A 144179-nucleotide genomic window follows, 5' to 3' on the forward strand; every position below is an offset into this window, starting at 1 on the left:
GGCTCTCCTTATGGGTGCACTCCTTGCACATGGGGCTCCCCCACGCGGGGGACACCCCTGGGTGGCTCGGCACTCCTTGCGCACATCAGCACTGCGCATGGGCCAGCTCCACACGGGTCAAGGAGGCCCGGGGCTTGAACCGCGGACCTCCCATGTGGTAGACGGACGCCCTAACCACTGGGCCAAAGTCCATTTCCCCACAAACCAATTTTAGAGTGAGATGGATGTGGCTTCAAGCCTGGCTATAGATTCTTCCTAGCTGGGTACTACCGTTAGCGCATTGCTTCACATTCGTGATGCTTGATATCCTCGGTTATTAAACAGGATAAATGAGACTCCATTGATTTGGTATATGCTTAGTGCCTTGAATATTGCTTTTCATAGAGAAAGAGATCAAAATAAACATTTGGTGAATGAATACCCATCAAAGAAACAAAAATCGAATGAAGTAAGATGGAAGTGCCAGGTCCATAGTATGTACTCAGTAAATATTGGTTTTGTAGCTTCCTCCCTCTTTTTCCCTGTTCAGAAAACTTTATTGCCTTTGCTTTGCATAATCTAGTAATCTGGTCTTCATTTATCTTTCCAAATGCATTTCCCATTATTTTTCTATAAACAATTTATATGCCAATCAAGTATATTACCATTACCTGTACATTACCCAAATTTGTGTATTAACTAAAACTATCCCCCCTTTACATATTATTATTTATCCTCATCTCAAGTCTAAAACCTGCCCTTTCTTCAAGCCCATCTCTTACGTTAGCGTCACAAAGAATTTCCTGATCCAGAATTATTCTTTCCTTGTTCTGAAATTTCTTAGCAATGTGCATGCGTTCTTAAATTCTATTATGTTCTTAAATTCTAAATGTTCTTTGTGGCATATAGAATTCACTGTATTATATTTACTTAAACACATGTTTATCTTTTTCTTCATTACACTTTGGGATTCTTGTTGACAGGCCACATTTCATAATTGTCTTACATGTCCCATTGAGTCAAACTTAATATCCTACAGAGAATAGATCCTGAATATTATTTGAGGACAAAATTAAGTTTTGTTCTGAGCAGTTAGAAATATTTCATTTACACTTGAGATATACATTTTGGAATCTTTTTTGAATAACTCATAATGGAAAGATAAAAGAATGGATGAATTATGCAAGGAAGATTTTTTTTAAGGAAAGAACTAAAGGAAATAATATAGCCAAATTGACAATTTGGCATGGTGCAGTAATTATGTCTCCTCTCCCAAATTCCTACTGACACATCCAAACCGTATATAATTGGCCCATAAAACCTACATCAGCACCAAAAAGTAGGAATGAGTTGTGTTTGCTATAAAAATTTGAAAATGTTGATCTTATACTGGTATAAGATTTTAGCAATTAGGCCAGCTGAGCTCCTTGCTATGTGCTAGTAATAAAAATTCTTCCTCACTTTGAAATCTTTGTGTCTCAGGAATAGGTCTTTGAAGTGCATCAGTCATAAAAGAACCCCAATTTTCCTCAGCATCACAAACACATAGGGATAAATGACAAAATTACTATTTTTCCTTTAAAAAAACAATGTTATTTATTAAAACAGAAGCAATGGTATTAATAATTATAATAGAATTAACAAAGACTGGTAAAGGAAATGGAATACAACAAAATACTAAAATTTCATCTTTTTAAAAGGTATTTAAAATGGTTTATATGTTATTCACTTTGATATTTAGTTAAACACAGAAATTTTAAATGTCTTTGAAAAAAATTAAAATAGTAGAGATTGGATGCCTAATAGCACACACACACAAATTCAAATAGAAAATTACAGAAGAGAAAGAAAACATTAAAAAAGAGTGTGATACCAAATTACAGAAGCCAGAATGGATAAAAAATTTGATAATCCATATGAAAGAATCAGATTATTAAAAGTAAAAACTCTGTTGGATTGTGTTGGTAAATTAAATAGAGTGTTACGCTTGCTGCTTATGAGAGAACAAGTTAAACAAAATGAAAACTAAAGAAAAATATAAATGTTCGAGGATATGTAAAAAATAATCAGGCAATATTAGTATACTTAAAGTATTCTTAAAGTACTTTTTAATTGATAAAGGGTAAATTTCCTAATTAAGACTCAGCAATCTTGATGACAGCCATGTGAAGTCAAGGGATGTTGGGGGATTACGGATTCCTTTATGTTCTTGGCTATGTTGCATAAAAGAATTTAAGAACACGCCAGTTTAGTGGGGCCAATAGTTTATTGAGAAATGAGAGAAGAGAACAGTGTTATGCACCTGGATCAGCAGATGTGGGCCTCTCTAGGCAGAGAGAGCATTTTGGGCTGGTGGGGCTCTTATCCAAGCTATCACTTATTCCTCCCATTCCTAATGTTGGGGGAGGGGCACCAACTATTTGCTGTTCTTATTAATTACCACACCCATTAGTTCCCCAGGGGGCCAATGGTGAGGCTCCTTGAGGGTATCCCAGGCTTTCCCTTAACTCAGAATGAGATATCATTCCAATCTCATTCCAAATGGGGTTCTCACGGCCGGGTCTCACGGGGTCCTTCCCGCAGCAGCCTTCGTGGTGGTCTTTCCCTAAGGGGTTTTCCAGGCAGGGTTCCACGGCCACGTGTTTCACGGTCCTATTTTTCTGCCAGGTCTTAGACTCGTCTTCCCTTTTCCTAAACAATGTATCTCACAGGTGCCTAAAGGTAGGACCCAAATATAGACAAATCAAAAGTCACCTTAAAAAAGAGGAGAAAGTGACAGGAACTAATTCTAGTGAAGATTTTAGAACCTTTTTTTTTTTTTTTCTTTTCGGTTAATGTGTGACTCTCCTCAATCAGGATGAGTCTTTTTTTTTTCAATTGAGTTGTCTTTTTTTTTTTAAAGATACATAGATCACAAAAAGTGTTACATTAAAAAATATAAGAGGTTCCCACATACCCCACATCCCAACCAACCACTCCTCCCACATCAACCTCTTTTATCACTGTGGCACATTCATTCCATTTGGTGAATACACTTTGGAGTACTACTGCACCACCTGGATTAGTTTACATTGTAGTTTACATTCTCCCCCAGTACATTCAGTGGGTTATGGCAGGATATATAATGTCCAGCATCTGTCCCTGCAATATCATTTAGGACAACTCCAAGTCCCAAAAATGCCCCCACATCTCATCTCTTCTTCCCTCTCCCTGCTCTCAGCAACTACCATGGCCACTTTCTCCAGATGAATGCTACAGTATTTTCCATTATTAGCCACAATAGTTTTATAGTAGAATACCAGTAAGTTCACTCTAATCCATATTTTACTCCTCCGTCCTGTGGACTCTGGGTTGGGGATGACCACTCCACCTCTATATTGAAAGGGGGTTTAGATCCCACATGGTTCATGGATATGATTCTCCTGCTTGAAGTTCTAGGCACTCTTGGTTCCCTGGTATGGTGGTTGCAAATCTTTACCTCCCTGTTAGCCGACCTATGCAAGTCCAACAAATTGGAGAGTAGGAGCTGCAATTCTGCTGAGACACAGGGCCCAGCTGGCACATGGCCAGTCCAGGGATTGAAGTCTCCTGGGTATAAAACACCCCCAGCACCAACCAGAGGTTCAGTGAAAGTGACAGAAGAGGCATGTGTAGAAGGTCACATCTGAGTCCAACTCCATCACACTCAGGAACACAAATTGCAAAGTAGGGACCACTGACAAGGCACTGAACTCCAGAGACAACTGCATGACCAAAGAAGCTGTGTGTCTCCATGGTCCTCAGGAGCACCAATACCTGGATTGTACCTACTTTGGCTGTCTCTGAGATCCTGTTGAAGCATGTGTAAGTGCAACTCCTCAGATGACCTCCTTTTTGAAGATTCTTAGCCATATAAACTCATTTGCCTTTACCTTTCCCCCCTTTTATTCAAGGTCTTTTTCTAGTTACATCACCAGTTAGTGGTTGGTAGTAATCCCTCAGTGTCAAGGAGGCTCATCCCTGGGAGTCATGTCCCACAGTGGGGGGAAGGTAATATGTTTACATGCTGAATTTGGCTTAGAGAGTGGCCACATTTGAGCAACATGGAGGCTCTCAGGAGGTAACTCCTAGGCACCCTGCAGCTCTAGGCCTAGTTCAAATTTCAGGCACATAGGCTCATAAGCATAGTCATTAGTATCAAGGGCTCATCATTGGAGCAGCCTTCTTCACTGGTCTTTGCCCCCACCCTTGGGGGATTGTTGCTGTTCCATTGGGGAATGTGATAGAGCTCCCCTGGCTAGTAACTCAGCACTCCCTCAGTTGTCATTTGTAACTCTACTATGAAAACACCCAACATATATCTGAACATTTTTATGTACCCTATATACATGCCCTGGAGAACTCCCTCCAAACCATGTGTCCCCCATCAATAACTCCCCACACCAGCATTCCTCCATGCCATAGTTGAACCCCTCTGTGGTCCAAAACTTCTTCAAAAATGAAGCCTAATATATGGCCAACTTCCATTAATAGGAAAATGAAATAGTAGTTATAGGTTTAAAGATTAGAAATAGAATTCATAGAATTTTAGAAAACAAAAATAAAGTAAAAATAAATTTGGGTATTAAATATAAAAAATATCATAAAACTTTGTTTTTGGTGTTTTGCCTTTCTGCACTCTAATTGGTGTTGCCCTTTCATTTCTTCCTCAGTGTCTACAACCTTTTTTTTTCTTCTAATTTTTAATTTTGTCTTCAAAAAAGTTTTAGATCACAGTAAAGTCACATATATGATATAGAGGACTCCCATATATCCAACATTAAACCCTTTCCTCCTTTCCCCAGCAATGATCTTTTTACATGTTCACATTATATTTGCTGCAGCTGATGTACAGATATTGAAACATAGCTATCAAATATGGCTCCATTTTGGTTTACATTATGGTTTATATTTTAGACTGTACAGTTTTCTAAATTTTTAGTTATCTTTTGTTTTACCTTATAGTTTACATTTTAGCCTATAGTCTTTTATACATTTTTGGCATAATTTAACATGTTCTGTATCCATCATTGCATGATCTTTTGGAACACTTCCATTGCCCCCCAGTTACCCTGCTTCCATCTATTCTATTCCTCTCATCCCCTCTCCTCAGGGCCCAGAGTGACAATCTTCACTGTTTGAAGGACCAGATTCACAGATACTTGCAACAATGCTGAGGGCTTGACATACTAGCCTGTCCTCCTCCATTGGGAGTCACCAATTCTCTTGAGAGACACAATTCCCTCTATTTCAGAACATCAGGCTTCCTCAGTTGAAGATGTGGGTACATTTTCAACTCATTGTGTGGGCCTCCATCCTATGATATAACATACTATGACAAGATGAGCACTCACATACTCCCTAGAAACCTGCCCCTGTGACAGATGATCCCCCCCTTAAGCACCTTAAACAGGTAATGCTTCCTTATATTTTCTAAAGAGTTTTCTCAACATTATAGTTTCAACCATATAACAACTATCTCCCATGTTCATCTGTTCCCCCCAGCCCTACCCCCAATTCCTTGTACCATCTGACCCATCCTCCCTCCCAACCCTAGACCCCTTCAATCCTGCAAAGCCCCAACGAAAGGTATTCCTATGCTCCCATCTTATTCCTTCCCTGTACAAATACTTACCTTCACTTTATCATAGATTTCACCCATGTAAGCATCCTCTCACACCCTTCCTTTCACCTCCAATTTCCTGTAAGCCTATCATCCAGTCTCTAGCTCTCTGACACAGCTTGGTTTGCTTCTTTCATATCAGAGAGGTCATGTAGTATTTGTTCTTCAATGCCTGGCTTGCTCCACTAACATAATGTCCTCAAGATTCATCCATGTTTTCCCATGTGTTTGTACATTGTATGTATATACCACAGTTTGTTTATCCATTAATCTATTGATGGGCATTTGGGTTCATTCCACTTTTGGCAATAGTGAATAATGATGCTATGAACATTGGTGTGCATATATCTGTGTGTGTCCTTGTTTTCAATTAGAAAGATTGTCCCTTTCACAATATGAAATGTCCATCTTTGTCTCTCACAACTGTTTTGCATTTAAAGTCTATTTTGTCCGATATTAGTATAGCTGCTCCTGCCCTTTTTTGACTATTGTTTGCCTGTAAGATTGTTTTCCAGCCACTCACTTTCAACCTCCTTGAATCCCTGTGTCTAAGATGTGTTTCTTGTAGACAGCATATACATGGGTCATATTTCCTTATCCATTCTTCCAATATGTGTCTCTTAACAGATGAGTTTAATCCATTGACATTCAGTGTTATTACTTTCAAGGAATTATTTATATTAGCCATATTTTCTTTGGATTTGTGTTTGTCAAATGTTTTTTTTTTCTCTCTTTTTGTCTTTTTAGTTGTTCTTACACTCTCCTCAAACTCTGTCTCTCCTGTTTTTTTCTTTCCTCCTGCAGAACTTCCTTTAGTAATTTCTTGAAGGGCAGGTTTCTTGTCAGCATACTCTCTTAGTTTCTGTTTATCTGTGAATATTTTGAACTCTCCATTATTTTTGAATGCTAGCTTTGCTGGATAGAGTATTCTTGGTTGGAAAATTTTTTCTTTTTGTACCTTGACTATGTCATATCACTGCCTTCTTGCCTCCATGGTTTCAGATGAGAAATCAGCACTTGATCTTATGGAGCCTACCTGTATGTGATTGTTCTCTTTTCTCTTGCTGCTTTCAATATTTTTTCTTTGTCTTGAGCATTGGATAGTTTGACAAGTATATGTCTTGGGGTAGGCCTTTTGGGATTTATGCTGTTTTGGGTGCATTGTGCTTCCTGGACAAGTACATCCATCTCTCTCAATAGGTTTGGGAAGTTTTCAGCCATTATTTCCTTCAACACCTCTTCTGTTCCCTTTCCCTTTTCTTCTCCTTCAGGGATGCCTATATTACATATATTTGTGAATTTTAGGTTGTGATTCAGTTCCCTAAGTCCCTGCTGGATTTTTTCTATCATTTTATTGATCAATTTCTAATATCTGTTCGATTTCAGATGTACTGTCTCCCACATCACTAATTCTTTCTTTTGCCTCTTCAAATCTGCTGTTATTTGTTGAGAGTGTATTTCTTATTTCTTGGGTTGTGCTGTTCATCACCCTCATATCCATTATCTTTCTGAGTATGTTTACAATTTCTTCTGTACGCTCTCTGAGTGATTTCTTAATATCCTTAATCTCTTCCTTTCCTTCATTAAATTGGTCTATGATATATGTTTTGAGAGCTTTGATTAGTTGTTCTATGTTCTGGTCCTCTTCCTGGCTTTTAGTTTGTTCATTGGATTGGGCCATGTTTTTCTAATTATTGGTATGGTTTGTAATTTTTTGTTCCTGTGTGGTCATCATTTTATCTTGATGGGTTTATTTAGTTGATTAGCTTCTCTGTCTAGTCTCAGGGTTTATTTAGGTTTGTCTTTGTGTGCATGTTAAGTCTTCTCTTTGACACTTTGTTCTTCTGATTCTATTTCCGTGTTGTTGTCTAAGTTCCCTTGAAGGAAATTATTAGGGCCAAGGAAAGCAAAAGGGGTTAGAAAAGAAAAATATAATAGTACTGATAGTAAATGTTAGCAGAAGAACCATGTAACATCTAGGAGAATGGATATTAAACTCATGTAAGCTGTGTAGAGTTATAATAGTAAAAGAGTGGAGTATCTACAATGAGATGGTAAACTGATTATGGGGAAGAATATAGTATGAAATAAAAGGCGAGCATGGTCAGGAGAGAGGGAATGATAAAAGAAAGGACAATAACATAAAGAGTGAACAAAATATAGAAAACAGAATAGAGGTGTTCAAAATATAAAGTCAGAAAAATTGGGGGCTAAACAAAGAGAGGTGGAATGTAAGAGACACACTAGACAATGGAGGATAGAAAGATGTAAAAAAAAGGGGATAGCATTGGATTCCAAAATCAGTGCACACCAGAGAAGAGGAAATTGAGATGAGGAAGCATAGCAAATAAGAAACGCTGCCTGCAGTGCCTAATAGAAAAAAGGAAAAAAGAAGAAGAAGAAAAAAAAAGTGAGCAAGAAAAAAAAAAAGGGCTGTGGCAGTATAAAGAAGGAAAAACAAACCAACAGAAAAGACAAGACAAGGCCTCAAGCAAGGAATCTTCTTTGCAATCGAATAAACTGCTTAGGAGTCTGACCTTCCCCTTTTCTCCCTTCCTCACTGCCCTTTCTCCCTGGGTAGCAGGAAGCCTGTGGAGGGTCCCCTCAGAGATTCAAATGGGGCCCTAGTGAACAAACTCACCACAGAAAATAATGACTCTTAATTTTTTGAGAGAGAGCACCCACACCTTGCCAGAAACCCTAAATATACTATTGGAAGCCTGCAAAGCACACCTTCCTGTCCCTCTCGCTTGGGTGTGCTATGGGGGGCTAGTCAATTTTCTCACTTCATCTTTTCCCAGACCAAGTTTCCCTATCCCAGGGTGTTTAGGCAAATCGGGCTCTCTCAGCAGATTCACCTCTCCTCTCTTCCTAGCCTCTCCCCAAGCCAGCTGGTATGTTCCTCCAAGCTTGAAAAAAGGGGGGAACCAGAAATTGAACGTGCACTGCTCAGGCCCCTCTACACCCCTCATCCAAATGCTCCCACTCCCAGGTTTTGTCCAAGACTGGGGGTTGGGATGCCGGAGTTCAGGGAACACCGGGTTTGAGGAATGCGGGCTTGGGATAATGTGGGCTCGAGGTACATGGGTTTGGGGAATGTGGGTTACAGGGAATGCAGTGTTTGGGGAACGTGAGGTTCAGGGAACACAGGTTCGGGGCTCACGTGTTTGAGGAACACAGGGCTGGCGAAGGTCACCGTGCAACCGGCAGTGTTCAGGGACCACTGAGGCTCTCAGCCGTTGAGAGAAGGGTTTTGCCTTCCCACAGCTTCAGGCTTTAGCATCAGGAACCTGCGGTTTTTCCTTGAGCAAGCACCACTTTTGTCACAGTCTCTCCAGATCGACATCCAAACCTCCTGCATTGTAGGTTCCCAAAACTGCCCGCTGAGGAAGGATTCTGTCCCCACTGGGCTGGTTTTTTGCGGGAGAGATGACGAGGATGCACTCACTTGGACGCCATCTTGCCCTGTCTCCTAGAATCTATTTTTAATCAACTTTTGATCAAGAGCCCATAACAAATCCTCCTTTCAGTTGAATGATCAACAAGATCAATGATAACATAGAGACTTAGAAAAATATATTTAACATTTTTAATTAATTGATGGTGTTGGGGAAATATAATTAAAAACAGAAGCTTTTCCAGAAAACCTGTCCACAAAGGTAGAAAAGAAAGAGGAAATCTTTTGTAAAAGCATTAAACCATAATGTGGTACATCACAGGCAATCTGCAAGGCAATTGCAGACCAAGAGAGAGTAAACACTTTTCATATGACTGAGAGGATACAGCCTATTTACATACATAATCAAGTCAGCAGCCACCTGGAAGTTTTGTTAATTTCTTCCCAGGAAACTGTGAGATAGGAGTAATATCTTCCCTGATTACATACATTACATTCATCTGGTGTGATGAAAGTTACTAGAGGCTTATTTAACCTTATACATACATTTAAACTTACATACATTTTAAAAGGACAAAGAAAACAGAGAATTAACAATTAAAAGTTTTATAAGTAGATGCAAAGAGAGATAGGAAGGAGGAAGAAATCTCTTCAAGTTTCTCAGAGAATCAAGCCCATTATTATTACTATTTTTTTAAATGTATATTTGCCCTTACCATGGCTATTAAACTTTTCCCTATAAACTTGAAAATTAAAATATATATATATTCTATTATCCATGGGATGTTTACACAAATAGCTTACATACTAGGCCACAAAGAAGGATACAATAAACTACAAAAAACTAAAAGTGCAGGCCATCTTTTCTGACCACAAATTGACATAAACTAGAAAATCATAATAAATTTAAAGACATGAAATTTTACAAAATTACCCATAATTATAGGATCAAAGCCTAAATTAAAATTTAATGAGATGTTAATAACTAGGAAATGTCACATTTCAAACATATGGACTATTGGCAAATCTTCTCATAGAAAGCGAATTATAATTCTTATATCATTTTATTATTAAAATAGAAAAAGAGGAATGGGCTTTAAATTCTTTCTTATGCTTTCATGTTTTCAATTGTTTTCCCTGAGCACATATTATCATTTGTAATTTAAAAGTAAAAATTTAATGTTTGAGAAATTTAATTTTCAAATGACTAAACAAGTGAGGAAAAAAACACAAACCCAAGAAAAGGAAAAAGAAGCAAATTATAAAACCAGTTTATATAAAGAGTGCCTGCAAAAATTTATTTAAAAAAAACATTAAGACTTTAATGGGAAATGGGTAAGAATCACGAATACACAATTCACAAAAGAGAAAATGAAGAAAGCTAAAATAAGTGAGATTCTGTGTACATATTAAAGAAATTCTGGTTAGAAAAGTAATGAGACTTTTTTCCTATTGGATTGACAAACATTTAAAAAATATGTTAGTCAATGTTGGCAAGGCTCGGTGACAAGTTTTCTCATACAATGCCAATATGATTGTAGATCCGTTTAAACTATCTAGAAAGCAGTTTGGCAATATGCCTCAGCAGATTTGCACACATTTTTATCCCATAGTAGACTGAGTCCACTTCTAGGAATCCATTATAATTCTTTAATATTCTGAAATATGGATAAACAAGCTTGCCAAAGTCTTTATCAACATGTTCAACTTGAGAATTTATTAAGATATGTTATCTCCATATGATGGCATATTATAGAGCAACCTAATTAATATTTATATTTTAATGACTTGGGAAAATGATGTAATGTAGTATGAAAAAAAGTAGGACTCAAACTATATTTAGTATCCTCTCAGGGAGAGAGAGTAGTTGAAAGAAGTACATCAAAACTTTCATTATGGCACTTTTGATTGCTATGCTAATAATGTCTTTTAGTTTCCTTTTTATAATTAACTATACCTTAAAAATTATTTTCAAAATATGTGTATTTAAAAGTAAGAAAAAAAAACATGATTATTTTTAAAGCAAATACCAGAACTTTCACTTGGAAATGGTTTATTGTATAAGATCTTGCCTCCATTGCTATCCCCATAATTTGTTAAGTCTCAACTGTCCTATGAAATATGAAGAGAAAAATCACATTCCCTTGGTGATCCCAGAGTGTTACCCACATAGAAGCACCTTGGAGCAGGAATGGCGGTTGCAGTAATAAATACCAAGAGACCCGCCCATGAGAAAGATGAATTTTGAAGATGTTTGGGATCTCTGCATGGATCCTTCCTACACAGATGCTCTCTCTAGATAACCTTGAATTTGCTTTTCATAAAAGAAAGGAAAGTTTTCCTACATCATATATTGAAAATATAGAGATTTTGATACCTGAGTGAAGGGGGCTGGGCAGTTGTGACATGATGTGGTGGTGAGGGTATAGTTTCCATATTCCCCAAAGAAAAGAATCAGAGTAGTGATAAAGCATTACTTTTGTTAGGAGAAACATGGAGAATGGCAGGAATTGAAAATGTTCTTAAGGATACTTTAATTATGCCAATATCACCATTTTAGTGGAAAAAATCCATAAACCTAGGATTTATCTTTAATAACGCCCAGTCCTAAGTGCTAGAGAGGCTGCCTGGATCCACAGCCCAGCTCTGCTGGTGATTTGCAATATGTCTCTGTGTCCATACCTTTGAAATGGGACTAATAGTTCCTACCTCATAGAAATGCAATGATTACTAATTGAGTAATGGTAAAGTTTCTTTAGCAACACCTGAAATGTACTAAGTTCTATGTATGTGCTTACTAAAGAAATACAAATTTACTTCCTGGTTAACAGATGAACTATTTGTATCTTTCCCTAGTTTACCTGCTCCAATACAAAGAATAATCTGCAGCTTCCTGAAATGCAGATCAAATCATGCAAAACTCTTCAATGTATTCATAGCAGTATGATATGGTTATGAATTCCAAAAATAGATACTGGATTATATTTGTAATCTGGTCCATACCTGGGTGTGATTAAGTTATGATTAGGGCTTTGATTGGGCCATGTCATTAAGGTATGAGTCCTACCCCTTGATGGGTGGGGACTCACAGACAAAAGACATGGCAAAGGACAGAGTTGAGGGTTTCTGATGTTGGAGTTTTGATGTTAGAGTTTGATGCTGAAGCCTTAAGCTAGAGCCCCAGGAAGTCAGCATGTAGAGGCAAGATAAGCAAGCCCCAAGAAGAGAGGACCTGAGCCAGGAGAACACAGAGGAATAGAGATGGCTTCTTAGACATGGCAGAAACCCCAGGGAAGAGACAGAGCCATTCACCTGATAGTCTACAGCTGACCTTGTGGAGAGAGGCAAAGTCGAAAAAAGGCTCATAGTTTACAGCTGACCTTGTGGAGGAAAGAGAGGAGCTGAGCACAGAGGAACGCAGTGAACCCTCATAGACTTTGGCAGCCATCTTGCTCTGACACATGGAAATAGATTTTGGTGAGGGAAGTAAGTTATGCTTTATGGCCTGGTGTCTGTAAGCTCCTACTCCAAATAAATACCCTTTATAAAAATCAACAGATTTCTGGTATTTTGCATCAGCACCCCATCGGCTGACTAATACAGTATTCCTTATTGCTCTTAGACTAGAAAAAAATTAAGTGATGTATAAAATGACCATGTATCCTAATTAGCCCTATATAATCTGAAATTACATCATGGTCATGACAAAATTATCAGTCCTCCTCCACTTTACCCTCAAATGTGTCCTCTTTGGATGGCAAAATATACAAGCACTCTATTTCTATGGTCCCCAATACCTAGATGCTCTGACCTCAAAATGCCTCCTTAGCCTCAAATCTAGCTCTTCTCTCTGCTACAGACACTGTGGTTTTCCTTTAGGACCCTCTTATTTATTAGAGCCCCTCCCCATACAGAACTTGGGATTTTGGGTGGGAGAGTGGTGATAATGTGTTGTGGTGGTGGGCAACGGAGAAACTGAGCCTGAAGACATGAGCAGGAGAGAATTGTTTTTCTTCATAACCATTGATTGGCTTTGGAGACAAGATATACTGGTTGAATTAGGGCAGGAGGGGCAGGACTGCAATGGAAAGTGGAGGGTTATAAAAATGTCCTGAATACAGGTATGAAAATTGATACATTATCACTAAGGGTCTATGTGTATGGATGAGTTAACAGGAACACACAGAGATATATTACACTGAGACCTCTGCAATTCACTTAGTGCAGGAGAGTGGGAAGAAAGGAAAGAAAAAACCAGAAGAATGAGAAGTGGGAAAACTGACCTATGTGGCACAATGAGAGCAGCAAGGTGATCAATTGCTCAGAGCACACTGATATGGGATTTCAGATGTAGTTCAAGCTCCCATGAATATAGATGACCAGGTGTGGTAGGGAGAGCATAGGATTTATAAGGCACAGTCATAGAGACAACATGCTATACTCAAAGTCATAGTCTTGTGATGATGGAATGCCATCCATGCATGAGAAAAGGCCCAGGATACAGAATCCAGCCTGGTAGGGGAAGAAAGCTAATAAGGACTAGAAACAATCTGGCTCAAGAGACGTCATCAGTCCTTTAGGCAGCAGTGCAATGCAGGAGTTGTGATCTGAGTGGCAAGTGGAGTAGAGAGACATCATCTTGACACCCAGGGATAGAATGGTGACTAGAACTGGCTGTCGTGGACAACAAGATCTAATGTCAAGACCACTTCCAGGAAGATATGGAATGTGAAGCTTCTGATATACTTAGAATCCTAGTCTGGAATGGGTCCGTGCCCTAAATAGGTCCTACTGAGAAGACCTGGCTACACAAAAATTAAGGAAAAAAGGCAGGGACTGACAGTGAAGAGAAGAGGAGGGAGGAGGGACATAGTCCCAGGAAGTTCTAAGATAAGGGGAAATGTATAAAAGTGACTTCTAGCCTCAAACTTAAAGTTCTCAACTTGTAGAAACTAAGCATTTTGAACAAGAACAACTTTTGAGCCTATATTCTTTTGCTTTATTATTTAAATAAAAAGTTCCTTGCCACGAAGGCAAAACAGAAAAGTCCAGTCTTTTTCCCAGTATTGTCATAATCATTTTTAAGCACAATATTAGGAGATATGATAAAATAAACAGTGTTTTTCTTGAACAGATGTTTTTTGCTACTCTGCCTGGGAACAGCTGATATATATGAAGGTCTAGTCTAAGACTGAGTTCAAAAATAATATTTTAGTTGGACCAAATTCTCTTGTGATTTACACCTAACATTGCCCTTAACTCTGACGAAAAGCCAAATTTTAGCAACAAAAAAAACCCTAGTGTAATTTCCTGGTTCCAAGGAGCACTGAAAAGCTTACAAGGAGACTAATCTAAGATCCAAGAGAGCTTTCCCATCTTGTCATCAAATGTCTGTGGGTTGATAAACTCTAGTTCTGACTCTTAAAATCTTAAGCCAGTTTCCCATGTTTATCACTAATCCATTTAAGATAAGCAACTGGGCCAAAAGAACAAATCATGTACCTCCCCTCATAAATCCCTTGGGCATTTTCAAAAATGTTTAAGAGAAGGTGATCAAACTAGTTTCAAAAATATTAAGGCATTCATAGCTTTTCCCATGAGTCCCCTAATTTCCCATAATCCCTTGAGATTCACATGATTTTCTGAAATTCTTGACTACAGTATCCATGCTTTACTGGTTTTTGCTTTGACTGCTTTTCCTAATTCCAGGACTTGTCCTTTGAGAACCTCTTCAATCACCATTCCTTTAAATTTTCTCTGTCTAGTCAGGTACTTGAAATTACTTCCTGAATGGTTTTTTCTGCAAGAAAATCCAAATTAATTATTTGAACCAGTCCTATTCAGGAAGCAGATATTCATTTTAATTATTTGCAGAAACAAATAAGAAAAAAAAAAAAAAGAGAAGCTAAACTACACACACACACAAGCAAATAATGCCAAACTCAATGTAAATTATTTTTGTACAGGTCATTGTTTGGATCAACATAGCTCATTTCTAATATGTAAATATTTCAGAATTAAATGCATTTAATTTTATTGTGGTTTACTTTAAATCAATGAATTAGAATAACCTCTTGGAAAATGTGATAATTGTCTTAAACTCTTTGCAAGTCTCATGTATTTGAGGAAAATATTTCTCAGATGGGGAAGAATCCCTAAAATAACTTAATTGGCTTTGGAGTAGGAAGAGGTAGCACCTTCCCCACAGTAACGTTCAGAGTGCAGCATAATATCAGGAGATAATGTAAAGAAGAAATAAAGTCAATCAAAGAAAAACAACAAGACAGGAAAGCGATTTCAGGAGGGAAGGTTTGAAGAGCAAGTTACAGAAAAATTTTCAATGCCCAAATAATGCAATGAGGGTACCGTGTATTTGCCTACATTAGTAGAACATCAGTTTAAATCAAATGTGGTATCAGTCTTCTGCATTTCATTGGGGTTTCCTGAAGAACTGCATCATTTTATTCAGGTTACTCAAGTGTAAAACACATGTTCAAAAGTAAGAAAACATTTATTGGTCAACTGTTTATTATCTTAGTGCCATTTATTCCCATAGTCACCAAATTACATTTTTTAAGTCTGTTTGATTTTCTTAATTGAATCAACAGATCAACAATGAACAGTAAATCTAATCACCAGTTAATTAGTTTGTCATATCTAAACCACTGTGGTGAGCTTGATTATTTTGATATCTTATTAGTGAACTTTTAAGATAAGTTTGTTGGTCTGGTTCATTATGTTTGTTAGAAATTGATCTTACTGCTTGTATAGATTGTGTCAAATATAATGATCTTTAATCCTTTAAATCAGCTGAGGAGGAAAATCTTACGTATCATTTAAAACATACCATAAAGTTAGTTCCTTGTAAGCATAAATGTTTGCTCTTGATATTTTGTTTCTAAAACACAGAAGAACCAGTTTTCTGTAGAAATGTTAGGTCTAGGTTACTTGCAAATTTCCTGGTACTTCAGAATTTATTTATATATATATTTACACCTGGCAAAAATTATTTATCCAATGGTTGATTGTCTTTTGACCAATAATTTTGTCTTAGGGCAGATGATATATTATGACCCTGTGTCTGTGATCACAAGCAAAAACATCCATTTGGGAAATACAGCATCCATATAGCAGAGATTTAGAATTAGCAATGGATAGAGTTCAAATGGTGGTTTGGGATAAATTAGCACCCAAGCTTCTCATACTTATCTAAAATATATCAAAACAATCTCTTTTTTGGCTTAAAAAAAAGAGCTAGTCATCTACAAATTTTCCAGTAATGTTCTATCCAGCAAAATATAATCAGAAAAAGCCCTGGACCTGGAGTCAAAAGAAGTTGGTTGGAATCCCAAATTCAAATTTATTAGCTTATTTAATCTTTGACAAGTTAATTTACCTTTTGAAACCTTAGCATTCTGGAGTGTAAATTTAGAATAACAATACTTATAATAAAGGGTGACTTTCAGGATGGTCCTGGTATAGGACCAAGCACATATTAGATGCTAAATATGTGATGATTCAATCTTAGTCTAATGCTAAATTGCCACAATAGAAAAATTCAATAAAATTAGCAGTAGGTAATCTTATTTTTTGTATACTATGATTCCTAGACATCTAGAAGAGCAAATGTCATACACATAAATATACCCCTGTTATTTTGATTCTAAAATTGACAATATTATTCATGTTTTGTTTGGAGAATTAAGAATAGTGAACATTTGTTTTCTCTTTATCTAAATCCTTGAGTTTTGGATAGATGACTAATCATCACTATTGTTTTCAAACTTTCCATTTCCTTTTCCAGAATTCTAGAAGTTATTAAGTAATTTTTCTCTTACATCTATGTTGTTAACAGAAAAAATAGGCCAGTATTATTAGTAGGATAATTATATGAGATCATGAAAATCATGATTTGTCACATTACTAACACCAGATAGCATGAGAGCAATTTTATTTACTGAGACTCAAAGGAAGGAAAACCCTTTTTGAAAAAACTGTAGATCTAGATCTGTTTAATAATAAAATTAGAAATTGTTATTGCCTCAATTTCAGTCCAAATATTTTAAGTTTTCCTCTTCACACATTTTGCCCTCCTTTTCCTCCTCTCCCTCCTCCTTCTTCTCCTTTGTCTCAAAAATTTCATTATCTCTTCACTCTCCTAAAAGAAAGAAACAAATGTCAACAAGGCAATAATCTACACCCAAACATAGCTCAACTTTTTTCTTCTCTGCCCTACCCTCATGGGCTAATGTCCTATTTCTACTATTTCAAGGATAAATACTCAGAACTTTCGGTATTGCACTAATGTTTGCAGTGTCCATTTCTGTCATCTTCTCTTTATTTCCATTTGAGTACAGACTTTCTTCTGCCCCAACATTCTAGTGAACATGACTTTTGAAAAATCATCAATGACCTCTGTATTTCCTAATCAGATGCCTTACCTGAGACCTCCATCTTTTGATATCATGCCATCTGATTGACACAGTTGATCAGATAAAGCAATATATATGTATATCATTTATTCCTTTTTATTGAGTTGGTTACGAGAACTTTCTGGATTTGAATCCCAGTCTTGCCACTTACTGCTCTGTGACACAGAGCTGCTTAACCTGCTGGCTTCAGTTTTATCACCATAACATGAGAATAACAATAGTCTCTTCCCAAGAGATTATTGTGAAGATCAGATAACCTGTATAAAAAGCACACAGCACAGAGCCTCGTGCAAATTAGCAGCCCTGACCTCCCATCTTTACTCCAATCTTGTATTCCTCATATCCTATAAAACAGGAAAAAGCTAACTTCTGTACCACTATTTTATTCTTTTTTTTTCATTTTTATTGAAATTTATCATTCATACATAAAAATACATAAACAATAAGTATATAGTAAAAGTTGTGAATTAACAAAACAAACATGCATATCTTTCTACAGGCCTCCCATACATCGCCTGATTACCAACATCTTGCATTGTTATGAAACATTTGTTACAAACTATGAAAAATATGGTGATGAAAATGAGAGTATACAATTTCATGTATACTGAAAGTATTCTTTCAAATTGTATACTTTGAATGAATTGAGTATACAATTTGAATGGATTGTATAAAGCATGGGACTGTATAACATAATGAATCCTGTGGTGAAAGATGAATGGATTGTGTTTAATATAATAGAACAAATATGAGAATGTTTTCTCATGAACTATAGGTATATAATACTAAAACAGAGTGTTAATAGTTGGGTGGGTTGGGGGAAAATACACCAAATGTAATATTTTGGCTCTAGGTAGTGGTAATAGTTTATTCTTGATATTTTAAACATTTTTCCTTATCATTTTCCAATGCACCCTTTTCTTCATTCTGTTCAGGTATTTTTTTTGCGTTTCCACTTTCAGGCCTCCCATCTTAGTCCTGCATCGCATTCCCTAGGACTCACTCAACTTAGGGTCTCCATTCTTCACTCATTTTCCAAACCTGAGTTCACCATTTCCTATTAATATCTTACTGGACAGATATCTCTGTTTTCAAATAGATGGTAGTCTGAGAGGGGAAATAATGCATATTACCCAAATAACTATGATATAGGTATAGGGAGTAGAATGAATGAGGAGTATAATCCATTTATTATCTCTGGGTAAATAACGCTGAAATCAATATCAGCAGCTCTGATGTCTGGTCTTTATTCCAATCTTGTATTCCTTACTTCCTACGAAACACCTCCACGTGAATATTCTTTTTTCACTACAAACTCCTCGTTTAAAATCAAAATGAGTATGTTGATGTGGGAATTACTTTCCAATCCCTGTCAATGAATGTCTTAATGGCACTATTAATCTTTTCTTTTCCTGGCTTTACAAACTCTTCTGACATATTCACATCAACAACCCTATTATCCCAACTGCTACCAAATTTTATTAAGTTTTACTTTTAAATGTCTCTTAGATTTACTCATTTAGTCCCTCTCTCATCATACTAGGCCACATTTTGTAATTCCATGCCTAGATTGTTTCAACTGCATTCAGATTCAACTTTGTGTCTCTAGTTCCTTTTATTGCCAATCCATTCTGATTTCAGGCTAGAGTTCCTAAAACACTATTGCCCAGCATATCATGTCTAATCTCTCTGTTAATTTTTTTCCAAGTTTCTTGAAAAGTAGGACTGGGTATTATTCCATTCTTTTCTCTATCCTTCCCAATTTAACCTTTTAAAGTGGTCTTCACAACTGTTCTCTTAGCTCCTCTTTCTGCTCCCAATGTGTGAATTTTTATCTATATCATTGTTCAATACTGCCTTTTGGCCATCTTCTTCCTTTTGAATCCTCGTTCAAATTATTTTCATCTCTTAAGGCCCATCTTTAGTTAAGACCAACTTCTCTCTGCCTAAATGAAAACTTTCTTTGACTAGTAGATTCTCAGTTATTTTATACCTCTCCAAATTATCGCTGCATTTATAACCTGTCTCCATAGCACTTGATCATTTATGTCCATGTATTACTGCATTAGTATTTCATGTTTGTTAGATTTTCTCATCTTGAATGTGTCTATATATTATACTTAATAGTACAAATACTTTATAAACATCTTGATTAACTAGTAAAAATGCTCACTCTTCTTTTTTCATTATAAAGTATCAGACTTTGCCAAGTATAATTTCAGACTTTTGGACTGTGGAGTTGGTGTTATTTTAAACCTTTTAGTATTTTGCTCCCAAAATATAATGCTTGAGCAGGAAATGACCGACAGTATCTGTGTATTTAGCTCATGAGTCAGGGAAGGCATGAGGTAATTTCCCAGTGGAGGGAGAACAAGACTAAATACCCAAGACTGGGATTTACTTAGTAAATGAAAGAGAGAAGGAAGATGAGAGAAACAACTCCAGATTGTCTGGATGGAACTGAGTGGTTCATGATATGCATATTCCTAATTAGTGGTACATATCTGAAGTATTTATTCTTTATTTTATATTTCTAAAAATTTTTGAAATAAACAACTCATGAGAGGAATCAAAAGTATAAAAGCAATGCAAATAAATTAATAAATAAAGATGGTCATGAAATACCACTACCATTAAGACCGGCCAGAAAGAGAATTTCCCTTTTAGATTGAAGGAGAAATTAGCGAGTAAACTGTGAGTTGCTCAGGTAATTATTGCATCATGAAAACCACCTGTTGTAAGACTTGCTAAAATCCAGGATTAGCCCAAGCCTTCCAGCAATGACCTTTCTACTAACCACATAAACAAAACTCAAATGTAACCTTCCTTCTGCTGTTTGTGGATGTGCTTGTGGCCGTCTTCCTCTCTTTCCTTTTTTCACCTTGGTCTTTGCCCTTGCTTGTTCTTCTTTGTAGGTCAGTTATAACCATGAGAGCTGCCGCTACTGAGCATGCATCCTTAAATACATTGGGGATGATCAGATTCCAGCCTGGCCAGTGTCAAGTCGTAGCACTTAATCATCGAAGATAGGATGGGTGTGGCTACTCTAATGGACAACAGCCTCAAAGTGGTAATCAGAATAATGTCACTCACAGAGACCTAGGGTAATGGCTAATTGATCACAGGGTACCTATAAGTGAAATAGACAGGCAGTCTGCTGAATTCTTACTAGTTCTGTAAAAGCAGATGTGTTCTAGATCAAGTGAACAAGTCTAACTTGAAGTACAAAAACAGAGTCACAGTTTCCTCAATCAATCCCTAGACTTGAGACAGTTTATACACCCAGAGACCCTTGAATAAAGGGAAAGCTGGATACCCTTGGGAAGGGCTTTGCTACACTGCCAAAAATTTGTACTGTTATTCTTCTGCCCAGCCTTTCCCAAAGGAACCTATGGCCTGTGACCAGGGTGATTGTATATTGCAGAAAAAGAAATTATCAGATATTTCCAGGATTATTAGACCTTGGATCTGAACTGACATTAACTCCAGGGGACCCAAAATGTCACTGTGGTCTATCAGTCACAGTAGGGCTCATGGAGGTCAGGTGATCAATAAAGTGTTAGCTCAAGTAGGTCTCACAGTGGATCAAGTGGGTCCCTGAACCTGTTCTGTGGTTATTTTCCTAGTTCTGGAATGCGTAATTGGAACGAACATAACTCAAAAACTGGCAGAATCCCCACATGGATTCCCTGACTGTGGAATGAGGGGTGTTATGGTTGGAAAGGCCAAGTGGAAGCCACTAGAACTTCTACCAAGAAAATAGTAAATCAAAAGCAATACTGTATTCCTTGAGAGGTTGCAGAGATTAGTGCCACTATTAAGGACTTGAAGTATTCAGGGGTGGTGATTGATTCTCGCCACATCCCCTTACTCCTATATTTGACCTGTGCAGAAAACAGATGTATTTTGGATGGCAGTGGATTATCATAAACTTAGCCAGATGGTGAGTTCAATTACAGCTGCTGTTCCAGGTGTAGTAAGCTATGAAGCAAGTTGGTATATGGTGCATTGTGGCAACACAGGCTCAGGCACAATAGAAACTTTCAGCACATGATCCCTTTTATTATTTACACAGCATGAAGAATAGGGGATGAGATCTCATCATGGCTAGTACCCCAACTGCTTGAGTCAGGGTCAGTGGATTGCAGCTCCACATGCCCCAAGTCCTGTTGGAGTAAAGAGACCCTATGCAGAGTGTTAAGTGGAGTGGTGCCGTGAGAGTTTCTGTCCTGATAAGTGGCTTGGGCTGCATTTTCCTGGTTTTTGTGTTTAGGCAAGGTCAGGCCTTTTCATTAGACCTAGCTTCTCCCTTGGACTATAGAATGGAAACATTGAAACATCTGCACTCAATAGAAAAGGAGGCTGAGGTAGGTGAGAGCTGGGAGAGGACCACTAGGTGTGCCACTGACTTCTACATCAGTATCACAGCTAGTGCAAATAAACACACCCCTGACACCTGGTATGTAGCTCCTGCTCTGGCAAATGCTTTTTTCTCGATACCTGTTATTAACAACCACGAGAAACAGTTTGCTTTCCACTTTCATGGCCAGCAATACACCTTCACTGTCCTTCCTCAGTGGTATATCAACTCTCCAGTCTTCTGTTGTACACTAGTCCACAGGTACCTGATGAACTCTCCCTTTCACAGGGTATCACACTGGTCCATTTATTGATGACATTATGCTGACTGGACCTAGTGAGCAACAAGTAGCAACTTCTCTACACTTATTGGTAAGACATTTGCCTGACAGAGGGTGGGAAATAAATCCAACAAAAACTCAGGGGCCTTCCACCTCAGTGAACTTTCGAGGCATCCAGTAGTGTGGAGTATGTCGAGATATCCCTTCTAAGGTGAAAGATAAACTGTTGCATTTCACCTCTCCTACAACCAAAAAAAAAGAGTCACAAAGACTAGTTGACTTCTTTGGATTTTGGAGGCAATATATTCCTCATTTGGGTGTGTTACTATGGCCTATTTACCCAGTGACCCAAAAAGCTGCTAGTTTTGAGTCGGGATCAGAACAAGAAGAGGCTCTGCAATAGGTCCAAACTGCTGTGCAAGCAGCTCAGCCACTTGGGCCATATGACCCAGCAAATCCTCTGGTACTAGAGGTGTCAGTGGCAAATAGAGATGCCATCTGGAGTCTTTGGCAGGCCCGCATAGAAAAATCACAGCACAGACCCTCAGAATTTTGGAGTAAAACCCTGCCATCTTCTGCAGATAACTACTCTCCATTTGAGAAACAGTTTTTGGCCTACTACTAGGCCTTAGTAAAAAGTGAGCACTTAAGCACAGGCTGCTGTGCACAGCAGCACTCCATTATAAAATGGAAGTGGTGTACATGAGATCTGGCTTGAGAAGGCCTTGAAGTCACAAATACTTCAGATGAGGAAATGGGTCAAATGCCAATGGCCCCCATTTTCTCTTTCCCACCTCACAGCTCTGGCCTCTTGGGGAGCTCCCTATGATAAGGTGACCAAGGAACTGAAGACTCTGGCTTTCTGGTTAAGAGACGGTTCTTCATGGTATACAGGTCCCACCCAAGAGTGGATAGTTACAGTACTATAGCCCCTTTCTGGGACATCCCTGAAGGACAGGGGTGAAGGGAATTCCTCCCAGCGGCTGGAACTTTGAGCAGTGTCCCTGGTTGTTTATTTTGTTTGGAAGGTGAAATGGCTGGAGATACATTAGTAGAACTGATTCATGGGATTGGACAATGGTTTGGCTGCATAGTCAGGGACTTGAAAGGAACATGATTAGAAAAGTGGTGACAAAGAGGTATGGGGGAGAGGTATGTGGCAAAAACATGAAGGTATTTGTGTTCCATGTGAACACTCACCAGAAGGTAACTTCAACAGAGAAAGATTTTAATAATCAAGTGGATAGGATTACCCATTCTATGGACATCAGTGAGCCTCTTTCCTCAGCCACTTTTGTCATTGTTCATTGGACTCGTGAACAAAGTGGTCATGGTGGTAGGAATGGAGGTTATACATGGTATTTTAGTTTGCCAAAGGGCTGCTGATGAAAAGTACCAGAAATCTGTTGGCTTTTATAAAGGGGATTTATTTGGAGTAAAGCTTACAGTTCCAAGGCCATGAAAAGTTCAAACCAAGGCATCATCAGAGATGCTTTTTTACCAAAGTCAGCTACTGTTTATCCTGGCAGTTTGCCTCGTGGTGAAGCAAGATCACTGCTGATCTCTGCCCAGGTTTCAGCTTTCCCTCCAGGCTTTGCCTTTCATCTTGAGCTGCTCTATGGGCCTAGCCTCTTGGGGCTTTGTGTTTAAGTGATCCCGTAGTTCTTTCTTTCCTGGCATAGGGCTTGTTTCTTTCCAGGCCTCTTATATTCAGTCTCATCTGTTCAGGTCTATTCCCAAGTCAGCTCTAAACTATCAAGTAAATGTCTCATCTATCCCTAGGGCCTTAGTTGTTTGAGCATCTCCTTTCTGTCAAATTGCAGGATAAAAAATGGCAGAGTTCTCTCTTCTTGTGCCTGTCTGAATGAGTCTTTCTTTGTGTTTTCATTTATAACAAACCCAGCAAGGGGGTGGAGACTCAAACTGAGACACACCTCACTGACATAGTCCAATCAAAAGCCTTAAAGGAATCTTATCAAGTAATCTAATCAAAGGTCCCTTAGCTGAATTTAACACAATCAAAGGGTACCACACCCAGAGGAATAGCTTTGTTTACAAACAAAATATTTCCCTTTTGGGGATTCATAAGATAATTTCAAACTACCACATACAGGCTCATCAACATGGACTTTTCACTAAGGCCAACTTGGCTATAGCTGCTGCTATGTGCCCAGTCCACCAGTAGCAGAGACCAACACTTAGTCCCCAATATGGTACCATTCCCTGAGGTGATCAGTCTGCTACCTGGTAGCAGATTGATTATTTTGGACCACTTTCATCATGGAAGAGGCAGCATTTTGTTCTTACTAGATATGGGTTTGCCTACACTGCATACAATACTACTGCTAAATTGCCATCCATAGGTTTACAGAATGCCTTATCCAACATCATGGTATTTTACATAGTACTGCTTCTGATCAACAATTCACTTCACAAAAAATGAGGTCTGGAAATGGGCCAAGGTCATGGAATTCACTGGCCCTACTCTGTTCTCCATCATTCTGAAGCAGTTGGATTGATAGAATAGTGTAATAGCCTTTTGAAGACTCAATTTTGGTGCCAACTAGGTGGAAATACCTTGTAGGACTGGAGAAATGTCTTTTTCTATTGTTTTGTTTTGTTTTTTAAATAAGACTTTTATTAGCTAAATAACAGATTTTATTTTTCATTTTCCCAAAACACTAAAATAACACAAAGCATAGTTATTAAGCACAAAATATAAACTGATATATAAAGGGTGGAAATACCTAGCAGGGCTGGAGAAATGTTCTCTAGGAGGCTGTAAATGCTCTAAATCAGTATCTACTCTATGCTGCTATTTCTCCATTAGCCAGGATTGAAGGTTCCAGGAATTGAGGGGTAAAAACGGGAGAGTCACTACTCATTTTTACCCCAAGTGATCTACTAAGAAAATGTTTTCTTCCTGTATCTGCATCCTTAACCTCTGATGTTCTGAAGGTCTTTGGACCAAAAGAATGAGTGCTTGCACCAGGAGATACAACAATTATTCCATTGAACTGGAAGTTAAGACTGCCACCTTGTCACTTTCGGCTCCTCATGTCTCTGAATCAACAGGAAAAGAAGCAAATTACTATACTGGCTGTGACATTGACACTATTTGCTGAAGATTATTAAAGACAATGTGATTTCTAAATATAATTGTCCCTTCTCAAATCTCACCCAAAATGATCAAAACCAAAATCTAATACCCCTCCTCTAATTGGCTTCCCCCTGGCATTTTCTCTAAGTACTGTCTTTCTACTCAAGTTGTTCCTTTAGTTCTTCTGTTGCCTTTATTTTGGTCAGATGCATTTTTGTATAATCAACTGTACCTTTAACCAAGGATTTTTGTTTATTTTTTATTTTATTTTATTTTTTTAATTATTTATTTATTTTAAAAAATTACATTAAAAAAATATGAGGTCCCATTTAACCCCACCGCCCCCACCCCCCACTCCCCCCACAGCAACACTCGCTCCCATCATCGTGATACATCCATTGCACCTGGTAAGTACATCTCTGAGCATCACTGCACCCCATAGTCAATGATCCACATCATAGCCCACACTCTCCCACGTTCCATCCAGTGGGTCCTGGGGGGATCTACAATGTCCCGTAATTGTCCGTGAAACACCACCCAGGACAACTCGACGTCCCAAAACCGGCTCCACATCTCATCTCTTCCTCCCATTCCCCAAACCCAGCAGCCACCATGGCTACCCTTCCCACACCCATTCCACATTTTCTCTGTGGACATTGGATTAGTTGTGTCCATTGCACATCTATGTCGAGTGGGGGCTTAGATTCCATATGGATACTGGATGCACTCCTCCTGCTTTCAGTTGTAGACACTCTAGGCTCCATGATGTGGTGGTTGACCTTCTTCAACTTGATGTTAGCTGAGTGGGGTAAGTCCAATAAATCAAAGTGTAGGAGCTGAAGTCTGTTGAGGCTCTGGGCCTGGGTGTCATATTATCAGTCCAGAGATTCAAATCCCCTAAATATATCTTAAACCCAAGCACCTATTACAATTCCAATAAAGTAGCATGGAAGTCCTGTGAAAAGAGATCCCCTCTGAGTCCAATTCCATCACGCAGAAACACCAGCTCCAAAGAAGGGTCATCTGCCATGGCAGTGAACCCCATATGCCATGACCAAAGAACCCGTGGGTCTCTTTTTTTTTTTATTATTATTATTTTTATTGACTTTGTAATAATATTACATTAAAAATATATATGTGAGGTCCCATTCAACCCCACCCCCCCACCCCACCCCTGATGCTAATGACTATGCTTGTGAGCTGATAAGCCTAAAATAAGAACAAGGCCTAGAGCAGCATTGTGCCTGGGAATTTCCTCCTGTCAGCCTTCATGTTACTCAAATGTGGCCAGTCTCAAAGCCAAACTCAGCATGTAAATGCAATGCCTTCCCCCCAGCGTGGGACATGACACCCGGGGATGAGCCTCCCTGGCACCGAGGGACCACTATCAACTACCAACTGATGATGCAACTGGAAAATGACCTTATATGGAAGGTTCAATGCGGATCAGCAGAAAATCCCTGTCTACATAAAATAACATGACTTTAAAATGCTGTTTGACCTAAAGTAAGGGGGAAATGGAAAGGAGAAATGAGTTTATATGGCTACGAGTTTCTAAAAAAGAGTCTGGAGGCTGGCAGAAGGATTGCCGTGGGTCTCTTTATCCCTCAAAAGAACCAATACCTGGGGTTGTATCTACTTTATCTGTCTCTCAGACTCTGCTCATTTGTGCATAAGGGCATTCCTTCTGACAACCTTCAGACTCTTTTTTAGAGACTCATAGCCTTATAATCTCATTTCTCCTTTCCATTTCCCCCTTACATTAGGTCAATCAGCATTTTGAAGTCATGTTATTATATGTAGACAGGGATATTCTGCTGATCCGTATTGAACCTTTAATTCAAGGTCATTTTCTAGTTGTATCTTCAGCTGGTATGTGGTAGTGGTCCCTCAGTGCCAGGGACGCTCATCCCCGGGTGTCATGTCCCTCGCTGGGGGGAATGCACTGCATCTACATGCTGAATTTGGCTGTGAGAGTGGCCACATTTGAGTAACATGAAGGCTGTCAGGAGGAAACTCCCAGGTACAGTGCTACTCTAGGCCTTGTTCTTATTGCAGGTGTACAGGCTCAAAAGCATAGCCATTGGTATCAGGAGCCCACTGTTGGGCCCTCCTTCCTTCCTGGTTCTTGCCGTTGCACCTGGGGGACTGCCGCTGCTCCTCCAGGGTCCATGACAGTGACCCCCCGGCCAGGGGCCCAGTACCCCCCCAGCTGTTGTTTTTAATTGTTTCCACTATGAGTATATCTAGACATTAAAATATATACCCTGGGCACATGCCCTGTATAACTCCCTGTCAACCCTATATATCCTCTCAATAACATCCTATACCAGTATTCCTCCGCTGCCATTGTTGAACCACTCTGTGATATTTTTTGTTTTGTTGGGATTTTGTTTTATTTTGTTTAGAGTTTGTCCAAAATTCTAAAACTCTGCTATTATCCTGGTTCAATCACCTGGATACTCCTTTAAAATGCCTTCTTGCCTGGCTCTTTCTCTCTCAATTAATTTTTCACTTTGCCCCATGAGTTATCTATAAGTTATCTTCCTTTAAAACAATGTTATCATGCCATTTACCCACTCAAAACCTTTAACAGTCCCTCAATTAGTAGAGAACACAGTTCAAATTTTCTGGCATAATATTAAAAGCCCTCAATAATTTAGATCTGATGTGGCTTTCTAGCCTCAATCCCCACCTTCTCCTCCTCTATATACCTTAGGGTTTTATTTTGCTTTTTTTAAGGAGGTACCAGGGAATGAACCCAAGACTTTGTACATGTGAAGCAGGTGCTCTACCACTTGAGCTATATCCACTCCCTAAACCTTAGGTTTTAATGACATCTTTATATCTGTACTTCCCTGAACCCTCCAGCTCCTACGTTCTCTTGTCTTCCTTTCTTCTGTTGATCAACACCCATTACCTGTTGAAATCAAACTTTTCTTTCAAGTAGCTGTCTCTATTGTGCTATTCAGAAATTATCACTGATATATTTGAAAATACTATGTTTATATTTTTATTATCCCCTTCATTGATCTCTGCTTGTGATGTGATTATCCTTTAATGTGTCTTTTGTTTTATTAGAGTATGAGTGCCTTGAAGGAAAGGACTGGCTCTATCCATGTGTGTATTGACAGTGACCTGCAATTATTTCTAATTCATAGAAGGTCCTCATTAAATGTTTGCTAGAGTCTCCAGTTGCTATTTAAATGACATTCTTCAAAGCTATTGCATTCTTACTATATGTTAAACATCTTGGCTAGGGTTATATTAAAGAAAATTTATCCACTAGAAAAACCAGTCACACTAGTGATCTTGATTTTACCTAAAAGGATCTGTGAAGGAGACCCATATATACTGTCTACTTGGCAGCGGACTTGGCCCAGTGGTTAGGGTATCCGTCTACCACATGGGAGATCCGCGGTTCAAACCCCAGGCCTCCTTGACCCGTGTGGAGCTGGCCCATGTGCAGTGCTGATGCGCACAAGGAGTGCCCTGCCATGCAGGGGTGTCCCCGCATAGGGGAGCCCCACGCGCACGGAGTGCACCCTGTAAGGAGAGCCGCCCAGTGCAAAAGAAATTGCAGCCTGCCCAGGAATGGTGCCACACACATGGAGAACTGATACAACAAGATGATGCAACAAAAAGAAACACAGATTCCCGTGCTGCTGACAACAGCAGAAGCGAAAAAGAAGATGCAGCAAATAGACACAGAGAACAGACAACCAGGGTGAGGGGGGGGGGGCGGGGAAGGGGAGAGAAATAAATCTTTAAAAAATATATATACTGCCTACTTTACAATAGATGAAGCAATGATAGGCTCATGACACAGTTTTTTAACAAGTTCTGCAGGTTCATATCAGCTCTTTCATGAATAAATGTTTTTAACAAAAATGTAGAATGTGAAGTAGAATAATTTTATGCTCCGAACATTGACATTTAACCATTGTTAGTAAAACTTTTGAATAAGTGGTGTTTAGGAATCTTCAGAGATCACTGTTCTTCCACATTGAAAAGAGGGTATGATTATCATACTCCATCTTAATAAATGAAAAGAAAAGATTGCCACTTCAGCTCCCCTGTTTCCCTTTGGATCTTTGCTGTGTCCTTGCTTCAAAGATGGACCCTAGTAATTTTCTCTTCCCTAAATCATTTTAAATAAAAAGGCAAATATAAGCAAAAAGAAGTCAACTGCCCTTTACAGTTACTAAGCTTCTGTTGCATTTCCAGATGTGCATAACCATCCACAGAACTCCATTTGGCTAAAATCTTATTAGAGATCACTTCTGACTTGAGACTCAGCCTCAGCCAGAAGAGCTGATTTGGGACACTTCCATGGATTATCTTGTTGTTTGAATATCGAGGAAGGAGAGATTTGGTGACCCAGGACTTTGGAACTCCTTACCATCCTAGGGTTCAGGATCTGAGGCTTTTGGCTCAGACCGACTGCCAGAGTGAAGCTGTGGTTCTCTGAGAGATGGGGTCATTGTTGTTATTCTTCCAGTCTCCAAGACAGAATACATTGTGTGACCAGCCACATAGCTAGTGCCAAAAACCACCTGGAAAAGACCCACAGTTGTCACAGGTCCACATTGAAATGCAAAGCATTGAAACTGCTGACCACTACAAATCCATGACAATTTTGTTGTTTATCCTCAGCCAGATGATGGTTAAATAAAAGGACCAAAGTAAAGGCATTTAAAGGAAGAATTTAACTCGCTAAAAGGGACATTTCTTTTCTTCTGACTTACTATGGCCTGCATGATGTTATTCTAACTGACCTATTTAGAAACATTTAAGAGTAATGTAACAAGCAGTTGGTGGAGGATTGGTAATTTTCTTAAGCTGGTTCATGCGTCACTCTGCTTTTGTTTGTCCAGCTGCCAGTATAAATTATGATCTGTTGAGTGGATCTTGCCTGGCACCCTCTGATGCTGGCCCAGACATTTGGACAGTCACATATATCTGTCTCTGAACAAGTGCATCATTCGATGGACTAATGTAGCTCAGATGATGCACAGAAATTCTGTAAGCACAGAGGCAATCACTCTTGGTGGGAAAATGGCACAGGAAGGAGAAAGACCAAAGGACATTTGAGTTTGTCCTGTTCCAAATGTACTCAATGTGCTAGGACAGTATGACACCAAGGCTTCACAAGCTCCATCTGGGCTGTCACAGAAATTCTATCCAAATCCCTGCAGTTACTTCCCATCTACCCTACACATTCCTGCTTACTCTCTCCCCATCTGTGCTTTCCTTTACCTTTCCACATGTGAACCGTCTTCATTTGGTGTGTGCTACCTATCACAGCTAGGCTGACCACCTCACACTGAAGCTGAAGATGATATTTATAAATGGTTTTGAGACACTGTGCTCCTTAGTCACATAAAGCAGTTCCTTTTTGACTTGTCTTTCTCTTCTTTTTCAATTTGCTAAGCCAAAGGCATGCTATCCAAAATTCCATGCTATTACTTTCTGTAAGGTTATCTTTCTGAATCATGTACCTTTTTTTGCGAACACGCTTTTTTTGTTTGTTTTTGTTTTTTTGTTCGTTTTCCCTTGTATCTACCACCTGGACTTTTTCCTTCCTTTCCTTCCTTTCTTTTCAACTCCTTCCACTTCATATTCTGCCTCATGATTCTTGGGCGCAAGCAGATATGCTGTAAATGTACTGTAGAATACACACACACACAAATATTTATTTGGCATTTGTTTTTTGTTGATATTGTGTGCTAAATGCTTTCTGTAGATTATTTCTTTTAATTCCTATTAAAACCCTGTGAGGAGATTAGTATCTCTTCTTGACAGAGAAGAAATTTAGGCTTTTGGAAGGTTAAGTGAGTTACTGATGATCACAGAGCTGCAAAGTAGTAGGGCCAGGATGTGATTGGGCTGCATGATTCCAGAGGATATGCTCGTAAGTGCCCTATTATATTGCCTCCTGCTTTTCTCCCCAAAATATATGTAAAACCGTGGTAGGTGTGAAGCTGGTACTTGAGCAAGCTTGAGGTATTTCAGAACTAGTAAGAGATAAGAAGAAAAAAGACTTGCTGCATGTCTTATAGCTTAATTCCACCCATTGTCTGGAAAAGGCAAATATAATTTTCTATGTTAGAAGTTTTTTCAGTTTCTGGGTATCACTTGCTATTTTTCAGATTCTTGAAAAATTGGCTTGAAAATGTGGTCCACTGCCAAGTACACAAACTTGGAGGAGTTAAGGGATTACAATGCTGACGTTACACTGCAGTGGGAGTATGTACACATCAAAAAAACGGTTTAATAAACAACAGAAAACTACAAGGAAATGGGTAATATGGGATGATTTTCCCACCACAGTGTTGAGAAATTGTACTCTGCTTTAGTCACTGTTAATCAGACAAAGTGATTGCATATAGTGGTTTGTGCAGGACAATTCAAATGCTAAAGAAGTAGTCAATTTAGAAAAGGAAACTTTTATTTAAGTTTGTTAAAGTTTAAGTTAATCACAATTCAATCATTTTTATATATAATAGTCTTCTACTCTTATTATGAGTTTACCTTCTCATTAAGCAATGTTTGCTTTAACTTTTAGACATCTAAATAACTCAACAAGCAAAAAGTATATATTGAGTTTATATTATACACAAATTACTTTTCTAGACACTGTGGGACTATGGAAGGAATATAGTCCCCATCTACAAGGAATTTATGATAGTATGGTCATTAGAATAAATCCACATAAAACAGAGGAGCTATAATAAAGTATGTGATAAAATACTGAACAATATGGTGTCTTAGTTTCCTAGGTCTGCCATAACAAAGTACCATAAACTGGGTGGCTTGAACAATCAGAAATTTGTTTCACAGTTCTGAGGGCTAGAAGTCTGGCATTGAGGTGTTGACAGGGACATGTTTTCTCTGAAGTTTGTAGGGTTTTGGTGGCAGCTAGTTGGCCATCCACAGCACTCTTTGTAGAAAAACTTAATCTCTGCCTCTGACACATGACTGTCTTTCGCTCTTTGTCTGCGTTCAGATTTGCTCTCCTCGAAAAGGTGTAAGTAACATTGACCTAGAGCCCACCCTAATCCAGTTTGTCCTCACCTTAAATAGTCACATCTCCAAAAAGCCTATTTCCAAATAGGTTCACATTTCACGAGACCAGGAGTTAGGACTTGAACATATCTTTTCTGGGGACACAGTTCAACCCATATATCAGGCATCATTTCCTATCGAGACACTGATCTGGCTGGCCTAGTATTAGTGGGGATTAGGAATGGATAATATTATGGAGGAAAAAATTATTTCTACTTTATGGAGGAGTCTTTCGAAACTTTAAATAGAAAAAAACACACAAGAGTGTTTAAGACATTTTGATGATAATGGATTGATTATATAGGCATTAGGAAAAACTGAAGTCAAATAGTTTAGTTAAGCATTTACTTGTGCAACCCATGACATATGAGTGCTTGAAATGGGATGATTGAAGTTCAAATGGAGAGAAATAATTGGATATTTCAAAGGGGAAATTGATATGTTTTGACCACATTATATACTATGCATGAACATGAGAACATGACACTGACAGTAACTTGTAGGTTGAAAAAATATTTTGTGAGACATGTAATAGTCAACACTAGAATTGCTGAGTTTGAAGTTATACAGTAGAAGGTAGTATGTGGAGTATGAGGTTTTGAGTGAGAGGTTCTGCCTGGAGGTAAAGACCTCTAGCCAGCCTTCATAAAGAAGTATAGTGAAATGATAAAGAACTCAAGGATGAGCCTTAAGGTATACCAAATGGTGCATGGTAAAAGTGGAGGCTTGGGAATAATATTCAAAACTGTACTAAATAAGAAAGATATGTACCAATTTTGACACAAAGAAAGGAAACATGTAAGAAAAAGTCCTGAAAATGCTTGAACAGGATGGGATAATTATGAAAATGGGGTACCTCACTTTCATAATCATCTCTTCCAGAAAGGCAAGAAATCGAGGCCTTAAGTTTGAAGATTTAATTTTTATGAGAGAGAGTTATTCTACCTCTAAGAATTGGGGAGAGAAGCATACTAAATTAGAGGAAGGGCATGAAAAAAACCAAGTCTTGAGATAGAAATGAAGGTAAATACATGCATTGATTCATTCATTTGGCTAATTTTTGTTATTGTACTAAGTAGTGTGTCAGCTCAGTGGGAGCTGAGATGAACAAGATACAGTTTTTGCCTAGAGTATTACCTAGTGAAGAAGATAAGTATGCAAGTAACTAGCAACTATAACTACACAAGTAACTACAATTTTCCTCTAAGACAGGGGTTCTTAACCTTTTTTGTTCTACGGACCCCTTTGCCAGTCAGTGAAAACCATGGACCCTTACTAAGTCCACACTATAGTGTTTATTATTTAATAAATATATCACACCCACACCAACACGTCCCTGCAAGAATAATGTTTCTTTGAATTTCAGTTGAAGCTCACAAACCCCTTGTTAAGAACCCCTGCTCTAAAACAATTTTCTTAAAGTGCAGCCTCACATTAACAGCATTGGCAACGCCTGGGAATCTATTAGAAAAGTAAATTCTTGAGTTCAATTCTGGTCCTACAAAGTCAGAAACCCTGGACCATCAATTTGTAGTTTAACAAGCCCTCCAGATGGTTCTGATAAACGCTAAAGTTTGAGAGCCTCTGTTCTAAGAGACTTGTAGAGATAAGTTCAATTATGAGCTTGAGTGCTAGGGTTCAAATGTCCTAGGGGCAAATCGTCTATGAGGCCTTTGTAGGAAAAATCAGCTCATGACATCAGCATGCTGATGGGAAAAAACTAAAAATTTGCTTTTAGCTGCTATAAATGCTTTTTTATCATTGGCCTTTAGGAAACATTTACCTTGTACTTGTTGCCTATTTCATTGGAGACTCTGAGGTTTGGACATTTTTCTCAGAGTGAGGTCAAAAAGTTATGCCACAGTAGATAATAAGGGAGATAAGTGGCAAGTAGAATCTTGAAAGTTCTTCAAAATTACATCCAGTCTATCTCTACCCCCAGAATACTAGTCCTACTCAAAGACAGTCTTCAAAATAGAGTCCCCAACAACCAAGGAAAAAGAAAAGCAAAAAAAAAAAAAAAAATTAAAAAGAAAAAAGAAATACAGTCCTGAAAAAATAGTCAAGGCCTTTGTATTATAGAATATTAAATTGCATAGCTTATATTTACTAATTTATATAGTCTTTAAATGTAGATAACTAGAGCAAAACAGAATGTATATAATCATAGCTATAAAAATACAAGCCTAGCTCCTTTTCCTCCTTTCTCTTGATCATTCCTTTACCTCTTTCCCTTGCTTTTCTTCCTTCTAATTCCTAACTCCTCTCCTTTTCAAAGCAATGTTCCCTGACCTATAAATTTATCTCTCTACCTTCTTTTCCTTAAATGTCTAGTACCCTTTCAAGGATTTTACTAGGAATTCAGCTTTGAAGATTATCTCTATTTATTTCTAGTCGTCTAAGAATCTTCTTGATGACAATCTTCTTGTAATCAGAGCCTATTAAAACTCTTAGGATTCAGTCTTTGTCTACTTCCAAATGCATAAACTTTTTATCTATCCACCTATCTAGAGCTAGCAGCATATAATTAGGATCTGGAATGAAAGCTTGTATCTTTTGGTTTTGCTTTCTTTCTTAGATTTATTTCTACTTCTTTCTCCTAGGAGTATTGACTTCCTAAATTTTATATCTGCTTCTTTGTCTGGACTAGGAAGGTAATGCTAAACTTGTTTATTAATATCTTAATGAATTCTCTGGTCTTAAATGGTCACTGGACCTTGCCTGCAATGTATTCTATGCCCTGCTCTCATCTGGCATTGTGTAATAAAGCCTGACTAACCCAATTCCCAGTGCCAAGTCTCCAATTCTACAACTCAGTATTCCAATTGGATATCAGTTCAAACTCCAACGTGCAAATAACACTTCTCCTTTTACTTCCCAAATGGGATTGTGCTCCCAAGTTTTTGGTTAAAGGTATTTTTTCCAATCATCTAGGGTCAGAACTTTTAAGATATTTTAAATTTGTTATTGGCTTTCTTATTAAATCCTATTCCTTGACTACACCTAATCACTCTGTCCCACACTAGTGTCATCTTTTACTTTTACTGTGTGCCCAATTTCTAGTTAATTCCTTCATGTGGAAGGCTCTGTCCTGACCTCCATGAATTTTATTCGTAACTGTCCTTAAGACCCAGCTTAATTTTCATTTCCTGATGAGAAATCCCCTAATTTCCTTAAGATTTGGAGATTTTCCACCACTTTAAATTTCCCAGATGACATTCTTGTGTACTTAGGATACATGCATATTTAGTTAGAAACTCTCTTTTATATATTTTTTGAAGCAGAAAATGGGCAATTTTTATTGCCTAGGAGAGATGAGTTTCAGGATGGGGAGGCATTGACAAAATAATGATCTATGTATCCACATGGCAAAATGATGAAGCTTGTAACTTTCTACCTTGAAAATTCTGACTTACTTTAACACCAAAAATACATATTCTAATCCTCACAGTTTCTTACTGTATCCCTTTCTACTTGCGTCACTTTGGTTTTTTTTGTTTGTGTGTTTGTGTGTTTTCCAGGGGTGTTCTCTGCATTGACGGGCTGTCCACCTGCAATTTCTTTTCCCTTTATCATCCACTTGCCAATCTGTATTTATACAAAAGGGCCTACATTTAAACACATTGCCCTAAATGAACTATTTCTATAAATGGCACCCCTAGAATATGGTCTAAAATATGTCTGGAGCCAGATTGCAAATCACTGGCAGCCCAGTGATCTCTCTCAAAGGCACTTTGGCATTTAACCCTGTTTTGCTTTTTTAAAAAAATTACTTACCTTTTAAAAAAAAAGATATATAGATTACAGCATCCATTTCTTCCCCCTTTTTATGCTGTTGTGACATATGTATTATAAATGCGGCATGTAATGTTATAATTAGATTTATACAATTTTATATCTTTTAAAGAAATTAAGACAAGAAATGAGAAAAGGTATACCCACAAAAGCTTTTTTATTAACACAAGTACTTATCATTTCTTGTTCTCTTTATTGCTTCTCATAGGGTGCAAATTCTTTTCAGTCTGATGTAATTGCTTCCAGATGATAGTTTGAATGATTTGTTCCCAGACCTGCCATATTCTTATTCTTAATCTGTGTTACTTGGGGTATGAAACTACTTATAAATATGACCTTTGAAAGTTGTATTGTAAGTTAAAGTGTAGACAAATTTAAAATAGGATTTCCTAAGTTCCTATTTACGTGTGACCCAAATGAATCAGGGTGAGTCTTGGTCTTATTAGTGGATCCTTGATAAGTAGAATTAATTTGGCAAACATCAACAGAGGAAAATCATAGGCAGAGATCTAGAACATCACCTTGTAATGAAGTGCTGCTATCACCACAGTGACTGACTCCAGGGGACATTATACCTTGCTGACATCTTGATTTCGGACTGCTAGTCTCTGAAATTGTGAGTCAATAATTCTGTTATTTAAGTCAGTCACCTAAACATTTGGTATTTTCTATCTTGGATTGTCTATTTCACTTTCATTTTGCAGTATATAGAATTCATAGTTGACAGTGTTTTCCTTACAATGCTATGACCATGTCATTTCACTGATTTGTGGCCATTGTCCATTAATTTTAGTGATACTCCTCTCTATGTTAAGATATTTTTCTCTTGTTGCTTTCAAGAATTTCTCCTTGTATTTGAAAAAAAAAATGTAAGAGGTACCCATATACCATGCACTTCACCCACCCACTCCTCCCACATCAACAACCTCTTTCATCATTGTGGCACAATCATAGCATTTCGTGACTACATTTTGGAGCACTGCTGCACCACATGGATTATGGTTTACATTGTAGTTTACTCTCCCCCTGTATATTCAGTGCATTATGGCAATATCATTTAGGACAACTCCAAGTCCTAAAAATGCCCCCACATCACATCTCTTCTTTCCTCTCCCTGCCCTCAGCAACTACCTTGGCCACTTTCTCCACATCAATGCTACAGTTTCTTCCATTACTAGTCACAACATTTCTATAGTACAATACCAGTAAGTCTACTCTAATCCGTACTTAATTCCCCCATCCTGTGGACCCTGGGATGGTGATGTCCACTCCACATCTAAATCGAGAGGGGACTTAGATCCCACACGGATGATGGATACAATTCTCCTGCTTGCAGTTGTAGGCACTCTCAGTTCCCTGGTGTGGTGGCTGACCATCTTCACCTCCCTATTAGCTGACCTGGGTAAGTCCAATGAACTGAAGAGTAGGAGCTGCAACTCTGCTGAGGCTCAGGGCCCAGCTGGCGCATGGCCAGTCCAGAGATTGAAGTCCCCTGGGTATACACCAACCCCAGCACCAACGACAGGTTCAGTAAAAGTGACAGAAGAGGCATGTGTAGAAAGGTCACATCTGATTCCAACTCCATCACATTCAGGAACATAAATTCCAAAGTAGGGCCAACTGACATGGCACTGAACTCCAGAGCCATCTGCCATGACTGTAGAACCTGTATGTCTCCATAGCCCTCAGGAGCAGCAGTACCTGGGGTTGTGTCTACTTTGGCTGTCTCTGGATCTTGCTGAGGTATGTATAAGCATGACTCCTCTGATGACCTCCTGACTCTTTTTTGAAGACTCGTAGTCATATAAACTCATTTGTCTTTGCCATTTCCCCCTTTTATTCAAGGTCTTTTCCTAGTTGCATCACCAGCTAATGATTGTCTACCTGCCTCACTTTAATATCCTAGGATAAAGAGTCCATTTTTAGATTCAGTCTAAAATGTCAGTCTATTTTTAGATTCAGTATTGATGGTGCTAGCAACAAATATTGAAACCTGAATGCAAATTAGTCAGCTATTGTATTTTATTATCATAATAGAGTTTTTTAAAAAGCTATAAAACTGTAAAATAGAGTGAACCCCAATGTAAACTACAGGCCTCAGTCATTAATATTGGTTCATCAATTTGAATAAATGTACCACACCAATGCAAAATGCTAAAAGAGAAGACTGCATGTAAAGTAGGGTACATGGGAACTCTTTTGTGTTTTCTGCATAATTTTTCTGTAAACCTAAAACTATGATTTTTTTTTTGAAAAAAAAATGTTGGTATCTGAAGGCAAATTCATCATACATTCTCCCAAGGTCCTATGTGTTCTTAAGAATTTTGTCACAAATCTTAGAAAATAATTAAATATCAATTTCCTTAATTTAAAAAAGTTTATATGTATAAGATTTGGTCAAGTATATTATTTTAAGAGTATGTCAACAGAAGTGTGTGTGACTGTTACTAGACTATGAATTAAGCAAACTTTTATTGGAGCGTAAATTGTGGTACAGAAATACATTCCAACTAATTTAAGGCTAACATCGTGAAGGGAGAATTTATGGAACCAAACTTCCCCTCCTCTATCATACTAAGATTTAGATCATTAGCCAATCTACTGTTTTCATTTTCCTAGACTTTATTTTTGTGCAATTTGTCAACATTAGGCAAAACTATATATTTTTTTTAAAAATCAGACCACAAGCCAACAAATGTCATCAAATCTGCTGGAACACTGTTTAAGAACAAAATCCACTTTGAATATTAGTCCTTAAGAAACCAGAGCACCAAAACGTTAGGGACTATGCTACGTACAGAATCAAACTGATTATACATTGAACACTTCTTAAATCATACGTTCAACAACATGCTTAAAATAAGTCAGAACAGTGTTTTAACTACTTGATTTCAATCCAAGTAGATTTTGTTTAGAAACCCTTTTTGAAAAGGTGTTTTTTTAATCACTTCAGAAGGAACACAACATCATGGCATCAATCCAAAAAGAATTAAAAAAAAAAGACTGAGGACAAGAAGACATACAAAATTTAGTTATCTTCATTGCTCTCTCAGCTGCTTAAATCCCACTAAATTTGCAAATATAGCTAAGAAGATGCCTACTCCTGAAAGTATATATATATTTTTTGTCAATTTCCATTGACTATTTTGGAGTTTCATGTAATGTCTTATGAATAGTGTTCTGTTTCACTGTAAATGCCTGAATAACCTGGACAGCTCTCATTCTGAGCAGTCACTTTGTTTATCCTGTCAAATTGGTGGAAAATTAAGTCAGAGCATGATCACATGTATCACAAAATCACAGAGCTTTAAGTCACAGCATAGAAAAGACATTGATTCTGCTTTGAACAAAAGCCTTCCTTTAATTATTAATGGAAATTAGTGAAAATAGTTGCTAAAGTAAAAGTTAAGTAATCCAGGCTGACTCGATTTAGTGAATCCGGTACAACCTTAAAGCTAAATCTTCCTAATAAACACCATGTCTACTGCTTAGCAAGTTAGTAAAGTCGTGGTGGTCATGGAAAGCTAATCTCATTTACTTATTTACTGAGGAACACAGCATAGTTTAAGATTTCTGTACAGTTCTGCACATGCACACTGTTCTCAAGCTACAATACTCTAATGTTTATTTTTACCACCACCTGCCAATAAAAAGGAGATTCACTTTACGTTAAAAGAAAATTAGGACGAGGGTTCACTCCCCTTTCCCCTCCGGGTATAAGATTAGTATAAACTGGGAGGCGGACTTGGCCCAATGGATAGGGCATCCGCCTACCAAATGGGAGGTCCACGGTTCAAACCCCGGGCCTCCCTGATCCATGTGGAGATGGCCCAAGCACAATGCTGATGCGCGCAAGGAGTGCCGTGCCACACAGGGGTGTCCCCCTTGTAGGGGAGCCCCAAGCACAAGGAGTGCACCCTGTAAGGAGAACCGCCCAGTGTGTAAGAAAGTGCAGCCTGCCCAGGAATGGCGCCGCACACACGGAGAGCTGACACAACAAAAAGAAACACTGATTCCCGGCGCCACTGATAAGGATAGAAGTGGTAAAGGATAGAAGCAGTCACAGAAGAACACACAGCGAATGGACACAGAGAGCAGACAACCCGGGGGTGGGGTGTGGAGAGAAATTTTTTTTAAAATCTTAAAAAAAAAGATTAGTATAAACCCACAGTGTAACAGTTTATTACCTTATTTTGGGGGGCTAAGGGGAAGGAACTCCATGTTAAGCACTGCAAAATGGAGGGAACAATAATGCTAAAATAATTCACAAATGAATACCTGCAATCATTTTCTTAAGAAGACTTCACTTGTAGAAGAAAAGCCTTCATTGCTGTCGCAAAAAAACATTCCTATGAAGTGGAAACTGGTTTCAATAACATTAGTAGAGAATGCGTTCTAGAAACTTCAGGTAACCAGATGTAAAATTCAGGCAGCGATTTAATAGAATAGTCCCAGATGGTTAGGCTGAGGCCAACACATAATAAGGATGACAGCCTTGTCTGTGGGGAATTTTGGATAATATCCAGAGAAATGTTATACCATGCATAAACCAAGTTGAATTGTTTTCACAGGTGTTGTAAAGTTATATAGAGTAAATTTTTTTTGACATGCCCTTCAATTTCATAGCAAGATTGGCATAGAGTACTTAAACACAGAAAACATTCATCCAAGATATCTAACTCCTTGAGATAATAATGCACACAACAATTCAAAGTGATTACACTGTAATAGGTTGTGGTATGAAAAGCATCGTCCTTGGTATCAATATCTCAAAAGCAGCCACCACCTTCTATGTGTTCCCATTTTCTCATTTTTTTCCTTCATTTTTCTTAATCACCTCTACTGTTGTTGCTGATTCTTAGCAAAGCTAGTAAAAACAAAGTCGTAATTACTGAACGTAGCAGTCTGACAATCAAGACTTTTAAAAACTTCAGTCTTCTGGGGCGAAGAAAGTACTGTGTGACATTTGGAACTCTGATTTACAAACACAGTCATGAGTTTTTCTGGCTTATAGGCTTCCGCAAGTTTAGTGATCAGATCATCAGAAGAAGACTGACTTAAGTTTGTTTTCAAGCTACCATAAGAAAATTCTGGTTCTGGAGTGATATGAATAGCCCAATATGTTTCATCCGATTTCATTCTATTCATTGAATACCCACAAAGATTGAACAGTGTGGTGTCATTGACAGAACCTGGTATCAGCTCACAGATTCCACTCTCACATGTGACATCCTCTGCAGTAACACCATCTTTCCTGGTCCATTACTGCTAGGTCAAGCTTATTCATCAGAATTTCCTGGGTCTGATCTGATTGACTGATGACACAACTCTGGAAAGTCCAGATTATATAAGTACCAACAGGCAGAATTCCTCTGTCCCATAAACATGCCATTTCATTTGGGAATAATGCATTAAGAAACCCCATTTCTTCCTGGATATTCCTATTTCTTCATATGGTTCTTCTTTTCCCCCAACTCTCTCCAGCCCTGGAGCATGCTGAAGATTGCTTTCCATAATACTCGTGATTGAGGGCTATTTGGCATGTACTATATTTTGCTCTCTTCTCTGCTCAGATGTGACATGCACTCATTCAAATGTGAGAATTACATATTAGCATGGGGAACCCTGCTATGTGCTCTCCACCTAAGAGCCCACATTTGAAGTGAGTAAACTTCCTTCCACTTTTGTCTTACTGTTCCATTCACAGATTGTTGTCATTTTTGTCATGGCTGCTTCATCTTCCGGGATTGCAACCTGGAGTGGTGATTTATTACTGTCTCATTCATTGTCCTGTTTCTCTTCTTAGTATGCTCTCTCCTGTATGCTTGAGGAAGGAGGGGGTATCTTTTTCTTCTTCTGCCTAGAAGGGACTTCACTTATGTGGTAGCCTCATGGTCAAAAGCAACATGAGTTGAAATCCCTATCATCAAATATGATTGAGGCACTTACTTGCAGTTTTGAGTTTGGCTAACAGGAAACAACACCCTCACCAGGAGGAGGTAAACATGAGAGAAAAGAAGTGATAGCTTCCTTACTCTGGAGGTGTTATTAACCCATTACCACCCTTGGGGGCATAGCAGCAGACGTAAATCATGAAAACATGATTTATAGGAAGAATATTAATTTTATTTTTTCAGAATATTAATCCATTATGAATAAATTCTTTCAGTAGAATTTTTTCATAAATATTGATAACTAGAGAGTCTGAAGTTACAGTAATGTCTGCATTGGCACATATTCAATACATGTTAATGATCTTTCCATCACCTTCACAAGGGACACCTGATTGCAGTCTTTGTGAATGATGAGCAATGGATTCTGTGATATATAATTTGCATGGCAGCATGAGGCATCCTAATGCCATCATCCTATATGCTCATTTCCAAATTGTCACTGAGCAACAAATAAGACTTTCCCAGTAGTTTATCTAGGTCTCCTTCGTAGTGAAAGGATCTGAGAAAATTGATGACTCTGGCCAGAGTGCAATGGCTTTTGGAAAGCCCAAGTTTATTTTGGTTGCAAGCTCAGGTCCTGGATTAGTGAAAGGCCATGCTGATATAGCATTTGTTTATTTATTAAATTTAACAAACATTTTTTGAGTGCCTACTGTAGGCAAATTCTGAACTGATGCCATGAATATGTGCATTCGGATTTCTCAGTTTACTTGACCACTGCATTGACATCCTCACTGGCTTTATTTTGATTTATTATTTGCACACAGAAAACAAGTAGCCAACCTTTCTGTCATGTTGTTCTTCTTTTCTAACATCAACTTTATCCCAAACATTAGGGGAGGAATATATATATTTCCTTTCACTAGATTAGGTCTTCAGTGATTTTTGTCTTTGTAGGTTGAAGGTCTTGAATTTATTACTCAAGATTTCTGAAGGATATCTGAAGGAGTTATACCGTAGAAAACTGCTCATCCCAAACACTGATCAGAAAACTAAAGGGTTGCCTTAATCTTTTACTGACCCTAAAGAAATCATGGAGCATGGTGTTTCTACACTTTGTTTTAATGTCACATCATCATCCCAGAGATAAGAGTTAAATCTACCCTCTCTTTATCCAGAGCAATGAAATACCTGCAGTAGCAACTGCTACATACATATTCATTCATAACCTCATGTCCTCCATTGAGTCATAGGAAGATGAATGAATGGTCTCAGATTCAGTGGGACAAGGAAAGTCAACAAGGACCATTTAAAACATAAGAAGAATATTTTAGAGGTGAAGCTATTGAGTTATTAACTAATTATCCAGTCCATTGGAAGCTCTAGTAGCCTAACAAAACCAGTGAGAGACATCTATGGAGGGGTCCATGTGTGAGGAGCTGAGGCCTCCTGCCAACAGAACCAATTTGCCTCCAGTCCCATTCAAGCACCAACCAATATCTTGCCTGCAACCTCATTAGAGACCCTGGCCAGAACCACCTAGCTAAGAAGCGTACAAAGAGCTGACCTCCAGAAACTGTGTGAGATAATATTTATTACTTTAAGTCACTGAATTTGGGGATAATTTGTCATAAGCAGTAGATAACTAATACATTTCCTATTATGGAAAGTACATATTTAGTTCTCTTTCAGGCCTGATCTCCCCTATAATAAAATACAAATTCATGTTTGTTTCTTCATCTTTCCCATAGAGTAATATCATATCTTTGGATTGCAGCACCATTCATTGTTTATATTTTTATGTATATATAAATATTCACAGCAGAGCCATATAGTATTCTGTGATTACATTTCCTTTCTTCTATCCTGTTATATAAATATAATCTGAACAGGTTAAAAAAAATAGATGTAATCTTTGGGGATATGCCATGTTAGCGCTCTTTGTACTTCTACGCCAGTCGAAACAGGTTACTCACTAGGTTACAACAAAGATTTTGTCCTTGAGATTCCCTTGTTTTTTTCCCTTTTGTTGAAGCCCTTATTTCCTAGATTCCATATTTTTATCTTTTTTGGTTTACTCCATTGTTTTGTTGTAGCAAATACTTTAATAGCTTTATAAAAGAAGGGGGGGGTACATGAATGACAAATCTTTTGAGATCTTATATAAATATAAAATATTTTTATTCTACTCTGACCTTGAATATACCATTGAACAAGTATTCTTTTTTATTTATTTTTTATTATTTATCTTAGAATTAAGCTGTGTCAGGGATTCATAGAGGCTTCTCTGGAACCATACTGTTCAGAACTACTTCCAGTAAGAAAGCTTGAGTTTGGTCACATGTAAAGTTATTAATTTTTAATGGTTTTCCTGTGCTGAAAATTTAAAAGTGTCATTTTACTTGAAGAAAAATAAACACACAGAAGTTGGAATAATTACACAATAATCAGTGCCATCTCTCTTCTCTTATATTTAGTCTTTAACAAACTATTGTATGTAAGGAAAAAGAAGAGATAATATTGAGTTCAAATGCAGAAAACTGAATCTGGTTTCACAATATTAGGCAACATAACTCATTTCATTATATTACATACTATATATTATATATTTTGCAGAATTCCTCAAATATTTTGAAAATGGAGTGTTTTATAATCATATAATATTGTAAATTATCTATTAATTAGAAGATTTCAAAATTCGAAATTATTTTGTATGAATATTTTGCAAATTTTCTGAGTCCAATAAATTCACCATGCCCTACAATTTACAGATGGAAATGTCTGATACAATAGACATCAAAACTCTTTATTCTTCTTGAAAGCCTGCATCTTACATCAAATGAACTCTTACATATACTGTTAATTGATTGGTAATTGTTAATGACTAGACTGGTGAAAAATTATTTGCAAAGTTCATTTAGACATCTGTCGATATTGATGACTCTAGAATTCTGTATGAAAATTGTAATTAATTTAAGCAAGTAATTTATTGAAGAGAAATTAATACACAACTAAGCAATGCCTTTTTATCATTTATTAAACTCTTCAATAATAACACAAATAACTATCTGCAATAATTATATTTTCAGATGCAAGAAGGTTGCCACCCCTACTCAATGAACAGGCATATGAGGGTTTGTTAATTAACTAAAACTAACAGTAAAAAGAGGGTGGTTAAATGCAATTGGGGGATAGGCTGTGGCAGAGGTAGAGAAACAGAAAGGAATGGTTGCAGAAAAATAGGTTTAAAGGGTAAATTAGGTTATATTTTTAAAGCTATTGTAAGCCTGGTCAAGGCACTTACACTTGACCTTATGAGCAATGGAAAGCCCTTAGAGAGTATCTACATACATGATCAGATTTGCTCTTTAGGAAGATAACCAAAGGTAATGTGGATAGTGGCTGGGGAAAGAGACAGTGTAAACATAAATCCCAGCTGGAAGGCTATTGACAGCAGTCCTTGAAAATGGTAATGGAACTAACTCTAAGAGGCCATCATAATGATACAAGAAAAAGAAATAGATTGGAGAGACACTCAGATAAAAATGCACATTTGATAGAACTAGCAGTTGTATGAAGCAAGGGGAGAAAGAGTGAGAAAAAGGATGATTTGGACCTCTGCCCAGGTGATGAGAGAATAAAATAATACTCTCCATTTCTGTGTCATTTCACAGTTTTCAAGGCATTTTCTTGTATACCACATCCAGTTATTTCAACCATCTTGTGATTAGTTAATATAATTAAATAACAAGTAGGGTATATATAATAATCTTACAATACTCTGATCACTAATGTGTTCTTTGTGAAATGCTATACAGAGGTACTTTTCCTCCTGTTAAACAGGTTGACTTGTGAATCTCCTCTTCAAAACACTTGTATAGGCATATATGATCTTTGATTCTCCCCATATAACTAGATAAGTGAATAGTTTATTCCGTGGGCATGGGAGTAGTGTGTTGTTGGGCCTCTGTGTCTCTGTAAACAAATTAGATCAGTGCTTCTCAAACTTTAATATGCATACCAATCACTCAAGGATCCAGATAAAATGCAGATTCTGGTTCAGTGCATCTGCAGTAGGGCCTGAACGTCTACATTTCTTAAAAGCTCTCATGTGATATCAGTCCTACTATTCCCCAGACCACACTCTGGTTAGAAAGGATTTAGACTATAGCCACGTGCCTACATGTTCACACACACAACGCACAAACGTGTGTACAAACCAGAGTACCTTTGTTTAAGCAGGTGTGCCATCCTGGGACCCTTGTATTGTGTCTGATTTCATTTTAAAAAATCACAACCATTTTCTCACAGGTTTGAAGGTAGACAGTAGTTGCTGCCAATTGTATGCTTATTTCATTTCAGTAATATAATTGCCATTCATTTCTGTATTTGCTGGCAAACATTCTCCTAAAGATTTCAAAATATATGAATGGTCTTTTTCAAGAAGAGATCTCATAAAGAATCACCTCATTGTTATTTGTTCATTAATAGTTCTTTTACTGACAACTTGGATTTATGCCTCTTAACGTGGCAAATATTTTAAAATTAAATTACCTCTAAAGCACTTCAAATACTTCTGGCAATATTATCTGTTTGGAAGCAGAGTTTTTAACTTTCCTCTCAAAGGTTTGTTCTTTTATGGTTCCATAACCTTGTGGGTTTTCTCAACAGTCTGAAATTACACAATATAATCCATGTGTTCTGAAAGATATCTAAAATCACTGACATGTCTCAGAATTAAACCCCTGTTAGCTCTGCCCTCATACATTTGGACTTGAAGAGGAAATCTCCCATTTAGGTCTATCTCAGAAATTCCTTCAGTCTCTCTCTCCTCCTCCAACCCTCCACTACTTCTTAGAGGAAACCCCTTTTATGGTTCAGACAAATTTCTCAAAGAACACATTTTTACTCATGGAAGTACCTCAAGGCAAATACCAAGAGATGGACAATATCTCTTTATGTACATGAAAAAGAAGGTAACTTTGAATGCAACAGTGAATTTTCTATGCGGTATTAAGCAAGAATTTAGGCATCCTGGAGAAAAAAGTATGTCTGCTGGTCAGATAAATAGCCTTTGGTACTCTGTTTATGAGACAGATATAGGAGACATGTAGAAAGTTCACGCTAATCTGTGCTGGGACTAATTTCTCAAAAGGTGCTGGGATCTTAGAGCCTAAATGCCCTCAGAGGGTTTCTCCTCTGACCTCCTGTCAATTCATGAAAGACCAAGACATCATCCATGAATTCCATTCCAAGGCAGCACTATAAGCACTTTCCGAAGGGGCAAGACCCTAGCTGGACAGCTCCTATGGTTAAAATTCTCTAGCAAGCACCTGTCATCCCTCAAATTGCTCTGATATTTCATACTATTCCCACCCACCTTCTATACTTATATGTTTTTTCCTTTTCAATTTAAGAGTGTTAATTAATACCTTGTTTGAACTTTCATTATTGCAGTGTGAGCTCTCCTAAAATGATTTCACTTTAGTTGGGAGCTTAATAACTCATCATAACATAGCAGAACCTGAACTTTGACACAGATTGTTGATACCTAAGATTGTACTATGAGCATCATTGATACTTCTGAATTAAAATACCTTACTGCCCTCTTATGGAATTTAATCAAGTCTGTCTCAACACCAAAAATGTACCTTTTTTTTGGAGATACATCAATGAAGAGTTAAATAATATGCTCTAGGCCACACATAGTGCTGGTGACCCAACTGGGAATAAAGCCCAGAAAACTTGGCTCCCGGTCCGGTGTACTTTTAACCACATGACCATCCCTTCTGATGACTATGAACCCGTGTAGTACTTCTGCTTAAACATGCAGGAGACAATCACATTAGCAAACCGGACAAGTCAGTGTTACGTTAAGTATGTTTCTAAACTAAGGAGTATGTCTTTTCCAGGATTCTTATTGCCACTGACCGTAAATGATCCACATTTTGTTAGTGACATCATGACACAATGCTGTGGCATTTTTGAGGGTCCTTTCATTACAGACTGTCCTAACAGTCATTTCTTAGCTCTTGCTTTGTCTGAAGCTGATTTTGTTCCAATGGCCTCCTCCTAATAAGGCACTTCTGGCTGCTGGCAGCCGCTACTGCTGTTTAATTTTTCACGGCCCCTGTGCCCTCCAATATGTTTCCTGGGAGGCTGAGCCATTCTCTGCTCAAACTTTCAACTTACATGAACTTACATGCTTCTAAACCTGAAACAGATGTTAATCTGGCCATTATGATTCGTCATAAGCTTCACATTGTATACAAAGCAGGTAAAAGGTACCTAATTTGCTGACCTCACTTTGCAGAGAAAGAAAAAAGGGAGGGTAAAACTGGAGAGAGAGAATAAATATATACATCAGAGGAATAAAGTCACATGGAGACAGAGAGAGCCACCACTTGAGCTTCTATTATCCTAATAGCTATGCTATAGTTTGGTTACTACTGATTTGCCTGGCATTCTTCTCAATCATATTTGTGGCCACCCAGATTAACTCTGCGAGCTGATCTCTTGATTTAATATGAGCCAGCTCTTTACAGCTCCCAGGCCATTTACCATTTAAAAAAAAAAAGTACTGCTTGTTACTTAGCCATCTGTGTTTTCAAGAACTTACAGTCTTGTTTGGGGCCCCCTTTTCTGTAAGGGAATTAGGGACTAGAAAGCATTAAATGAGAAAAAGTAACCAGTCACACAAAAGGTGGAAGCCCAGAGAAAAAGGCTTTTATGGTTTGTACTTTTGTGAGCTGTGGGTGTGACTCAATTTCCTCACCACCCACATAAAAAGGTTGCCATCCAATCACTGTGTTTTCTATCCAAAACCCCTCCCCTTTGATTTTGGCTAAGAGAGACCCTAGGAACGACTGCCCTTTCTGGATGCTGCAGCCTGTGACATATAAAAGCTGTTAGCAGCTCCTGTAGCCAGCAGCATTCAAACCTTGCAGAATTTTGCTCACAGAGAGTTTGTAATAAGACACACTGCTCTTACAAGAGCCCATGCTACAACATAGCAAAGAACTTTAAATTTTTGGAAGAACAATATATTCATTTTGGCATTGTGCAGAGGTAAGCTATTTAGCTCAACAAGCTTATTTTGCATGCATTGATTTTAAAGTAGCTCACATTTTTTTTTTAGAAATGAGAATGAAATAGTATAACTTTTTTTGTATGTGTTCTGTCATTTGGTGTATATATATATGCCTGAGAGACATGTTCAGTACATTCTCTGTTGTTACCTGTGATGAATTTTTCGTCTTCACTCTTAAGATGAACTTCCATTCCTAAATATTTCCCACTGAAAATAAATATGCAGTAATGCATTCTGTGGTTCAGGCATTTGGGGCAATGAGTGGTTCACATGCATTTTAGGATTAGCAATTATGCTTTCAGTTTTTTCCAGCTACAGGAAGTTCTTCTAGGAGTCAGTCTCACAGCATTAAGCAAAATGACTGGTGACTCTACTCTAGATTGTCTCCTATGCTGGGCTTCAAAAGTTGTTTGGATATTTTTGGTGTCAAGTCAAGCAATGTTCCCAAATGATGAGTTTGAAAATCACACCTTTGGCCCTTCCCCTCCCCTCCCCCCTTTTTTTCATTTTATAGACTCTAACTCTACCTTTCTGCTTTAAAGTGAAGTAAACTCGGTGGCCTCTCCTTCTCCACCCCTCAAAATGATAGCAGCCTCTGCTGTCAGTAGTGCGTTCCTGTTCTCCCTTCTCTGTGAAGCAAGTGCTGTCGTCTTACTCAACTCCACTGACTCATCCCCGCCAACCAATAATTTCACTGATATTGAAGCAGCTCTACAAGCACATCTAGATTCTGCGGATATCCCGAAAGCCAGGCGGAAGCGCTACATTTCACAGAATGACATGATCGCCATTCTTGATTATCATAATCAAGTTCGGGGCAAAGTGTTCCCACCTGCTTCAAACATGGAATATATGGTAAGAGAACGTCTTTTTTTTTTTTTTTTTAGTTCTGAGTGAGAAAGCTTTGTTTAAGATCTCTGATGGGAGAAGCTAAAGCAATGTGATTTTGCATATGTCAAGGGATATGGAGCTTTTATACACTTTAACTTAGGAAAGGTTCTTCCATACCTAAGAATCTTAAGTACTGCTCCATCATAGAATTAAGGGGGCAGAGGGGCGGGGCAATGCAGATAGGTTTTTATTCTGAATTTCATAACCACTGATGGGTCATGTCTTATATGAGGAACACAGATAAAGAGAGGGGTGTGTTGATGGATTGCATTTGGATGGTCCATGTTTATTTATTGCACATGGAACTTTTTCTGTGCTTTCTTTACCCAGTAGTTTTATTTATCAGTTAAAGCATTTCTTGAAAATATCTCTTAAAAGTTGAGGTTCATGTGCATGGCTTAGTGCCCGGGTAGGTGCTTTTTCCCTTCCTTGGACACAGCTCTTCCCGACACTGATCTGTTTGTATTCTAGGAAACATGCTGACTTTTTTCCCCACTGTGATTTAGCTTGTTGTTCAGATAACAGTTAATCCAGTGCACTTGCATGCTTTTCCAACTTGCAGTGAACAAATACTTTGCTCTCTCTGTTAAAAATAGACTATGCTTAAATCATTTTACTTAGGACATAAAAAATTTTAAGTTGGCATTGAAAGGAGAGATGTATTTTTAAACTTTATTTATGGTTTTGAATTTATGCAACTTGATGGTTTAAAGTCCAACATCTTACAAGAAGAGAGCTTGGAGCCTATTTTAAGGCAATGGAGACCACCAATATGTATTTCTAAATCAGAGTGGAGGAAGATGGTGACTTGAATGACATTTTATAAGTGCTACCTAAGATCTGGGATTTCTAACAGATCCTAAATTCATCTATTTTATTCAAATAAGCTTTATAAATTTGAGTAATTGCAGATATCAATATCATAGGAAAAATATTTTTCAAATATAAAAGCCATAGTTATTCACAGAATTAAAATTCTATGACATGCATAGAATGTCACATAAAATACTCTGTAACATGCATTTTTTCTAGGATTTCTTAAAGAAAAAAGGAGGAGAAAATGTAATCAGTCCTGGAATATGAGGGGCAATATAGTCTGGTCTCCAGAATCTAAGTGCATGGGTTCAAACTCAGCCCTAAAATATAAGCTGTGCAAGTTCAAAACCTCACTATTTTATTTTCATCATCTCTAATTTGAAGATAAAAGTAGCTGCCTTATAAGGTTGGTGTGAAGAATGTAATAGTTGAGGGATGGAGCAAAGAAACCAGAGCCTACAACAAAATAAATGCTCAATAAACATTAGTTTTTATTGGTTTCCTCGAACTTCTTATGAAAGGTGTCCTGTGCAATCCAATTTAAGTTCTATAAAGAGAATCAGTTGCCCACCTAGAAGAGGTAATTCTAGAAGGTGCAGTACAGATGTGGAAAAGAGTAATAAGTTAAAACATTTACTATAAATTAGGAGATAAATATATATAGGATTTGCACAAGCACCAAGGGGCATGGCCGTCAGACTGTAGATTTAGGGAATACTTCCTGGTGGTAATAACATGGCTATCTGGACTAAGAAAATGAGGACAAATACAACTGAGTCAACTTTGGAGGTAAACATATCTAGGTTCAAATCCTAACTCTGATGCTTTTTCTGTGGCTTTGTACAAGTTACTTAATGTATTCCTTTATCTATAAAATGGGAATAATAATACACATAGTGCATAATAACCAATTAATATGTAACGTGATTCACTATTTTAATGACATTAAAATATCATTATGCATGAAGGCATAGGTGGGGTCCTACAGTAGAAATAGGTTGAAAAAGTCACATTTTCTTATATTCTTGCTCAGTTGACCAAGTATTAAGTTACTCCACATGCATTTTATCCAATTGCTTAGATGTGGCAAGAATTTGGCTAATTGTTTCTGTAGATTATCTCATTTGATAGCTCATATTATCCATATGAATTAATAATTATTGTTATCTTCATTAAACAAATGTACATTAGTCAGGTTCTCTAGGGAAACAGAACCAACAGGATATTTATATGAGATACATATATATGTACATGTATAATATATAATGTAAATATTATGAGATTTTTTAAAGAATTGTCTCACACAGCTGTGGGAATGGGCGAGTCCAAATTCCATAGGGAAGGCTGCAAGCTGGGAACTCCCATAAAAGTTTTCAAGGAATTCCCCAGGAGAAGCTGGCTGGCTGAAGTAGAGATTGAAATTCTTACTTTGGACTCCTGAAATCATCGCTTCTCCTTTTAAGGCATTCTACTAATTGGATGAGACTTCTATTGTTGTTGAAGCCAAGCTCAGTTGACTATAGATGTAATCAGCAATAGATGCAATCAAATTTACACCCAGAAATTATCCTCGGTGTAACAGTCAGACCAGTGCTTACTTCACCAAACAATTGGATACCATAACTTGGCCAACTTGACACATGACCTTAGCCATCCCAGTCTACCCCTTGTCAATTTAGCAGACATATTCATCTCCTTAAATCATACTTAATCTCTAAAGAAAAACAATAAAATTCATGTTTTTGCCTAACAATACTTAACTGTCCTGAATACAACCAGAAACACATGAACTCTCCTCATGATAGGGTTCAAGGCCTTGGATAGTATTCACTCTTAAACATGATACTCTATAACTTAGCTACTACAACATGAAGCTAATACAATTTAGTTCATATGATAAGGGGATAAGATAGGGAAGAAAACAAAGATAAATGCTTAATGTTTATATATAAACATATTCATAACAAAACAGGGAAGAAATATACATAACCATTATAGTTTTTATTTCTGTGACAGGTCATGTGGCCATTACAGAAAGTCCACAGATGGTAGTTTTGGCAGAAGGATTGCAGGAAGGGAAGAAAAACTTATATCTGAACTATATGTCTATTCCAGGTAGAACAAAATGCGATACCTTCCATGATGGAAGTGGTTCAATATAATCAACCTGCTACCAGGTAGCAAACTGATCCTCTCAGGGAATGGTACCATATCGGGAACAATTGCTGGTTTCTGCTTCTGGAATATTGGCCACTTAGCAGTGGCTGTAGCCAGGTCGGTCTTAGTGAGTGGAAGTCCAAGTTTCTGTGCCCATGCATAATCTCCGTCACTACCACCATGGAAACTTTGTACATGAACCCATTGGCCAATGACAGGAGTGGCTGGGAAAAGAGGCTGACAGGTATCCACAGAGTGGGTCATCTTCTCCACTTGGTTATTAAAGCCTTCCTCTGCTGAAATCACCCTCTGGTGAGCATTCACATGGGGCACAAATATTTTCATGTTTTTTGCCACATACCTCTTCCCTAGAACTCTTTGTCATCAATATTCCAATCATGCTCCTTCCAAGTACCTGACTATCCAGCCAAACTATTGACCTCACAACCCATGAATCTGTACAAATGCACCTCCAGCCATTTCTCCTTCCAAACAAGACACACTGCTCAAATTTCTACCCAATGAGAGAACTTCACTTCACCCCTGACTTTCATCCTATAGTGCCATAGCTGTCCAATTTGGGTGGTACCTGTATATCATGAAGAACCATCTCTAAACCAGGACAGAGTTTTCTATACCTTAGTCAGTCAACTTATCATAGGGATCTCCCCAAGAACCCATTGTTGTGGGCTGGGAAAGAGAAAGTAATGTGGAAGGAGTGGGGACCCATATCCTTGTCAAATCTGTGCCTTCAAGGCCTGCTCAAGCCAGATTACATGCACCACTTCCATTTTATGGTGGAGCGCTGCTGTGCATGCCCAATTTGTGGCTTCGTGGGTCAGATAACACCCTGTTCATGATGGGCAACACAAGTCTTATGATAAATGGGTGGCCCATGGATGAGTGTTTGGTCTCTACTATGGCCCAGTACCAGGCCAAAAACTGTTTCTCAAAATGAGAGTAGTTATCTGCCACGGATAGTAGGGCTTTTCTCCAAAATCCTAAGCGTCTGCATTTTGATTCTCCTATAGGAGCCTGCCAAAGGCTCCAGAAAGCATTTCTATTTGCCTCTGACAATTCCAGCATCTTTGGATCTGCTGGATCATGTGGCCCAAGTGGTAGTGCAACCTGCACAGCAGCCTGGACCTGTCGCAGAGCCCCACTCAAAACTATTAGCGTTTCAGGTCACTCAATGAATGGACCAGAGTAGCACACCCGAATGAGGAAAATCTTGCCTCCAAAATCCAAAGAACACAATTAGACATTGTGCATCTTACAACAGTTTACCCTTCACTTTAGAAGGGATACCTTAAATACCCAGACACCTAGAAATTTCACTGAGGTAGAACACTGAGATTTTGTTGGATTTATTTTCCACCTCTGACATGCAGATGCCTTATCAGTAAGCCTTGAGTACTTGAACCTCTTGCTCACTTAGTCCAAGCAACATGATATTATCAATATAATGGACCACTGTGATGTCTTGTGGGAGGGAGAGATGATTAAGATCCCTGTGGACTAGATTATGACATAGGGCTGGAAAGTTGATATATCTTTGATATAGGACAGTAAGAGTATATTGCTGGTCTTGAAAGGTGAAAGCAGACTGTATTTGGTAGTCTTTAATAAAAGCATTTGAGAAAAAGCATTTGCCAGATCAATAGCTGCATATCACATATCAGGGGATGTGCTGATTTGCTCAAGCAGTGATACTATATCTGGAGTAGCAACTGCAATCATAATCACCAACTGGGTAAGTTTACAATTACTCACTGTCATCCTCAAAGACCCATCTGTTTTCTACACAGCCTAATTAGAAGAGTTTAATGGAGATGCGGTGAGAACACCACTCCTGCATCCTTCAAGGACTTGATAGTGGCATTAATCTGTACGATCCCTTCAGGAATTCCGTATGGCTTTTAATTTACTGTTTTGCTAGGTAGGGAGCAGTTCTGGTAGCTTCTGCTGGATTTTCTTTCCATAATAACCTTCACTCCACAAGTCAGGGAACAAATGTGGGTATTCTACCAGTTGCTGAGTGTATTTATTCCAATTATACTTTCTGGAACTGGGAAATTAACCACAAATAACCACCACTGAACCCATTATGAGATGCTCCTGAGCTAAGAGTCCATTGATCACCTGACTTCCAGAGGCCCCTACTCTGACTGGTAGACCTCTGTGACAATTTGGGTATCCTGGAGTTAATGTCATTTCCAAGCCAGTGTCTAATAATCCCTGAAATGGTTGATGATTTCCTTTTCCCCAATGCTCTATTACCTTGGTAAAAAAGCAGTATGTCTCTTTGAGGAACATGGGGAGGAATATTAACAGTATAGATTTTTGGCAGTATAACAAGATCTTTCCCCAAGGCATCCCAGCCTTCCCTCCTTCCCTTCATTCAAGGATCTCTGGGTCTATAAACTGTTTCAATCTGGGAATTGATTAAGGGGCTGTGACTCTATTTTTGTAATTCAAGTTGGACTTTTGTTCACTTGACCTAGAACACTCTTGCTTATACATATCAAGTAATAATTTAGTAGACTGTCCATCTGGTTTACTTTCAGGTACCCCATGATCTAGTAACCAATGCCATAGATTCCTGAGAGTCAGACTATTTTGATTACTGCTTTAATTCTGTTGTCCATTATGGTAGCTATGCCCATCTTGACTTTGATGATTAAGTGCTGCCACTTGGTTTCTGCCAACCTGGAATCCCATCATCCCCACTGTGTTTAAGGATCCAATTTCAGTGACTGAAGTTCCCCACAGTAATATCTGATCCACAGAAAAGAGCAACCAGAGAGTTCTTCATGAATGATGAAATTAGCCTCACAAATTAATTCTTACAGTCCTGGTGATGGGGGTTTCCTCTGGACATTCCTAGGGTGGGAAAACAGATCTCACATGATAAATCCACTCTACCATGCCAGTCTCTCTAAGTCTTTGAACCCTCTCATTTACATTTTACCCAAGGCAGTTCTGGCATTTCGACCTCAGGTAATGTAGGCCACTTTATGGTCCATGCTTGCCACCCACCAGAAAAAATTGTTAGAGCCCTTTCTAACCTCTCAAGCTACAACACTGAATCCCAAATCTCTGCTTAGTAAACTCATATCAATAAATTCAAGGTGATCAAATTTTATATTCCTTCCACCACTATTCCATACCCTTAACATGCATTCCCACACTGATTTCCCTAATTTCTTTCCATATATATCAGAAAAATCGTGCAGTTCTTTTGAAGTATAGTACACCTCCTCATGGATCACATTTGTACCTCACTTTTTGGGGCCTTTTGGCGCCTTTTGGCACTGTGATCTAGTAGTAACCTGGAAGAAAAGAGGGATGGGTCATGAGAAGAATTAGGAGTATCTTGCAAGCCAAGAACCTCCGGGCATTCCATTACAGTTTCATCTAATGAAACAGGATGGGTCTCTTCAGAAAGAGGAATAAAGGCTGTTTTCTCACAGGAGATAGTTACAGATTTACCTGGCACAGCTTAATCTCTTCAGGTAAGATTTGGATGAATTCCTTAGGGCAGGCTATTATAGGTTTATTTGGCAAAGTCTCAGTAGAATGTAGGTTTTCAGGGTCCCCATAGCCATCATTATCAGCCCATATGTCCCCATTCCAATTTTCAGGATCCCATTCCTTCTCAATTAATGCTGTTACTTTACAGCAGACACCCTGCACGGTTGGGAATTCAATTTAAATTGTAATTCAGCCACTCACACAACAAGACTCTGGGTCAAGTTTTAAAAAATTTCAAGTCTGTCAGTATATGAAAAATGTTTTTTTTTCTGGGCACACATAAAACTTTCACATCCTTCAAAGTTGGGAATTTGAAGCCTTGTGCTCATACCTTTCTTTTATAACCTGTATCCAGCATATTTAGTAACAACCAGCCAACATCATTAAAGCTTTTAACTTCACAAAACTCTGTTAAGGTGTCAAAAACACTTGCAACCAGAACCTTGCCTCTAGTGGTGATATTTTGTTGTCTGGGATACAGTTCTTCTTTTGCTAGATCTAGCAAATGCCCCAATGACAGAAAACCCAGGAGATGTCAGGATACTTTTGTTTTCTCTCTTAAAATGACAGCTGAAATCCTAAAATATTGATATTCTACTTGACATTTTCCCCTTAATATTAGGCTCTCAAATATAGGTACTATTATATATGACCTGTTTTGCAAAGACCAAGTACTATGCTGTTTATATAGTAGATATTTTATAAATCCTCTTTAAGTTCATCAAACTTAATGAAAAACAGTAGCCAGAGCAGTAAGTTCTATAAAGTAAATAAGTACTCCCTCAAATTATTATGTAAGTGCAATGCTTGTAAAGTATTCATATATATATTGATTATTTTAATATTTATTGAGCACTTACTATATGGCAGCAGTTTTCTGAGCATTGGAAAATATTTATGAATAGAATAGACAAAAATCCTTTCTCCCCCAGAGTTTGTACTCCCCTGTTGGAGCAGGCAAGAAATAAAATAAATGGAATGTTAGAAAGTGAGATGGTTAGGAAGAAAAATAAAGCCAGTTGTGGTGAGGTTGTGTTGTTTAATAGAGTGGTCATGGAAGAACTCACTGAAAATGCCATTGAGAGGGAGAAGGGAGTGAGCCTCATTGACAGATGAGAGAAGAGCAATCCAGGCAGAAGGAGGACCTAGAGCAAAGGCCCCGAACTGGGAGAAAATCAGTTGGTCAGTTAGAAAACCTGTGCTCGATTTAGTGTAATCCTAAATGAGGACTCTGAGTAAATTGGCCAATGAAAATAGCTCATTGAGATCCCTCACAAAAGCCCAGAGAAATTTTAGGGGAAGTACAATATAATAGCTTGGAGTTAGAAAATGAGACTCTTGGTTAAATACAAATACAGATCTCAATTTAATGCTGGTACTTTTATTTTATCTTGTTAAAAATGGAATTGGACTGTGAGTAATTTGAAGCCTGGAACTGTTTCTAACTTGCAATATTTACTCCAAAATCTTAGGACACCTTGTTCACTATGCCACCAATCTTTATGCTTGAGTTGCCGGCTCTATGTTCAAATTCTTCTCATCACTGAGTGATATCACCCATGGGAGCCTGACGGAAGATGGTCTTTAGTTTTGAGCTCTTTCTAATTGCACCAGCCTGCTCTGTGATCCCTTTCAGCCACAACGTTTCCCTCTGAGCCTTTTCCAGTGCGTTTTCCTCTCCCTCTAACGCAGGGGTTTTTAACTAGGGATCCACTGCCCGCAAGTGTCCATGGAAAGATTTCAGGGGGTCTGTGAGCTTGAACTGAAAATTCAAAAAATTATTATTCTTGTGGGGATATGTTGGTGTATTAATATTTATTAAATAATACACAGTATAGTGTGGACTTAATAAGTGGTCCTTGGTTTTCACCTGACTGGCAAAGGAGTCCGTGGAACACAAAAGGTTAAGAAACCCTGCTCTGTCTTTTTTCTAACTTATTTTATTATTTATAATCCTACCCTTTTAGGTTTATACCAAAATGCTATATCCTATATAGTTATTTTTATACTCACAACCATATATGATTTCTCCTTTTGAACACTACAATTCTTTACATTTCTCCCATGGACCTCATCACAATTGACTTTGATTTATAGTTATGTGTTCATTTCTTGCAAAGTTCTTGATTTTAAATTTTCAGGTGCAAAGTTACCTAAAATAATGCAAAGACAACTTTCATAAATTCTAAAAAAAAAACATTAAAACTGATTAAATCTATCTTCTTTAAGTCTTTGGTTATGATAGTGTACACTTGACTAAATAATGTGAAAGCAATTTGCACAGCAGAATGTTGACATTCATAAAATGGTTGTATAATACTTTCTTTGGGTATGTTGTCCATGATTTAAGTAAAACACATTATTTGAAATAATTTTCTAAATCAGTTTCTTTTCAAAGAAATGATAATATGGATAGAGCTTAAGATATGCAAGTCAAAATTTTTTACTCTTGATTTCTGTTCTACAATTAGTTTATTGACTAATTTCCAGAACTACTGGCACACCAGCTAGTTTTCATTTTTCTTTCAGGTAGCTTAAACCATGACTCTAAACCACAAGCCACATTAGTTTCTTAGAATAAGAATAATCTCCAAAAGAATGAAATTGAAAGACTCACACATAGAGTGAAATTTAAAGACTACTCTCTGAATTCAATTCAATTGAATAAATTAATTTCAACAGTTTGAGGTTCCTCCATATGAGCGGGGCATCAAAAGGTGAAGGAATCTTTGTCTTGAAATTGTGAAAAAAATGTAGTAAAAAACAAAACAAACAGGAAAAACCAAAAAGCTAAGCACATCATTCAGTTTAATACACCGCTATATAAGATCAATATATAAAAAGAGGTACAGACGCATACTGTGGTGCATTAAAGAAGGAACTAACAGTATTTGATTAGCAAGAGTATGAAAGATTCCTTGGTGGAGGAGCATTTGAGAGGGATGCTCAGAAAGGAAAGGACTGGCTGTTATACTAGGCAAAGTAATGCTGGAACAAATTACCCGGAAGGAAAAGCCTTAACCCTTTTCATATTTTAGCAGGTTGAGACAAGATTGAAGATCACTTAATACAAAAGCAATTAGGGAGACTGTGGAGGTTTTAGAGTTGGGTCAGAGCTACATTTGAGAAAGATGATGGTGGCAAATGGTAGAGTTCAGATTGAGAGTGAAAGTGACCAGAGAGGTGGTGATCACTGAGTAAGTGGTGCCATTCCTTTAGACAAAGGAGAAATCATGTGCCTGAACCTGCATGCAGTGACAGATATGAACAACTAACTGAATTGTAGTGCCTTAGGTAGCAGACTTCACAGGTGTACTGAATGATGAAAAGACAGATAAGGGTTAGTGTACAGATAATGATGGAGAGGAACCGAACAACTTAAAACTGAAACAAAAAATACAATGTAATTTCAAGAAGCCAGAAAAGCTCAATTGATAATATGGGCTGTTTTATTTATTTGGTGCCTGTAAATATTACTCACAGGGATAAAGGAATAAGGTTTTCTGTAATTTTCTGGAAAAGGGGAAAATACCAGTTCACAAGTCACAGCAGGTAGTCAAGTAACAGAGAGTATGACTTGAATAAATGAATGGAGAATAGATTAATCCATCCTGGAAACAGCCAATAAACTAGGATGAGTAATAATTTTTGACTGAGGAACACTGAAGTATGCTGATTTCATTTATTTGACTTCATGTGGAAGAAAATGTGGGTAATGTAAACTATATTTTGAACTTTATTCAGTATTTGAGTAAACCCTGGTGGTGTCTAGTCTTATCAAATTTTTTAAGCCAAGCCATATATTGTCCCAGATGACATATTTCCACTCACATTTGGGGCAAATAATTCATATTCTTGATATAAGTGTGAGAAATTTGATATGTCTCTCTTAAATCTTTTCAATGAATGCTTTTATGAGCACTATAAAACCTCCAGTGGGCTGTTGCCAGAAAGCAGTGAACTGAGACAGTTCGCTGACAGGAAGGCATTTCTCCAGCACATTCAGAATTCCACATACCTGCTCTCTGAGATGTAGGACCTTTTAAGAGTCTTGGCTTCAAATGGAGACAGGGCCTATTTTGTCGAATTTTCTTCCAAGGTACATGTTACTTAGCATATAGTTGTATTCGAATGAAGAAGGTAATAACCTTGAAGCTTCTTTATTTTTGTTTAGTTCTGCATGTATGGCACTAGCTGAAGGAAAGAACATTTTGTTTGTCACCATTTTAAAAATAGACTTTAAGAAATGCAAATATAAGACATTAATGTGATGTGATTCAGACCCTCACCATTAGGTGGTAGAAAGAATGCTGCAAAGCACACGTAGACCACGCTTGGTGACTATATTTCCTGGAATAGGGAATATTGAGTGCTTTTCTGTTGCAAATAACCTTTAATCGTATTCAGCAGTCTAGCAAAATCATGTTATTGTAGTCTTGCTGCCTATTTATAGCTTCACTTCTGTCCCACCAATAGTTCATGCTCTGTAAATATTTGTGGAATAACTGAATAAAGTCTCTTAACTTTTGCTGGGCATGTCATGTAAAGGTTGGTGGCTCTGGTGACTGGGACATCTGGATTTTTCTGAGTGAGAGAACACAGGCTTCAGGGCATCATGAAGTAGCTGCAGGTTTCTCATCCAGGGGACACATTTCCAGAGGCAGTTGCTAGTGAGTAGGAGGAAAACCTTCTACTACAAAGAATGTTGGATAGGAATATGCTTTAGTGGTCAAAATGGACCACTTTGCAAGTTAGGGTCATGGAGAAGCATGATGGAGGATTTTATGTCTGGGAATATACTCAAGAATTTTTGTAGGAAAGCTTCACATATTTTTTTAGAGTAAGTGCTGAGACTTACATCACCACTAATCCACATGTGTTTCGGGGGCCTGGGCAGCCAATCCTATCTAGTCCTCCTGACATACTTGGGGTAAGGTGCTTATGGAAACTAACCAAAAGACTTCAGAAAACTAGAAGTTGAGGAGTCTGGCAAGCCTAGTGTCATGAATTTAGTATATCTGAAAGCCATTTAATAGCCAGTCAATGGACATTAAATAGTGATAAACTTGAGGTATTTGTTTGTGTGTGAGAATTTATGAAGAATGATGTTGGAAAGATAAAACCTCACAACCTGATCAAGAAAAATATTTGGCATAAAATGCATCCTAGATTGAAGTTTGGAGGAATGGGATCAGAATGTTTTTTCCACAGCATTTAAATCAGGTACCGAGCATTTTTTGACACAAGTATGGAAGAATGCCCAATAAGTTTTGTGTTTTTAGACTAAGCTTTTCATGAAATCTTTTAAAATTTCACAGCATGCACTCCAAGCTGAAATGGTCCTGACATGTTATTTAAGGACATAAATGTTTTTCTTCTAAAAAGTGCATCAAATTCATATTTCATAAATTAGTAAATTATGAACATTCTACTTATCTGTCACTCTGCATACCAGAGAGATCATGTTTTCAGCAGGCAGTAGGTAGGCGGAAAGGCATTTGAATTCTTCTGACCAAGTAAGCAATGGCAAGATCTGGGGTTTGCATGTATATCACAGGAGGTTTTAACTATTGAGATATAAGTTTTTAGAATCTTGTAGCATTGAGCTGGTGAAAAACAAAAACAAAAAAAAAACCCACACATGAAAATGTCTTCCTGGCTTATAACTCCAAAATTAAATGATAGCTGATGGATATAATATTTCCCTAGAAAGGAGGACTGTGGCTAGAACCCATCAACAAATGGTCTTACAATTGAAAGATAAAACATACATTAAAGAAAGATTTAAGGAGGGGAATTAATATATTTTAAAAATTCTAAAATGTTCTCTAATTTTACCTCCCATTGTCTGATGTTAATACCCCCAGAAGCAAACTCTTTATTATCTATGCACAATTCTATGTTTGATTATTTAGTTGCTTCAAAATTTATTCACTTTATCCAATTGCCTGTCTATTTGAGAGTAAAACTTGATGTCTCCTGAACAGCAACCTGCCAGATAATGTCATGAAAAGCTCACCTCACGCTGCTATCTGTTTTAGGCAGCTTTTAGTTCACTGAAACCACTTCATTCTAGTGCCTGCCTTCTGGTAGTAATAGTAGTTACCATTAAGTATACCTCTGTACTGCTAGAACAGTCAAACATTCTACAGCCTCTGTCTTCTAACCCTCATAGCAGTCTTGAGAGATGGGGATTAGCTTCCTCTTTTAGAGAGAAGGAGCCCGACGCTTGGAGTAGATAAGTAAATTTCCCAAGACCTTAGAACAAGTAAACTAAAATAATGAGTGCGCAGTTCTGTCTAACAGCAAAGACTGTGCTTTGAATACACGTGCCCCTGCCTGTGTTCATCTTTCCTGGTCTTAGGCCCATTAGATGATGAATTTCCCTACATGCACTTCATCTGAGGACATCACTCTATATTAGAAATTGGTTCTTTATGTGGAATTAAATCTTCCTCCCTGTGCTGTTTCTACCCTTGGAAACCCTACTGGAAAGCTCTGCATTGTGATAGCCCTGCAGGTCTCTGGAGGCTGTGAGCATCTGTGTCCTAGAGCCTTGACTCCCACTCACATATGCTCTTTCTCAGCCCCCAGCCCTTTTGTGGTAAGCACCCATAAACACCACCTCTCGCACGCAGTGTGCAGCCAACGCAGGCTATCAGAGGGAGTTGCGCAAAGACAGCTGCTTTTCTGAAAATCCTGGAAAGGGTAAGAAGTTGGGTCATTAGGGGAGTGGAAAATCAAGACACTTTCCTCACCCCCACCCCTGTGCTGCACATAACACACAGAAGCTGTGCCAATTAGGTCACCGTGGGAACTGGGGTCAATGCACCTCTGAGCAAAAAGGCCCTTCAGCCCGGTTCTCCTCTTGGACGGGCTCCGATGTGTGTGCATGCTCTTCTGTCAGAGAGGTGGCCAGAACTGATGCGACCTGGCCAGGGCAGAGCAGAGATGACAAATTACTCTTCTGTGGATTCTTCCAAAGTTTAGGCTGGCGGTTCCGGTGAACACATTCTCCTGCTGATTCATATTCGCATGAAATAATGTGTGTGTAGTTCAAGTGTGTGCTTTGAATCCTGGCTTGATATTTTTTTAACCCTTTTAATGAAGCTTTTGGATTTTCGGAAAGTTACGTACACATTTCTCCTGTATGTTACGTCTGATATTTCAGTTAATAAAGCCATTTAGAATTCTTGTAGTTTCTAAGTAAGCACTGTGAACACCAACTATTACCTCTGTGTTCATATCCATGTGGTCACAGAGGACATATTCACTTCTACTGGAATTGCCACTCTCAGAAAGAATGATGCTGCCTTATTTGTACAGCAGCACGCAGGACAACGTTTCTATACCTCTCACCCATAATTTGGTGTTCTAGAAATACCAAGAAGAAATATCCTCACTTATCTGACAGTGAGGTATTTTCCTTATGAAATGCTATTTTTAAATTTTCTTCCATTCTTGTATCACTTACAGGCCAGAGCTGAAAGGAACAGTACTGATGAATGTGCTCATAAGTTAAAAGTAATGGATGTTAACTACCAGAAATGCCCCATCTCCCTAAGCCTTCTGTATGGGGTGTGAATGTGTGTGGCAGGGGACTGGGGTGGGGAGGAGAGGTGGGAGAGGAGAGAAGAGGCTCAGAGCTCTCTGCAGTCGGAATGCACACCATTAAATAAGGCTGTGGACAATTCTAACCAGATGAGCAAGGAACCCCTTCTTTGAGAGCATACATTCAAGGTCCCTGCCTATGAGATTTTATTCCATAGGGCCAGGCTTGGGTTAGGCATCTAAAAAGTTCCCCCAGGAGATCCTGGAGTAATTTTGCAGGGGAGAACTCTGGAATATGCTTTAACAACCATCTTAGATCACGGTTCAGGATATGAGGTATCATCACAGAGCTCAAGAAAATATTACATGGTTCAAATACAAATATCCAACTTTTCACCAAGAGATCATATACTGAAATAATTAATGCTAAGACCAAGAGAAAAGCTATTCCAGGGATAATTTCCATTTTATTACATAATTTCACTTGGCTATCCATCAGCACCTGCTTTCAGAAAACATCCTGTGGATGCTATGGGTAAGCTGCAGATGTGTGCAGCACAAAATGACCTATGCTTGTGCATGTGTTTGACTGACTAAGAACGTCAAAGAAGCAAAATTTTGAGTAGAGCATGATTCGTTTAGAGCTTCTTTACACAAAGCATTGTAATTTTCATTTGCTCGTGTATTCATTTGGTAGCATTTTTTAATTGTCTTTCTCTCTCCCCCTAAACTCGATGTTCCACAAAGGCAGAATCCATGTCAGTCCTGCTTCTTGTTTAATTCTCATTACCTAGTGCCTTTCAGGAAATACTTACATACTGGCTGCCTAAATGAATGGCTTACCTAGGGCCCTATTGCTTATTCTGGAATTTTGCATTTCTTACATTTTCCATTGTTGGAGACAGAGCAGCAGTCCCATTTGATAAGTCTGTTGTAAGGAGGTATGAGTCACTACCAAACTATCCACTATCCATGGATAGTAAGAGGGAAGAGAACCTATCCATCTAAGCATGATGGTGATAATTATACCTTATAGCAGAAGTCATAAGTTGTAGCTCCATTGACCATTCCAACCAATGATTTGTAGGTCTTTCGACCATGCCAACCAGTAGTTTGCTCTGCATAGTTTGAACTGTACAGTTTTCTACAGTTTTATAAATTATTTGCTAATGTGTAAAAACAGGTACATTTCACATATACATCTGGATTTCTATATATCCTGAACAGTGGTAAGTTCTAGGGCATTGGGCCTACTTCCTACTTGCCATAAGTTGGCTGGAGAGAAGCAGTCTCTTAGGGTGGGGCAAATTCACTGTAGTCTCAGAGTCACTATTGCCCTTTTCTTAATTCTGTAACTTTCCAGAGATTACACTGCAGTTGCCATTTGTCATCTTACACCCAAAGCTGCTTTACTTATTTTCACTGCCAGAACTTCTCACCAATCCAATGACTTGAGTTTGATTATATTTATACAGCACTTTGGAGTTTTCAAACTGACTGAAGTACAGTTTCATGGTACAGATTTAGCAGGCATAGAATCAAAGCATTGGAAATTTCTTTCCTTGATTTCCTAATCACCAATCTCATTTAAATACTCTTTCTTCAAAGTTTAGAATTTTTTTCCTACCCATTTCTTCATGAATTTATATTTAAGGCTTTATTGAGCTCTCCCTCAGTTAGGAGACTCTTTGAATAGCCAGGCAATAAATGATAGTGGCTTTGACCGAGGTAGTGATCAATGGTTTTGTTCTAGAAATACAGCAAATCAACATGATTTGCTGCTGGAACAGGTATAGGTAATGAAAGGGATGATTACCAGATTTTTGGCTTGAGGAACTAGAAAAGCAGTTGGTAAACATTTTCTGTAAGAGGCCAGATAATAAATATGTTTAGCTTTGCAGGAGGTCTTATGGTCTGTGTTGCAACTACTTAACTCTGCTTTCATTGCACAGAGACAGCCATAGACAATATGTAAACAAGTGGTGGAGCAGATTTGGCCCATGGGACACATTTTGTTACTCCTGAACTAGACAGATGGCATTGTCATTCACTGATGGAGGAAGACTGTAGGAATACCTGGTTTTAGGGTAGGTGAGGGTGGGAGGGTGAATATCTGGACCTCAATTTTGTTAAATAGAGGTTTGAAGTAGGTAGATTAATTAGTCTAGAATCAAGGGAAAACTCCAAAGATACAATTTAAAATAACACATCAGCCTATAAATGGTATTTCAACCCATGAGACTGGATGACATTATGAGGCAATGAATGTAAATGAGACAAAAATAAAAAAGAGAAGAGGACAAGAACTGAGTTCTAGGAACCCTCCAGCACTTAGAAGTTGGGGAGGTCAGGGTTAATCAGCGGAGACATAACAGCAGCAGCCAAAGAAGAACAAGGTAAAGATGGTGGTGTCATGGAGCCAAGGAATGGGGGTGTGTACAGGAGGAGCAAGTCATCAGATTTGGCAGAAGCTGCTGAAACATCAAGTAAGATGATCACCAGGAAATGATCATTGATGACTATGGTAAGACAAGTATTTGGGGGTGAGGGGGTGGGGGGGTAGAAATCTGCCTGGAGTGGCCCAGGAGAGAATGAGAGAAGAAAAACTGGAAATTTCCAATTAAGACAACTATCTCAAGGAATTTTGTTTTAAGAGGAAGAAGAAGAATGGTGTAAATGTTGGAAGTGGAAAGGGCTCAAGAGAGGGTTTTTGTTTGCTTGTTCGTTTTTTTAGAAAAATTTTTGCTGCTGGCACTGATCCAATTCAGAACCCCTATTAAAAGTGCACATCACATCATCTCTTTACAGGACTTTACCTTTCTCACCTCTGTGAAAGGCAGTGTTCCTCTTGCAGGATGCAAGGCTTCATTATCAGCTTTTAAACCTTTACAATTGCTTAGGGCCCCACAACGATATTTTATGATGCAAAGTACTCTCATATTTTGCAGTTATTTTTAATCCTTCTATGTGTAGGGTAGTTGAATTAGCTTACTGTTTAATTAATCTACTCACTGCCTGAAGATTTCACATATGAAAGCCTTCTCCTTCTCCAGCCTTATCAAAACACACTCCTGCTCTCCTGTTCGGTTTAACACTGGTTCTTCTATATTCAGCTCTTAGTCCTTTATCGGGCATTTCACAAGCATTCTAAACCCACCAGTTTAAAAACAGAATCACAGCCATGCCCTGACTTGTTTTAAAAACTTTTGGCTGCCCTCAAAGGGAATAATTTTGTCATCACTTAATTTCTTTAATGACTGGGCTCCCTCCTGAAAATCAGTACTCCTTTCCCAATCAGATTAACCCAGAAAAAGGTTAAATATTTCTAGTTAAGTTATTTTAAAGAAGTTGTCTATGCAAATGTCTTGAATTTTTACTTGAATATATGAGAAGTGATTACATGCAAGTCTAAGAAATGGAGTAACTCAAGTTCTTTAGAATGTTTCCTGTTTTAAAAAAACATTTTCCCATAATTTACAACTTATATTCACAAATATAAATAATTATTAATTTAGATATTTTATTTTGAAATTACAAGGCTAATCCATTATTTTCAGAGGCCACATTCTCTTAACCATTACAGCTATTAATAATACCAAATATAAACAGGTTTCTTACACAGAACTAATGATTTTTTTTAACATTTTAAATATGATCCTTTTAAACACTTCTGTACTTAAGTCTTATCTTTGGAGTTAAACAATGTTGCCCACTTAAGGAAGAAAAAAATGTCATCTCAAACAATTTTAGGGCTATATTCCCATTTACTTTTTAGGTTTACCTTCTAGTTTGGCTAGCTTTCTTATTGACCAGATAAACTTGTTAGCAATACAGGAGGGAGCTTCAGAATCAGTGTGTGTCATGTTCCTGACTGCCTTGACTGCCACTACGTCATAATTCCAAAACGTAAGGGTTGATCACACACTTCATCCCTGGCTTGGAGTCCTGTCATCATCTAATTCTTCTTTCTATTTATGAAAGGCAGCAGGCTTTCCCCATCTTTGACTCAGTTTCATATTTCTTTGGTTCAAGCTCTAAAGCCATCTGAATGTGATGAGACTCCTGTGTTCTTTTCAGTCCTCCTCTCTCTTGAGTCCACAGGGCTTCTAGATGTTTAAATGACATGAGTCTGAATTCTGCATATGTCCATGGTTTGCTCTGATATGTGGTTATGACTTCTTGATATTTTATAGACAAGGTCCTGTATCCAGCTCAGCTATCTCTAACTACATTTATAAGTAGAGCAGCTCATAGCAAACATTTTAGCCTAAAGCTAGGTAAACAAATGTATGAGCCAACTAAGAAAATGGGTCTTGACAACAAGGAATGGAAAAAGGCCATTGGGGCAATAAGATAGGCCTGTGAGGAATGCTCTCACACTGTTTTAAACCATTTTTATGTTTTAGCATAGTATCTAACCTCTGGTGGGCCCTGTAAATCTTTTTGCATATCCATGCATAGCATTGTTAATTTGTACCTCATTCCTTAGAGGCAAGAACAAATTTAAGTGTTCTACCAATAAAAACATCTGTGAATACCTTATCTTCTTAGAACAAGAACTAGAAATACAGAATGTTGAAGCTTGTTGAAGAAAAGCTAAATAAGTATGAGATGTTTAGTTTTTCCAACAAAAGATAGTATGTTGCATGTTTACTAGGCATTCCATAGAATATTAAATAAATGGACATCTATGACCTTCTTTCTTCTTTCAGGGGACCTAATTTGTTGATGTCACCCATCTGAAATTCCTTTCTGGAGCAAGTGTGCTATTTTGTATTTTGGTGAATTGCAATTGGTATTTCATCAATCCATATTTAACCAATTCTCCAAAAAAGCAAAAACAGAAGAACAAATACTGCAAACATTAAACATCAATAGAGTAAAATTCATTTTAAATTTAATTTCAGTACTAAAATACTAGGAGTTTTCATTATAAATTTATTTTGTATCATTAATATATTTGTCCAGAGTTTCACATACAAAACAAAGGAGAACTTTGAAGTAACTTGTAGTGAACTCATGGCTAGTAATCCTAGGGTAGGTGAGCCTTGCTTAGCAACATGCAACTTGGTGGGAAAGAAAGTCATCAAAAGAATGACAAAATGAAGAAGTCTATGAAAAGGAGGAAAGCAAAGATCAACAGACATTTACATGCCTTCTCATATGATGTTTTGTGTGAATTTGAGTAATTTTAAAACCATCACTTCTTTCATATACGTTCTTACTTTCTAAAATACATTATTAACCACTATCTAGTTATAATTTGAACAGAAAAAGTTTTTCAGATATCATGATATAATCATATATATACATATGTATAAAATAATTTAGGAAAAAAGTCATGACATTGAACTATAAAATCAATTTTTTGAAAATCATTCTCTTCAACAGATAAATTTTATTCTCAGTAAGGAAAAACGTTGAAAAACTTTTTTTTTTAAGTAGACTTATAAATATGCTCTATTTCATGTTTTTGTACCTTGTACCTTGCTAGAAAATAAATTGCCATTTAGGAGTTGGGACAAGTCTACAAATGCTAGGCTTGTTTATTCCAAGCAACTCTAGAGATGAGCCTGCCAACCCATGTGTAACTGATAGGACTGTACATTAAACTAAGGCTGATTCACATTGTATCCACAAATTTTTCAATTAAAGTAAATTTACTACGCACTTAATATTATCCTTATCAATTTAAACTACTTCCTTTGTCAAGGAGAACAATCACTATTTTTCTTAATTTATTAATTGTACCATAATGAATTATGCATTTTATGGTAGCACCATTTAGCATAGTGAAACTATTTTTCATTATCATTCCTTTCCAGTTAATACCAACTAAAAATATGATTCCTTATGTTCTTATTACTACCAAAGATTCAAATTTATATTCAATATGAAAGCACCATGTGATTTATTAAGCTATAATACAATTTAACCTTTAAAATTGCAATGTAATATTAAATATTGTGAATTTTGGTAAATAGATTTGATTAAGTTCTATCATATTAATTTTTAAAATATAGCATGGCTCCTTGTTGCTGTGGAGATGACCTTTGGGGAAGTCAATTAACTTTGCTGGATTCAAATTTCAGAAGTCAGTATGAGGTGTTCCCAAGTTACATCTAGATATGGCATTTTTGTTAACCTATCTTTTATTTATTAAAACTGATGTCTGGACTTTAGATGTTGTAAAGATGATAAAATTTTCGTGTGTTATAACCAGATTGCATTATGGAACTTTAAATAACAAAGGTCTGAATTTTCTCTCTTTTAATTAAAATAATCTCAAAAACCAGAATTTAAAGAACTCTAGAAAATAGTAGTGCCATTTATTTCCTCTTTCTGTTTGTTACTAGCCAAGCTGGTAAAGCTGAAGGTTTTTGCCCCCCACAGGTTTGGGATGAAAATCTTGCGAAATCTGCAGAGGCTTGGGCAGCTACTTGCATTTGGGACCATGGACCTTCTTACTTACTGAGATTTCTGGGCCAAAATCTGTCTGTACGAACTGGAAGGTAGGAAGTTGTTTCACTGATGTGATTCATCTATATGACTTCATAGCATATGGACTCCCAAGTGGAGTAACAGCAAGTTCAAGGAATATCAACACTGACGCTTGGGCTATGAATGTTTTAGATGCACTGAACATTAATTACTTAAAAGACCAATTTTCTCTTTTACCCGTGGAACACCCTCCCATAGCCTGGGCTCTTCACCATCTTACCTTATGCTGTATCCTGTCTCCTCCATATCAGGAAAAGTAGGAAAAGTCTTGGCTACAACAAAAGCCATTCTTCTGTATATATCCATACATTGCCTGAGAAACAATTCTAAACTCTGATGTTCAATGCAGTAAAAGATGGACTAGGGGAAAGCGTCAATGTGAGAAAAAGTTTTAAATGATGAGTTCCAATAAAAACTACAATAACTATAACTATGTACTTAGTATATACTCTTTCTGCTTTTGGGTCACAAATGAAATGGTCCAATCTGGTACTCGGTATAGCTAACTATGGGAAAGGTTATTTCTCTTTGATAGTTTAATTCTTCTACCCTGTGGAATGCCATTATCCAATATTCGAAAGGCCTATTCTCTTCTATGCAGGGAAGGAAAATGAAGCGTGCAGTTATTAAAATTGTAGTGTTTCCAGATTAAGGGGGAAAAAAGCCCCTGCACTGAGTCTTTCTATTATCTTCTAGTATCTTTATCCTAGTACATTTATATATCTAAGTCTTTCTAATTTGTAAAGTAGTGTTGGAGGGATAATTTAACATGGATTAAACAAGATATAGATGATAATTCCTGAAATACTGGCATTTCTTTTTTGAAATTATCAAACGTACTTAGATACAGGATCATGTTCTCCAGCCCTGGGCATTTTCATGCTTGTCCCTGTTTAAAAGAATCAAGGATTCTACTACATGATGACAGTAATAAAGATATGGAGGAGACAGGATGCTTTTGGATCATCATTAATACTCTGAAAAAAAGAGCAGTTAATTCACAACTTTACATGAATCTGCCAAATATTACCACTTCTGTACTCAAAGTTCTCCCTTTTTTTCTTGATATCTAGATATCGCTCTATTCTCCAGTTGGTCAAGCCATGGTACGATGAAGTGAAAGATTATGCTTTTCCATATCCACAAGATTGCAACCCCAGATGTCCTATGAGATGTTATGGCCCTATGTGCACACATTATACACAGGTTATTTGGTTGCCTTGTTCATTGTTGGTTCATGCTTTAAAAATTGCTCTTACCATTTTTGGGGGCATGCATTTTCTTAGCTCTGACATCAATAACGGGATACTGGTTTATTTTCACAGATGGTTTGGGCTACCTCCAATAGGATTGGATGTGCAATTCATACTTGCCAAAACATGAATGTCTGGGGATCTGTATGGCGACGTGCAGTTTACTTGGTATGCAACTATGCCCCAAAGTAAGTACCAGTTTGTACTCTGGTACTTAAAAGATCCTGGATCTTTTAATGTTAAATACCTTCAGTCCGATAGGTAGATGGTGTAAATAAAACTTACCTGTGATGGTCTTTATTCTTCAAATCCATCATCACTCCATATTCCTGAAAAATAATTACCTGAACGGTTCCTTTCACAAGGACAGGGATCTAGGCTTTACATTGTAGGCGAAACAATTTGAGATATTGTTATTTACCAATTCCCTCCTATCATCTTTCCTTAATCATGATAATTATAAAATAAACAGTACTGTATAGGCTTTTCATAGCTATATAGACTTGAAAATAATTAAAATTTTCAGTAGTATGTATGTTACACAATAAAAATTTTATACAATAAAAGTTTTTTTAAAAAGGCATCAGGAAAGTATATTGTAGAGAATTTATCAATACCACAGTATTTTCATCTATCAGTACTAAAATGTTGGCTCACATTTTTCACTAAGAAAGCAAAACACTGGGAATGAAGCCCTTTTTATTTTTTTTTATTAAAAATCATAGTTTACTAATTCCACAGATGATTAAGGAAACATTAACAGAAAGGGAGATTTAAATGCTATGAGATATTTATATTAAAACTTTGCCATGGTTTAAATTTCATTAAAATAGAAATTACACAGAAAGCTCATTCTATGGCATGCATAAAAAGCAACTGTGAAGACTTTTCAAAGATTATCAAAATGGCCATGTGATGAACATTATTATCTGGAATAAATAAACATTTGCCAACATTTAAAAATGCCTTTCTGATAATAATAACTCTTCAGATGATAAAATGTTTCAGTATTTATACATGATTCTTTTCCCATTTGGAATAAATACCAAAAAATGTGCAAAGGATTTATGACACTCTTAGTGTCTTCCAAGGAAAGTCCCAAACAAAGATTTTCTCCAGCATGGGAAGGGAATGAGAACACAACTGGATTACTTATTCATATGGTAGTATGCCAGCAATGGTGGTTTCAAAGTTAGGAAAAAATATAAAATTTTCCTGATAGTCCACTATTCATAATAATTAGGTTGGGAACATTTAAAAAGCATAATTTGTCTGCATTATAAAACAAACATAGAACAGTGCATCAGTTTGATACTTTTATTTGCATACTTGTATTTTCCCTATTAAGTCTCTACTCTTTCTCCTAAACATAAATAGGACAAGTAGTACCCAACGGTCAAAAGGATTTTTGTTCATTCATTCAACTATTCTGTTTTTGGCCAACAATTAGAATTTTCTAATATTGTTGATTCGTTACTTGATTGATCTTTGCATGCTATTTTTTTCTTAAGTAAGTCCTTATAATGCTCTAACTAACTGAAGTAACACATATAACTGAACACAAAGTGTTATATAATAAAGATAATAGATTTGTGACAAAACAGAAGACCCTTCCATAAACTATCTTACATAACTTCTTCACGGTCACACTCATGTAACATGACTTATTATTTCTATTTATATTTACTTGACACTAATTATGTACATCTTTCTATAGGACCTACAAGAAAATTTGCTTTTACCTATTATTTTTTAGCAATTATTATTTGTAAGTTTGAGGGAAAAGAAGAGTAATCTTGTACTCTCCCCCTCACTCAGCTAGGCTTTATAATAATTGGATTCATATTGAATAAAGCGTAAAGGGGTGGATATCTTATAAAATAGTTATCTCTCAATACAATCTACAATGATATTATAATCAAAATGATGATAATAGTAATTACATCTACCACATTCATTCAAACTTATGGCATTTAGTATCATATATGAATGAAATAGTTAATTTTTATCCTGAGTTTCTTCACTCTAGTAACGTGTTTAAGAACTGGATCCTATTCAGAATAAAATAAGAAAATTGAACAAACTAAAAAAGACAAATATTTATAATTTTGCAGTGTTACCTGGCATCAAAGAGTATAGATTTTAAATTAATTAATTTTTTAAGTAAAAAAAATATATTCTACATTGAACCCATAAAAATGAGTATTGTGTTAAGGAAAGAATAAGGTAATTCATTAGAAAAAATAAAATTACATTCTTAAGTTTCCAGGTTAAAACATTACTTGAGATAAACTAGATGGTTCACGAGATCTAGACAGCAAAATGTCAAGAATCAGACTTTAATTGTTGCTATTTTCACACATTTTGAATTAATCTATAGAGATAATATGTGATGATTTATAGGCTCAAGCAACTAAGATATTGTATTAATATGCTTTATTTCATTCTGGAATACAGATAATGAAGAATGTTTTACATTCCTGACTGATAGCTGAATATTCTTCAAATGCCTGTAAAAGCTATCTCAAAGTCAGCTGTTTTTCAGGGAGGGAAAAAAGAGGGGAGAAAGATCATTTAATTTGATGGAAAAGGACAAAAAGAAGACAAGAATGAATAAATAAGCTTATCAATTGACTGCTTCACAGTTGAATATAATTTTCTGCTATTCAATAAAAACTGTGATTTATGTAAGAATATATAATACATAAGTTTTATATATAATAAAATTAAGTTTCTAAGTTTATGCTACCAAAATATGTGCTGTATAATTTCAAGAAATTATGAAGAATAAATAGAAAAATGTGAAATTAAGATAGTATAGATCAATACACTTATTGTTTGTCTGTTCATGTATGAATGATATACTTCAATAAAAAAAGATATGTGTGTGTATATATATATGTATATAAAGATAATATAGATCAGGTCCCTATTCCTATAGTTAGGGATAAAGTTAAAAAGTGAAATAAAATTAAGAACAGAGAGAGGAACATGATTAAGATTAAAGAATGAGTTATACTCCTAAGAGAATGAATGGGCCCCCTCTAATATTTCTGAGCAAGCACATGACATCATCAAAATTATGTTTGAGGAAACTTATCCTGATGAGGGAGTATAGATTAAATTAAGTGGGAATGGGCTGTCTGAGAATCCCATCTCACTTTGTAATGTATAATTAATAAGCATGATTTCCATTCTATTGATAAAATTATGAATGTTTAACTGATTTAACCAGATATTTTCTTGCGGAAATTTTTTTAAAGTCATGCTTGGTCTTATGAAGTTTTTAAAAAGACAAGTGCCACCAATATTTCATGCTCTTACTGTTGTCTGAATCTTCAACTCTGATTTTTCACCATTAATACCCAAATTTCTCCCTAACCATTAAATTTCCTTTACAGTGCTGTCTTTGTTTCTATTTCCTACTACTCTAGTTACTAATCACCATGCTAATAAAAACACATTTGTTACCATCTCCTTTATAATTAAAATAGCTACATAGCAGTAAGGCCATTGTGGCTATTTTCAACCATCCTAAGTGGCAAATTATCTATTATGATGATCATGGCCATCAACACTGATGAAGTAAAATACTGATAACACAAGGTAATCCAGTTAAATGTGTTCAGCATTACCTAAAACCAATGGCACACACACACACACAAAAAGTAGTAGCAATAAGTTTATGTATGGAAAAAGATTTTGAAATTACCTTCAATTGTTTTCTGTGAGCCTTTATTCTCTTACTGTTAGAATGAAGTTTTCCTTATGTCCTTATTTTATGAAGATTGGAAATCTAAAATTGTTTACAACTTTAGAAACAATCTTTTCAACATTTATAAACTTTATTTTTTTTTTTGCACTTGGGATGACTTCTGACTCATTTCATCATTTCTAGGCCCACCAGAAAATATTAAGTGGGTATTTTTTAAGCATCTTTAGAAAAGCATTAGCATGATTTTAAAATAAATAAGTGATTAAGACATAATTATGTGCTCTAAAAGGATACAGATGTGTTGAACTTGATTGCAGATGACTAATTACGGTGATCTTGCAAGTAGGATCTTAACTTTATTTATAAATTAAGATATTAAATTATTCACATGGGAAATATCAAAGAAGAAAGACACATAGAATTAATTATTGCTAAAATATGAAACGGATGTAACTTTCAATGCCTTTCTAAAATAATAAGCATATTAATAAATGATCACATGCCAATACATGTGATCATGTGTTTAAGGACAATTTCATTTTTTTGAAATTTGTAAACAGCACTAATGCTATTTTCTTGTTTGTTTCTTCTAGGGGCAATTGGATTGGAGAAGCACCATATAAAGTAGGGGTACCATGTTCAGCTTGTCCTCCAAGTTATGGGGGATCTTGTACTGACAATCTTTGTTTTCCAGGAGTAATGTCAAATTACTTGTACTGGTTTAAATAAGCTTAACTTTTCCTCCAGGAAGTATAATGGTTTCTGGGAATCATCAGCATAATTATATTGAATTTTGCACATATTATACATATTTTATGATACTCTTGTTTTCCTTTTAGTATCAATTTGTAAAAATTAATGTTTGTCTAGTATGTTTGTTTAATCCTTTGAGGTAATCAAAATATCCATTTCTATTTTCTGACCTCTAAGGCTAAATTACAATATTGTATATGTAGTGATGACATAGTGGATGCATCTGATTCTAAAACTTGCTTTCAAAAGGAATTATGCTATTATGGTCCTTTTCTAATGACTAATAACCACACTTTATTTCCACTGGCATCACTGTTTGTCAATAGTCAACTTTCAAACCCAAGTCATGTACTTTAGTAACTATTATCAGTGACTACCAGCTAGAACAATAAGAGTGAGTTCAATGAAGAAAGGGATCAAAAATACAGTTTTGGATACTTTTTTCTGGAGTAAATTAAGATTGATCAACCAAAGATTTTGTAAATTGAAATTGAAATTGAAATTCATTGCATTGCTCTTCAGAGTTGGTTGAGAAACATGGTTCTTTTGGTTGGTTGGTTTGCTTTTTTTTTTTTTGTCTTCTTTGCATTGCTCTTCACTAGAACCACTGAATCCAAATACATTAGCAGTCATTCAGAAAATGCTCCCAAACTAGATTCACAGTAGACTGATATAGGTCTATATTTTCAAAGCAAGGAGAAGAATAATTTTCTGTTCTCAGTTAAGTTTGATTAAATATAGAAAGCTGCTAAAACAAAGTCACTATGAAAATTTCACTCATGTGATTTGGAAATGCAAAATTTCCTCATTCAGGAAATCTCTTTCAGAGAGAAGAGTCCAAAATTTGGGTCAAGACACTAATATTACATTTTTAAATATTTGTGTGTGTTTGTGTTTGTGTGTGTTTTATTCAGGTTCTATAATGCTTCCACAGAATTTCAAAGTAAGTAAACATGGTTAGTTCCAGAGTATAAATAATAATAGGAAGCTATCTGTTTAAAATTACCTAAGTGTTTGCAGTTTCTCAGGGTGGATGCATTGAAAGATGACAGATAGTTAATTAAATCCATTCAATGGAGAAAACTCAGTCATCTGGAAACCAGGTTGACATGATGACTAACTACTGGCTTTATTACTTTTACAAATTGAATATGGTGACCAAATATTTAGATACCATAATGCTCTGCCATTGTGGATATATGTATAGATCCTATTAAAAATAAATATTTGGGCAGAATAAAATGTAGAACTGAGTAAGCTTATGTTTCAGGTCCCAATTCATCTTTTATCTAATATACCTAAGCAATTGAAGGGGAAACATATTAGTAGACATTTGCTTAATTTATCTAAAAAACAGTTTCCATCCTTCACTTTGCTATACAAGCTCTACAGATTTAGTAAGTACTGATCTACTGAATAGTTGGCTGTTCTCAGTTCCAGTTCTGTTGCTGGTTTGCTAGTGTGGCTTGGTTTCTCAGTTCTAAAGAGTAATGATTGCTACATATTTCAGAGAAGTTTCTATGAAGGTAAAATTACCATATTAATAGAAATTGATGGATAGTGATAATTTTTCATGAGTTCCTCTTTGGCAGGAACTCCAATTCTTCTTTGTATTTGTCCTATCTTCTTCTGTAGTAGTTGTAATGTCAAAAATATTTACCTGAATAGATTTTAGAATTAACTAAGTTGCAGCAATTTAGGAGAATCTCATCTTTTCATTTTTTATTAAGACAAAATTGTCGTAAATAAAAAGCTTTACACATAGCAAAAAATCCAAATATATCATCAAACATACCAGATTAAGACTAGTGCTATACAGTTAAACATTTATTTATAATTTAACAATTCTGCTGAAAATAGAACGGGTATATTTTTTATCCTATCTCTCCTTTTTAAAACTAGTCATACAAATTGCTTATGCAAAATGTTTTCTTTTCAGGCTAAGGCAAATGAAATTTTGATAGTCTTAACACAGTGTGTGATATTTTTCACAGCGTGCAACAATGGTGCTAGGATAGTTATATCTCAATGTGATTCCCACAGGCAGAGAGGGGCTGGGTATTAGCTCTTTCATAAAAGTAACTTTAAATAGCCTGCATTGAAATTTTCATTTGGAAAGCTTTCATTCAAAAGAAATAGTAATTGACATATATACTCTATAACATTGATCATCATTATGGTATAGGGCTTTTCAGTAGAAAGGTAAAAATAGTAGGCCACATTATAGGCTTTTTTGTTGTCCACATCATTAAAAGGCTGGAAAAATTTTGATTTTAGCTACTGAACTGATGGATTTCTCCATAGAATTGTGTGAGATGTGTGGACACAGTCTTAGTGTTTCTAGTTATGACAGATAAGCTTGCTTTTAAATGTGGAAGAAATGATTATTACAATTTTTGCTTCTGTTCGGTGGTTTAAGCATTGACTTCTGCGGCTCATCCAAAACTGTTCTACAGATTTCATTTGGCAGTTCTATAAAAGGACAGTTCATGCTGCTTTAGCACAAAACAGACCAAACATGATGAAAGTTCAACCAAGATAATTTACATGATATATTTGAATTGAAACTATATATATATATTTTTTTTCTTATTTGTACATGTTTGAGTAAATCTAATACATATTTTAATCCAGTTTAAGTATTTTGGATTCACACCCTACTTATTAAATAAATGTGCAAAACAAACAGATCATTTGAATGTATCCACAAAGGAAAAGCAATGCTTAAACTTTGGTCTCTGTAACACAACATTCTGCCCAGATTCCCCAGTATCCTGGGACACAAATCTTGATATGGATGGAAGCCTTTACCTACCAAAGTGTCGAGGGAGAGTAAAGTTAGATTTCTTTCAATTTCTAATATTAGCTTCACTTTTATAAATGTTATGTTTTCCCCATATTGTCATTATGTGTGTGGAAGAAAATATTATTCAAATTTAGGCCATACGTACTAAAATGTACTTAAACAAACATGTGCAAAGTCTTTTCAAAAATTTATTCCAGGTCTTATGTTGACTTATGAAAGGTCAATCAGAAACTTAGGAAGTTGAAGAATTCCCTGGTTAATGGTGCTGAAAACACATTATAACCATCATACCCTCACTATAATTTTGCAATTAAAGTTTTCATTGTGTGAACTCTCAATAATCTATTTTGGTGCTAAACATGTGGTGCTAAATGAATTGTTACTGTTAATAACTTTGCCAGAGTGCTTTTTCATTCACTGTTAAAAAGAGTTAGCTTTTGTCCATTTGATTCCTGATTTAGAAATATTAAATGAAATCCTATGTTTAATTAATCTTAACCAAAACCGGGCCAGTGAACTACATTTTTTCTCTAAGAGCCAACATTTTTTTAGATGTAACAGAATGTAAATGTATTTCTTTAGCTGTTATGAATTTTCTTTTTTAAGTCCCGCTCCTCCCCTTTTTTTAGCTTGGCAATATTCAAATTCAAATGTCACCTAAGGGTCTAGCACATCTACACCCACTGTGCTGCAGGCACTGGCGCCCTCTGGTGGTTATGAAACAAATCCTTGGGGGCTGCTCTATATACAGAAAGCAAAAGCCACTTTTTGCAGTGAAAATATAAGTTGTACAATATAAGAATTCTCTGATACCTCCTAATTCTGACAGTAATTAAAACTGGTTGAGCTTAATGACATACTTTCTAAGAGGACAAAATAGAGTTCACGTATCCTGCCATCCACTTACCTGATTAGCAATGTTTTACAGGATTTTCCAGTTCTGAGAAGCTTATTAGTGTTGTTTGCTTTTTTGAATGAGGCATTGCAAAATATATTTTTCACTTGGTTTACAGCATAATTATGATTACAATTAGCAAACAGATTTATAATTGTTTCTTTCAAAATCAATTATTTTTACTAAGCACAGTACATAAGATAAAAAGGAGATATAATGAAATAATAAATTCTACATATAATAAGATTATCTCTCCTTTAATTGTTGGTCTAGAATTCAACAATATTATTCATTCAGATGACTAAGCTCATGATAAAATTTCATAATTTCATTCAAAGTCCTTCCTAACAAATGTTGTACACAAAAGCTTGGAATTATATCATTGGTAACTAATGATGGCAATATTTTCAGGTAATTGAATTATTTAGTTGACTGAATGTGGTAATTTGCTTTGACAGAAATGTTTCTTAAACTATGTTTAAGCATAACCAAATAAAATAGCTTTGAAGCAGTTTTCTAAATTAGTATTTTCAAACTTACTTTAAAGTAATAGAGTCATTTCTACAATCAAAATTATATGCAAAGCTTCTACATATGAAACAGAGAATGGATCTGCTGGTGCCTCCCCCTTCTTCCAGTGCCTGGGAAGTTTCCTTCCAAGTCCCAGGATTCCATCACACAGAACATCATTCATCTAGCTCATTCCAGTCCCCTCATTTTTTCTAAAACAATTAGCTAATTAATGTCAAAAAAAAAGAGGGTCTAAATTATTTGAATGGTTCTTTTAAATACTCACTTCACTTCACATACGTTAGCAGACTTTTAGTTTCATGGAAAATCAAAATGCTAAGCTAAAATGGTGCTTGGTTACATCTGACAGCTTTCTGTATTTTGTTATTTGAAAAGCAGAATTTTGGTACTATAATAATTTGAGAATCAGAGATAATCGTGATTCACACATGAAAGCAATGAGTTTTTAAAAATCTAAATGTTTCCAGTATTTATATAATCCTAAAATATGCTATCACTTTATACATTTTTTCAGAAAACAGATTAATTTGAATAAGTGTTATTCATTGCCTAACACTGTAGCAATGTTGTGATACTATGTCATGAATGTGTAAATACAAAAAAAAAAGCCTGTGTAAACATCTGTCCTTATGTAGCATAACAAATGTTGTAGCTTTTTGAGTTCCACTATCTTATTTTTTCTTTCAATAAATGATTACAGTTAATTGTTTTGTTGTTAAAGTATACCTAATAGTTTTCTCTTTTTCAATGATGTTTTAAAATAAATTCAGAGCTAGGTAGCATAATTTTGATAAGAAATGTTCTACTTTTCAGAAGTAATGAAGATTCCACCGAAACACTCCAACTTTTCTATTTTTCTTTTTGCCTTTCTTATCTCCTTTCCCTGCCTCCTTCCTTCTTTCTTTCCTGCTTTCTCCACTGAATTCCAAAAAATATTTTGAGGTGTCAATATAAAGTACATTTCCATGGAGGGAAATGTAAGTTCTCACCAAGGAAAACTGCAGCAGTTGAACTTAAATATTTGTTTTGCTTCCCCAAAGAGACCTGCAGTCACTGCAAGGACTTCTGCGGGTGAAGCCCCGCGAGTTAGCTGATCCAAGGCTGGTGAATCCCAGGGAGGCTCCGCTTTCAATGTATAGGAAGCAACTTCCTCCTCTCTGGTTTTCCCCATGATAAACCTCACCGTCAGTTCCATCAGGAAGGACCAGAATTTAGGACTTTATTTAAATTTCTCCCTACCATATTTCACTTAAGATGAGAAGCCATACTTCATCAGCCTTCTCGAAGAGGCTCTCCCCTCTGACCAGGAGCTCTCTCAGCTTCTCTGCTCTTGCCAGTCCTTGTTCACATCACTTCCCCTTCTTTCAAGCCTCTGGACTCTTGGGGCAGATCCATCCATCTCCACGGGAAGTGGGCTCCTCACTGTGGTGTCTTTGGGACCAGGCGCAAGCCTCACTGATGCTAATGAATCTCTTCTGGTCTCGCCCACCTCTGGAGGTGGAGATGGTGGGACGGCGGGCGCCCTGCATCCGGTTCAGTCTTTTACCCTTGAGCACTACAGCCAGTGACCTCATGAAAAGCAGCCCATCGCGGGCTCCCTCTTCCTGCTGTCTCCTGAACCTGACCCACCGCCATCTGGGCCTAATTGCGGCCTGGCTGCGCTAGGGAGCCCCGCCTCCTCCCTGGACTCACACTGTCCAGCCGGCCAGCGGCAAGCGGAGCGCAGGCTCCGTCTTAGCGAGCAGAGGCGCCTTTCCAGGGCACTTCCCTGCGCTCGGCACGCCCCACTGATTAAGGAGGAGGGAGGTCTTCGCAGGTTTCCTTCCTGTCCAGCTTATTCATTGACGTGGGCATGCCAGCTTAGCAAGGGACACGGGCATTTTACTTAAATTTGAGCACAGACCGGTATTTGTTCTGTGAAATTTTACATAAATTGAACAATGTAGTTAATTATTGCCTCATAAACATTTTTAAAAATAATAAAAAGTACATGAAAATATTTCGTTCCAAAAATTAAATGGTACTTGGAAATTCTACCATAAGAATCTATTAATGTGTTGAAAACTTACATTTGCATTTGCCCTCCAACCCAGCAATTCTTCTAGAAATCCATTCCAGACATAAACTGGAAAAATATGAAATGCCATGGATACAAAGTTATTTGGAATAGCAAAGGGCCAGAAACAATCAACTATGGTACCTTCACAGGAGGGAATTCTATGCAGTTGAAAAAAAGGACCGAGAGAAAGCTCCATAAACTGCCATAGAATGGTCTCCCAAGTTATATTACCAAGCAAAAAAGCTGGTACGAAGCAGGGTAACTGATGAGCTATTCTTGTATGTAAAGGTTAGGAGAAAAATTACCCCCTCACACATAAAAGAATAATGATTATTTCTAGGGGTAAGAATGGAACAGAATGGACTTTAAAAAACAATATATTTTTTTAAAGATTCATTTTATTTATTTCTCCCACCCTCTAGCCTCGCATTCCCCCTGTTGTCTGCTCTCTGTGTCCATTCACCGTATCTTCTGTGTTTCTGCTTGTATTCTCACTAAGTGGCTCTGGGAACTGACCCTGGGACCTTCTGGAGTGGGAGAGAGGCGATTACTGTCTTGCACCACCTCAGATCCTTGTCTTGCTATGTCTTCTTATTTTCTTTCCTCTGTGTCTCTTATTGCATCACCTTGCTGCTCCAGCTCTCTGCGTCAGCTGGCACTCCTGCATAGGGCAGCTTTTCCCACGCAATGTGGCATTCCCATGCAGGGCAGCTCTCCTGCGAGGGGTGGCATTCCCAAGTGGGCCGGCATGCGGTGTGGCCAGCTTGCCCTCACCAGGAGGCCCTGGGCATGGAACTCTCGACCTCCTCTACAGTAGATGGGAGCCCAATTGGTTGAGCCACATCCATTTCCCTAAAACACAGTATTTCGAGCATACATCCTTAGTGGAATATATCGTAAAGACAAAAAGAGCTGCAAAGAAACATTTAACTTTGTTCAGTAGTCTATTAGTAAAATTACTAGTGGAAGCAAAATTACTAGTGGGAATAACAAAAATGAGAAATCAAGCTACTTATTTTAGGAATAAAAGTTTTGTTTTCATTTTAATTTTTTTTATTTTTTAAGGCTTCCAAAATGACTTTATTTATCTAGCACAAGGTCTATACTATCACAGTCTTTTACTCCTTTTACTATAATAGTTGAAATCAATGTTTTTACCGCTCTATCAAAAAGTTCTCTTTTTCTCTCCCCAAATCTAAGTGGTTCAATAGAAGGTAGAAATGGGCACAAAGGGCTAAGGGCTTCCAGGTCTTTCCAGAGTCTGGGGTGGGAGGCAGGGTGGGCTCCAGTCTTGCCTCAGTCACACTCCACAGCACACAACGCAGCGCCAGGGCCCGGGACAGCAGCAGGCCTGCACAGCCCGCTCCCAGAAAGCAGCACAGATATTTCTCCCCACATTATGAAAATATACCACTCTACCTCTGCAGTTGTGCATTTAGTTTGCTTCTTAAAAAACAAATCAGTAGTATGTGTTTTGTTTTCTGTCAAGTTTCAGAAAAAAAATGAAAGGTCACTTTTAATTTCTCTCTGAACAATGAAGTACAGCTAAGAATTTTGGATGAAAAAAATGTGCCACCCTAAAAAATGTGCACAGCAGATTCTGATTCCAGAATGAACGAGGCCCCCGGGGTGGGCTAGGGGGCGCCCATCACGGTGGGAACTGACTCTGAAGGGACGGCTAGCCCTGGGCTGCAGGCTCTAGAAAGACAGGCTCGGAAGAGGAAAGGGGCGCTTGTGACAGGACACCAAGTGCAGCAACAGCCCCCCAGCCTCTCCCGGGAGCATCCAGAGCTGAAGTTCAGAGAAGAGGGTGCCAGAGCCAGGTTGGCCCCGGAGCTTTGGCCTCCAGCAGTGCCCAGGGTCCCTGCTGGCCTTCTCCAACAGCAGTGGGAGCTCAGGCAGTACCTGCGGGGGTGCAGGAGGGGCCCGCAGCCCCTCCCCCTGTGAGCCGGGACAAATTAGGGGCCAGGTCACTCCCCCCCTAGAGGCCTGTGGAACCAAAATTTTTAGTGTAAGAGAAAAGTGGTACAATTTCGAAACAGTTAAGTAACACTGAAATATTAAATATGAATAGGAAATATCAATACTGACTCAAGATATGTTCTTTTTGCAAATTATATATATTCTAGCTCTGAGGCCGGAGAAGGCCTAGAAGCTACGACAATCCTAGAGTGCTTATTGTCCCTGGAGGCCGTTCAGCACTGCACGGAATGCTCGTCCTCCCCTCCCCGGCTGCCCGCCCAGTCCAAGCCGCATCCTCTCTCACACAAATTAATGGACTGCACAGTGGGGTTTGTGCCCCTTGCCCCCCAGAATTGCATAAGACCATCCACTGAGGTGCTTAGAAACACAAGAAATTCTATTTTTGTTTAATGGTATCAAAAAAAAGAAATGAATTAAGATTTCCTGTGGGATGATGGATTACCAGCCTGTGCTATCATTAATGATGAACTTTTGCCAGGAGATAGTAGTGGGTGACAGTTAAATTAACACATTGGCAAAACATTTTAAAACCAAAATAAATGTAAATTATTTTTATATTTTTGTACTAAACAAAACTTTGCAAAATTACTGAACATATTTGATCAGATTCTTTCAATAAAAAGTAAATACCAATAAAATTTTAAATTGAAATAATAATAGATAATCTCAAAATAATATGTTGGTGAAAGCAAAAGGTTTTTATAGCATTGATAAAATATTTGAAAATTTTAAAAAATTTACTCTAAATGTTTAGGTATTATTTATATTCCATAATGTACAGAATATGTGAGTGAATGATAATACTGTGTAATATGTATTAGCATATGACATAATTTATACTATATATATTGGGGGGGTTAAAAGATCAAAAACTTTTTGCAAATAAGGGTGCACAAAAATTCTTTGGGGATGCCAAGTGTAAAGTGCTTCTTCCACTTTTGCCCCTAACTGTCTTAATACTAAGGCAATTGTATTAGTCAACTGAATGTCATTTCAGACCCATGTCAGAGACACTCCCTGAAATATCTGATCATTTCTTTTTCCCCAGTACACAGTCACCCTGGTAAAAGTCTGTGGTCCCTTTGGGAAAGGCTTCAGGAAAAAATTATCGGTTTAAATTTTGGACAATATAGCAGGTCCTTCCCCAAGGGGGGACCCAGCCATCCTCTTTTTCAAAGCGTTTTGGGTTTACAAACTGTTTCAAGTCTGGAGATTGACTGAGGTGCCTTAACTCCTTAGATTCAAGTTAGATGTTTGTGATCTTGACCTAGAACTCTTTTTACGCAGATCAAGTAAGAATTTTGTAGAGTGCCCATCTACTTCAACTAGCCAATGCCATAGGCCTATTATGGTAGCCACACCCACCTAGTCTTTGGTTATTAAGTGCAGCCATTTGGCTCCTGTAACCCTGGGATCTGATCATCCCCGTTGTGGTTTTTTGGTTTATTTTTCTTTTTCCTCATTGTGTGTCAAGGATTCAAGTTCAGTGACAGCAGTTCCCACAGTGATATCTGACCTATTAGGGAAGAGTGACCACAGAGCTCTTCTTTGGAGCTGCTCTCACAAATTTATTCCTCAAAGTCCTTGTGAAAATTGTGTCCTCTAGACATTTCTAGAATGTATGAACAGGTCTTACATGATTAATTCATTCTTCTAACACTCCAGTTTCCTCAAGTCTTTAGATATCCTCATCTATATTATACAAGGAAGTTTCTGGCATGTCAACTTCAGATAATGTAGGACACCTTTTTGTCCATGCATCCGCCAACCCGCCAAACAGACTGTTAGAGACTGTGGTGGTTTGAGGCTAAGAATATGTTCTTAAGTATAATCCATTCCTGTGACTGTGAGCCCATTGTAAGTAGGGTCTTTTGATGGGCTGCTTCAGTTAAGGTATGGCCCACCTCATTCAGGATGGCCATAAGCTTACTACTAGAGAGTTTTATAAATGGAATGAAGGAGAGCGAGACAGAGACAGAGACAGAGAGACAGAGAAAAGCCATGGAAACAAGAAGCTGAAAACTTCATTAAGACATTTTTTCTCAAGCTAAAAACCTAGGCTAATTAATTCCCTTTGTTTAAGCCAACTCATTTCATGGTGTCTACTTTAAGCAACCTAGGAAACCAAAATGGAGCCCTTTCTAGACACTCATGCTACAACACTGAATCCAGAATCTCTACTTAGTGGACCCATATCAGTCAGTAAATTCAGTCTAATCCAACTTTATATTCCTTCCACCATTATCACTCAGGCTTAATATCAGTTCCCACACATATTCCATTGATTTCTTCTGTCTATAAAAATTGGAAAACTATGCAGTGCTTTTGGGGAATAATTCACCTCCACTTGGGTCATGTTTTATATCTCATCTCTCGGGGTCTGTTGGGACTTCAGTCTAGTTATAGATATGGAAGGAAAGGGGTGGTTGGTGGTGGGTCACAAGAGGAACTAGCAGTGTCTTACAAGGCAACTATCTCCTGACATTCCATTAGGGTTTCATCTGATGAACCAGGGTTAATCTCTTCAGATGGAAGAATAACGTCTGTGTCCTTAGGGGAGGCAGTTACAAAGCTTATCAGGAACAGCAGGCTTAACCTCTTCAGATGGAGTCAGGATGGCTGATTCTTCAAGGCAGACTGGAGTTCTGGTGGCTGACTTCCTAGGACAGACCTTTCCAGGTTTATTTGGTAAAGACTCAGAGGAATCTAGGGTTTCAACGTCCTCACCATCATAGCCCATATGGCCCCATTCTAACGATCAGGATTCTATTCCTTTATATTCAAATCCTCACTTTCAACAGCAGATACCTTGCAATGTTGGGATTTTGATTTACATTATAATTCAGCCACTTATACAATGAAATTCTGGGCCTGGTTTTCAGAAATCTCAAATCTGTGGCTACAAGAAATAAGTTTCTTTCAGGGCACAGAGAGATACTTTCTTATTCTCCATGCTGCACTTGAGCTGGGAAATTGAAGCCATAAGCTCATCCCTTTCTTTAAAAACAATATCCAGCATATTTAGAAACAACCAGCTGGCATCATTATAGTTTTAACTCCTCAAAATTCTGTTAAAGTATCAAATACACTGTCACTAAAAGCCCTGCCTCTTAGAACTATTTGAATAGCCCTATCCAATGGTGATATTTTGCATATCTCTATTGCCAATTCACAACATGAACTATTAGTACCATCTTGATAACTGGAAATAGAGTCATTAGTGCCTTTTCATCTAATCTGTAGGGAGCCACCTGCTGTGAAGCCTATTCTCAGCCCTTCACAACATGGCAGAATTTACAAATCTACTCTGTCATTTCCTTGTTCTTCTTCCTCCCTGCTCCTTTCTTCTCCGTTTCCTCCACTGCCCAGGTGAATACAGCAATGCGCAGGCGCAAGGCGCGAAACTCTGCACACCAGACAAAAGCTTTCAACCAATCCCCTCCTCGGACGTCTGCCACCGTGAAACCAGCCTATCACTCCTGAGCACGTCCCCTTTTTTCTCTATATATTCCCGTGTTTTACCTCCAATAAACGCAGCTTGATCAGAGTACTGTCTTGCTGTCATTCTTCGTGTCTCTCTTGTCCCATACCATTCTATCCTCACAGGTCCTGGAGTCTCCGTTGATCGTCCCGCGGGCCAGGACACTAATCAGATTAGAAAACCAATTCCCCAAACCCAGAACCAATTCAGAAATCTTATCCTAAAGATTTGTTTCTTGTAATCCACATTCAGTACCACAGTCTGTATTTGTAAGGGTTTTCTTAAGAAACAGAACTGATAGGAGATTCTGTTTATATATAAATATGTTAATACTAAGATATTTTATTATAAGTATTGACTCACATAATTGTGGGGATTGGCAAGTCTGAATGAAAAGGGCAAGTTGCAAATTGGAAACTTCAAAAAAGGTTTCCATAAATTCTGCAGAAACTGTCTGGCAGAAGTAGAAGGAAATTCTTCTTTCTGATTGTTTAAATAATCAGTTCTTCCTTTAAAGCCTTCAACTGATTGGTTGAGACTTCTCTCCGTGTTGAAGGCAATCTCTTTTGTTGGTTATAGATGTAATTAGCCATAGATGCAATCAATTGACTAATGATTTAAATCCATGAGATAATTTCACAATAACAATCAGGCCAGTGCTTATTTGACAAAGCAACTGGACACCAAAACCTGGCCAAGTTGAGACGTGAACTTAAGGATCACAATAGCCGATCACAATGCAGACTGCAGAAAGTGCATTCTTTTATTTTTTTTAATAAAGTACATCCAGTGACTTTCCTGCACAAAATCTTCTGATGACTTTCCAATGAACTCATAATAAAAACAAAATATCCTATCACAATTTACAATTGTGATGTAATTGGGATGGTTGATTCTTCAAAATCCTTCTCTGCTTCTCTTCCTACTGCTCACTCTTCTCCAATCACACCTGGAATCTTCTCACTGAGTTCATCCCCTCCTTGGGACTCTTTCAGTTGTTCTTCCCTTGCCAGTTAATCGTTCCCAGATATTTGTGTGGCTTTTTCTTGCTCACTTCATTCGGATCCCTCCCATATGACACTTTTCTGAGCTCATATTTATAATAGCTCCCTTGCCCTTCCATCACTCTCTTACTTTATCTTTGCTTTATTGCCTTCACAGCACTAACAATATGGCAATCGTGCTATGATTTGTGTATGTGTGCAATGTCTTGTTTATTGTTATATTCCCATAGCTTAGAAACGTACTTAGTACTTTGTAGGAGTCCAATAAACATTGATTGGGAGGATCAATGAATGAATAGAGTTGTGAGGATTAAATGACATAATCATATAAAGCATTTGACACAGCTGGTAAGGAGTAAACAAAAATCATTGTTCTTGCTACTATTATTAATTTTTCATGACATTTTGATAAATAAATATGGATCTTTGGGATCTACATTCTTAGAGAAATCAGGTTAACAAGGTTTGTTTGGGGAAACGGACTTTGGTCCAGTGGTTAGGGCGTCCGTATACCATATGGGAGGTCCGCGGTTCAAACCCCGGGCCTCCTTGACCCGTGTGGAGCTGGCCATGCGCAGTGCTGATGCGCGCAAGGAGTGCCGTGCCACGCAAGGGTGTCCCCGCGTGGGGGAGCCCCACGCGCAAGGAGTGCGCCCGTGAGGAAAAGCCGCCCAGCGTGAAAAGAAAGAGCAGCCTGCCCAGGAATGGCACCACCCACACTTTCCGTGCCGCTGACGACAACAGAAGCGGACAAAGAAACAAGACGCAGCAAATAGACACCAAGAACAGACAACCGGGGGGGGGGGGGGGGGGGGGGGGGAATTAAATAAATAAATAAATCTTTAAAAAAAAAAAAAAGGTTTGTTTGCCCCAGAAACAGTTAACCAAGTCTGCTTTTTCATAAAACCAATATCTTTCATCTGTTAAATTATCCTCTCTTTTTATCTATAGCAGAAATCAGAATTAAATTAATATACTTTTGGGAAGAGTTCCATATAGTCTGACTCGTGGGTTTGTGATACAGTTTGCCTAGAGAGACATTTATGTGGGTTGCTGATTTCACCCTTATTTGGGAAAGAATGAGGCAAAGAATGCAAGTTCTGGGAGAATAGCACCAAGTTTCTTTAACTCTTTCTTGCACTAATTGTACTTGAAAACTAGATCAGGCAACAGAGAAAGAAGAAATAAGTAAATAGAAGTATGCTAAGGACTGGATTTGTTCAGCCCTTTCCAATAAGGCAATCTGGAAATGACAGAATTACCTTGCATCTTTGAAATCTTATCTTTGTCCCATAGCACTCAATGAATTCTAGTGCACAGAAGATTAAGTAAATGAGAATTCAATTTCAGCTAGATTTATAAACTTAAGCCATTAAACCAATTTGAATAAGAAATATATTCACATAAAAAATAATGAAGGTTAAGTAAAATACCATTTTGGAAATAGAAAATACAGTGATAAATGATACTTTACAATAAAACATCTATATACAACTATACTTAGAGTAGTAACTTTTCAGACGATTTATAAATCTTCACTGAAGTAGAACATAATATACATGTATTTTTATCATTTTCCCATTTACTAAATTAAAAGAGTTGTAATAGTAATAGCCAAATCTTTTGTGTTATCTTTATAGATAAGGAAGAAGAATGAATCTTTAATAGTGTTTCTCAATAAGAGTGATGTTGACATTTTGGGTGTGAAAACATTTTATTGTGAGGGGCTGCTCCCTGCTTTGAAAGGCATTTATTACCCCTAGCTCCTAAAGTCTACTAAATGCCTACAGAAACCTCTCCAGGATTAAATTCCCACATGGGCTGCTCATTCCTATGTTTCATTGCAATTATGCACATCGTTATTCATTTTTTCATGATACTTTTTGAGGTCCAACTATATGCTAGGCTTTATGCTCTGTTTCTGAGCCATGGCCGTGAAAAAAACAGACAAAAAGTCATACCTTCATGGACCTTACATTCTAGTAGGAGGAAACCAACAATAAACAAATACCAAGTAAGACACAGAGCATGCCAGAGGGTAATAAATGCCATAGACAAAAATAAGTCAGGAATGGAGAACAGGAAGTGCTGGGAGGGAGGCCACTCAATTTTGCATAAGAGGTCAGGAAAAGTAACATTTCAACCAAAGTCTGAAAGATCTGAGGGAGGTAGCTGTGTGGAGGCTGCTCCTACGCATATAGCTGGGGAAAAATTCCCAGGCAGAGGCAGCAGGGAGGGAAAGGCCCGGGTCTGGTCCATGCCTGCTGTGTTTACAGATCAGCAGAGGCCATTCCACCTCTGCTGAGGAAGAATATAGTTTCAGGAAATGAGGTCAAGGAATTAAGGTTAGACCACTCTAAAGACTTTGACTTTTATTCTGAACAAGATGGAAATACTATTGAGAGTTTTGAGCAGAAAAGTGCCATGATCAGAGATATTTCCAAAAGATCACCCTAGTCACTAAATTCAAAATAGACAGAAAGGCAAGGGAGGCCACCTTCATAAGATCTTGTTCTGTTGATTACTCTTTCTTTCTTTTGTATTTTCATTCTTCTTCCAAGCACAGAATAGTAAAAAAAAAAAAAAAAAACAACCAAAAACCAAACAAAAACATTGTCTCACTGTCTTACCCGCTAACTCCTTACTTCTCAGATTCATCAATGTGCCATCTATATATACACTTTGTTTATTGATTTTAAAGATTTTTTTTATTTTTTATTTATTTCTCTTCCCTTCCCCCACCAGTTGCCTGCTCTCTGTGTCCATTCGCTGTGTGTTCTTCTGTGTCTGCTGGTATTCTTGTCAGTGGCACCAGGAATCTGTGTCTCTTTTTGTTCCATCATCTTGCTGCATGTGTGTGTGGCGCCACTCCTGGGCTGGCTGCACTTTTTTCACACTGGGCGGCTCTCCTTACAGGGCAAACTTCTTGCCCGTGGGGCTCCCCTACGCGGGGGACACCTTTGTGTGGCACAGCACTCCTTGCACGCATCAGCACTGCGCATGGGCCAGCTCATCACAGGGGTCAGGAGGCCCTGGTTTTGAATTCTGAACCTTCCATGTGGTAGGCGGATGCTCTATCAGTTCAGCCACATTGATCTTGGTTACCACTTAATTCTTTGTATTAGGTGGGATTCTCCAGAGAAACAAGACTGACAGAATATATATATGTAGAGATAGAAATTATTTTCTGACAGCTGAAATTCTGAGCTGTCCCTTTAAGGCCTCCAACTGATTGGATGAGATGATTTCTCTTATTGCTAAAGGTAATCTCCTTTGTTGATGGTGGATGTCATCAGCTGTACATGAAGTCGGCTAATGATTTAATCCATCTAGTAATACCTTCATGGTAACAATCAGGCCAGTGCTTGCTGAACACCATAATCTAGCCAAGTTGACACATGAAATTAACCATCATATCCTTGTTCTATTTTAGTTAGTTCATTTATTCCAAAAATATGTATTGAGTACAGTTTATGCATCCTGGTACTAGTTAGGATAGAAATCAGACAAAATGCCTACCCACTAATGGGTGGAGCAGAAATAAAGAAACTAATATATAATGAAATGCCTACTGGGATTCACAAATTGCTATGAAGAAACATAAAGCAGTGGAAGGAGATGAGAATGAAGGTACTGTGTACTTTAGATGGGGCTGGCCAGGGATGGCCTCTCTGAGGAGCTGAGATCTGAGTAAATACCTAAATGTCATCTGTTCTTCACCAAATGAAACTGGACTTTGGAAGATTTCTGTGATAGCTTTATTAAAAATAACCAACACTTTTAACTTTCTTCCTTTGCTCCATTGCATTCAAGGCAGTATTTATTCCTTTTTTTTTCTTGAAATTCTTCTCCTTGGATTCTATACTCTCCTGGTGGATTTCCATTATCTGTGAGACTTTTGAATGGTTTAAGTGAGAAATAATGACCTTAACCACAGCGGCTGTGAAAATGAATTTATTGCACATTCTATTGCTAAAGTTCTTTCTAAGACCAACCCTGTCATCTCACTCCCTCTTCAAATACTTTCCTTTGTGCCTTGCCCCCTATAGTATAAATCCAATCTTTCCTTACATTCAATCTCCCCTATAATGAGGATATACCTTTGATATATAGTTTTTCTTGCTATGCTGACTTTTAGCAGATGAACTGTTATCATCATCTACCTTTTATCACTATATCTAACCTATATTTCCCAACATCTCTGTCTAGTCTTTACGTTGCCTGGCTCTGTGTGCATGTGTGTGTGTGTGCATGTGCATGGATGTGCTCCATGGCACAGAGCCTTTTCACTTGACTTTAATTTTACCTCCTCTGGGGATCTTTGGTTTCCCCTTTACATGCAAGTTTCCTTTCCTTGGAGCATCATGAGCAATTGAACTGTACCCTTATTTCTGCATTATTTTAATTATACTACAACTTCAATGCCAACATCATTTGTATCACTCCCAAAGTAAAGGCACAGAATAGTCATTCGTTACTCAAAGAATTAATGCTTTTGTGTAGAACTGTGATCATGCTGCCACGTTATTTCCTGCCATAGTCACATGCCTGCAGGTATGTGAATGACCAACAGATGCCACTCTTGCAACTTCAGCAATATTGACCTGTAGTGTCTACTTTTGTTGAGAATTACAGAATGTAGACGAGTCATACCAAAGGAACATTTAATTTCCTTTTTCATTACTTATATTAAATAAAGAAATAAGAACTAAACATGTCCCCAAATCCTGTACAAATAATATGGGAATGAGTTTGAGCTTTCCAACCTTTGACAAAGTAACACAATTGAGTGGCTAGTGATATCATCACGATATTTAAGAAAGAAATTGAAGAAAAGTACTGACTAATAAGGAGCTAAAGGAACTGAAACAGAGTTTTAAATAAAAATAATGCCTCAGGGTTATACCCTAGGCTTAATTTAAAAGTATTTTCAAGAAAGGTGATTTGACTACACGTAATTTTGACTTCACACAAACTTAGAAATAAATTGCAATATAAGAGCTGATCTCCTAGTTAAGCAAATTTAATAATTTTTGGTAAAATACATCTTTATAATTTACATAATTATTTCTTAATGGACTCCAGGCCATGGGTACTATTCAAGGCATTTTAAAACACCTATTCAACTCCCTAGTATTTTAAGTGCAATATACAAATTAAAAAACTAATCAAATCAAAAGTATATAGGGGAGTGGACGTGGCTCAAGCTGTTGAATGCCCGTCTCCCACATGGGAGCTCTTGGGTTCCATTCCCAGTGCCTCCTAAAGAAGACAAACAAACAACAAGCAGACAATGAGCAAAAACAATGAGCACACAATGAGGAGAAAAACAACTAATGAGCAGACAAAGAGCCAAAACAAAGAGCAAGACAACAAACAAAAACAAAGAGCAAGAGAATGAGCAAAAACAAATGAGCAGGGAGCAGGGATGTGGCTCAAGCAGTTGAGCACTCACCTACCACATGGAGGTCCTGGGTTTGGTTCCCAGTGCCTCCTAAAGAAAAAAACAGACAGACAATGAGTAGAAAACAAGCAAAAAAATGAGCAAAAAACCCCAACAACAACGAGCAAATAATGAGTGTGAACAGGGAACAAAAACAATGAGAAAACAGGTGAGGGAGCCATTTTGGGGAGGCAGGGAGGAAAAGAAAAGTGTATAGCGAGTGGATGAGACTCAAGCTGGCCTGTTTCCCATAGGGGAGGTCCCAGGTTTGGCTCCTGGTGCCTCCTTAAAAACAAAACAAAATAAAAAAGCAGGCAGCAATCAAACAAATAAAAAACCAACTCAGGAAAGCTGATGTGGCTCATTGGTTGAGCGTTAGCCTCCCACATATGAGGTCCTAGGTTTACTCACTCACCTTGGTACCAAAAAAAAAGTATATAATGGCATCATCTTAGCATAATGACAATCATTTTTTCATATTGTACATGCATACACATTTGTATATATTCAAAGCATGGGTTCCATATTATTTGCAGTTGTTCTTTTCATTAGTGGATGGGATAGCCAGTTACAATGCAATGTGAAATATACTATAATGCAATGTCCTAAGAGATTATCTAGTACACCTAGGGTAGATCCAGGGTTGTTGGGTGAGTGGGGGGGCTCCTAAAAAGCTTTCTGAAAGATACACTACCTGAAGGAAATCTCTTCTTTTTATCTCCCATCTCCATGATCCATAATCATAGCCCAAGTTGTACATTTCTCTGATTTACTGAGATTTTCCCAAAAGTGAAAAAAGGCAGATGGGATTTGCCGACAGAAAAAAAAAAAAGGCTACTTAAGCATATTATAGTCAAATGCCTCAAAACTGAAGACCAATTAGAATAAAACTAATGCGCGACTTCTCAACAGAAACTCCAAGCACCAGAGCTGCGTTCTAGAGTGGGCTGCCTGTGCTTCTGTTGGTCCACAGCGACACTACCGATCTGGAACTCTGGAACTACTTTAAGTTCCGCGATTCAGGTTTTGCAGACCACAAAAACAGAGTGGATTTGGACTGGAAATGTGGGTCGTGTAAGGTCTAGCTCGTGGTTACAGATTCTAAAGGATGATTTTATTTTCTTATCACCCAGTGCCAAAATCAAACCAGGCAAGATTTCCTCTGTTCCCCTCGGTCTGGTGGGTTTATTGCTCCTCCTCTCTTACATTGATGGGTTCTCTGCTTTATGTGGAGTCTCCTATGAGATAAGCTACCTGCTCCCTCTTTTATTATAACATTTTTTAAGCCCTTTCCTTTTGTATCAACTCAGTGATGCATTAAAATGAGTAAGAATTTTGTACAGAATTTTAATAATTTCAAACATCGGGGTTTCTCAAGGCATTTATTTTACTGCACAGCTAGAAACAGGATTATGTCTTTACACTGACTTTACATCTCAACAGGGTTTGGATGAACTGTTTTAGAGTAGAAGAGAATCATCAGCCAGTAAGTGGCAGAGCCAGGATTTGAACCCAGGCAAATTAACTCCAGGCTCTGCTCTTGACCACTGCTCAATTCTGTATGTGGATTTCTTGGCACAATGACCAGTGAGTTAGCAAAAATTTAGTAATTATTGAATAACTATATTGTGCATGGTTAAATACTCGAATAATGATTGCAATAATAATTACTGTTATTAAAAGTAATAACTTCAAAGTGATTTTTGAAATGAAAGTAGTTGAGTTAAAGGGAACATGTTTGATGGAGTCTCCATCTGTTTGTAATGTTTACCAATAATTACATCAAGAGAAATGATCTAGGCTTCGTAGCCATCATTTGATACTAAATCAGGAAAAACTTCTGCATTGTATTTTTGATACTTTTCTGAGTTTTGTTCTGGATAATTTTTTAAAATTTATTTAATTGGGATAATTTCATTTCTGTTGTACTCTACATCTAGAATAAGAGATTGTTTTACATTTTGACTTTTCTACTTTTAGTTTTTTTAAAACTATCATTTTTGCAATATTAATTTTGTAAAGCCTATGAAAAATTACCAGAGAGTGCCCACATTCTTCACTGTGATATTAGTAGTTAATTCTACCACTTAAATATTTCCCTGTTAGACAACTCATCAAATTTCTAATAGTTTTGTGAAACAGATTTTTTCCCCAAGTTTGGAGAATATAAGTTCCAGTAAGCTGAGCTATCACGTATAGATGATTGAGAAAAATTTCAATATGTAATATTTTAATATGACAATGAAAGCACATTCACGTTCATATACAGTTTAAAAAAAAACTCTAGCTCTTAATATATATAACATTGAAGAAAAAACTTGATTTTAGTTATTTTAAATCCTTTTTCTGAGTATAAAATTTTGAGAAAGTAGGAATAGTTTCCCAATCCACAATTCTAGATTCTGCAACTAACCAGATTTCAATATGAATAGAAAAGTATAAATAAAATGTCATTTAATTACAATGCAGTAAAATGTAGGTGGTTTTAGATTGTTGGATAAATACTATATTGTTGTTCAAAAAGCCTAATTGGATGTCCTTGAATTGGGCAAAGGGTACCCTAATGATCGGGAACATTAAGTAGAAGTCAAATAATATATAAGATAACATTTTTATAACAAAAAAAGAAGTTAATGTTAACTCTTGCTCTGCCAAATAGGTCAACATTTGCCCTAAAATACATTTCTTAGGTTAAACCATGAGATAAAATTTATCTACCATTTATCTAAGGATCACAGGTATTTAAAGAAGGGAGCTGAATTTGATGCTTGCCTTCAGAGGCATGACAATAACGTGTAATGCAAACAAACACACTGATAGGGAGATACAGCAAATGATTGGGAAAACAATGTAAGGTGACAACAAAAGATACCTTTATGCTATCATTTCATGTTATAAAATATTATTAATTCACTGAAAAATGTGAGTACAACTTTCACTACACTTTCACTTAAGTTTTCCATATGGATTAAAAACTTGAAAAGTTATTTTCATTAAGTGTCTATGAAGGACTGAGGTTACATTAGAGAAAAATTAAAATTTCTGCTAAAACACATATAACCAAGAGACTGTGCCCACTGGGGAAAGAAGAGTCTATTCAATTAGAAAGCATGGTGCTCAGTATGGGCAAAAGTTAGAAAAGCTAGCTTTCTAGTTCTGATTTGTAGTATCTTTTGTTCACCTACATTTACCAAACGGCACCTTAAGACAACAACTATGAATGGACAAATATCTAAAATCTAAGCAAACTTGTTCTTTAGTAAGAGTAAGATCAGCACCTGGAAGAGGAACTCTTGATATGAGCTCAGCTGCCATGCAGCTTTAAAAACTAGCCATGTGTATGCATACTTCTCGTCCTTGTTTCCTAATGTCATTCTTCCACATGAATGAAGCCAAAGGACCCCAGTATTGGTTGAGAGGGCTTTCACCTAGAACAGTTATCTTTAAAGCAATTTCCCAAACTAATTCTTCTGCTGCTATCGGTTAACCTGAGGTTAAGAGAAGAAATATCTTAAATAAACAACTGCCAATCAAGCAAATTATCCTCTGTGATGGCAGCAATGTTTGAAATCAAAATATGAGGGTATGAAGATTATTTTCCATTCAGTCATTATTATCTTCCTTGGATTAAAAAGTTTCAGTTTCACCACATTCTTCAGATCTGTTTCTTTTTAGTATTTTGTTCAAATTTTGCCTTTTTTTGCCCCCACTGGTTTTGCTTCCCAGAACAAATAAGCATTTCCACTAACCACGGCCTGTAGTTTGGCTGATTCTTGAGCAGAGTTCTCAATGCCTGCTTGTACACAATGATTTTTCAAAAGGTAGAAAATCAGCTTTTGGCTGAGAGACCTTGAAGAAAAATAGTTTACACTGACTTTGACCTACATATAACACTCTTCTGCATTCAGGATATTAGTCCCTTAACTCTTTGTGTGCTTAAAAAGCAGCGGTCCCCCCATGGAAGATATGTCTGTGGGCTCACCTGATTTTCATATAACCAGCCACACTTTTGGCACTCACTCTACCACATTGAATGGAAAACTGGATAGCTCTGCTCTCTCGAGTTCCGTTAGTTCTTTGTGTTCTTTTAGGAGCCATTTACTTTATTGAAACAGTGATTGGTGTTTCAGTGCCTCAATTATTTGTTCTGTTTCTAAGTTTAAACTTGATGCTGTGAAGCCTTGCTCAGGGACTCAGTAAGAGCAGAATATTGTTTTAATTAGCCCATTCTTTTTATATTTGGTACTGTTGTCAGTGTTGGCACACTCTTTCAAGAAGTACACAGGATTTTCCACACTCTAAATAAAGTTAATACCATTGTCCTCACCTCTGTTTGCTTGCACTCACAACTACCTAATGGTCATTTCTATAGCACCTACTTGCACTGTCAGTTCGTTGCAATACAAAAATAAGTCCTTTGGGCGTTGCGAATGGAAAAGAGAGTCAGGGAAGTCTTCAAGTGGGTCTGCCTTGCTGGCCTTCGCCACTAGAAGAGGGGGAGAAGCCTATCTTTTGTATACTTTGCTCTACTTCCACATAGATTCAACACCAAAGGAAGGACGAGATGATGGAAGAATGGATTGGAAAGTGATCTGGAATGAGTTAAGATAAAGATACTGTGATGTTGTAATGCCTTATTATCCTGCTAATTTCTAATGCTGTCATACTGCTCTGATCTTTTATTCTTCTCTGCTCTCAAAGTTGTGACTTAGAACCATTCAGGGATGACTAATTGGCAGAATTACATGTGATGATTGTTTTCTATTTAATCACAACTATTTATACTACCTACTTTTCCTTCTATACGTAAGATGGAGCTGGAGGAAGGACAGTCAAGGAGCTCCTTCCATTGACTTGTCTGAGCAGATGGCCACGAAAGTAATGCCCCTGGAGAGTTCCTGGAATATGGTGGGTTTCAAAATGTATTTGTGGATAGGATAAGTTCTGCTTTGTCAACAGATCTTTCTGTCTTTATGCCCCATAATTCTCAGACTGGGTCTGTTAACATTTAGGTTAATACTGAATGTCTGGGGCCTTCTACCTAAGCAAGAAGGTAGAACAAGAACTAGGTCAGTAATTGGTTAATTTATATAACACTACGTTAGTAATCCAGTGCCTGGGAGGTAAAAGAGCTTGTGTCCTTTACCCTGGCTTGCCTCTGTTTGCCATTGGGTCTCTGTTGACTGGCTTCCTAACTTGCTCCTCTAGTCCTCTCACTGAATTAAATTCTACCTGTAAACTCCAGTCATCCTGTGACTATTTATCATCAACTGGAAAAATTCTGTGAAACTACAACATATACAGTTAAACTTGAAATTCTAAGGTTGACTGTCTGCCTTTATGATGTAAACCTCTACTGCTGGACAGATGGCCTTCTGGGCACCAGACTATAAAATGCCTTACTATAGCTTTTTGTGTACAAATAATTTCTCTTTGGATTGATATCATGGCTTCCAATCTATGTTCAGACTCAAGTCCACTGAATTAATTATCTTGATGCTCCTATTTTATACTTATCTTTACCCTCACTCCTGGGGAATGTAGAGGAGAGAAGGGTGGGTAGGAGAAAGAAGGCTTTGTGGACTTTAAATCCATCCCACTATATCCTTGTCTGGCCCATCCCACCACTGCCCAAGCAAGCTTGGCTGTGATATTGCTATAACATCTTCCTGAAAGCTCTAGAACATAAAGGAAGAATAGCATAATAGTATGGATGCTGGAGTCAGAATGCCATGTTTTAAATCTAGCTTTGAGATTTTAGTAATTATTTAGCCTCATTGTGTCTCAGTTTTCTCATCTATAAAATAGGGATAATAACAACCTCACAGGATTGTTGAGATGATTGAGAAAGTTACATGTACAAAGATTGTTGTTGTTCTTTTTTTCAAATCAGAGCCACACCCATAGTAATCTCTCAAGAAATGTTGGTAATTCCCCTGGTCTTGACTTTTGAAGAAAAAGCAATAAATCCTTGGGCAGATCTGCCTGTCTCACAGCATATCAGAAAGTAATTTCAGTACTTTCTACTCTCAATCCTAGATCTATTCTTTTCTTCTTCCTGGAACTTTCTTCCACCAGACATTTACATGGATTCCTTATCATCCTCCAGAACTCAAATTTAAATAGATCTTGTGATGGTTCAGTTTATGTTATATGAGTTATAACATATAACATATAAGTTATATGTTAACTCGGCTAGATTTTGGCTTCCCGTTGTTTGATCAAGCAAGCACTGGCCTGATTGCTACAGGGAGGATATTTCATAAATTTAAATCATCAGCCAATTGATTACATCAATGGCTGATCACAAATCTATAATCAACTAAGGAGATAACCTTCAGCAACAAGAGAGGCCTCATTCAACCAGTTGAAGGCCTTAAAGAGAGAACTGATGATTGCAGCAGTCAGAAAGAAGAGTTTCTCTACTTCAGCCAGCTAGCTTCTCCTGGGGAATTCATTCAAACCTTCACAGAGTTCTCAGCTTGTGGCCTGCCCGATGGAATTTGGATTTGCCAGTCTGTACAGTTGCATGAACTCCTCCCTATAATAAATCTCAAATATGTACATGGGTTGATAACACATACATCCCATTGATTCTGTTTGCCTGGAGAACCCTGACTCATACAACACCTCATTTAGAGACCTTGCAGGGCATGCTTTCTAAACCCCTGACTATTTTCTTTCTTTGACATGTTTGTTGTTTTTTTCCTGATAGCAAAATTTATTATTTTATTAATGCGACTATTGTTTTTTTGTGTGTGTGTGTTTTTTTTTACTGTTTCCTTCACTAGATAGTATATTTAGAGAGTGTAAAACAAGTTTTTAAAAAATATATATCAATAAATATTTAGTGAATGAATGTTAGAATATCACTAAACCATCAGAAATTTAAAAAAAGAAAGACCCATGCTACATATGCATTCTTGAAGAACATTGTAAATACAGATACTTTCGGAAAATCTTCAGAGAAATTCTTCTATGCTTTCCCCGAATATCCTAGTAGTGGTTCGATATGTTATACTATTGTTGATCCTTTCAAAACCCAAATTCTAATTTTGTTATAATTGAGTTTGAATTGGAACTTGAAATCACATTGTGGTTTACCTAAGCTATTGTCTAAAATATGGTCAACTGGCAAACTGAACTCCTCTCCTGACTCTGCAAAATTTGGGATTGATGAGGCCAGATTATATGTGATTCAAGCTCTTTCCCCTAAGAGCGCAAATACACCACAGCCTTATGCTCCTGTTCTTGCTAGTCACCTTCTCATAATAAAAGAGAAAAAATAAGGGGATGATTTGGTATCTGAGTATTTCCCATAAGGTGATATGCCCTAGGAATGATTGAATATCTCCAATCAAATCAATGTTACTAATATTTATTAAGTGCTTAGTAGCAGGTATAATACAGTTTGCTGCCAAGAACACAAGTAAGATGCAGTTCCTGTACTTTATGAAGAGAGAGTCCAATCGAATAGTCAACTACATTAAAACAGTAATTAAAATGCATTACAAAAGTTATAATGATAATGCCACTGCTAAATGAACACTTGGAAAGTACAGTGAAAAGTACCTAAGCACCATTTATTGCCTAGTCATTCTATGTGGAGTTTCTGGATACTACAAGTGACAGGTTGAATTAAGAACCTCAATTTAGACATTCTCATAATCTTAATTCTCATCCCTGTGGGTGTGAGTAGTATCTTTTGTGGATGTTATTTTTAGTTAAGGTGTGGAAAACTGAATGAAGGATGGGCCTTAGTGGAGATTACTGGAGGCTTTATAGAGAGGAAGCCTCTTAGAGGGGCTAGAAGCTGGAAGTCAGTAGGAACCCGGAAGAGAAAGGAGAGGACATCTCTGACAGGAAGCAGGGGTGAAGCGGATGGATCTATGGATTTCTGGCAGCCAGAATGATGACATTGCAGACTTTGGAGAAAAAGTATCACATTGCTGGCACTTCATTTTTAGACTTCTTTAGCCTCAAAGTTATGAGCTGATAAATTCCTATTGTTTAAACCAATCCACTGTAAAATATTTATTAAAGCATCCTGGAAAATTAAGACAGTGCAGTAAGGATTTTTTATTGTTTGCTTTGCTTTGATCTGTTTTTACCTAAACTATGTCATTCAACATGAAAATTTGGTTCTTGAAAGTTGCTTTTTCTCTGTGTACTCTGTAGTGTGGGACAGAGGACAGCAAAGGAAAATGGATAGAATTGGAAAGCCCAGGCTGTATTAGTGGAACAAAAAGTAGCATGATGTGATTGAAGCAGTTTGTTAGAAAGAGACAGAAAATGAGATTACTAGAATATGCTGGATCCAGGGTGTGTAGGGCACTTTATAACGAAGAATCCAAGAATTTCTATAGGCCAGAAGTATCTACTAACCAAAAATACATGTATTTAGGCTATATCTTTTTATGGACAATAATTTTTTAAATATAGTTTATTAGCTAGTTAAATATATTTTAATGGTAATACCAATACATGACAAAATTTTCAAAGATTTTGTTTATTGGAAAGTAAGGTGTTAAAAACTAACTATGATTCATTTTAATTGACATGATTCATTTCTCATTGATATCAATGAGAAAACGAGTATTTAATAAAGCTGGCTATGCTCAGAACAGACACTTTATGACAGCACATTCAAGTTACCATGGTCTTGAACGTGAACAGAACCAGATGGCCCCGAACATCACAATGTTCAGAATTGAACATCAGGAAATATTTGCAGAGACCCTATGGCGTCTTAGAGGGTGCAAGTCATTATTTTCAGCTTTGTCAGACCTTAAAAATGAGCCATAGAAATTGGGCAGAGGTTTTATCATCCAGATATGTGATTGTTCATGTATGGAGTAGCTAAGCTTTTGAATATTTTCCTTTGTTTTCTTGTTTTGATGGACTCTGGGAGGTAACATTTCTGAAAATATGAGTGATTAGACTGTAATTTTAAGAGGAACACAAAGTGATCTCTCTAAGAAATACTGTGAAAAGTTTATTTTCATTAGTTTTTAAAAGTGTTTTTAACAGTTTTATTAAGTTATAATTGACCTACAAAAAACATTGCCAGTGCAGGTTTGTTTAATGTTGTAATTTAAGGTAAGTTCTGAAAAATGGAAAGGAATCCATGTAAAGATCTGGGGGAGGAGATGCCAGGTAAAGGAAAACAAGAGATCCAGAATCGAGGATGTGCACACCTATGAAACATTGCCATAATTAAGATAATGAACATGTCCATCACCTTACAGTGCTTTCCTCACCATCCTACCCCAGTGCCCAGTAGCTTCAGATTGGCTTTCTGTCATCATAGATTAGTTTGCATTTTCTAGAATTTATTTGAATGGAATTGCACAGTATGCATACTGCACATAATAAGAATGAATGTTGGGAAAGGCGGATGTGGCTCAAGCAGTTGAGTGTCCACCTCCTACAAGGGAACACTGGAAATTCCTGGTTTCCATTCCCAGTGCTTCCTAAAGAAAAAAAAAAAAAAAGGAAAATGTTGGAGGGTGGATGTAGCTCAAGTAGTTGAGCATCTGCTTCCCATGTACGGGTTCTGGGTTCAATCTCTGGTACCTCCCCACCTCCCCCCCCAAAAAAGAATGCCAAAATAATTATGCTAAATGAAAAAGCCAGAAAAATAGAGTATATTTTCTGAAGTTTTCCACTCTAAGGAATATTTATGCTTATGTTTTATCAAGACGAGATCTTGATAATTAATTTTGTGAACTTTCTCATTTAATTTTGGAAAATTTAAATATTTTAATAAATATTTGTAGAAACGGAGAGAAAGGAACTATTATTTTAAGAACAAGGAATGAAATCAAGAATTTGGATTCCCCAAGGTCTTTAGGCTCATTAATTATTTCTCAATAAAATGAATTCACTAAGTTTATAAAACATTCTCCTGATTAGTGATACAATTCTCTTTGGTCCTTAACAAATCTTTGTAAAATTGCATGTTAAAAGTTTCTAAAATTTTTAAGATTTTAAGATTTTAACTCACTAGCATTTTATTAATCCATTGAAATTTGCCGCTTCTTCATTAATAAAGGTATTTAGCCCCTAGCTATGTTGATTATATCCAGTTGAGCTAACCTCACTTGGTCACTGGCTTCCAACCTGTATTCAATCACACATTTGTGAAATGCTTGGCTGTGATTTTGTCCTGATGAGGGTTGTATTAGTTAGCCAAAGTGGTGCTGATACAAAATACCAGAAATTGGTTGGTTTTTATAAAGGGTATTTATTTGGGGTAGAAGCTTACAGTTACCAGGCCATAAAGCATAAGTTACTTCCTTCCAAAAGTTTTTTGCCACGTACTGGAGCAAGATGGCTGACAATGTCTTCCAGGGTTCAGGCTTCCTGGGTTCCTCTCTTCCCGGGACTTGCTTCTCTCTGGGTTAAGGTTCCTTTCTTTCTGGCGCTTGCTTCTCTTTCCTCACAACCAAGCTCCTTTGAGTGGTTACTTCCCAGGGCTCCAGCTCAAGACTCCAACCTCCCTTCTCTGCGGTAGAGTTTCTCTGTGAGTCATCACCCACTAAAGGGCTGGGTACTGAACATTCTCCTGACATAGCCCAGTTAAAGCCTTAATCAAGTAAAAGTAAAATCTCAGAATCTAATACACTCTAACATACTCAGAGAAAAGACCAGTTTACAAACATAATCCAATATTTCTTTTTGGACTTCATCAATATCAAACTGCTACAAACGTAAATTCATAAAATGTAACTCAAAGGTGCTTACCTTTCCAAAGAATGTGAAATAATTAGAGATTCCTGTTCACTTCACAGACTTTGCGACCTGAGAATACATGTTGGGAACCAGGAGTCAAAGAGTCAAGGATTCATGTTTGGAACTTCTCTGTGTTTGAGGCCAGGAGAAAGGAGTGGAAGTCGGGACACGGAACATGCTGAACCTGGCAACTCTGTTGCTCAAGAGAGTCACTAGGATCTTGTTTGCAAACTCTTATATACCGTGGTAAAAAAAAAATGTCTAGGATGTTGAGATCAATTGCCTAACTCCCAGAGCACCAAAATTCAGACTGTTGAACACTTAATTCCAGTAGGAAGTGAAAAAAAATTCCTGAGTTCAAAAGGAACTGGAATATTCATTTACTGTTGCAAACCAGAGTTTCATCATTCATGGAAAGGAAAAATTTGGAGTATGAGTCACTAATGTGCTCTCTATTCCAGTTCTATCTTTTGGTGGGCTGCAAGCCTCATGTTTAATAGAGACAGAGTTATCTTCTAAAATAAAAGAGCAGGGTAGTGAGAAAGAGGTGTATAATGTGGATCATACCCTCCTATTTCTGCTTTTTTGTACTTCACAGTACTTAGTACTACAAGACAAATAACAAAATCATGCTTGTTTTGTTCTTCTTCCTCTAGAATAAAAGTTTCATGAGATTTCTGGCTTTTTTTTCCCCACTGTTGCATTCCCAGTGCATAGAATATCACCCAGCATGTAAGGATTTATGGAATGGATGATGAATATGTATTAATTTTGTGTGTGTGTGTGTGTGTATGAGCATGTGAAGGGTTTGTGGGACGCTCATTACAGACTCACCAAGGTTGTATAACCCTGTCTCCACCATCACCCCCCTTTCATTCACATCACTGAGCACTAACTCAATATATCAGAGGGAGAAAACAAATCTCTTGTGATAATCTGAAATACGATAGGACATATAACTTCATGGTATATAAACTCGGATACATTACTTGTGATATAAATCACATTTCTATTTTTTTCTCTTTTGTAAAACTAATGCTGAAGAGTGAAAGAAGAACATCAGAGGATGAAAGGAAATAGAGGAGGAGGAGGATAGGACAGTGTGAGCTGGAGGGAGAGTGGGCAGTACTCTTATCCCGGCCCACTGGGCAGGCGGCTGCAATGGCAGAGCATTCAGCACCTCAGGTCATTGCAGATTATCCAAACACTTACCATTACATAATGTCATTGATAAGAAACAAGGTAGCTTTAAATTCAGGATCAACCAGCTGTTGAAACTTAGCAGCAGAACCAGTTTGTGAGCTCAGTTTTAAAACTTTGTCTTCCTCTAAGCTTCTTGCGCTCAGTCTGGGTACTTTTCCAAGGCCCCAATTTACCATGGTTTTCTTACTCATTCAACTCCAGCTATTTTAGTCTGCCAAATGGTGTCAATACAATATACCAGAAATGTGTTGGATTTTATAAAGGGAATTTATTTGGGTAAAAGCTCACAGTTCTGAGATGTGAAAATGTCCAAATCAAGGCATCATCAGAGATGCTTTCTCACCAAAGTTCACTTGCCAGCAGATCCTGGAGTGCTATCACTTGGCAAGGCAGGATGATGAGTCTGCTGGTCTCTTTCTACTTTCCCTTTGAACTCAGCCGTGGGCCATCAAGCATCTCTCCCCAGGTCTCATCTCCTTGAGCCTCTCAAGACCTCTCTATCTTTCTGTAGGCAAACTTGGAGTCCTCTCTCTCTCTCATGGCTAGGTCAAAATGGCAGAGATTCCTTTCTCTTTGTCTCTTCTTTCTTTCTGCATGTTCTTGGTTTATATGAGACCCAGCAAGAGGGTGGAGTCCCAAACTGGGTCACACCTCACTGGCATAGTTTGATTAAAAGCCCTAAAATGATCTAAGCAAGTGATCTAATCAAAGGTCCCTTAACTAAATTTAGTGCAATCAAAGGGCCCTACACTCACAGGAATGGGTCAGTTCAAGAATAAGTCTTTTCTGGGATTCACAAAATTCAAACTGTCACACCAGCCAATATCTTCATTTAGTACTATGTATACTTCAATTATGATTTATTTTACATGCTTTTTCTATACACAGACCATCCTCAAAACATGAGTTCAAGCTCTGCACTTTCTTACCATGCTCTCTCTCCCATTAGTTGTGTCTCATTGCTGTCCCATGTAAATTCCCTCCCTTTCTTCTCATCTCTGTATTCTTAAATGCTCTTGCCTTCTCCCTGAATCTATTTCATAACTGTCTGATTTCACAAATTTTAGCTCTTAAGTCCCAACTCTTCCACAAGGCCTTTCTGGTCTACAGTGTGCAGACACCTCAGCCTCCATTCTCCTCTCCTATATCACAGCTGCTTGTTCCACTTGGCTTGCCATTTAAAGATAATGTGCTTTATAACATCTTGAATTATAGGTACATAGTCTTCTGACCTAGATTGCAAACTTCTGAATGGCAAAGATAAACGAAGCTTCCCTGTTTTTTTGTTAGAGTGATAGATCAAGTCATTTGCTAAAGACGCAAAATATATTTGATGAATACATGACTGAATGATTTGGAGACAATCTCAGGGAAGAACTACCTCTCAAGATGAGATTACACTTTTCTTTCTAGTATTAATGCTTCTACTGGTGATGTCAAGAGTGGGGTGAGGGTGTGCGACGGTTTGCTCGGGTGGTAGAGGTGGGCTCTGGCTGCGGACGAGGGGTCAGTCCAGCTCTGGACGAGGGGTCGGTCCCGCTTGGGACGAGGGATCGGTCCCACTTGGGACGAGGGGTCGGTCCGGCAGCAGATGAGGGATTGGTCTCCAGGGGTTGCGCGGTTCGGCTGACGGGGTCGCCCGGAGAAGCAGGCGACGAACTGGGGACAAGGGAGGCCAGGCCCTTGTCGGGGGCTCTCAGGACTGGAAGGCGCACGGCAGAAGAACTACCGCGGAGACAAGGTAAACACGCAAGTCCACTTTATTGAGGGAGAGGCAACAGTTTTATAGGGGCTGGGGAAGGCTGATTGGTTGAAGCCACGCCCTGTTCTGATTGGTTGCCGGCGAAAAGTCAGTGGGCGGTGCTGGACGGGGGAGGGGTGGTGGTTAGGGATTGGCTGTCGCTGTTGCTGGGGGAAGTGGCAGGGTTTAGTGATTGGTGGCTGCTGTTGCTGGGGTGGAGGGCAGGCTTGAGTTTCCCGCCCACGCCTGGCTGTTGCTGCTGTCGGGGGGGAGGGAAAAGGGCAGACTGGATTTTTCCGCCCACGCCTGGCTGTTGCTGCTGTCGGGGGAGGGGAAAAGGGCAGACTGGAATTTTCTGCCCTGCGCCTGCGCAGGGAGAAAGAAGAAGAAGGGTGCCGCCCCACAGGCATTGTGTGGCGCCATCCGGGAGGAGGGGCGGCCGCGGAAGCATGGCTGCCGAGAAGGGGAGACCCGAGGGCACTCTGCACCCATGCCGAGCCCCCTTCAGGGGTGGCGGTGAGTGCGACCAGCCACCCCATTATGGGGGCAGCGGCTTGGCCTGCCGCAGCCGCTTCCCCGCCAGGCCAGCAAACCACACTTCAGCCCGAGGGGTGACCGCAAGGGTGTATATGCAGGAATTGGGGGAGGGGTTGTATTCTTCAGAATATCAGAAGGAGCCATGAATGGAGTTATTATGATGTAAGCCATGGGGGCAGCAGGAGCAGAGAAATAGAATGTGGTCCTAATTTTCCTGCCAGAAAATTAGGCAGGAAATTCCTCTTGTGGCTGGATGCTAGCACAACCTCAAAGAAGAAGTATATAGGAGAGAAAAAGAACTGGAGAATTCAGAAACAATGGGGTTGAGCTTGAAGCCAAATGCCATAACTAGATTCTGGATGTTTAACTCTTCCAATTCTGATAGGAGTCAGAGAAGCAAAGTTATTTATAAGTGGCTTGTCTTTGGTAACTCATGCAGTTGTACCACCTCCCTAATAATAGTTAACATTTTTACTGATTGCTCATGGTGTGACAGGCACTGCTCAAGTTCTTAAGTATATTAGATAGGTAGATAATATTATATAATTATGTTCATTTTAAAGATTAGGAAATTGAGGCACAGGAAGGTTAAATTACTGGCTCAAGGTCAAACAACTAAGAACTGGGGGCAGTAGCTTGGGCAGTAGTGAACCCAAGCCAGAAGAACCACAAAGAAAATGAGTTGCTCATAAAATTTGTTGGAAAGCTCTTTATAGAAAACACTGTGCTGAGAAGCAGAAGTGGCTCAAGTGATTGGGTTACCCTCTATTATATGGGAGGACCGGGTTCAATCCCTGGGGCCTCCTGGTAAACATGTTTCTGCACAGCAAGCCAGGCCCACATGACAAGCCAGTGTCCACATGGCGAGCCAGTGCCTATGCAGCAAGCCACACAGCAAAAAGAGAGACAAAGGGGAGAGTCAAGGCCAGACGCAACTGAAACCAGTAACTGAGGTGGCTCAAGTGACAGCAAACTTCTCTCTACATCGGAGGTCCCCAGGATCAAATCCCAATGAATCTTAGAGGAGAAAAAAATGAGACGACAAAAAGAGAAATAGATACAGAAGATAACAGAGCAAATGGACACAGATGGCAAAAACAGGAGGGGTCAACAGCAACAGAAAAAACCACAGTGCTTGACTAAATGGCAATAGATACTAAACTACTTTCACCTAACATTTTCAACCCTGTTTCACCAGATTCTATACTTAAATGTCAAACTATAAAAATTTTAGGGATTGGCAAAACCGGTGGCAGTTAGAATTCTGCAAATATCTCATAGTGGTTTTTTTCAATGTTTTGGGTTTGGCAAAGCCTTATAACACATTTTGCCAAACCCTTTTCCCCTTGTTTTAAATCCCTGTGTATTTCAAGGGAAATTTAATATGCATGTTTCTGATTTGTTGACACTTAACTCATCAAAACTTTGTTTGGTCAGAGTTATCTTATGGCCAAAAAGCCCTTTTTCCCTCTGAAAAAGTCGTGTTTCACTGACATCCAAATGCATCCAACATGCTAGACTTAAGTTGTCTTCTAATATTCAGCAAAGCTAAAGTGAGTTCTAAAATTGGAAAGCCAATCAACTACTGGATAAATTTGTAGTGGTCATGTTAATAGGGCAACTACAAATGGACTGTGGCCTTGTTTGAACCTGTAAACTATGGTGTATTCAAAGAGGGGGAGATATGTAAGAATAGAAATAGAAAGGTAAGATAGAAAAATAATTATTTTCATACAAAATATTTGTCTGAATGATTACCTGAAATGCAGTCAGTTGTATCTTAATGTCCATAATCAAATTTCAAAAATAAATAAATCAAGAAAAGAACAAATGTTTCTTAAAATTACCTAAAAATTTGCAGAGAAGAAATATATTCTCTCTACTCTTAGAGGTAGAGACTCAACAAATACGTCAGGTTCAAAGTGTTCAGAATATTTTGATTTGACCCAAACAGATGTCTCCAAATGACAATGAACATCTTTGCCTTATTGTAACGTATCTCAACTCTATACTAGGACATAGACCTTTAAAAATTAAGTTTAGGTGATCTTGCTCCTGTTTATAAACCGCCATTATAGTTGGTGCAACAAAAACTTAAGCATTATGTGACAAGATGTTTTTGTTTTTCTTAGAAAAAGTAAAAAAATGGTGAAACATTTATTCTTTAGAATGTAACTATACAAATGATCTACACACCATTTATTACATGTATTTTTCAATGAAGATAAAAGATATGTGCCTGAAATGAAGAAAAGCAGGTTTCCTTATGTAAGTTTTTGAAAATTAAACGTTGCCTTAGAAGGATCTCAGATTTCTGCCCCTAAATTCCAGCGATGACATAGGTCCACTTCTCTCCTCTCATACCCTACAAACTTTTCTGGAGTTCCTTTGTCTTCTTAAACCATTGTCCCTGGGGCTGGTCTGAGATGGGGAGAGAACATAGGGTACTCCTTTTCTGAGGACCCCAATGTCTATCAGCCCTAGGTGATCTTCTTAATCTTCCTATCCCCCAAAGCAGGGTCATTACACAACTGGGGAGATGGTGAAAGTGTCGCCCTTAACTGTCACCCATTCTCTGAAATCTTCCTTTGGTTCAAGTTTAAGAGTTAGAGAAACCCAAATCTGATCTTTTGTTATCTGTTCTCCGCTTCCCTGAGGCAAAGAAGGGCTAGCTAGCTGCAGGAGGGAGATGCAGGAGTAGAGGGAAAATACTGAGAGGAAGAGCATCATTTCAAAATTTTATCGTCATCACTTCTAAAATTTTTTGTCTGTCTCCAACTGGTGGAATGTAAGATCCATGACAGCAGGATCTTGGGCTTGTTTCCACTATGTTTTATGTACCTACCAGTGGAAATAAGCCTGATATAGGGAAGACACTCAATGTATTTGGAAAATGAATGAATGAATACATCAGTTGGTCAGGACCTCATTATACACACTGATTTTTCAGCCTCATTTCTTTGGGTCATCAGTGAGCTACTAACGAAATAGTCATACATTATATTTTATCTAAATAACTCAGTCCCTTAAGGAACAGATCTTTGGGGGTATTACTTTGTAATAGTTACCCCTTATTATTTAAATGCCATTTTGATTTTAGAGTACTTTTTTAGAAGATTTTTTAATGCTCATCTTTATAAGTCCTATTTTTTCTTTCTGAATTTTGTAGTTGTGTGTGTGCATGTGTTGCAACTATATCACAACGGTAGTGATGCATTAAGAGCCCCCCTCTCTGCTCCCCTCCCCACCCCTTCCAATATCCATTTCCCTCCTACCAAAGCTGGAAAATTAACAAAACCCTTTAATTAACTTTGCTTATCCACTGGTCCATTGTTGGGCATTTAGGGGGTTGGGGCCTTTTGGCTGTTATGAATAAGGCTGCCCTGAACATTCACACACAACTTTTTGGGTCAACAGACATTTTCACTCCTCTCCTGCCCTGTGCTTGCGGTGTCTGGGGTCCCCGTGTGGTCCTTTTCAGCAGTGTTAAGGAAGAGTGTGTGTTTTCTTCTTGAAACTTCTCCGTCTTGTTCTGTTCTTTCCCTTTACCTCTGGCCACCCCTTTCCTGTGTCTTTGGCTGGCATCTCTTTCTGGGCCTGCTTTTTAAAGGTGCTTCCCATGTTCTCTTTCAAGGCAATTTTATCTATCCCCCAAACTCTACTACACATTGAAGAATCCCTCTTCTATTATCTCTAGTTTCTCCCTTTCTCTACCTCTAGACCAGAATCCCAACTACTTACTTACTGAACATTTATCCCTGGAGTTTCCGCAAGTAGCACACTTTTAACTTGTTGACAGCTTGATGCATTATCTGCCTCCCTGCACCCCCTCCACTGCTACTTCTTTTTCCTTTTATTGTTGAAACAGGTAATTTACGCACATAGTTAAAACACAATTCCATCAGTGCAAAGTAATGCCTTAGAGACAACGACTCTTTACTGTTCCTTGTGTATCTGCCCATAAGCATTCTATGCAAATAAAAGCATATATGGCTTGTTTGTTGTCCACTTTGGACACAAAGGATAACCTACTGTACACAGTTTGGAATCTTGCTTCTACTTCCTCACTATATCTTGGAAATCAGTCCATATCAATAAACACAGATCTGACTCATGGATTTTAATGAATGTGAAATATACACATTTATATGGATATACATCATTTAACCTATTGATGGGCATTTCAATTCTTTCTGATGTTTATTATAAAAATGCTGAAGCGAATGCTGTCAAGCACACTACGCATTTATCTATAAGTTAAATTTATAGACATAAAATTATGACATTAAAGTGCATATACATTTAAAATGTTAATGGGTGTTGCTTAATTTAACTACAGTACATACGCACACCCTGGCTGAAACATTATTTTTATCAAAAGTTGTAGTTTTTGTTTTGTTTTTCAAATTTAAGCAGAGAAAAATAGCATTGATTATATATGTTCTGTGTATTTCTTTCTCCTCTTCTGGGTGATTTTTAACTTTAATTTAAAATAATTTAAAAATTCTGGTCATTGAAGTCTTATGAACAAAGTTGACTTCATTTGTGGAAAATAAAAAAGTTACTTTTCAGCTCATCTGATTTTCTGACAGTACAAAGTCTATACCATACCAACCCTCTGGGTGTGCCAGCTACTCTGGAGAAACATGTGCTCTGTGGATTCTTTCAGATATCTGCAGCTGCAGAATAACCTCCTCCACTTTTCCTAGCCTCAATTATATGGGTCACTGGCCTCTCAATCTTGCTTGTTAGAAAGCTTGGCATTACCCTAGAATTTGTGCCTTTCTCTCCACATCCAATTTTTCATGAAGTGTTGCTGATTTTGTCTTAGAAATATTTCCTGAATTGGCTCCTTCTCTATTTCCACTGCCTCTGTGACTTTCATCATGTCTCAAAACTATTGCAACAACTATTTATTATTTTGCATTCCAAAAATCTTTCTCTTTTCCAGGCTGGGGCCAGGTATCTTTCCAAAAAATAAATTTAATTTTCTTCCTCTTCTGTTTACAACCCTAGCTAACTTCTTACTGACCGCAGTGTAAAGTTTCAGCAACTCTCTGTGACATTCAAGGCCCATTACCACCACGTCTATACCGGCCTCCCGCACCAACACCCTAGAGACCCCGTCGGGAACTTCTCAGGAACTTCTCACTGTTCCTCATATACCTAATCTATCCATGACACATTGGCTGTCTGTCCTCAGCAACACCGTGACTGTGTAGTTCTCAATGCCTAATTGTTTGCACTGCCCTTTCCATTTATTTAACAGTCACAGTGACTGTTCATCTGAAGTTTGTGGATTTTTTAACCAATTTTTGTATTTCTCAAGGCAATATAGACATTTGATTAAAGAGACAAACATTAATAAAGGGCTTATATTAAAACAAATAAACAGCATTCCTCCAGGGCTATTCCCCAGAAAGAAACACTTTTAAACCTCCTTGTATCATTACTGCTATTTACCTCCACTTTCAAGTAATGCTATGTAGTGACTTTCTGTTTTGGACCACTTCCCTTAATCTGCACCATTTCAAAATAGTTATATCGATTTTTTGTTGTTGTTGTTAAATAAAGGTCAAAGGTATTATTAAAATGTGAATATTTAAATTATCTCCTAGAAATATATAACACTTTATTTCTTGAAAAATTATTTTGTCCTTTTATTACTTTAAATTTTTACGTACCTAACATTAATTTTTTTGACATACTCCAAAGAGGTATGTCAAATGCCCAGCAATACATTTTTCAAATATTCACTTCCATTTCACGATCTATCCCTCCCCCTCGTCCTCCTCCACCTCCTTATCTTCCTTCATCTTCTTCATCTTTGCCACCTCTTCTTCCTCCTCCTCCTCCTCCTCCTCTTTCTCTTGGGACCCCCCCTTATCCAGACCTCCATACTTCTGTCTGAACTGGCTGTATTTTAGTATTGGCTCACAGCTTGATTCTACAAACTGCCTTAACTGTCTCTTCCTGCATTTTTGTCTTACCTCTTCAGAAGTGTTTTATGAATGTGCAAGAGAAGGAATCCTACTTTGAGTCCCATATATTTTTAAAATATCTTTTTTCTATATTCATGTTCCATAGATTGATCAAGAATTGAAGTTTAGATTGAAAAACATTTTCCTCAGAATTTTGAAGGAATTATTTGCATGGTTTTTTAACATTCAGTTTAGCTGTTGATAACTTTTTCTGAAAGAATTTAGGGCCTCATCATTATCTTCGGTGTTTTGAAATTTCTTTATTATATACTTTAATGCCGGTCTTCTTCTGGGGGTGGGGGTGGGCTTACTTGGCCCTTACAATCTGAAGACTCCTGTTCTTTGGTCCTAGGGTTATTTCCTGAATTCCCTTTTCAGCATTTTCCACCTCTCCACTTTTTGTCATTGCTGATCTTTCTTTCCTGAGCTCCCATTAGTTGTTGATAGACATTTATATTGATATTCTAATCTAAAAATAATGTATATTTCTCTATTGTTTGCCATTTCTTATATTTTTGTTCCTATTTTTGGATACTTTTAACTTTATCTTCTAAGTATTGTAATTTATATTCATTTTCATATTATATTATGTATTTATATATTTTGTGTATGTATATATATTTATATGTATTAGAAACACACACACATACACACATAAGAACACTTTTTTCCCTAAGTATTTTTCCTTTTTATTTCATCATGTTCTTGTTTTATGGATAGATCTTCTCTTTCATTTCTGAGAATATTAATTATAATTTCTTTAGAGCTTTATTCTAGTCTCTTCAGTTTAATCTTGGTCCTTTATTTACAAAGAACTCCAGTAAGAGGTTTAAGAGCCCCTCCCTTTATCATACCCCACTGAGGTGATCTAAACAAAAGAAAGCCCCCTTAGCTGACTCTAATCAAAAGTTCCATCTACAATAGGTTTACATGCACAGGAATGAATTAGCTTTAAGAATAGTATTTTCTGAAGCACTCAGCTTCAAACTGTCACAAGTGTAACATTTGAATATACCTTTGCCTGATCACATCATAACCAAAATTATTTTTTTGTAATCAGGTCAAATGTAGAAGGTATATTTTGAGAGTTTTCTCTTTGCTCATCACCTCTTTATCACTTTTGGTCAACCTTTTCAGAAATAGTATCCACAGCCACTAAGGCTGTACCCTGCACAACTGCAAGGGAGACCATTCACATAGATGATGAGTACAATAAGATATTTCTCTGGGTTTTGAAGTGTATGACTTGCTCAAATGTGCATCACAGTTCTGTTTATAGCACTTATCCCAAGCTATCTTTCATTTTAGATATTTGTGATCTTGGTTTAATAATCCTTTTTTCTTATAAATTCAATTGAATAGCCAAATCTTATACATTTACACTGACTACTAACTATCACATATTGGGTTCACACTCCATTTGGAAATTTAGATGTTAGTATAATAGAAACTAGCACTAAAAATTTCTCCGAAGAATTCCACCTGGAAAATATTATTCTATTAAACATGTATAGCTCTTGTTATTGTAGCTTTTAGGTGTTAGGTATTCTCTTCCCACATCTAAAATAGTAATAATATTGACAAAGATGGTGATTATGGTCATGAGGATTGTTAACATTTTTAAGTTTTATGTGCTAGACATACTGCTAAAATATTGTACATTTCTTTCACCTTCATAAAGTAGGTAATTTCAGAGATAAAGAAAATAAGATTTTGGAGATAAGTAACTTATTATGAATTTGATATGACTCCAAAATAATTGTGTATAATCAACAATTACATCCTGCCATTCTGATGAATCTGTAGAGGTTGACTGCTGCAGTTAGTCAAAGAGAAAAAGACTCGTTGAATTGACCTTTTACATAGACTTTTGTGGAAATTTTTCAATTTGAGTACAAAAAGTCTATTTAAGAAAGGTTTTCTGGTTTATTGGAAGTTTATTTAACATGTACTTTATATATTAAGAAATAAGAGACACTTTCATTCGTGTGTGTGTGTTTGTTTGTTTGTTTTTTAGGTATTGGAGCTGGAGATTGAGCCCAGGACCTTGTATGTGGGAAGTCAGCACTCTACCATTGAGCCACATCAGCTCCCTTGTGTTTTTTAAGTGATGCCATTTTATTCTGAATACTCTTGAAGTAGGCCATCAGAATGACTAAGCAATTTAGCTGATTCAGAAAAATGCAATGCCAATTTTACCGGGTTTTTACTTGTTTCATAGGTCAATTTAATCAAAAGACTCCCTCTGCCTTTTCCATCTCTTTACACTTTTAATCGAAGAAAAGCGAGAATGTTTACAATAAAATACATACTAAACAAAAATAATAATAAAATTGCCCTCCGAAATTAAACTTTGACCATGAGAATTAATCTAAAGCCAAATCAAAAACATCATCTATATAGAATATTTTGGAAGATCTGTGTAAGTTAAATAAATAATCTTTTTATGGTGACTTAAATGCTTTTCTATACATTCATATATTTTACTAACAACCTTATAAGTTGGACAGGTGCAATATTATCATCCTAATTTTACCAATAGATAAACACAGGCAGAGAAAGACTGAGTTTACAAAGGTCACATAGCTTCTAGGTGGCAAAATTGCGAGTTATTCCAACTCCATGAGAAACTTGGAAAGGTTACTTTTTACATAGATCCTAGCACATAGTTGGTGCTCAATAAACATTTGTTAAGTAAATTATTTTAGCAGGCTATAAAATAAATTAAGTTAATGATGTTTTGGGGGTTATGAGGTTGGGTAGGGTGGTTTAGAAGGAATTTAAATTTAATTTATTTAGCGCAGTAAATAAAAATTGAAGGTTTACCTTGATTCATTAAACAGGAAGCTATCACAACATAAAATGATTCAGGTTCTTACACAACAGTTTTATGCTGTGAGTTATATGACGGACCAATCAATTAAAAAATCAACAAACTTCATTCTGTTGACTGGTCAAATTTTTCTTTTTGTCATAAATCCTAGAAAACTGTGGGACAAAGTCAAAATGTTTTTTCCCCACAAAATAACTTGTCATAAATATAATGTCATTTAATAGGAATTAATAGCTCTTATTAAGTTTAAGATATTAAACAGCAAGCAATTGAGAAAGGTTTAAATTAGAATGGTTTTCATGCCTTTTAAAATAAGCACTTTTGATTTTTTCATGAAGGAGAAAGGATCACAGATGCACAGATGGTTACATAATGTAGAGAGAAAAATACAGGTTATTGACCATAGAGATTTTCAAGGTGAACTAAGAAACCGATATAGAACATGCATGGAAAACTGAAAAAAAATCCAAAATATTTTATTAATATTGTTACTAACTTAAGCTCTTAATTTATGTACACATGGCTCAGAAGGAGAACTGCATTAGTTCTTTAGATAAAGTTGGTCAAATGCCCTTGGCAGGTCATATTTCACAAATCCAAAATCACACTTTAAAAATCACACCCAAAATCACATTTCCTAGTCTGATACTTTCAATTACCATAAACATTGTATGCCACTTTGAAAAATAAAGACATAATTTTAACTCTCTCTGCTCTTTCTCTGTTCTTTTATTTCTCTGATGCCCAGGTGCTGTTCTGTAACTATTTCTGAAACCTTTATTCTGAATCATTTTCCTGAAACTGTCACTTTCTTCTCAGAAACACCAACTCTAAGAACCAAAAATTGCTTGCCTCCACAAGAAAAATTGGAAGTCCTACTTTCAAAGAGCTATGTTATCTGACCACCTATGAGCAACAAGTGGTCCCAAACTTATATGTCACAGGTAGCTACTTGTATCTTTATCTTTTCTTCCACTATCTTCTAAACACCAACACCAATGAAAGCAGGCTGACTTCATCCCCTACCTTCTTTTCTACCTCTTCTTGTACTCTCTCTTTTTTTCTCTCTCTTTAATCCCTTATCTCTGAAGACGTTGTTCTCTCTGCAAGGTGATTCTCTCCCTCTGATTGGGTCCCTGGTTGTTTCTCTCTCCTCCTAGCTGGGTCTTTGATCCTTAAAGGGTAATTCCTCTTTGTATTAGTCATCCAAAGGGGTGCTGATGCAAAACACCAGATATTGGCTGGTTTTTATAAAGCGTATTTACTTGGGGTAGAAGCTTACATTTACAAAGCCCTAAATAATTCAGCTTAAAGCTACTTCTTCACAAAGTCTATTGCCATGTGTTGGAGCAAGATAGCTTCCAGTGTCTACAAGGGTCCAGCCTTCCTCTTCCTCTTAAGGCTCCATGGTCCCAGCTTCTCCCAATATCAGCTGTAGCCTAGGATAAGTCTCATTTCTCTCCCAGGGCTTATTTCTCTCCAGGCTCAGCTGCTCTGTTCTCTTCACAAGGTCAGCTGTAGACTCTCAGTTTCTCTCTCCTCTTGGGGCCTCTGCTGTGTCTTCCTGGAGTTCCAGCATCCAAAACTCCAATCTCCCTTCTCTGCGGTACATTTTCTCTGTGAGTCTCCGACCATGATGGGGCCAGGGTCTCAAAGTCCTCCTGACGTGGTCCAATCAGAGCCTTAATCATTATTTAATCAAGTAAAAGTGAAACCTCTGAATCCAATATAATCAAATATGCTCAGAGGAACAGACAATTTTATGGACATAATCACGTATCTATTTTTTGGAATTCATAAATAATGCCAGACTGCTACACTCTGGTTTGTACTTTTTCCTCTTAAATGGCATCTTTCCCTTTTTCATACTTGAGTGTTCCTAATCGCTTCAACCTACTGACCCTGAGATACGATGTGCTTTCCTTCCTTTACCACCAAATTACTGAGCAAGTAATGTATATACATAGACTCCAAGCCCACTCTTCCTTTCCAAACACTAATTAAACCTTTGAAATATGATTTACACCACTCTGTATTTTTTCAGAAACTATATTATCACACATCTCTGTCAGTATCCCAGTTACCAAAAGCAAAAAGTCTTTATCTCAGGCCTAACCCTCCTCAATATCTCAGAAGTACTTGAAATTGCTGTCTGGAGTTCTTTCTTTAAACTTGTCCCTTAATTTTTATTAGCTCTGTAATCTCTAAACTCTACGATGAATGCTTTCTTCAGGAAACATTCCCTGTTTTCAGCACTTTCTTTTGTTCTCTGTTGCCTTTCTTAGGGGTCTTACCCACTCCCAAGGTTTTTATCCAAATAGGCTGGAATCTTTTCCATCTTTTCTACATTAGTTTAGGCTACTTTTGAGTCCTTTGTTTTACTATATCTGTGAAATGTTTACCACTTAATACTATTTGTTAAAATTCTATCCCAGCTTCCAGACAATGCTACTTGCTCCCTCAGATTAGGAAGTCTTTCTTCATTTCTACCACAACATGTCATTCTCTCCTCTGAGTTCTCAGAGCTCTTTGCCACACCTCATTTAGCTCACTCTAATTTATACTATAATCACTTTCATACTCATCATTTTACCTCAAATGCGATCATAAGCTCCAGAGAGTCAAAAAGATGATCTGACTAATTGGACTCTGTATACCTTGAATTTAAACCAATCTACTCAAAATAGGAAAATGCAGAAAGTTTTTAAATTGCTAAGTTGTCCATTGGAAAGTTTAGCTAATAAAATGTAGTAGTTCTTGAGCTTCATGGTTCAAATAACATTAGCAAATTTACAGAGCAGGCACCAGCTTTCCTAGGATCACAAATTTTTCAGGAAAGTGCTTTTGTGCTTCATTAAATCTAGCCTAAGATAGGCTAGGGTTTTTATTTTTCTTTCCTTAGAAGAGACCACTTATTACTAACTATTAGAGACAATATTTTTAAAAATCTGTTTGGTTTAACTTGAGTGAAGCGTTTTGATACGCCATGGTCAAAGAACCTGGCTTTGGGTGATTAAAACAAGTGGGACCATACTGACTTGTTCAGAAAGAAAGAGTTCCTACCAAATATCCAGTCACTATATTGTAAGTCCCATGTGTCACACTTAAGACACATTATATCATTTAGTTTGTAGAATCCAGGAAGGTAAGATTTTGAAAGAAAACAACTTTACTCATAAGGTCTCTGAGTTATTATTATCGCCTGCTGTCATTATTTAGTTATCCAACCCGAAAGACTAAAATTGTACATTATCCTCCTAGATAGAACACTCCTTGGGACATTAGGTAAGTGGAGCCGAGAAACCTTGAGTATTTATAACACTCAAAATGTAGAGAACTATTATCAGCACAGGAGTATAACACTTAAAGCATTTGAGGGTCTGGGGAACTTAGCAGGAATTCTTAGAGGGGAAAGGAGTCTTAGACTAGAAAAAGACACTATCTTCTATTTGTCCTAGTTAATGAGGTAATAAGGCCAACTCCTGGGCTCTTGAAAAACCACACCCACCTCCCACCCCATCCTCTTAGACCAATGCCCAATGCTATTGCTAGAAACAGGAAGGGCAAAGGAAACCTAGAAGCTAGAAGCCTAGCTTGGAAAGGCTTTGCTTTGCACCTGGGCAGAATTAATATTAAATAACATCCACCCAGAGCATCATTTCTCAAAGTATTTTCCATTGAGTAAAACATTCCACAATCAAATGATTCTGGGAAATGAGCCAAACTTTATCTGCCCCCTTGAGCATGTGCACTACCATTTAAAACCTGAGAAACCCTACCATAGAGTCTTGTTTATCTTTAATTCACTCAGTTTCTCCAAATTTATTTCACCAAGGAATCCTTTTTTCAAAGGAAAAAACCATTTTTTTAAACATCCTAATAACTTGGAAAATACTGTCTAGAAAATATGCTTCAAACAACCCAGACTGTAAGAAATGTAGGAGAAGTGAGGTGTCCAGGGAATAAGAGAGAACTTTTGGAGCAGTGAATGCAGGGTACCTACAAGTTTAATACAGAATTATTTGAAACTCAGGGGGAGAAATCTAGGAATCAGAAAGGGAAATGTCTTCTATCCCCCCAAAAGGGCAAGGAAGCTGAAAGGAGAAATACTGCTAGCTCGACCCTGGAATGAGTATAAACCTAAGTGCTTGTGTCCATAAAGGAATCCCAGAAATAGTTTCCAAGAGGGTCTGCGATTCGCACTAGTTCCTGAAGTTAATTTAGTTTAGAGGACTCACTATCCTTGACCTTCAACCAAGCCAAGTAAGTGAGTGAAAACAAAACAAAACAAAACTGGGAGCTGCATATGCAGTGGTGTGTAAGCCAGTGTTGTTGCTTTGGTTGTGGAAAAATATATACAACATCAAATTTATTTTAACCATTTTTAAGTGTACAATTTAGTAGCTTTAATTACATTCATGATGCTATATAACCATTGTTACTATTTCCAAAATTTTTCATCACCCCAAGAACAGAAGCTCCATATCCACAAGGTGATAATCTCCTCTATGGAACGAGTTGCTACAACGGTGTATCATTGGAACAGGTTCAGGGCACAACAGAAACGTTCAGTAAATGATCCCTTTATTGTATAAAATAAAGAGTCCAGAAAGGGCAAATCTCCTTGTCACTTACTTAGCACAAAGAATCTGCTCCAAATCGCAACTAAAGATGGCAGCCTGCGCACATCCCTCTTCAGGCCAGAGAGGAGACACAGATCTATACTGTTTGAGTGTGTTTTTATCCACTGTATAGGGGAGAGGGTCCTGCCACTGAGAATTCCTGTTCTGAAAACCATCTGAGGCTACTTGTTTCCAGTTCCTGGGTTTAAGGTCTGGCTGGCTCTTTTCAATGGACTCAACAACTCCCCCAGGTTGTGGAACAGGGCACAGTAGAAAAGGAGGTGGGGGAAGTGGAAGGCTCTGTGTGTGTGTTTAGCTGCTTAGTGTGTGTTCGTGACTTCCCCAGAGAAGGAGGTGGGGTTAGGTGAGGTCTGGGCCATGGCACTTCCCAGGTGCCTGTGACTTCCCTAACACCCCCTCCTCCACCCTGGTTACCTTTAACATATGTTTGGTATCTGAATTTGGCTATGTTAGATATTTCATATAAGTGAAATCATACAACATTTGTCCTCTTTTGTCTGGCTTATTTCACGTAGCATAGTGCTTTCAACCCTAGGAATATACCAAAAAACCCTGAAACCAGGGACTCAACTGATACTTGTTAGTTAGTATGGTTTTATGTTTAGTATTTTTCTTATTTCAATTTGTTTTCCTCACTAATTTCACTAAAGAAAATATTTGAAAACTGCCAGTCTGCCTGACAATAAAAGGCATGTGTGTGTGTGTATATATATATATATATATATCATCTGATCCTAGAACTATTCAAGTACAAGGTAGTGTTAGCAGCAGACTTACCAATTTGATTTCTCTGAAAACCGATAGAATTACCCAGCAATGGGTTCACTGCCCAAAATGCACAGAGGCCAACATGACATTGGGAGTTTGAGAAAAGAAAGAGTTTTATTGTAAGGTTGACCATCAAGGAGACAGGAGGCAAGATTGAAATATGTCTCCCTGATATGAGAGCTAAGGAAGATTTAAGGGAATGGGAGAAGAGAGTGGGGACAGAAGTGGGGAAGTTTGACTTAGCATAGTCCAGTTAGTTAATTATAGAGCTGTCCATATGTGGTAGAGTGACTTTCAGGCCAGATCTTCCTTATTGATTTGCTTCCAATGTCTCCCTGACCTCATAACCTTGGTTCCAAGAGGTGTGACTTCTGTTCCTGGTGTCTCCAAGGTCATCTAAGGGACAAGCAACAGTGTTTTCTTTGAATGCTCAGGTTATTATATGACCTGCAGTTAAACAAGCTCAGAAGAAAAGGAACAGAGAACACAAACACCCAACCTGGTTTTGGCTTGCCATGGCTTCAGCACAACCATGGGATACTCTTAGGTAAATCCCGCAGAACTGAATTACTAGGAAGATTTATCTGTCTTCTTCCCCTAAGAATTAGCAGAATTTATGTTTCTTCCTAGTTGGAGGGCAAAGCACACTCTCATATCCTGTATGAAAAAGTATACAGCCATGGAATATTATTTCACATGCTCTTTGTAACTCAAAGTTTATTACTACATTCCTCATGTTATAGCCTAAGGATACAATTTCTTAACATGGAATATGTATTTTTAGTGCTAATCACACCTTTTTATACCACATGTATTTAAATAAGGCTAAAATAGAGGAACATATTTATTACTCTGTCAATAGATGTCATGGAGCTTTGAAAAATGCTCACACTTTTGGGGAAAAGAACTAAAAAATGGAGCTCCTTTTTAAGCCTCTTGGAAAAATTATCCAACATAAGAAGAATGTAAAAAGAAACCCCACATAACCCCCAATTTAAAACGTACTAGCTTGATTTCCAATATAGAATTTGTGTTCCTGTCTTTATTTAGAAGCATTACAGTTGTTTTTTTCCATTTACTGTCCTCATAACTTGGTAGTTAACCTTCTTGTTTTTTAAAAAGAAGTTCTGCCAAAATATGCTGAGCAAGTTGTTTGTTTCTAAGCCCTGTGAAATCAAAAGTAGCAAGTAAACTTTATTATGATGACATTTTAATTATGAGTGCATTTATGTATTTTTTGCTTTTGATCTTTGAATCACTTTATGATTCTGAAGTTTATTTTTGTGAACCACGGGGATAATAATCATGTAACTAAAGAGTAATGTTAACCCATGTATATATAAAAATAGTTATATAAATACAGTTATCCCTCAACTTTTCAAAATAATATTAACAATTTACATTTATGTTGTGTCAAGGCCATCTTATATATAATTTCTTCTGATTAACAAATATCATGTGACCCTACCAGGTTAAATATTGCTCTTCACTGCCACTCCAGCCCCCTGTCCTATTTGATTTGTTTGTTTGCTTGTTTATTTGTTTTTATAAATAAGGAAACGAGTTTAAAGATGGAAAATGATCTCTCCAGAGTCATGCAAGAAGAGGGTGGTCGTACAGTTCTAAACTCAAAAATCCATCCCTTTTTCCACGATACTGGACTCCTTCTCAGGATATACTCAGAAAAGAATGAAGTAAAAAATACAACTCCTAAGCTGGCCATTAGCCATAGGAATCTTTTTGGATGGGTGGCCTGAATAAAATGAGCAGCCCTTTGTTACAGGATGAGAAAGTAAGGAGATGGAGTCAGGCAACGGGAAGGCCACTTTTCCTGCACCCATCCCAGCCGTGGAAGCCTGTGAGTAACCGCGCTGCTCCCAGCTCTGCGCCACCCACGGAGGGTGAAGGATACTATGATGTGATCTCTGGACTTGAGGAGGTCATGTTTTGTGTGAAGAAGACCCACATGCAAGTATCTGCAATCACATGTGGTAAGTGTTTAAGGTGTAAAAAGTTCTATGGGCAATAGTAGCAACAGATCCAGGATTTGTAGAGCCTAGTGCTTATACAATGTATAGGTATTATGGGGCAAGAGGGACTTTAAGAAAAGATGACAAAAACTATAAACACAAATCAAGTAAAAGGTCCTGGATGGGGCCTGTGCCAGGGAGAGGCCCTGAAGCTTAAGTTCCTTTGGTGTCTCAGTAATGCGGGCCATGGTTTGGAGGACAGCACGCCCGACGGCAGCAATAGCTTAGCGGCTGTCACAGAAAGCAGCCAAGAACCGCAAGGAGTGGAAGGAAAACAGGCTGGTAACCTTCTAATGCCCCAGTGACACTGCAAATTCCTAAAGTGCTTCTCTGTTACAGAAATTATTCTACAACATATTTAAAATAAACTGGTTAGGGGAGTAGATGGGGTTTAAGCAATTGAGCACCTGCCTCCCACATGGGAGGTCCTGGGTTTGGTTCCCAGTACATCCTAAAGAAAACAAGCAAACAACAAGCAGACAATGAGCAAAAATAACAAGTGAGACAGAAAGCCAAAAACCAAAAACGAGTAGGGGGGGTGGATGTGGCTCAAGCAGTTGAGCACCTGCCTCCCACATGGGAGTTCCCAGGTTCCGTTCTCAGTGCCTCCTAAAGAAAAAACAAACTGACAATAAGCAGACAACAAGCAAAAACAAAAACCAAAAACCAAAAACCAAAAAACAATGAGCAGATAATAAGCAAAAACAATGAGCAAAACAGATGAGGGAGCCATTTCAGGAAGGGAGGATAAAATGGTTAAACCTGAGCAATTATACCATTTTCCCAGTTATAGTCATGATGTTGCAAAACATATTAGAGAAAAGTGACATCCTAAAGAAGACTTTGTCTTAAATAGCAATTAGGAATAATTGTGGATGGAAATGATAAGAATGTCCCACTGTGGTTAATCAAGGCCTATTTTAAGAAGTGATGGATGCAGTGCAAATAGATGGGGAATGGAGGACTGGGTGAGCAAGTAACTCTGTCCCTATGACATTAATTCTAAAGGAGGACTCAAAAGAACAGAGAATTTGGGTGTTTCCAAATACTGCCCCTAGTAAAGGATTCATACATTCATTTATGTAGTCAACATATATGCATTGAATATTTGCTATGATCTTCTCAAATTCTAGGTAGCCTGCGATCTTTCTCAAGGTCAATTCTTTTTCCAGTTTCCTGTTTCCCCAAGACCACATTCTCACTTATGTTTCATGGTGGTGTCCCACTACCTGCCTTCTTTTCTCTTCCCCAGGTCAGATGTAGTTCACCATTGCCATTAAGTTTGATTTCCCCAGATGACATTCACAGAAGGAATTTTTGTGTGCAGGAGCTTCTGCTAAGTCTGAATGCCATCAAGTCATCTTGCAATGCTTCTCAGCTCCTCAGACATGCCTGCCCTGGGAATTGCTTTTTACTGACATTTCTCCACAGATCTCACCCTTTAACTGAGGATTGTTTTCTTCACCTCTCCTCCTTACCGTGCACCCACTTCCTTTCTTCTCTGCTCTCCTTCATTCAAAAATTCCTGTTTGTTTTGGATGTGTATGCAGGTGAGTTTAACTTTTTATTGTTTTCTTCTCTGCAAATGATCTCTTGAGTGCTCCATTTTCTTGTCTCTATAACTGGAAGAAAAGTCATCTGGAAAGGAAATCACACACTGCCTTTTTCCTCTCAGTTTTGGATTTTCCTTTCTACACTTACTATCACTCTTCAAAAGAAGAATTGGTATTTTTGTTTTACTGAGGAGAAAACAAGCTAAGAGAAGTTACATATTTGGCCTAAAGCCACACTCAGTAGATCTGTTCTCAGGCTTCATATCCTATGTGAATCCTCTGGCACCAAGTAGCAAAGCTGTAGCCAAGCAAAACAGAAAGCCCCTTAGACAGGATGCTGGAAAAGAAGATGCTAGCTTACTATTGTGCAGCTGGAATATTTGAGCATTTATGGATGGCACAAAGAAAATGGACTCATTTTAAGGAAGTGAAGTTGTAATAATAAAGAGGATGAAGAGTATTCATCCATGCAATGACAGGTTTTCAAAAACAGGATGGATCCCTTGAAGTACAGAAATCACATGGCATCAATGATACAATCCAAGACCATAAAAGCAGAAACACAGTGAAGAGTGTAAACATTCACCTTCCTCCAATTTGAGCACTGTCTATTCCAATTAGGACATGGAAGCTGGACGAAGCTTGAGAGCTTATATCCAGGTTCAAATACAAGGAATATTATATTATATGGCAAAACAGCATTAATGGTTTTGTGACTCCAAAGAGTACATGGGCTTTTACAGCAGTTTTAAAACCTTGAAAGTATCTTTGATTATGGTTTGACATCATGAAGTGCAACCTGACTCCTCCACAAAACATTCCCCAAACGAATTTACTGGTGTGGCGAGTAATTCTTATATTTTAATATTATATAATTGGATGGGAAAAGTCATTTTTCTCACAAGTTAAAATTTCTTCTTTAATAGAATATTTCAATACAGAAAAAAAAGCTCTTTGAATGGCTAATATAGGAAGAAGGCTTGAATAGATTTTATATAACAACTGACGTGTTGGCAATAGGTAATTATTCTGAGCATGATTCACACATAAAGGTGAGCAGTGATTTCTAGTATATAGGAATTTGCCAGAGCACCCTTAGGAGGTAAAATCTTTGTGGGTTGTCTTTTGCCAACAATTAAGCCAAAGTATGCTTTGAAGTAAATGGCAAATTCCCAACTTGGGATGTATTTTCTCTAAATCAGAGACTCTATCAGTTTTGTATTGATGAACTGTTGCTCATCACAAATTTTGTGACAAAATAACCCACATCTCTTATCTCACAGTTTCTGTGGGTCAGGCTTCTGGCCCGGCTTAGCTGATCCTTCTGCTTCAGGGTCTCTAACAGGCTTCAGTGCAGTGATCAGCCAGGGTGGGGGATCTCATGATGGCTCAGCAAGGGAAAGATCCACTTCTAGGCTTAGGTGACTGTTGGCAAGATTCAGTTTCTTGCTGGCTGGTGGCTGGTTGCCGCCCTCTGTTCCTTACCAGGTGGCTGTCTCCATAGGGCAGCCCACTTCATCAAGCCAGAAGAGAGACAGTCTGCAGCAAGACAGAAATGACCATCTTAGGGAACCTAATCACAGAAGTGACATTCTGCAGGTCACTAGACCTGTGTGCAGGGACTATTAGAAACCGGTGGGAGTAGCAGGAGGCCAGGATCACTTGGGACGCTCTTAGAGTCTAGCCACCATGGAGACAATAAAAGATAGAACTTGTTTCATGACACTCACAAGGGAAAGGCGTATTATACTCTTTCTACTGCTTGGCAATGACCAATTAAGGTTACTTTCTCAACATAAGTAAAATGGTGATATACTGTGAAGGCAGCAGTTAGAACCGGCTACATCATAGATGCCCAATACTTGCTGATTGCTTGGTCATCTTATCTGATGTAACTCTGAGATGTTGGCAATTATCCGGTAGTTCTACTCTAAAGGTCATCTATCTCCTTTAAACTGTTTCATTAGTTTTTTGTTGTTTTTGTTGCTATTGATATTGCATCCTGCTAAAACCCAGCTTGCAATAATCTTTCTAGGTTTTATTTCCTTTTTCTATTATCATTATAATTTTAAAAATCCCTTTCCTATCTCATAGGAATATTAAAAATAAAGATGAGATAATGTATATGAAACTAAGTTCAAAAAATGAGACACCGTATATACACAGAGATCTAGAATATCATAAAATTATAATATAAAGAATACACACTGGAAATCATTTTAAAAGTACGATGCACATGTAGGACTCTGTTCTGATATTGCTTACCTAGGTACAGTTTAGTAGGCAGAAAAGTGACCTTTAAAGAGGAGAAATACAAATTACCCACTGTGTGGTCAGCAGAAGAGAGTGTGCAGCCAGCAGTTTACACCCACTCACTCACCACCACCGCAGGAGACAAACAGGCCTGAAGGTCTTTGTGCTCTGCCTTTGGTCATTCTGGGGACAAATTCTATTAACAGCTTTGCCTTCAGCATGATGTTGGATTGTGAGTACTGAACGTCCAACTTGTTCCTAGTAAGGAGTTTTGCTATGTCAACATTCCAATTAGCATCCACATAGAAGGTACCTGTTGTTGTTGGCTGCACTGCCTCTATAATCCTGACAAACCATTTGATTGAAGAATACTGTTGATGAGTGGATAGCAGCTTGTGGCTTTCTTTGAAAGGGTATATTAAAGCTGGATCCAGATTACAAATGTTTAACCTGGCAAATAGCACTATGACCTCTAAAACAAATATTGGGTCATTAATATAGCAGTGTCCACAGATGGGATTGGCAACATAAAATGTGCTGTCTGTGGACATTTTAAATTATATTGGAGGTCCTTAATTAACCCCATTAGGCTTACAGAAGGAAACAACTATCCAATCAATCTAAAAGAACAATTGAATAGAGATATGGTTATTTTTCATGTATTAAAAATCCCCTAGAGTCTGTGGTTTAAATCGGATTTAATGTTTCTTGAAATTTATGTTTTTTACCCCCCAAGGGGTCTAGTTTTTTAACATGTCAGAACAAAATGGAATTAAGAATGATTAAATGCACCTTTGAATTATAGAGAGAGTTTAAAGTTGGAAGTTAACCTGAAGTTCATCAATGCCAAACCCTGTAACTTACAGACCCAAAGTGGCTAAGAGACCCAGATTCAAGTTCAAATGATCAACCACAATTGTATTATTAAGCTCAATAAATTATCTTCATATATATTAACTATTTTTTTTTATTACTGTGGACATTTGAACCAATGGATCAGGACTTTCTTTTCAGCAATGAACTTAAACTAATGGTTAGTATTTTAACTCTGTGTTATTTAAATAAGTTGCCATTATTATGAAAATGAGGTATGGTGAATAAAAGTCCTAATAGTCTATAGATGTATACATACCTTTGTTTTACATTGCCCTTCCTATCTGAGAATTATGAACTGGATTCAATCATCGTATCTCTGCTTTTCAGAAATGCTTTCCTCACAAGGTAAAGAATGTAAGGAAAGTCTTTTGGTCCTTGGTAGTATTTATTTATTTGTATAATCTGGCACTACTTACTGCTCTAGCCTTTTATCTCCTGGACTATCCAATGTTGGCTGCCCTTTGCCTGGTCTCCAGCTGTGATTTCCTAGCAGTCCTCATCTAGTCACATTAGGTGAGGTTGTGCTTCACTATTTCTTTAGACACTTCTCTCTGCCTGCCAATTTTCCTTATATTTGATGATTCACTTTATATTATAATACAGCTGTTACGTGAATGTTTCATATCAGCAATTACTCATAAATGTTCATGTCAGCAGAATTTTGTTGCAGCAGACTTTGCTTCCACACATATAATGAATTGCCGCTTAAATTTTCTTCATCATGATTCATTCATCCATCCATTTTGAAAGCATTAAGGAAACCCTACACATTCCTGATCAAAGCATAACTAGGTTTTTTTTAAACTCATTTTTAAAAAATATTACATTCAAAAAATATGAGGTCCCCATTTACCCCCACCACCCCCACCCCACCACTCCCCCCACAGTAACACTCTCCCCCATCATCATGGCACATCTATTGCATCTGGTGAGTACATCTCTGGGCATTGCTGCACCCCATGGCCTGTGGTCCACACCATAGCCCAAACTCTCCCATGTTCCATCCAGTGGGCCATGGGAGGACATACAATGTCCGGCATTTGTCCCTGCAGCTCCACTCAGAACAACTCCAAGTCCCAAAAATGCCTCCACATCTCATCTCTTCCTCCCATTCCCCGCCCCCAGCAGCAACCATGGCCACTTTTTCCACACCAATGCCACATTTTCTCGATTACTAACCACAATAGTTCATGAATAGAATATCATTAAGTCCACTCCAATCCTTACTGTATTCCTCCTTCCTGTGGACCTTGGCTTGGTTGTGTCCATTCTACATCTATGTCAAGAGGGGGCTTAGATTCCATATGGATACTGGGTGCAATCCTCCTGCTTTCAGTTGTAGGCACTCTAGGCTCCATGGTGTGGTGGTTGACATTGTTCAACTCCATGTTAGCTGAGTGGGGTAAGTCCAATAAATCAGAGTGTAGGAGCTGAAGTCTGTTGAGGCTCAAGGCCTGGATATCATATTGTCAGTCCAGAGATTCAGATCCCCTAAATATGTCTTAAACCCCAGCACCAAGTACAATTCCAGTAAAGTAGCATGAAAGTCTTGTGAAAAGAGATCACATCTGTGTCCAGTTCCATCACACAGAAACACCAGCTCCAAAGAAGGGCCAACCGACATGGCAGTGAACTCCATCTGCCGTGACCATAGAACCTGTGGGTTTCTTTAGCCCTCAAAAGAGTCAATACCTGGGGTTTTACTAGGTTTAAATATCAGAGGATGTGAGTCATGGGTGGGTGTGGGAAGAGGACCATTGAAGGTTTTCTAGTAAACACCAAAAAGTTCAACCAACCCCTTCTCTACATTATCCCAATATCTGAATTTCTCAATGCTTTATCTATTTTTTAAATCAATTTTAACAACAGTCATGGCAACTTATTGCTTTAACTATTGCTAAAAATCATTTCTTGGGAGAATGTATTCCAGGGAAATAAATTTTCCTCCAGCTTCCCACATGCGCTCTCTCTCTTTCTCGGTATCTTCATTATGTGCATGTAGCAAAACAAAAGCTAAAAACAAACAGAAAGAAAAAAAGCAACAAAAGTAAAGTGCCTGAGCACAAGGAATTCTCCAAGTAGGAACAAGAGACAACTTGACAGACAATTACAACACAAAACAAACGTGAATGCAAAGGTGGTTACAGGGGTACCTAGGAGGAACATCTTAAAGAAACTGATAGATAAGCAGGTGTTGAAGAGTGGAGTTTAACCACCTGAAGAAATTGGGAGGGAAGTTCCTTGTGTATAGAGCATGTGCAAAGCTATGGAGTCATGAAGAGGCATGACTCATGAATTCTGAGCAGGTCGGCAATGCTAAAAACAGTGATATTATGGATGAGTGGGACTTTGAGCTGGGAAGGTGGCCAATCACCAGGATGGCCTGGTGGCAACGCTAAGCAATTTGAATTATGTACTTAAAGCAAAGAAAAACCATTAAAAGATTATTTTCTAATTATGTGTTTTCTAATATATAAAATATTTATTGTAGAAAATTTGGAACATACAGATAACTGTAAACAGAGAAAAATCACTCATTTTACTGCATCCAAACAAAATATTTTTTTCCTTAGTAATAACAAAATATTTATTGAGAGTTTATTAAGAACCAAGTGTTATCCTAAACTCTCTTCTATGAATTATTTGACATGGTCCTCACAGGGATGAAAAGAAGTATGTAACATTATTATCTCCATTCTACTGGTTTTGAAATTGAGGTGAATAGAAGTTAAGTAACCTTTGCAAGTTGACACAGCAAGTAAGGCAGTTTGACTCCAGAATCCTTGCTCTGATTCCAAGTCATCTGGTGCTCAGTCTTTTTTGCTTAACATTTCTTTTCCCAACTCATCTCTTTTCTCTCACATTTTATTATAAGTCACGAGAAACAGGGTGCACCTTCCACACTTTGCTTGTAAATCTCCTAAATATCAAAGTTTATTGCTTACAAGTTCTGCCTTCTATCTAATAAATATCAGAACATAATTCCTCTAAATTCTCTGTCACTTTATAGCAAGTATTGCCTTTTTTCCAGTTTCCAATTACCCATTCATCATTTTCTTCAAGGTTTTGCTAGAAGCGCATTTAATGTCCATATATCTACCAACAATACGGTGTTTTTCAAGAAAGATGTTCAAATTTTTAGCCTCTACCCATTACCTAATTCCGGAGCAATTTCCACATACTTAGGTATTTGTTACCAAAGACCCCCACTTCCAGTACCAAAGTTTTTTAGTTTATTAGTTTCTTAGTGCCACTATAACAAGTACCACAAACTGGGTCATTTAAAATAACATAAATGTATTGCCTTGTGATTCTGAAGGCTCGAAGTCCAACATCAAGATGTTGACAGGGCCATGTTTCCTCTGAAGACTAGGGAAAAATAATCGATTCCACACGTGTGTCCTGGATTCTAAAGGTGGATTTCTGGCAATCCATGACATTCTCTGCCTCAGTTAACACATGGTATTCTCCCCTCCATCTTGAGAAATCTATTTTTTAAATGTATTTCCTTCTAGGTAAGTTTTATAGGGATATGCTGTATTTATCATATGTTTTAAGACATTTTAAATCTTGCTTTATTCTCTTAATGTGATAGCATTTTGCTCTCCATTAAATAGTTCCTGAAACTATAACTTTCAGCATTTTGGCTTTACCATAAAATTATTATATCATACAAATATTATTGGATGCTACATTATTTCCAGTTTATTATCATTATACAAAACATGACCTAGATATCACCTGGGGGCTCCCTAGTACTTAAGAGCTCAGTAAATATACTCAAATCACTGCTAATTCCATGGCCTGTGAAAGAATAAACCCTCCCCAAGATTCCTGGGAATTGCTGGAAATCTTTGATTCTTAAAGCAGAGGTTCTGCAGGTGTGATCTCTTAGGAGCTCCACAGAATCAAAACTATGTTTATGGTATTACCAAGAAATTATTTTCCTTTTCACTCTCATTGCCTCATGAATATAAAGTGGAGTTTTCCAAGGGCTCCAAGACATGAGTTGACAGCATCTCTGTGGGCTAGTAGAATGTTTGCTTGCATATTCTTAGATTTAATTTTTTTAGGTTTAGTTTCTAATATGATTAAAACTGATAAATCTTTATCCATAGAAACAAAAGTTCATTGGGATCTTCAATAATTTTAAGAGTATAAAAGTTCATGATGTCAAAATGTTTGAGAACCATTCTTTTAGTGCAACAAGGCATTTTTCCAAAGCAAGGAAATTCTGACTCTTAAGAGTTAATATGATGTAAACTCTTAAGATATTAAGGTTTTCTCCAAAGTATATGTAGCAGTTTCATATAGTTATGAATTCCAAAAATAGATATTGAGTTACATTTATAAACTGGTCTATACCTGAGCATGATTAAATTATGATTAGGGCTTTGGTTGAGCCACGTCATTAGGGTGTTGAGTCCCTGTCCCTTGGTAGGTGGAGATTCACAGGTAAAAGGCATGGCAAAGGACGGAGTTGGAGTTTTGATGCTGGAGCTTTCATGCTGGAGTTTTGCTGTTGGGGTTTTGATGCTGGAGTCTTGAGCTGGAGCCCTTGGAAATAAGCACACAGAAGAGCTTGACTGTGAGGAAAGAGAAGCAAACCCCAGGAAGAGAGAAAATCTGAGCCCAAAGAGAAGCAGACCCTGAGAAGAGAGGAACCTGGAGCCCAGAGAGAAGCAAGAGCTGGGAAAAGAAGAATCCAAGATGCCTGAATCCTGGCAGACGATGGCAGCAATCTCTCTCTGACACGTGGCAACTGACTTTGGTGAGGGAAGTAACTTATGCTTTATGGCCTGATAACTGTAAGCTCCTACACCAAATAAATATCCTTTATAGAAACCAAAAGATTTCTGGTATTCTGCATTAGCACCCCTTTGGCTGACTAATACAGTATATAATTCCTATTTTTTTAAAAATACCCATGACATTTTAAGTTAGGATAGGAGCAAAGAGTGGAGGATGTGACACTCTCACTGCTTTAGAAAGTTACTGGAGAATATACTGAAAGAATATGTAAAAATTCCAGTTAGGAGGGTGTTATGTAAACCAGGGGAGAAAGGATGCAGAAGCATCACAGTGATTGCAAAGGATCAGGCATAAATGAGATGTGTGAACAATCAACCCTATGCAGTTTTATATTTCCATTTTACAGATGACAAAAGAAAGAGGTAAAGTGTTTGAATAATGAATGAATAAGGTAGAACTTGAACTGGGTCTTCTGATTCCAAGTCTTATGTCCTTTCTGCTGTACCAGAACTCATCAAAATGTCATTGTCCTTAAGAAAATACATTTATTGTTGACATGGACACAAAGGTTTTTGCAAATCTAATAATTCTGTCTTCTTGGAGTCTTGTGAAGCTTGTTCATTGTTGTAAAATCCTCAGTAACATGTACACTTGTTCATGGATGTTATCTACATTGGCCATTAATGTGGTTCTCATTCTTTCTGTCACTCAAAAGATAATTGACATTTTAGAATTATTTACCATTTATTTTTATCACTACTCCCCACATAGCAATATTAAGTGATCGCCCTCAGTGAAACCCCTTGGTTTTGCATACATAATCTTCTTTAAAGTTTAAGTCACTATTTTGTTTTGCAATAGCTTGTGCCTGCCCTTTGAGAACAATCCCTTGCAGAATAAAGATGAGATGTGAACCAGTGTGGCCCCACTTAGCACAACTCTATAGGATTGGTAAGCACGAGTTGGATTGGTAATCTTGGAGTTGGAAACTCAGCTCCAAATATTAGTTTGTGATTTCCTCTTTAGTATTCACTGTAGTGATATAGAAGCTAGTCATATGACCCAGATGTTATGAAGACAACAAAAGGCGTTAGGTGTTGTACTGAACAAAGGTTCATAGACTAATCAGTACTTGCCAATCCCACTGCCCTTTTTTTGAGAACATTGTTGGTCTGAAATCTTAATTACCCATTCATTTTTTTTTCCACTTATTTCATTTTTTATTCCGTATTCTTTTCCATTGAGCCATTAATACCAAGGAGAAAAACTGTGAGATTTTGTGTGCTCATGCTATACAGTGAACTGCAGTAAATATATGTCCAAAACTTTTACTGGCTTTATGTCCAACTATATTAAATTTTATAGATAGTGAAATTCTTAAACACAGTTTAAATACTGTATTTTTGGAAAGAAAGAAAATAATGTTAAAGATCATAAAAGTCAGAGACGTATTGAAAAGAAAGAAAAACTGTTACGTTTATATTCTTAAGATATTGTATTCTTTTCAGACTTTTTTGTAATGAACATGTGCATGCATTGAGAATGTTGTAAGTTTTTCCATATTTATCAACATGGGTAATTATTAAAATATATGATTCCCTACAGTGCAAGCAAATGCAGCTTAAAGCTAGGTAGAAACAGCAGGGAAATGAGCACAATTTTGGAGTTTTATATTCTTATTATGTTGTTAAACATATTGCCCAAGAAGGAGAAGATGAGACTGAGAATAAAGAAGTAATTTTTTTCACAGAGAGAAAATTCATTTATCCTTTTCTATCCTTTAAAGAGATGTAATGGTTTGTCAAAATGTTCTTCGGATAAGAGATTTTCTGCTTTACTAGTATCACATTTTACCTCAGGTCTAATTGTACATGGTCCAACTTCTTGTGTTCTAAATGAGGGCCGTTCTCCATCAGCTTTAGGGTAAAATTTCATTTCCCATGAATGCTACCTCCAGAGTCAAAATTGAAGACATGTGAATGCCAGAAATACTATAGTGGTTTAGAACAAAAGTCCATCTTGCCAAGAATGTGTAGGAGATTTACAGAACTTTGCAAAATAGCGTGGTGGGCACTTATCATATCGTTGGCCTGAAACCTTACTAATGTCATACAAACATTCTTAACTTCCCTTAGAATGTATCTGATTCTAGCAAACCATGCATATTGAAGGAAAATTAGAGATAAGCTTGCTATCTTGCAATGAGCTATAACTGTGTAATAAAATTATCTCAAACATAGCAATAATCCTTAGTAGTTTTTAAGATACATTCTTTTTTCTATATAAATTTTATTTTATTTTTATTTTTTTCTCTCTTTATTTTCTTTTTAATGTTACATTCAAAAAATATAAGAGGTCCCATATGCCTCCCACCCCCTCACCCCACTCCTCCCACATCAACAACCTCTTTCATCATTGTGGGACATTCATTGCATTTGATAAATACATTTTGGAGCACTGCTGCACCACATGGATAATGGTTTACATTGTAGTTTACACTCCTCCCCAGTCCACCCAGTGGGCCATGGCAGGACATACAATGCCCAGCATCTGTCCCTGCAGTATTGCCCAGGACAACTCCAAGTCCTGAAAATATCCCCACATCATATCTCTTCTTTCCTCTCCCTACCCTCAGCAGCTACCACGGCCACTTTCTCCACATCAGTGCTACAATTTCTTCCATTACTAACCACAATAGTTTCATAGTAGATTATCAGTAAATCCACTCTAATCCATACTCTATTCCTCCATCCTGTGGACCCTGGGATGGTTATGTCCACTCCAACTCTGTATTCAGAGAGGGCTTAGATTCCACATGGATGATGGATGCAATTCTCCTGCTTGCAGTTGTAGGCACTCTTGGCTCCCTGGTGTAGTGGTTGACTTTCTTCACCTCCCTGTTAGCTGGCCGGGGTAAGTCCAATAAACCAGAGGGTAGGAGCTGCAAGTCTGTTGAGGCTCAAGGCCTGACTGTCCCATGGACAGTCCAGAGATTCAGGTCTCCAGAGTATACACCAACCCCAGCGCCAACCACAGGTCCAGTAAAAGTGACAGAAGAGGTATGTATATGAAAAAGCCACAGGTAACATCATTTACAATGGTGAAATCCTAAAATCTTTCCTTCTAAGATCAGGAACAAGACAAGGAGATATATTCTTAAAGTCCCAACCATTTATAAAGACATTTCTCCCAACTTTATCTAGGGGAGAGGTCCATAGAGATTCCATTTATTCTGCCTGGAGCTACACACAGAGGTCCTGGTTCTGGGACAGAGGCAGAGAACATTCATCACTGTGTTGCATCCTATATAATTATTTGTCTATGTGTTTATTTCCTGTCTCCCCATCACAAAATGTAAACTCTATAGCAAGGACTCTATCTGCTCTGTTTGCTGCTCGAGAATACCTCCTGGGACATAGTAGGTCCCACATTATGATTTCTTAAAAGAATGGCTAAGTTGATTACCTGCTTAGTGGCTTATGTTTTTGCTTCTCCACCACCCTTCTATTGCCAAGATTTCCTTTTATTTTCTTTTTTCATTAGTGTGTCCCTCCCATTGTACATTATAAATGCAAATTCAAAACAATACATAGCTAATAGCCACTTCAGTTAGTGGATTGACTACTTAGAACTCTCATTAGCATTTTTTATTTTCTAGATAATGAAAAATATTTATTCTCCTAGAGAAGTTCTAGTGAGACCATGCCACTTACTTTCATGCATTTAAAGAAGAGTACATCTCTTTCCTTAAAAGGGAGATCTCAACTCAGTCATAGACTTTCCATAACTATTTTTTTTAATAAAATACTTTTTTTAAAAAAAAAGAAACTTAGGTTGTATAAATTTTACACTAAAAAAAATATGGTGGATTCCATATGCCCTGCTCTCTACCCCTTACACATTTTCCCACATTAACAACATCCTTCATTAATGGATGTTGTAACAAATGTTCATTAGCACATTTGTTACAACTGATGAGCACATTTTGGAGCAGTACCATTAAGCATGGATTATAGTTTATGTTGTAGTTTACATTCTCTCTGCACAAATTTTAAATTATGACAAGATATATAATGGCCCGATTGTGTCATTCAGGACAATTCCCAAATACCAAAAATGCTCCCATATTACAACTGTTTTTTCCTCTCCCTTCCCTCAGAATCTCCAGAGGCCACTGCCTCCACATCGATGATAACAGTTATTCCATTGCTAGAATAACAGTAAGTCTATGGTAGAATAATACTCTAGTCCATCAGTCATTCCACAATCCTGAGGATTCTGGGATGGTGATACCCACTCTGCCTCTAATTGAGAGGGGCCTTAGATCCCATGGGGCAGATGGATGAGACTATCTTGCTTGCAGTTGCAGACTCTCTCTGTTCCCTGGGATGGTCATTGTCCATCATCATCTCCTTGTCCTGGGTGAGTCCAATGAACTAGAGAGCAGGTGTTGCAACTCTGTTGAGATTCAGGGCTCAACTGGCACATGGTAAGCCCAAAGATTTAAGTCTCTTGGACATGCACATATCAACTCTAGTACTAACTTTATATTCAAATAAAGGGGACAGAAAAGCTATGTGCAGAGAAACCCAACTGAGTCCATCTCTGTCACACTGGGGAACATAAATTCCAAAGTAGGGCCCACTAACAGGGTGTCAAACTCCTGAGCTGTCTGCCCTGCTTATAGTTTCTAGATGTCTCCAGAACCTTCAGGAGCATTGCTATTTTAGGCAATATTTACTTGGGCAGTCAATGAGATCCCACTGAGACATGCATAAACATAACCTCTGGAATAACATCCAACTCACTTTAAAGTCTCTTAGCCATATAAACTAATTTGTCTTTACCCTTTCCCCCTTTTGATCAAGATCTTTTTCCAGTTGTATTGCTAGTTGTTGCTTGGTAGTTATCCCTCAGTGCCAGGGAGGCTCATCCCTGGGAGTCATGTCCCCATGCTTGGGGGAAGGTAATGCACTTACGTGCTGAGTTTGGCTTAGAGAGAGGCCAAATTTGAGCAACAAGGAAGCTCTCAGGAGGTAGGCACCTTATAAGACTAGGCTGTTTCAATTTCAAAAGTAAAGATTCATAAGTATAATCATCACTATCAAGGGCCCATCAATGGTCCATTCTCTTTCACTAGTTACTGCCCCCTTACTTGCTGTCCCATTGGAGAATGTGGCAAAGCTCTCCAGAATAGGAATTTGATATTCTTTTGGTTATTCTGTGAATCTCCACCCACAGTATGAATGCCCCAAAAACACTTGAACACATTCATATGCCTTATAGGTATGCTCCAGGTGAACCTTCTTCCATGCATCCCCCATCTCCGACACCCTACAACAATGATCCTCCCCTGCCATAGTTATAACACTTCTGTGATCCAAAACTTCTTCAAAAATGATACCAACAAGATAAGCAAATATAATTAATAAGAAAATGAAATAAAATTCCTGACATTATGTCTTTCAACACTGTAAGGTTTGCATTCTGTGTGTACTGTGACATTCTCTTCTATTTATTTCCCTAGTGTCATATTTTTTCATTTTGTCTTCAAAGAAGCTTTAGGCTACAGAAAATTCACCTACAGGATGTGGGTGATTTCCATGTATCCAATATCCTTCCCTTTTCCCCTATTAATAACATTTTATATGTGGATGGAACATTTGTTACATTTGATGGACAAATATTGAAATATTGCTATTAACCATGGTCAATGATTTACATTATGGTTTACATTTTGGATCATACGCTTTTATAAATTTTGATAAAATTTAGCATGGTCTGTATCCCTCATTGCAAGATCACAAAGAACAATTCCATTGCCTCCAAAATGTCCCATGTTTCATATTCCTCCCTCCGCCTACCCTTGGAACCCATGGTAACCATCAAGATTAACTCATTGAAGGACAAGGTTCATAGTTACTTGCAACAACATTAAGGACTTGACATATTGGCCTTTCGTCCCCTATTAGGCACTGCATATGCTCTTGAGAGACTCCAGCCTCTCTGAGACCATAGCAGGACTTCCCAGGACAGGAGTCCAACACCTTCCAGTTCATTATGTGGGTCTCCATCTACTGATACAACACACCATGATGAGATGAACACTACACACTCCCTAGAAGCCTGTCCCAGGTGTACCCTATATTCAACATGTCCAGCATGCCCCCCATATCCAACACCCTAAACCAGTCACATTCCCCTGCTATATTGCCAAAAGAACATTCCCAACATTGCAGTTTCAACCACATACCCACAAATTCCCAGAGTTCACCTGCTCCTTCCTCCAACCCTCCCTCCAGTACCATGGACAGTCCAGCACACTAACCCACACTACCATCCTCACAGACCAGCACAACCCAACCCAGTAGCATCACTTCACCACTGCCATGCCCATTCACTGCACAACTACACCCTTCCACCTTATCATAAATTTTTCCCATATGGATATTGACTCCATAACTATTCCCTTCCATAAGCCTTATTTTCCATGACATGGAAAAATTCCATGGGTCTTACCAAGCCCATAAATTTCTCCCCTGTCCTCTCAAATGAAGTCTATTTCCTCCAGTTCCCTGTATTCAAATTTGATGTTAAAACTACTTATTTCAAGAGTTCTCTTCTGATACTGCCAGTGTCAATATTTTTTTCATCATTTTCCATGATCTATAGCACTTCATTTGTACCTCTTAAATGCTATCGCTCCTTTCAATCATGCTATTTATGTGTATTTCTCATTTTCTATTAGAATCCTTGAGGAAAGGATGATGTTTGCATACCTTTTGGTAAGAAAACAACATCCATGTTCTCAAGCTCGCATTCTAGTTAAGAGGGGTTCTAATCAAATAGACCAATAAATGAATAAAAGAACAAGCAAGATATATAACATATCAATAAGTGCATACAGAGAATAAAAAAATAGAGTAGTGTGGTAAAGAGTAACTTGTAAGTAGTCAGGGAGGTGGCATTTGAGCTGAGATCTGAATGGCACAAATAAGCCAGCAGCAGAGCTTTCTATAGAGAAGGCAGAGCTCCTAGCAGAACTTTACAGAGACACAATTGAAGTGGTTAGGGAACTCAAAACACAGCGTGGCTGGGGCACTTTGGGTTAAGCAGAAGGTGACCGCTCTCTTTCTCTCTCTCTCTCTCTCCCCTTCCTTCTCTCTGTTGTAAACATTCTGCCTGCAGTATGGATGGTGGGAGGGACCAGAGGTAGACTAGGTGGAAGACTATTGCATGCAAACTTCATTGTGTCTATTTGAGTACCTGGCACATAGTAGCATTAACTGCAATCAAATGATTTAGACCAGAGCAATAAGACAGTCTTATAATGCTATTTATTTATTTATATTTAAAGATTTATTTTGTTTATTCCTCTCTCCATCCCCCCTGTTGTCTCCTGTGTCCATTCGCTGTGCATTCTTCTGCGTCTGCTTGCATTATCCTGTGGCACTGGGAAACTGCCTCTCTTTTTTGTTGCACCGTCTTGTTGCGTTAGTTCTCCGTGTGTATGGTGCCACTCCTGGGCAGGCTGTGCTTTTTTCACATGGGGTGGCTCTCCTTGTGGGGCACACTCCTTGCGTGGGGGGGACCCCTATGTGGGGATGCCCCTATGTGGCATGGCACTCCTTGCACTGCATGTGGGCCAGCTTACCCCACAGGTCAGGAGACCCTGGGGATCAAACCTTGGACCCTCCATATGGTAGATGGATGCTCTATCAGTTGAGCCACGTCTGCTTCCCTGTAATGCTATTTAAACTTGAATACACCGATGTTGTCTTCTTCACTCATTAAGGGACCTTCAGCCATACTGAATATTTAAAATGATAATCAATGTATACTATTTTACATGACTCCCTAACTAAAAACTTCTAAGCCAGGTATTTGCATTCATTTTTTTGCCTGAGTATTTAAAGTTCCTGGTAAAGTTTGGGGCACACAGTAGGCCTGAATAAATATTAGTTGAATTAACAAAAGTATATTTTGTTGCGTTCCTTTCTGAAATGCATTTCACTTGCTCCTGACAACTTCTCTAATTTACCAAACATGAGTCAAGTGGGTACAGAAGGAAGAGAAATTTGTATGACTGGTGTCCCTGTCTCCCCATCCCATAATAATAAAGTTCCTGACAATGGCCAGCTTAAGGCTTACAGTGTCCTTTGCATTTGTGTGTTAAGGTATCTGTCAACTCAGGTAGAAAATAAGTGTTTCTTTTCCATAGTATTTATTTATTTGTTTTTATTTGAGCTGACTTCTTTACCTTCTATTTTTATTTTAACATTCTTTCCACAAATATTTTTCTCTTACCCATTTTCTGAGAACCTTAAACCTTCTTTTTCTTCTATCCATTTGAGGCCAGCAGCTTCAAAGGGACTTGATTCGTTCCATATTTCCGTGAAGAAGCCTTTCTCAGAGGTAGGGATTACAGAGGAAAAACAAGGCTTTGCATTGTTAATATGCTTCTTCAGTCTTGAGCTTTCCCAGAAAAGTTCCTGCTTTAATACTATCATTCCAGCTTAAATCCTGGTCAACTAGCAAAATCAGTTACCTCTAAGATGTCAGTAGGTAAATGGCTGTAGTTATAATTTTGATTAGAGAATGAAGTGATTAAAGGAAGCTCTGTAGTCACAGGAATTAAGCAGAAAAGGGTTTCATCTTAAATCAGTTATACCTATGGTGCCCCTAGTATATGCAAAGCACAGCACTCAAAATGAAGGTGAATATGTGTTTGTGAGTTTACTTCCAGTAAGTCTATCTCCCCATAACTATAGCTTTTTTTTCAAAATTTAATTTTGTTTGGATATGAACATCTACAAATACCAGACATTGTATCTTCCTTAGAGACACTCTCAATTCAGATAGGTTAATGGAACACACACACACATACACACACACAGAGAACTTACCTTAAAAAAAAAAGAAAAAACATCAAGAGTGATTGCCTAAAGTTCTAAGTTAATGTTCTCAAAGAGACAGCAGATGTAAGAACAAAAATATTTGAAATGCATGAAACATTCCCTTAAAGAACATTTCTTGAATAAAATTTCTGCAAGAATTGGTGGAAGCTGAAGATGGAATGATTTGTCCTTCAGGGTAGTTTAAGAGTTTAATGATGATAATAAGTTAACAAGAAGTAGCTCCTGAAGGAAATGTAGAGAAGAACTGGCAGACGACCAGTTTCATAAACCACAGGCCTATTCTCATGAGGTTTGTGGCTTATGAGAGCAAGTGGAGCAAGTGAATAAAATCTGAGGGGGCTGAATCCCTAAGTCAAGGGCAAGGAGTTGGGGAAAGTGTCTGGCCCATAAGTCAAGGGCAAGGAGTTGGGGGAAATGTCTGGCCAAGGCAGTTGTCTAAATCAGTAAGACCAAGAGACACATTTCGACCTCACTTCAGCCGAAGTAGAGTCTCTATGAGGGTGGCTAAGCTGGGAGAAAAGGATGTGGGAGCAGGAGGAATTTTTTCCTCACCTGGGTGCAGGTGCCCTGTCCGCTTTGTCCTGACAGGGAGACCAGAGATAGTCTAAGGGATATCCTTGGTCTGTGTATCAGCTAATCCAACCAAACATCTGGAAAAAAAGGTAGGGTTGGAGGCATAAGTCTAGTCTGACAGAATGGTCCTAATCTAGTGTGGATCAGGCAGAGAAGCGTGACTGATGCTGCCACAACTAATCTGGGGTTGAATCCTTGACTCTACAACTACCTTCTAGGGACATTTGGCTTAGAAATAGCAGACTGTTTCCAGACCCCTTTCATTAGTAAGAAGGATCCTCACATTATTTTATCATTCTAATTTATGTAAGGACAGTGCGCTGCTGTCAACCAGATGATTATTATTATTTGCAGATAAGCAGGACTACAGCAACT

At 37.7% G+C, this 144179-nt stretch overlaps 1 protein-coding gene and 1 pseudogene across 2 annotated transcripts; one reads left to right on the plus strand and one right to left on the minus strand.

Annotated features, from left to right (window-relative positions):
* Nucleotides 1-40891: 40891 nt before the first annotated feature.
* On the minus strand, nt 40892-48185 carry LOC101447867 (S-adenosylmethionine decarboxylase proenzyme 1-like; annotated as a pseudogene).
* A 631-nt stretch (nt 48186-48816) lies between these two features.
* Nucleotides 48817-81143, plus strand: PI15 (peptidase inhibitor 15). Of its 2 annotated transcripts, none has more exons than XM_004462454.5 (6): nt 48817-49014; nt 49579-49891; nt 70379-70497; nt 71560-71692; nt 71812-71927; nt 76048-81143. In XM_004462454.5, the coding sequence occupies exons 2-6, from the start codon at nt 49619-49621 to the stop codon at nt 76181-76183; spliced, it is 777 nt and encodes a 258-aa protein (XP_004462511.2). In that variant the 5' UTR covers nt 48817-49014; nt 49579-49618; the 3' UTR covers nt 76184-81143. The 2 variants fall into 2 exon arrangements, with proteins under 2 accessions (XP_004462511.2, XP_012382194.2); XM_012526740.4 differs by having other exon boundaries at nt 48818-49014; nt 49551-49891.
* Nucleotides 81144-144179: the final 63036 nt, after the last annotated feature.

The sequence above is a fragment of the Dasypus novemcinctus genome, chromosome 14 (assembly GCF_030445035.2).
Source record: "Dasypus novemcinctus isolate mDasNov1 chromosome 14, mDasNov1.1.hap2, whole genome shotgun sequence".
NCBI lineage: Eukaryota > Metazoa > Chordata > Mammalia > Cingulata > Dasypodidae > Dasypus > Dasypus novemcinctus.

What these genes read in the sequence shown, in the direction of transcription:
- PI15 (XM_004462454.5), top strand. Translation starts at nt 49,619, where the DNA reads ATGATAGCAGCCTCTGCTGTCAGTAGTGCGTTCCTGTTCTCCCTTCTC. An exon ending in CTGTCTGTACGAACTGGAAG is followed by an intron (nt 70,498 to 71,559) that starts GTAGGAAGTTGT and finishes CTTGATATCTAG; the next exon opens with ATATCGCTCTATTCTCCAGT. An exon ending in TGTGCACACATTATACACAG is followed by an intron (nt 71,693 to 71,811) that starts GTTATTTGGTTG and finishes TTATTTTCACAG; the next exon opens with ATGGTTTGGGCTACCTCCAA.